Here is a 131,961-nt window from a genome sequence, read left to right as displayed (position 1 = left end):
AGAGCAAGGGGAGGTGTTGATGAAAGGCCTAGGCACACGTGGGGCTGAGAGGCCCCTGCACGGCTCGGCCTTGAGGGGCCTGGGCCACCCCAAGCAGCCAGGGATGAGGCTCTTGAGACAGTCAGCACCAACCCTTCCTGGGGATGGAGGGCTCCAGAGGAAGGAGGAAGGTTTGCTGACCCCCAAGAAGATCTTCTCTGCTGATGGCCATGGGGGTTGTAAGGGCTGCCTGGCCTCTGGGTCTGGGCTTGGGATGACCATTCCCGTGGGACAGGTTGTAGATGCAGAGAGGCCATTGGGAGACAGGGGCTGGCCATAGCCAGCGTGCCTTCCCCCAAACAGTCCCCCGGGCTCTCCGGGTCACCTGGCATCTATGCTCTGCATTCGCTTTGAAGCTGTTGTTACTGTGGGCCTGGGTGAGGGCCTGGGCAAACTTACATCCTTCAGATCTGGGGATGGAGAGTGGAAGGACACGGATGTGTAGGGGCGCATGGTATGTTCCTCGCCACTGCAAGTGGTCTGAAGGGCACGTGCATCCTGCAGGGCTAGAAGGAAAGGTTGATCGCCAGACCAGGTCCACAGGTTGAAACAATACTTGAAAACAACTGTGAAAAGCCTGGCTCAACTAATATTCCCCCTGGCAGCAGAAGGAAGGACAGAACTGAGAAGAGGAGCTCGTTCCTGAGAGCTGGCTGGGGAGGTTACTGCATCCCAAAATTCTCCTGGAGACGAGCATGGGGTCTTCAGCCACTGGGGAAGAGACAAGGAGGCCAACACAAACATGCAATAAGATTGCTGCGTTGCTCAGTCACAGTATGATGAGTGCCAGCCTGGGGTGCACAAGGTTCTGGATAGTTATTTAAGATGTTGACATTACTATGTTGAACGTGAGACTGAGCTTAATAGGCCAAGGTAAGGATGTCCAGCCTTACAGACTTGAAAATACTTCTCTAATCAGAAAAGGGATGCGTGGACCTCCTCTGTAGGCCCCGCTGCCCAGCATTCCAGTGAACATGCTGGGGGATGGCTTGGAGCATGTGTTGACAGTTTTGTGGGATGACAGCCCCATGAGACAGTCATCTCTAGACACAAACTGCAGATGTTCACCCCACCTTGCAGTCCTATGAGAAGCACAGGGAGAATAACCAAAGGCTTGACAACTTTCCCTATGAGACATACCCCATGACATGTTCTTGGCACGGTGTGGAAGTTGCTTCTGCAGGAAGATACTAAGTACAAGATCTGGCAAAATCAGGCATTATACATCCACAGCCACAATATTTCTCATGCTTCAGCTAATTTTAACTATAAAGGATCAGGATGAAACATATGAGTACAGCTTTGCTCATATTTGCCTGCTGTAGGTTCTCCTATCTCCTTCTGGTGCACCTGAGGCTGATGATGATGGCAGTTAACACATGTCAGGTGAGGTGTTAGGGAGAAAAGGTCTATAAGAATGATCAGAGAGGGGAGTAGGTTCTCTAGGAGAAGACTGGGAGAGCTAAGCTTGCCCAGGCTAGAAAAAGTGAAGGGTTTTTTTTTTTTGGGGGGGGAGATCAGATTGCTGTCTGTTCTTGCTTAGCTACCACCACAGATGGAGAGGGACTCTATAGGCTGAAGGATGCTGTTGGCACCAACATGAATGGTATGAAGTTAATAGATAGTTAAGCTAGAAACTGGAAGGTCACTTCAGTCCTGCAGAGCTGGAGGGAACTAAAGTGGCTTCCTGTCCTGACAGGGACAGAAGCCAAAGTGATGGAAAGCTGGACAGTCCAAGTCCTGGTTCCTTCAGGAGGAAAATGAATACCAGAAACCAAGAGATGCCCACCTACCCCAAACTCAGGTGAGACAGAAGCCAAAATTGGTGGCACCATCTCTTGGATGGACTGGATACAACCCAGAGGAGTCCTCCACATCATCTCCTCGGGAAGCTCATGCAAAGGTGGCTGCCTAGGGCTGCAGGAAAGGTAAGATGTGTCACATGAGGAGGCTGTGCTTGAGCTGGGGCAGAGCTGTGGGACAGTGTGCTGTGCACATCAGGAGAGCAGGGACAAAACTGGCTCCACTCTCTGCAGGTGCTCACAGGTCAAGAAAGACAATGCTCAGATGGGACTGTGGTGCACAGATACCTCTGCTAGTTGAGGCCTTGAGCTTGGGCCCAGATCAGGAGTGGAGCTAGCACTCCTCACATTTCACAGAAAGTAGGGGATGGTCCCAAGAATTCAAGGGCTTGTGCTGGGGCAGGGCATGAGTAAAGCCAGTAAACACACGTCTGGTTTGCAGAAGGGACCTCTACAGCCCTAAGAGTAGGGTGTTGAGCCCTGAGCTGGGTGGCACCTGGTGACCAGCTCTGTGCTGCTGGCCCAGCCAGAGCAAGGCTGTAACACTCCCACATGCAGCGAGCGTGTGGCCAGGCAGCCAGGACAGGGGCCCTGTCACAAGCAGTCACGCAGCCAGCGGGAGGCTGTGGGGCCGGAGGCAGAGCCAGGGGCACTTCCCAGCCTGGCTGCTTGGCTTCGTGCAGGCAGCCATGTGAGTGCTTTCAGCTCCTTCCATAAATGCATGAATCAATGGCAGTTCCTGAGCCGTCCCGCCGTCCCCAGCTCATCAGCCCACAGGTCAGTGCAGCATCAGCTCTCTAGTGAGGAGCAGCAGAGCCCCTGCACCAGCCCTGCTGATATGGGAGGACACAGTCAACTTGTAGAGCCTGAAATAGCACCGCAAGCCCTGGCACACTGAGTGCCTCAGCTGCTCTGCTGATTGGCAAGTCTTTTGCTATGGCAGGAAAAGAAGGGCTTTCTCACTACATCTCTCCATACTTTCACTTCTCAGCTTTCTCTCCAGAAAGAAGCAGATAATTCCCGTGGTCTCTCCTGGGCCAGGGCTGGCTCCACAGCTCCTCAGACTGGCACCTCAGATGGTATCTGTCGGGGCAGAGCCTTTTCTGAACCTGCATGGGATTGCGACATGCAAGATCTGTCCCAGGTCGGCAGCGGGCCTCTGGCTGGGTATCCTAGAGCTCTGGGAGTCACCACAGGCCATCCAGGGAGGTTTATGGGGTTCAGAGTCCATGTGCTGATAGGAAGTCTTAAAACTGTCCAGAATGGATGTGGGAGTAGGGATGAAGGGCCTTACTATAACACAAGTGAGTGAGGTGTGGACTTTCAGAGGCTGAGCAATACGTAATAAAAGGTGGGCAAAGTGAAAATGCTCTTGATCATACAGTTTTGATGTGCTATGACCTGCTAGAGCCTCACTCAGACCAGAAGAGAGGAACACCACAAAAACCCTCATATTTCCTGGGAGATGGTGTAGCTCTTGAGCAGGTCACCAGAGGCGGGCAAATTCCAGCCATGGAAGCTCTCAAGTCTTGTCTGTGCCATGTCTTGGATGCCCTAATGGGCTGCTTTTCATGGCTCCATTGCAAGCAGGAGGCTGTGCCAAAAGCACTGAGGTCCCCTCTCCTGGAAGCCGAATGTTTAGAAACTTCCGAGAGGTCTCACAGAGGCAGGGAGTCCCAGCAGGGACAGGGAGAGTCCCCAGGAAGGTCTAGCAGGGCTGTGTTACCAGAGAGCTGTAAGAACAGGTTGTTCCCCAAAGTGTCCTTATAGGACAGGACTTCCTGGTAGTGCAGTTGTCCTCCTTGCAGGTGGGTGGCCACTGGGGAGCCCATTACCAGCATGTGACTTCCCGGGCTGGCTCCTGGCTTGCCCAAGTCATTTCTTTGGTTGACAGGATCTCTTGGAGCAGCTGTGGCATTTAATGAAGACCCTGAGGTTTCCACTGAGCAGCTCTGCCTGACCAGAGGGTCCAGAGCAACCAGCACCTTCTCTGTCAGTTCTTTCCTCCTAAGCAAAGTCTTAACAACATCCTGTTGTTCCACCACAGCCCCTGGGGTGCTGAACAGGTCCTCTGCTCAGCTCTACCAGGCCTCAGGACAGTGGGATGGACAGACTTTGTGCTAGCCAGGCGTGAGGTGTCTCCAGCTGGCACTCCCTTGGACAGATGTGCCACCCTTGAAAACTTGGTGCCCTTTTGGGGAAGGTGCATGCTTGGACACAGCTGCAGGGACTGTGGAAACCCCAGCTGATGAGAGCTGTTTGAGGAAGGACCAGTACCTGAGCTCTGGTGCATCCCTGTGCGACCAGCACTTGTTCCAGGGGAGCTACGTTTGTGGAAGGAGCTACAGGAGCAGGGGAGATGGCCATCTCCATGATCCCCTTAGCATCATCATCTGGCAGCCACATGAAGGCTGTGCTGATGTCCCTCTGCCAGGACAGTTCTTCAGGCTCGTGGTGGTTGCTGTGGCCATTCCACTGAATCAAGCATCTTAGGCAAGTGCCAGGCCTGATCAGATCAGCATTTCCAAACTGCAGTGCTGAAGATACCACCCTGGCTGCTGCTCAAGTGTTGAAGAAGCCAAATTATTTTCTTAAGAAAGTGTGACTAGCATCTTAATTACAAGGATGAGAGATTTAAGCCGTCTTTCTCTTATCACAAAGATGAGTCTTCCGGCAGTCTTTTTATGGCCCTTGTGCCATGCTACCCTCAATGATCTCGCCACCCATTGCCTAGTGTGCCAGCCAAAGCCTGTGGGAGAGTTACTGCTCGACTCTGGACAGACCCACTGCAGACATCCTGAGGAGTCAGCAAGCAGAGACAGGCAAAGCCCTGATAATGCCACAGGTAACACAAGGCTATTTCTGCATCTGGTCAATGGACTTCTAAGGCTCTTCAGCAATCCCATGGAGAACTAGCAACCCAAACCACAGAAACCTTCCCACCAGCCCCACAGCAACAAAATCCTTACACATGACAGACTTCCAGTGTGCGTCTACTGCAGACCTTTCTCCAGGCATCTGCATCCTCAAAATTGGTGTGCACAGCAAGTGCCATTTGGAGATGACACATGTGTTTCCCACTCTGCCCTTAGCCCTCTGCTGCTGGGATGTCCCAGGCAACTGAGCCAGCTGATATCTGCAGCAGTGTGTGGGAGGCCAGGGTGGTGGGGACAGCCCCACTCAGGCCCTCACATGCTCACCAGCCCCTGGGCTTCCTCTCTTGCTGAATATCTGCAAAGCTGCCAAGATGATGGCCGTACCACAAGTGAGAGATGAGCATCTGATCAAGCGGCACTGCATCTGGGGACTGCATCTGGGGACATGTCCATCGTCTCCCTGTGCCAGCTGGCACAGGAACACTTTGCCAACTGGAGCAGGCAGAAATCTGCAGCGCTTCCAGATGGCTGTGGCTTTTTGCAGACACTCCTCTACTGGGAGCTAACCTCTCCTGCCATGTTATTCTTTTGCTCAGGGCTCCCACCTCCAAGTCTGCTGTTTGGGTTACCTCTCTACCAAAGAGCATTTCATGAGACAAGAGACACTGCTCAGCGAATCCTGTCTGCAGCCTGGCTGCCACCGCAGAGCTCTGTGATACTCCTAGAAGATGCGCTCATCCTCAGCCCAAGCATGTGCTCATGGATGTCATTAAGCAGCTTGAGAAGAGGGCATCAGACAGCATCCATGGAATGGGCTGGTCCTACAGGCCTCACTAGCAGGGAGGAGGGTCTGGGCATGGTCAACCTTGGCAGACAAATCTGCTCTGGAGGAAACACCATGGGGCTGGTCAGACGGCAGCATTTAATGTAACCGCCAGGACCCTTTGACCCACTCTCAGCGAGGGTATTCCATACTCGAGTGAACCAGCCACAGCTTCAGCCACTATTGTAGCTCTGTGGACTGGGAGCTCCCCTAGAAAAGGACAACAGCAAGTTCAGACCTGTGTTGTCCATGTCACAGGCACACGTAGTGTGCACAGATAAAATGATTTTCAGAGCTTGTCCTAGGCGCATGAGTGTTTTTGAGGTTTCCTTGCAAGCCTCACCATATCCATCAAAGCTGACCATAAACCCATGGGATGCTATCTGAACTTGCAATAAATGAAAATTGCGTAATACAGAGCTCACTTCACACATCTTCATCTTCCACCTCTCTGTGAAGAACCTTGTCAAAGCAGACACGCTATCAGCGAGTCTCATGGCGAAGAAATTGCAGTTTGTATCCAGCTGGTAATAACTTGGTCACCCGGTGCTGGCCAGAAGCAGGTTAAAACATGGCCAGTAGACCTTACTTATTGCAGAATCATTTGCTAGCTCCCTGGGAACTGCAGGATAGCTGTTCTTCCAGGATGGGTGAGCAAGGCATACTGGGGACAAGCATTTATTCCCCAAGCTGGACTGCTGATAGTGATCATATGAAAATGTTCAGGGTGAAAATCTCCAAAGGCTGTATGACAGACATCAAGGCACCACCGAGTGCTCTGCTTGCTTTTGCCAGCCAGCCTAGTGACCACATCTAAGCCAGAAGATCTTGCCCAGTATTGCTGAATAGATCTTTCAGAGTGGAGAAACCAATATTACCAGTAACGCTCTTGACATCAGGCCAGCTGCTCTGGATCGCTGATGAATGGATAAAGGAGATGCGCCTCTCCTGCCAAGATCAAACATGAAGAATTAGCATGGGCTGCTCTGTGGCAACCATACAGGCAGGGAGCAGCTGCGTGAACCTGACTGTGGAGGATGAGAGCTGCAGCCGGGCGGGCAGACCCCGTGTTCCTCCCGTGGAAGATGCCTTCAGCACCATGCACAGCTGGTCTCACCACAGAGACAGCGGTGACGGCCGTGGCAGGAGAATGAGCAACGCCCTGGAGCAGGTGGGTGAGCCCGGGCACGCGGTGGGGACACGGGGGGCTGGGACGGGGGCTGTGCAGGTGCTGCAGGGCAGACACAGGAGAGGGCTGAGGCCCCAGGCCCATGTTCCCAAGGTGCCTGGCCTCCCTTGCCAGCCCTGGCACAGGGTTTGGTGAAGGTGAGCTTGGTCAGCTTCCTCACACCCCCAGGCTTCCTTGGCTTGGAGACTGGCTGCAAACTGGCTCTGAGCCACACCTCCCCAGGACAAGCTTTCCAGGCAGTGTGACAGTGGTCCTAGGCCCCTTTGCTCCTGTTTTGAGGCAGGAGAGAGAGCGGAGCCTGCTCCAGACATCCTTTTCACGAAGGACCAAGACACCAAGTGTATCCTTCAGAGCACTGCTCTTCCCCCGCCACAAGCTACGGGATCGTGCCCCCCTCCCAGGAGCAGGGGCTGCAGGACATCCCTGTGTGACCTGCTGCTTGTAGGTGTCTCCTGCGCAGGGGGATCCCACAGCTGCCTGCTCCTGCCAGCCATGCCCAGGCCCCCACACTTGCAGGGTGAACACGGTGTGTGTAGCCAGATGTAGCTCTGCCCCAACCACTGGGCCTTGCGGCTGAGCACTGCAGCCCCAGCGCCTGCTGGGGATGTGGTGACACCTCTTCTCTCTGCAGAGCAGCCCAGCTAGGGCGCAGATGGATGGCGTCCCACCCCCAGCCACCGGAGAAGAGCGGAGCGCCGGGAGCGGGAGGAGCGCCGAGCAGCAGCTGCGGGGCCAGGCCTGGCGTGGGCCCTTGAGGTGGGTGTGAGAAGACGCATCGGGGGGAGATGTTGACTGGAATTGCCTCATTTTGCTGGTCGGAGCTGCTGCATGTGATGGCTGTTGTCTGGGATGTCTGGAGGTCAGGAATCCCCTAGACTATGTAGGAATTGCTAGCAGAGTTGGTCAGTCTGATCTGGAGCAGTAGGCAGGTCTGCATGTCTCTGGGTGCCCTGGGTCTGGCAAGTCTCTTAGTCTGTTTCTGTGTTAAAGTGAAAAAAATCTTCCCAAAATGCAACACGTGGGGCCCCATGGATGGGCTGGGGAGGGTGCCAGCGCTCCCCTGCATCTGCTGACGTGCCTCTTCCCTGTGTGATCGCTCACAGCTTCTCGTACAGCCTTCGTGTCCCGCTCTGCACCCAGGCACAAGTTCAGCCCGTGAGCAAGTGTCTGGGACTGGCAGCTTGGCCTTGACCCTGGAGAGTACCAGGGAGCTGATCAGAGATGTGGGCACTGCTGCCAGAGGGATCTTTGGGGCTGAAATTCCTGCCTGGAGCCTCCTCTGCCAGTGAGTAGGGTTTGCCCAGCACAGACTACGGGGTCAGCAAAGCCGCTTGCTGATGCTCAGTCTCTCATCTTGGATCTCCCTGCTCTCATCAGGGCAGGGAAAAGCTGGGCAGGCTCTGGAGCACTGCTGGGCACCAGCACAGTGACCAACTACAGCACAGACATAACTGTAGAGAAAGCTTGAACTTCAGCCTTAAATTTGACTTGTAGCTTCTGTTCCATAGCTTTTACCACAGGTTTTATATAACCTCTAAGACACATCATCAATTACAAGTGGTTTGCTAAAAGAAGGATCTGCACCTACCCCAAGGCATCACCTCTGTAGAAGAGAAATAGTTGACAGGTTATTGATGGGCTGCCATCATCATCTTTTCAGTGCAAGAAAATTACAGGCATCACCAATAATCTATAGATATATACTGCTTTATGGGCTCTATCTTTCCAGACCTGGGCAAAACTGAGATCAAAAACTGAGAGAGTTTTTAAGCAGAAAGATGGGAAGGGATCCCAGGAGTTATTTGAGGCAAGTTAGTCAGAAGCTGCAAGGAGAAAAGCCCATTCAAACACACTGTTATTTGATGCTGCCAAAGGTAACGGAAACAGGAGTGGATGGATCACACTAAAGAGGTGGATAGCTGTTATTAGCCTTTATAGATATCGTTATTATAAATATAGCTATTGTTATTAATATATAATATTATACTATAGTAGTATAGTTACTAACTAATATATAGTATATTTAGTCACAATATAATTGTGACTAAATAACATACCTATTATTATCATTACTAAAGGTGCACAAGCAAGCAAAGAGCTGCCAGCAAGATCTTTTGACTCACCCTGGCCAGCTAAACAGGAGGAGAATGAGGAGAATCAGGAAAGCGTAGCCCAAAACTACAGCCTGGAGCCCAGCTCTATCCTGGCATTTTTAGGGGAGATTGAAAGCCTGAGAGTGAAGCCTCAATATGATTTGAAAGCTGGAAAAGAGTCAGGTGGGAAGAGGAGTTATGTGGTCAGCTCCACCAAAGCAGGCTCTGAAATGATGCCATGAGGTTGCTCACAGCCTTTACGTGGGGAAACACCAGGGCTGGGAGCTGCTAAATCCAGTACAGCAGGACGAAGTGGAGCTGGGGAAAGGATGTAGAAGCCAGGACAGTCCCACAGAGAAATACTGAGCTAGGATGCTCCAGAGGCTTGAGGCAGAACAAGTGCCCAAGGGAGAGCAGAGCAAGCTGCCAGGTCACGACTGGGGGCTCTGGGTAGCATGCAGCAGCTTCCCTTTGCAAAATGGGCATCCACACCACCGTGGTGAGCCGTGCCAGAGAGGGGACATTGCAAATCTCTGCCTGAGGAGGCCCAGGGCCTCCTGCCTTTAAGTTCCTTAACGGAGCCGCAATGCTTTTCTCATCGTCTATATGCACAGTAAAGCATTTGCCTCAGCCGCCCCCATTCTCCCCAGAGCAGGGAGGCTCCGGGATGCCCAGTTCGCTCCAGGGAATTGCCAGGGAGCATCTGTGTGGGAACACTGGTGCTCTAACCTGCAACCCATCCCCTGTATGGGATCCCACTCACATGGGTGGTGGGATCTTCTGAGCACCAGGACCAGATACCTGACAGCACCCTTACGTTTACCTATGACCAGAGGCAAATTCAAGGCAGGCTGACAAATTGGGGTGTTTGTGTCTCTTCTGAGAGCCCCAGAGGGGCACTAAAAAGCTGCAGTGGGTTCTCTTCATTTTGCATGGCAGCAATGGCTGAGTCCATTTCCCAGTTTCACCACATTTTTGGGCAGTTCCTTGTCCCAGTTCCCAGGCACTTGTCCAGATGGGGTTGCAGACAGTGTGGGGAAGAAGAGAGTTTGCAGGGAGCTGTTACACTTAGCTGTCTGTCAAGCAGCTTCAGAGTATTTCTCTTAGTGTCCCAGCCTGAAAGAGTTTTGTTTTTATAAAATCTACACTGGGTGCTAGCGATGACCTTGTAGGAGCCTTTCAAACTGCAGCCAAAGGTTGAACAGCACCATCTAGTGCGCTCCACACTGAAACTGCCCATGTGGTGCAGGGACTCTGGCTGAGGTGCTGCTCAGTTCTTGCATCTAGCCCAAGCTGCAGCTGTTTCTCCTGGGCGGATTTGTGCAACTGCCCAGCACAGTGTGAACTGCTGCCTTAGAGTCGCTCTGCAGAACAGGCTCATTTGAAGTGGATATTGCCTGTGCTGAGGCGGAATGTACAGCTTTCAGTTCTTGTAGAAGTGAAGCTTGAAAGCTTGGGACTCCAAAGGCAGCTAGAAGGGAAATTATGTGACTACTAGAAAATACCACAGTGCAGCTCAGAGGGGTCTGTGTTAACGGCTAGCAGAGAGGCTTGTTGGATCTCACAGCACAGGCTTTGCACGTGCAGTGCCGGGATGCTCAGATGTTCTTAGCGTTTGGTGAGAGTGCAAGCCCAGGCAGCAGGCAAGCTGAGCGGTCCCTGCCCTGCACCCCTGTGGGCCTTCACAGCGGAAATCCGTGTGCGCTGGGAAATGTCTGGCCTCTCCTGCTTGCACTGGGGCCAGCTGTGGATGCGGCCTTAAACCAGATCCATTCCTGCTGTCCGACTCGCCAAAACAGTGCTGGTCTCTTGGCCAGTTTCACCTTTAAAATTCTGTAACAAAAACATCCTCTGACTAAAAACTGCAGCCTTGCTTGCATTTGCAGCCAGTATCATCCCATGGATGATCCCCCTGGGTTGATCAGCAACTCCTGGTCACTGGCCCAGGATCTGTCTGCGGCACATCCACGATGCTCTCTGTGTGGAGACCCTAATTCTGCACCTGGCCTACAGACATCTCCCCGCTCCATCCCCAGCAGAGCCTCCCTGGGCTTTGTGCTCTCTGCAGGTGGGGGAACAGCCCCTGGGGCCCTTCTTGAGCCCAGAGACCCCTCGGCCTGTCTTTGCCCTGGGTCCAACGTGCTGTATGGTGCAGGCTCTCCGATGCGTTATCTTTGCAAAACCCTTCCTCCTATGGAGCCCTAGACAAAATAGCAAACACAGCGTGCAGGTCTCTGCTTAGTTTCCCTGCCAGTCTGACGCAATCTTTTGGTTTGGAGAGATATTTGCTGAGTGGTCACAACGCATAACTTTTTAAATTGTGTAGTACTTCCCTATTCCCCTCTTTTTCTCTGTCAGTCTGCTCTGAGTCTGGCCGCTTTGACCATGCGTGGTCGTGGATATCAGCTGAACTCCCCCGCCTGCTAAAGCATGCCCATCTCTTCCACCTTCTAGCCAGGGCATCCCATGTCCTCACTCTGGCTCTGCAGCCCCCTCTTATGCTCTGGTTTACAGGCTGCTGTCAACATTTCAGGCCATCTTTCCTGCAGCTGGGAACATCTCGCTCCCCATTTCCTGGAGAGAGCAGGAAGAGATGAACGGTCTGGCCTGAGGTCTGGCCACTCCCCTGGGTGAAGCTGTCACCTGAAGGGATGACAGCTCAGCCCTTGCTTTGTTACCCTCCTGGGTCTGGCAGCGCTGTGATGTGGCCTTGGCAGCAGTTGGTGACTTTCACGTACCTGTGAAAGGCCATTTCCTTGTGGCTTTGTAATTCCACTAATCCCAAGCTGCTGCAGAGGAGGGTTTTGCTCAGCAAGTGAGTAGTGTGACACTTAAATGCCCAACAGCGGACAGCAAGTTTCACCTGCAAACCTGAACAGTTCCATGGAACTCATCCATGGAAGAGAAAATGGTGACCACTGCTACTAGCAAATGTATGCAGGGACTTATTGATCCCATTTGAAAGAGCAGTTGTAAGGAAATCTGGCAAATTTAGAAGGGCTCTTGTTTTCGCGAGTTGGGGTTGCTTTCTGGACATTGTAATCTTGCAGATGAGGTGGATGGTGTTGAAAATCTGATTAAGATGGAAGAAATGGACAGTTTGGCTTGACTCACTTATCCATTGAGACACCAAGGAATAGCAGAGAAAGCACTGAAAGATCTTGCAGTCTAATTCCTCTTTCCAGTGATTTTTGACTTGGTTCTTCACTTTTTGATATTCAAGGGTAAATTTGGAAGCAGCCAATGTTGACCTCAGGCAAAACAAAGGGCCAGAGCTTCTTTGTATGGGTTTATAAACCTGTGAAAAGGAGCAAGGTGACTCCAGAGGGAGCCCATAGCTTCCATCCTTCTCCCGAGCCCAGGTAGAGAAACAGAAAATGAAAGTGGAAGGGGCACAGGGAAAGCTTGGCATGAGCGTGAAGGGCCCTGGCCTCTTGCAGCTTGCAAAGAGGAGGCTGCCTGGCTGCATCTCACCAGCCTGCGTAGCTCCACACACAGGGCCTGATCAGGTGGTGATGGAAAGCGCCAAACCACCTGCGATGGAAGGCATCCCCTCCGAATTTCTGGCCACTCTCAGAAAAGCAACATCTTGACAAGCTGCACAGTTCCTCCTTCAGCAGGAACTCCCCAGGACAAGCCACACTCTGCACAAAGCCAGCAGAAACCATCCAGCTCTGCAGAGACGGGAGCCACCGAGGAGGACAGAGCAAGTGGAAATGATAAATTAGGGCGGTGGGGTGATATGGCCAGAGCACCATGACACTGGTGTGACCAGAGGAAGCAAGAAGCCTGGAGACGTGGCACTGCCTGGTGCAGCCTTCGCGCGGCGAGGCCAGACCCTGTCCGCCTGTCACGGCCTCCGGGCCGCGCTCCGGAGAGGCAGCCGCTAAGGCTGGAGCAAGAGCTTTGGCGCAATGGAGGAGCGCGTCGGAGCGCACGGCCCCTGCTCCACGCGATGGGGAGGAAGCCTGCGCCCGCCAACCGCATCTGCCGTTGCCTTCGCCGGAGCAGGGCAGAGCTGGCTGCATTCCAGGGGACGGGACTGAGAGCGCAGAGCGAACCTGCACCGCCGAAAGGCGCCTGCTGGCAAAAGATCGGGTAGTAAGTGTGGAAGTTCCCCTGTGGAGGCTCCCAGGGCCCACTCCAATGAAGTCCTGCTGGCGTTTCTCCTGCCACCCCCGTCTCCAGCTGGGCCGAGGAGCAGGACGCAGCGGAGGCTACGGGGAGGGATGCCAGGAGCTCCAGGGCAAAGACCAGCACCATGCCGAGCCCTGTAACCTCAGCCACGAGCACCCTGCTGTACCCAGCCCTGTCACCCACTGTGTGACGCTGCCCCCCTGCTTTGTGGGGCTCTTCCAGTGACTTGCACAGAGAAACCCGGGTTTGATTTCTCATGTGAATTCAGGAGTTCTTGCTGGGCCTTTCTTTGAGAGATGAAAAGCTCTCTAATACCTGATAGTCTGTCACCCATGAAGCTGCTTAAGCACTGTAATCGCGGCACCTCTTAGGCTGCTTTGAACTAGCTAAAGAGGCTGCATTTCTCAGGCATCTCAGTGCAAACTGTATTTTTTCTAGATATTGGGATATTCTTCCTAACTCTTCTCAGTCTGGGCTATAATATTTCAACCTCCTTTCTCAAACAGATGCTGGAAATGGGGTGACCTCTGGGTTCTCATCTCACTGGTGTCCTGGAAGCCTAAAATCCTTCCGCTCCTTGCTGCTTCCCAGCTTCTAGATGCAAGGCTGCTCTGGCCCTTCTGCATCTACCCCCCCATCCTTGTCAGGACTTTCCAAGGGAGCTCCTGCTCCTACGTTTCCCCTCTGCTTCCAAAACTTTTCTGAGTCGTTCCTTCCCAGAGTGCAGCTCTCCGTTAGCAGCAGCAGCCGACATTCTGCGCTCCTAGGAAGGATCATTTTGCGTGTGTGCGCACGCAAACACACTTTATTCGCCTGGACTCAGCTCATGGAGTTTTCTACAGCTGGCTTGACCTCGTCCGTGTCTCCTGCCCCTCTCGTCTTCCTGGCCCCTGCTTTTTTCTCAGCAGGGCTTTTTAATCTATTTCTAGACCATTGATGGAAATGCTGAATAGCATTGGGCTTCACATCAAACTCTGCGGACACCCACTGAGAGCGCTCCCATTCTGCAAGGATTCCCCATTGATGGCTGCTGGTTTGCCAGTTCCCAGTCCCTTTAACATATCTCTCTTGATGTTGCATTGTGCTAATTTTTAATCAGAATACTATATGGATTAAGTCACATGCCTGAACAGAGTCCAGGTCTATTATTCCTGTGCCATAACCTTTATCAGCCGAACTTGTAATCTCTTCAAAGGATGACATCAGAGTTTGACAAGAGCTATTTTCCAGAAACCAGGCTGATTGCATTAATTATATTCCCATCCTTTAATTCTTTACCAGCTGAATCCCACATCAGCTTTTTCATTCTTATGCCTAGATCAGCGTCACACTGGTACATGTAAATCAGCTACTAGCATCGTTCACATGGAAGAGCGCACGGACAGGACCATTCCGTGGGGCTCTCCTGTGCATGGGGAAGAGGAGCACCCCCGGCCGTGGTTCCATTTTGTGCACTTTAGAGAGCTGAGGAAAACACTGTATGTTGCAGAAAGCTTGTCTGCTTGTTTAGTTTCTAGGATGGCACCTAGACCTCTGCCTTGCTCAGTCCCAGGGTTCTGATAGTAGCATCATTTTCCAGGGAGAAAATAGATTTCCCTGAAGTAGGAGTTCCCTGAACTCGTTGAATGTGGAAATGCCTCCCAGCCTCCCTCACCTGGCAGCGTTGCAGTCTACGTGCTGGGGTATCGCATGTGGCCCAGAGCACTCTCTCATCAATCATTTCTGGGCAAGGCGGGATCCACGCCACCTTTCCTCGGGAAATCTCCATGTTGTTTCACCCATTTCAGTCTATGCAGTGCCACCTCTTGGTGAGTCCTCTGATTCCTGCGAGCCGCAGAAGTGCGGGGTTCCTCAGAGAAGCAGGAGATCCACCAGCAGTTTTGAAATCGGCTCTAGCTGTTGTTTGCCTACGGGGAAGCCACCTGCAGAGCAGTTATCTGCAGTCCTCCATCCCTTGATCCCCAGATGCAGGTCTCTTCTAGGATGACCTCAAATAAAGATTAACCATTAGATCCCACTACGTAGCAGAAGGGGCCTAGCAAGAGTGCAGAGCCAGCCCTGAGGATCACGGCCATTTCCTCTCCAAGATGAACAGAGATCTTGTGCTGGATGTAGCTGTGTGGCAGAACAGCAGTTCTCCAAAGCAGGAGTCCCTGCCGGGCTGAGTTCTGGTCACGAGGCTTAAAAAAGCTCTCCTGGGCTTTTTTTTTTTTTTTTTTTTTTAATAATAATAAGGCAGAACAAAAAGGAGATTGAATTGCAGGCTCCTTTTCCACCTCGGGAGCTGCTCATTCTCTGAGCACGGCAGCAGCTCAGGGAGGGCTCCAAGGGCTTCCCAAGGCTGCAGAGCCTGCGGGTGCCGCCGTGCGGACCCCTCTCCGCTACGGCAGTGGGAGGGAGCAGTTATGCACTGGGGTGTGTGCGGTCCCTGCGGTTCCCTGCAGACACGGGCTCTTTCTCTTTCTGCATGGGGATATCCAGAGGGCAAACTGCCACCTGGACCACATGAGCCCACCCGCCTCCATCTCAGTGCTCTGCTGCTCGCACAGGCTGCTCTCCAGCTGGGACTTTCATGTCTCTGGAGCCCATCCAGGCCCCCTGAGCGTCGTTCCCGGGAGCAGCGTGGCTGCAGGGGCTCAGGGATGCCAGGCCTTGCGGCAGGGCTCGTGTGGCTGCATCGCTTGCTGCCGGCCGGCGCGCTCGTCCCCGTGAGCAGCGCTGGGCACCAGGCTGCACACCCTGCTCCCGGGGACGGCTGCCGCGAGCGTGTGCTTGGACACCGGTGCTCCCCTGCAATGACCGTGTGCTGCCTCGGCTCCGCCGGGGTGCTGAGGCCACCGGTGTGCGCAGCGAGTGGCACGGCGGGGACGCAGGGCTCGGGGACAGCGAGGCACGGGGGCTCGGCAGGCCCACGTGCACCGTGGCCATGGCGCGGCCGGCGCGGTGCTCGGGGGCTCTGCAGCAGCGTGCGCAGCGCGGGGCTGGGGCCGTGGCCCCGCACTCTGCTCCCCGCCACGGTGGGCCCGGCTCGGCCTCCGGGGGCCTGCGCGGGGCCCGGGGCAGGCGGAGGGCCCGGGGCGCTGCGGTCCCAGCGGCGGCGGCGGAGCCCGCGCGGCACCTCCCCCCGCGGCCGCCCGGGCCGCTCCGCTCCGCCCCGCGGCCGCCCCGTCCCCGCGGCCGCTCCCGCCCCCGCGGCCGGCGGCGGAGCCCGGCGCGGGCTGGCGGCGCGGCCCGGCGCGCAGTACCGGGCGGCGGCGCGGGGGGCGCGGCTGAGCCGCTCTGTGGCGGCGCTGCGAGGCAGCGGCGCAGGCGGAGCGGAGCGGTGCGGGGCTCGCTGCTCTCCGTGTCGCCGCCAGAGCCAGCGGCCGCGGCCATGGGCGTCCCGGGCCGCCCGCTTTGTGCCGCCGCCCCGCGGCCGCCGCCGCCCCGGCCCGCCGGCCGCCGCCGCTGCTGAGCCGTATGGGCCGGGCCCCGCGCCGCCGCCGCTGCTCCGTGCGGGTGAGTGAGCGCAGGGGAGGCGGCCCCGAGCGCAGGCCCCGCGCCGAGGCCGCGCCGGGAGGCCGCCGAGCCGCCGCTAGGCCGCCGGGGCGCCACGGAGGGAACGAGGGAGGGAGGGAGGGAGCGAGCGGGGCGGCCGCGCCGCGCGGAGCAGAGCCGAGCCGGGGCGGGAGGGCGCAGGCCCCGCCGCTCGCCCCGGGCTTGCCCGGCGCGGGGCAGAGCCCTGTCAGCCCGGGGCGCCGCGGCCTCCCCGCCGCGCTGCGGAGCCGCCGAGCGGGGCAACTTCTCGCGGGGGCCGCCCCGTCCTCGTCCCCGGCGGCCCCGAGCAGCCATGTCCGGGCGGCTGTGCCCGCGGGCAGCGCGGAGCCGCCGCGGGCCCGGCTCGGCGCCCCGGGCGCCCCGCGGAGCTCGCGGCCTTCGGCCTGGGCAGGCCGGGCCGGGCTGGGCTGCCCGCGGAGCCCCGGGTGACAGCGGCCGCGGGGGCCGCGGTGCCGCTCGCCAGGCCTTGGCGCCCCCCGGTTCCGCTGGGGACACGCGCCGCGGTGGTGAGGACAACCGCGGCGTGGCAAAGGTGGTGGCTCCGGGTCAGCCGAGGAGCTGGAAAGGGGGGAAGATGGCCAAGCGTCCCAAAGACGCGCTCATCTGTGCAGGGTGAGCTCGGGGACGGCAGCCGAGCACCAACGTGTCTTCCCGGCCGTGTGTTCACATGCGATGGAGCTAACGCGGTGCAGGGAGCAGCTGGGCAGGCGGCCGGGGCTCTGCAGCGCGCGGGGCTTCGAGCCTCGCGGTGCTCTGTAAAACAAAACTTTCACTCCAGTCTTTAAATAATTAAGTGCCTTCCCTGGCCGTGGAAGTAGCCGTCCGGGGATTATCCAGGGATTGCTCTCCTCAGCTCTTCCCTCCTTCCCCACTCCTGCTATCCTCCATATTGACTCGTTACCCTTTCTTTAAAAAGTTACCTTTGATCAAGCTGCCTTTTCAGCATGATTTTTTCAGCCTCATTTGATGTCCTGAAGCTTTCCCAGGTGATCTTTGTTATCTTACACGATCCTTTGCTGCACGGCCTCCCGCTGTGAAACGCGGCGCCAGAATTGCGATCCTGCAGGAACATGCCTGTTAGAGGCAAGAATGTGGCTCAGATGCCCAAAATATTGGGGTCAGCGTTGCCTTTGGATTCCCCCAGCACTAGGCAAGACCACGCAGCAGATCTCTAAAATGCAAGAATTTGAGAGGAATTTCACATTGGTATGTCACTTGGTTGCATGGAGAGCCAGGCACCTGTGCTTGATCAAGTTGTGGACTAAGTTTCAGTCTGAATTGGGTATTTTTTTCAGGGTATGTTTCACAAGCCTTAAATTCCAGCTTGGGGATAAAAATTCACTAAATTTGTAGGGAGATAAAAACAGAACTCAGGACTCAGAGCTTTGTCATTGACTCTGCTGGAAGAGAAGATTTAATACAGTAATGTAAAGCAAAATTATTGATTTGCAACCTTGGAGTGTTTATTTGCAGTAATACTTCATTTTTTTCTGATCTGTTTCAGCAGAACAGACGTGCTCACGTTGGAGCTACAACTGCTGATGTTCTGAGATTTCAGTTCTTCTTCCACGGTTCCTGTGCAAGCAAGTGCCATAAAAATGAATGTCCAGGGGAAAGGCTTCCCTTTGGACCTCGGAGGAAGCTTCACAGAAGATGCTCCGAGGCCACCAGTTCCTGGTGAGGAAGGTGAACTTGTGTCTACAGATCCAAGGCCTGTTAGCCACGGCTTCTACTCCAGTAAAAGCGATGTCGTTAGAAGTGAGATGTCCACGGCAACACCAAGGCGCTCGGATTTGGATTTGGGGTACGAGCCGGAGGGGAGCGCTTCGCCAACTCCACCCTACCTGAAATGGGCCGAGTCGCTGCACTCCTTGCTGGATGATCAAGATGGTATCAATCTCTTCAGGACTTTCCTGAAACAGGAGGACTGTGCGGATCTGCTGGACTTCTGGTTTGCCTGCAGCGGCTTCAGGAAGCTGGAGCCCTGCGTGTCTAATGAGGAGAAAAGACTCAAACTGGCAAAAGCCATTTACAAAAAATACATTCTTGACAACAATGGAATTGTGTCCCGGCAGATCAAACCAGCCACAAAAAGCTTCATAAAAGACTGTGTGGTGAAACTGCAGATTGACCCTGACATGTTTGACCAGGCCCAAACTGAGATACAGTGCATGATAGAAGACAATACCTACCCTTTATTCCTTAAGTCGGATATTTATTTGGAATACACAAGGACAGGTGGGGAAAGTCCAAAAATCTATAGCGATCCAAGCTCAGGGTCTGGGACAGGGAAAGGGCTACCTGGTTACCTGCCTACTCTGAATGAGGACGAGGAGTGGAAATGTGACCAAGACACGGAGCCGGAGGCCAGCAGAGACTCTGCCCCCTCGAGCAGGCTCACCCAGAAGCTGCTCATGGAGACGGCGACCCAGCGGGCCACGTCGACTCGGCGCTACAGCGAAGGCAGAGAGTTCAGGTACGTGAGCGCGCCAGCAGCGCCTGCCCCGCGAGTCGCCCCCGTGCAGAGCTCGGGGGGCTGTGCTCAGCCTGGAGGTGCCAGGGAGCAGGGGATATTCGGCAGCTGCTGCTGCTGGGGAGTGGGCAGGCATCGATACTGGGGCAGCAGGACACCGCGGTGGCACTTTGTTGGGATGCAGCTTTGTTTGAATGTAGTTGGGATTTATTTTGAGCTTGTCTTTGGCTTTCTCGTTGATTCCCGTGAATAACCCTGGTAGCACCCTCGGGTTCCGCTGCTGAGCGTGGTCCTGTAGGACGCAGGCCTTGGTGCGGAGCTGGGAGCTGTGGCAGCGCTCCGGTGCGCGCCGAGCGAGCGGAGGAGCTCGCGTCCCGCTTGGCTTGGAGCCTGCAGTGGCAGGAGGTCAGTGTTCACTTGTAGGAACGCAGCTGAATGCGGCTCGTGGTAAAAGTTCACCCTGTAAATATACAAGGAAATGGTTGCGATGAGCCACAAGCAGAGGCTGCAGGAAGCGTGTGGGGAATACCCTGGCGTCCGAAATATCCGTACGGGTCAAACGGGGTTCAGAGTGCTCCGTGGAAACGCTATTGCTTTGCACTCGAGGGATTCCTGACAGTGAATTCTAGCCGTGTCAAAGCAGAAGTTGCCAAGTCCAAATAAAACCTTTAGCTTTCATTTTAAAGCTTTTCTGTTCATTAAAATAATAGATTTTTTTTTCCTTAGCTAAATGAGCTGCAGTGTTTTGTAGGCTGTTTTCTTCTGGGTCCCCCACCCACTTCCAGCCAACATGGATTTTGAAACTTGCTGAGAGCTCAGTTAAAATTCCAGACAATTAACTTAGCAGGGAGTTCTCTGGGATCAATAAGTGTGTGTGTGTGTCTAACCCTCGCTGAATCAACAGAACGCGGCCAGAACACATTCCTCCTCCTTAAAAATAAAATCTCCTTGTTTTAAGACTTGCTTAGGCTAAAATCTGACACTCTGTGAAGATTACGAAATGAAGTAGCTGAACTGTCCGCTTCAAAGGCGCCTGCCTCATGAAAAGCATTTCTGTGTTTAATCTCCCTCAGCCGTCCCTTTAGGCTGGCAGCTGGAAATGCAGCCTGCCCTGTGCAAGGTCTCAGCACACTGCAGATGGCGAAATGTTTTTGTTGTGATTCTTGTTTTCTTATAGATTTTTGAGGAGGAGATGTTGCATGTGAAACCCTGAAAAAAGGAGACCTCATGTGAGCTCCTGCTGTTTTAATCAGGAGCCTGAAAAACAAAATCCCGTGGTCCTGGGACATTCCTGTGGAGTTAATAAAAACCTTGAATGTTTCTTGAAGTGCGTTTTCACTGAGCGATTGGGTACTTACTATAAGCGAAGGATTAGGAAAGTCTACCATTTAAGTATCTTTTTATTTAAGCAATAATGGCTTTAACATTGAAAATGACTTATTAGAGATTGAGTTGTGTTCAGCTTCCTAAAGCAGGTAGCAGAAACCTTCTTGGAGTACTGTGCTGCTCAGGTCAGATTTCAGGAAAAAAATGCAGTTTTCCCATTATCTGAATATGTCACTGCCAGATACTAAACTGGCTAAGAAATGAGATATGAAATAGAAGTATTTTGGAATGCAGTTCTCAGTTTCAGGCATTTTCATATGAAATTGGAAAAAGATGAAATAAATTTTCACCTGGAGATGGAGGTCAGAAAAAGAAATGTATTGCTGTGAATTTATTGCGTCAACCAGCCTGTCACTGTGACTGCAGACCCTCTATCAACCCGTTGGGTAGGAAGGCAGGGAAGTGTTTACCATCATCACCAGAGCAGGAGTCATTTCCGAGCCTGCAGTAAGAAAAGATAAGAGATATACATATTTTTAACACTAGCATCAGCTACAATAGTGTCAGCCACATGACAATGGAAGGTGCTGCTCAGTTTTAATGATTGCTGCATTTTTTATTCTAAAAATTTGCTGAGATCCTGATTTACAGAGCGATCCCTTGTCTTTGTGCAGCAACTGGAGGTTGCACTGACGTACGTCCAGGACGTAGTATGGAAAGAGCTGTTTGGAATGGGCTGTTTTTTATTTGTAGTATCTTTTCCCTGCAAATATTTTATTTGCTTACTTTCTCGGGTGAGTAGGAGCCTTGGAAGTCAGTGGAGCTACGAGGAGCGATAGCCGCACGGAGCGTTTGAAAGGCAGGGACTTGCGTCACGCTGAAAATTTCCGCAAACTTTACTTTTTCTTTTGTATATGCATGTAAGAATTTCTCATTATTTTTTCTGGAGGGAATGTTGAAGTAAGCTGGTTTGCATTATATCTGAAGGCCTGTTTAATCTTCTCAAGATTTAGCTTCTATTCCTTGGCTTCCATGGAAACTCCAAATAAAGAGGAATCTGAGCGCATGTAACAGAAGTCTTGTGCTGTGAGCAAGCGAGCATCTTGAATCGGCTCCAAATATGTGCAGCAGAAAGTTCATAAATCTCAAAGCGTAAGCTCTGCTCTTAGGAGGGTAAATGTAAAAACATAAAAAAGCTCAAAATGCAGAAGACCATCCGTTATCACTGGGGGCTGTTTTGAAGGTGTGCAAATACGCACATACACGCGTGGATATCCCAAAGTAAAACCCCATTGCTGTTGCCTACTGTGTTTTTGTGTGCGTAGGCAGAGGCCAATAGTCATTCTAGTTAGGCTCCTGCAAATTAATTGGGCATTGGTTATGGATCAGTGAGCTTCAAAGAGGGAAGCCCCCAAAGATCTGGCGCATTAACTCGCCACTTCCGAAACTGATACTAACGTGGCAGCAAGCGCGGCCAGAGCTTTCATTAACCTCCTTTGGACACACAGGCGTTGGGTTTTGCAGATAGGAAGAGCAGAAATTAAACCTGCTCCTTGCTGCTGCTCTGCAGCCCGTGTTTTATAGCGCTCCAGTAAAACATACGTGCTTTAAAAACGTGGAAATTTGACACTGGTTTGTGAGACTGTCACAGCACGGTGGTTTCTGTGTAGGTCTCCTCGCCATCTTTTCTGCTCTAGGTTGGAGGGGGTTCTGCCTTCCCACCTGCAGAACCTCTGCTCCCAACGTGCTAAAGGGCAGAGCCCACAGACATTGCCTTTGCTTTCTTTATCTGGTGAAAATTGAGAATCATAATGTGGGTGTGGGCATGAACAGCTCTTGTGTCTTCTCTTCCAAAAAGCCAAGCCAGTAGATTTTGTTTGGTTCTGTCCGTAATTTTGCTTTTTTTTTGGGCCCCCCAAGTCTTGAAATACTTCCACAAACAGAGCCTGTTAAAAATGGAGTGTAGAGAAGGGTGATGAGAGGACACCTGGCCGTAGCTGTAGCCTCCAGTGAGTGGACAGGGAGGCCCGTTGAGGTGGTGACAAAAGACAATTTGACAGGCCTGGATGAAACAACTTTTGAATGGAGGTTGGCTCCCTTGATTGAAATGTTCTGATTTGGTTTTTAGAGGCCATTGGCTACATGATCCAAGTCTTGGTTTCCACAGTGCTGAGCTGACCAAGCTCATGGCTTTTCAGAAGAAAAGGGCAGACGCTCTGGCTCTCCACGAGTGCGTGGGGGAGCTCTACAGAATGGTCCTTACGCATTTCCCCAAATCCTGGCAGGGTCTGGGAACTCACAAGAGCGACTCTCGTCCAAACATAGGGCTTGTTTGGACTTTTTCATAGCAGCTGCTCTGCAGAGAGAAAGCAGGGAGAGGAACCACTGATGGAGTTTTGAGGAGGGTGTGGGAGACTTTGTTTCAAGCCTCTCTCAGTAAGAACTGTAACCCTGAGGAGCAATTAGGAATCAATTAGGGAACCAAAAATGTGAGAAGTTGGGCTTGTAACAACAAAAAGCTGAAATTTAGGTGGCAGACCTAATTTTGAAGCTAGCAATTCACAGTTGTACGCTGCTCACTTCTTACTGAAAACTATCCAGTGAAGGGATTGGTGCTAATTGTATCAAATGGGTGGAAAACTGGATGCAAAATCACAAAAGCTAATGCAGGTGTATTCAGAGCGTAGACAATTTTAAGGCATATGTTGCTGTCTTGTCAACACTTAACTTTAATTGAAGAAGCAGCCTGTGCTTTGAACTAGGCTATTGGGACTTCAAGAGAATATGATCACTGGAAAAAGCTGCTGCTAAATATTGGACCTGTATGCAGAGGCAGAAGGAAGAGAGTTTGGGTCTTGACGGGGAACGCTGTGGGGCTGAATGTAGCCAATGTCCCTTCTGGGCTGGTTCAGAGTGGTGGGTTGCGAGGGGCGGATCAAGGACGGTGATGGAAGTTGTACCTGATCTTGGCAGCAGCATTTAAGCCCTGCCATTAATCAGAGTTTGAAACCTGGAGGTCTGGATCCGTGGGGCGTGTTTAGAGATGCCCTGGAAGAAGCCAGGAGGGAGGGCCATCCCTGCAGTCTGTCTAGTGTGGCATCTTTCTACCTTGTCCCTTGTTCCAGCACCCTTTCTTTTGCCTCCTGTTGCAGAGCTGGCCTTCATAATCGTGGTAGGAAACGGAGCGGATAGCCCAGCGGTGTTTGCTTGCTGGGAGCTGTGTGCTGCAGGTGGCCTGTGAAATGTGTTTATGAGTGTTTGGTTTCTAACAGAGATGAAGTTTCAGGAGCTTGGGAGAAGCCGACCCGAGAAACCACCTCTGCTGCTCTCTCCTGCGGCGCCTGGGCTCTCGGGGCCCTGCTGTGGTGCTTGGCGCACGGAGCAAGCGGGAGGACCAGGGCGCTGCGCGGGGTCGAGACGCTGCAGCCGGAACAGCGCGTTTGTGCCTGCGTTCCGGTGTGCAGCTCTCACTTGGTCTTGCTTGGTCTGTGGGGATGGAGGGGCTGATGCTGGCAGCAGTATTTGCATCCATTTAAAATAGTTTCAATGTAAGGTTAACAGCTCCCGAACCTTTTTTTTTTCTTTGCAGTTTTGACCCTGCATTTTGACCAATAATTTTGCACAGCCTGAAATACTAGCTAATGACTTGGCTTAAATTAAAACTGCCGGGCCTGTAACAGCACTCGTAATTGATAGGGCTCAGTTTGCACTGCAAACTATGCTCAGTTTGCACAGCAGTGGCTGCTTCCACATTAAAATGCGTTGGGATGCAGGAGTTGGGCTTCTGCACTGTCCTTGGGAGGAAGCGCTGCCTCCAGCAGTGAGGTGGGACCTGCTGCGCTCGCCCGAGCTGCTCATCTGGTGACCCTTGGTGGCTTGAACGCTGTCAGATACGCAAGGCAAGGAGTGCTGCTGTTTGTGCACAGAAGTTAGGCCTGTCTTTCTCAAATATACTGTTAAACTGATGAACCTGCTGCACAGAAATGCTTACGTTAACAGTGTGAAGTATTTATACTGGCCTTTGCCAAGTTTTAAAATGGATTTTATTTGAAGAATACCTTTTGTGCCCGTGGCTTTGCCTCTACACAAATCAAGATGAAGCGGCGTGTTTGTTGTTTGGTTATGGATCAGTACTTTGACTTCTTTTTCAAGACAGGTAGTTAAGGTTTGATGCATGAGGAGCATTCCCTCCTCTTCCAGCCAGTGACTGCCTCACTTTGTTAAAGTTCAGGTTTACCTGGGTAACAAAACCTTTTTTTCAGTTCTTCTTCTTCTTTTAAGGAATGGACTTGCTCTGAACGTTGCAGACCAGTTGTAGTCTGGTTCAGTCATCCTAGTATCCTTCGGCTCGTTACCAGGAATCCCATTCACTCTAACACGAATAAGGCAAGCAGTGTGCTGGGTTCCCCCCAGGGTCGGGGGAGTTACAGCCCCCTTTTCTTGGAGCTGGTGGTGATCCTGCTGGGTCCCCCAAAAACCAGCAGGATGTTGAGAAGCCGAAGCAGAGCCAGCCGAGAGCTCCCGAGGTGGCGGCGGGCTGGAGCGCGTGGCCTCCCAGGAGCGGCGAGGGGAGCTGGGAGCCTCTCTGCTGTAATCTAATAGCGATCTCCAGTGCTCTAAATGGCAGTTATAAATATGATGGGGCCAAATTCTTCCTGGGACTTGGAACTGATATGAGAGGCAGCAGTGGCCACACGTGGCGGCTGGGGAGGTGTGCGGGTTGGGGGGATACAATCTTCCCCCATGTGATGTGGTGGTCATGGTCCTTCTTCTGCAAGGAGGCTTCTGGGATCCCCCTCAGGCAGCTCTTCAAGGACATCCTGGATTTCATCACTGCTGAAAAATATATTTTGGCTTTTTCTTGGATAATTTTGCAAATATTTGAATCCCAGCTTCTAGATTTTCTTTTGATCTGTATATTACAATGATGACACAGATCATGAAATGCATGCAGTATTTTGGAAATCGGGTTGCAAGTCGGGCTGTTCAGAGTTGTGCTCAGCTTGAGAAAGAGCCGAGTGCTACAAGGCTAAATGAGGATGGAGCCAAGCCCCAAGGCTGCCGTAAGTGTGCCCAGGAGGTGACCATGTCATTGCACCTTGGGCTTGATCTGCAGTTCAGCTGTAACTTTGTTCTGTGTTTTAAGTGTTTCTTTGTTGTAGCTCTAATGGGCTAATCCTTTGAATAGGTAGTTACTATTGGACATTTAAAAAATGACTGCCTCTTGAATTTGTTCTCTTCAATAGTCTCTTAGATGCAGGATTTATTAACAATTGGAGCAGGCTGCAAGCCTTGTTTTTGCCAGGTTTTTGGGAGGGGAAGGACTGAGAAAGTTGAAGGAGTGGCAAGAGAACAGCTACTACCTGCTGGCCCTGTGTTGTAGTGTAGTCGGTGACTTCCACCCCTGCCCAAAACACTTATATAGGTGGATCCATGCTAGCTTGGCCCTGCTGCTACTTACTGTGTATTTAAAAATAAAACACTGGCCTAATTTCATTAGGATTGGTAGAGGAATCTGGTTTCCAAAGTATGTGTAGAGCAGAAAATTGCTGTTTAGTGAAGCACAGAATGGAGGTGCTGATATCCTAAATCAGTTCCTGGAAATATCATTGGATTATTAGGTTCATCCTTAAATCCTTTAAGCAAATTACAGTTAATCAGTCAAATAAAAGAAGAAAGATCTGTTGCAAGGCCTTGCCTTTTGAGCCACATGTAGAGGCTGTAGTAATATTTTAATTTTCTGTCTGTCAGTGAATCTATTGAATCACTCCACTTCCTTATGTGGAGGATTTGAAATTAGAAACTGAGGTTAATTATCTGCATTAAATGGAATATGCGAATGCCACAAAAGCAAAAACCTTCACAATTTGGTATGGTCTGTTAAGCTAGACAGCCCGTTTCAGTGCGGAGAGGGGTTATTTTTCCTTGTTTTGTTCCGTTTGAAGGGTTTTAGTCACACTAATTGAAATGATTAAAAAGTCACATTGCCCGTGAATATAATTCCGAGCATGTTGCAGAAAAGCCCTGACACTTGGTGGGAGCTGCGGCTCGGCTGCGGGAGCCGTTCGCGCTGCCTTCAGCGCGTGCAGTTTCCTGCAGCCTGCCGAAAAATTTCCACGTGTTTTTTGGCTGTATCCGCATGGCCGAGGCCGCTTGTGCTGAGCCGCTGGTTATCGGCGCCTCCCGTGCCCATGGGCTGCCGCAACGGTGCTGTTTATTTGGTGGTCATGATGTGGGGAGTTAATACCGGCGGAGAGCCGCGCTTTTGAGCGTGGCAGGTATAAAATCAGTCTGACGCCGGCAATCCTAACGCCGGTAATTAGCTAATTACTGCCTGCTCAGCTTGCAAGCAGAGCCCCGTCGCTTTGGAGGCTGCAGAAAAAAGACCAACGGCCGCAAATCCCCCGCGCGGTCGAGACGCCGGGTTTGCACCGCCGCCGCAGTGCGGGTAACGTGGGCTCCAACACCGGCCACAAACGCTCCTGTTCATGCGATGAGCGGGATGGGTAACTCGTTCCCCCACAGGAAGTTTTGGAAATAAAGAAGAGTCAGAAGCTGTGCGAGGCCTTGGGCAGCGCCTTCCGTTTGGGTTTTTTTATTTTTCTTTTTTTTCCCACATGTTTTAAGTGAAGCTTGAGAGGCAGAGTCACGTGCGGATATTTGCAGGTGTTTCCAAATGTTGTAAGTTCTGGAGAAAGCGGCTTCTGCCGCGCTGATTAAAACAGTGTGCGCCGCGCTCTTACCTGCCCTCATCTCTGGCATTTGCTGCAGCTCCGAGTCCCTGTTTGTCGGCCGGGCGTTGTGGTCAAGGTTAGGCTCTTTGGTTGGCCATCAGCCTCTCCTTGCTCTCCCCCTTCTCCGTGTTGGGCAGTGAGGTGTAGCTGGATTTACTGAGCTCAGAACTTGGGTTGTAGCAGGTCTCGCTCGTGTGGAAAAGCAGAGCTGTCGAAGCACCTGGTCCTGGTCCAAGCTCTTGTCTGTTGGGACAAGCGGAGCTTTAAAACCCATGCAGAAATTGGATTTTACCTTTGAAGACTCCAATTTTGTGGTAAAATTTGGAATTATTTAGTCCTCTGAACCTGTCCTTTGAAGTACCCACTTTTAGAATGTCCTTATTTTGGTCAAAAACAAGTTGTGGGACCTAGCGGGTAGGATGCCTGCGGGTGGGAAGGAGAGAGCCTGGTGAGGCTAACAGGTTTCTGTAACTCTGTGCTGGCTCTGCCTCCTGGAGCAAAGCAGCGAAGCCGTTTGGCAGCAGCCCTGTGAGTGAGCCCTGGGCTGAAGCGAGTGTTGCCCTCGAGGAGACCAAAAGAGGAATCAACAAATAGAAATTATTCTATTAGCAGGGGCAGAGTTCACAGGTTAACCGTCATGTCAAATCAATGAAATAGGGGCTTGATCTCCTGCACAAGGGCTTTATTGTTTATAAATAAGAGGGCCAAAGCAAAGGCACCAAGTTCTGGGGCTGCAACATTTGCAGCGTGCTGAAGAAAAGGAGGTTCTGTGCAGATTCCAGCATGAGATGCCTCCATAGGACATCAGCCTCATTCCTACTTCAAATGATCGTAAATGATTATAAGACATGACCTTGAATCCTTGTTCTCCTCCTCCTGGTTCTACCCAGATCAAGTTCCTACATCATGTTTTTATATATATATGTTATATACACACACACATATATATAAAAGAAAAACGCAGGGCTCTTTTATGAGAAGTCTCGCCTGTGCACCATTAATTTATAATTCACAGCCCACGTGACTGTTACAACATGTATTTCCTTAGGAAATGAGAAGGGTTCCTGCCTGAGCCCCCAGCCGCAGCCTCGGGGCATGCGTGCGGCCCCAGCGCGTGTCCCCGCAGAGCGGCTAGTGCTCAGCTCAGACCGTCACCCCCGGGCCTTGGGCCTGCGCTCTGCCAGCAAAGCACAGAGCAGAAACTTTCCCCTTTGTTGTAGAACTATTAATATTTAATGCGTCTTTGAATATTAGCACATCCAAGGATGGTATCTTGTTTTCTGCTCTTGGAAAACTACTTTGGAAATGCTTCCTTGGCTACCTTTTCTTCAGGTTTGGCTAGCCTTTGAACAAAGGATCAGCTTGAAGCAAGATGGAAACAGGCAGCGAAGGATGCGCGTGCGTCACCGTTGTGTAGGATTTATCACGCCGTAAAATGAAGTGCTGTGTGTTTGGCCCCAAGATACGCGCAGGGAAGTGTGTGTCCTGGGGTGGTTTGGATGGGGCCGGCCCGGGGAATGGCCCAACGGGAGGCGTTGGGGAAGAGCAGCCTTCCTGCTTGCCAGGAGCGCTGCTTTGGGCCCTGGGGCAGCCTGGCGCTGCCGAGCCGCAAACTTCTGTTCTTTGGCAGAAAGCAAACTTTTTAAATGAGCATGGGAAAAACTTTCCTTTTGTAATCCTAGAGATAACAGGTCATGCAGCTTCACCCAGTGGTTCTTGCACAATAACTTGTGGTCAGGCTGAAGTGTCTGTTTTAGAAAGGCATCCAAGTGCTGGGAGGGCAGGCAGCAGTTTTGTTATCTCTTCCAGTGCTTGGTTACTCTCACTGCTAGCAGCATGTTCCTTGCTGCCTGCTTCCATTTGCTTGCAGGTTTCTGGCTGCTGGCTTTTATGATGGCCATGCTCACTCCGAATACCTTTGCATGCTTTAAAAAGAGAGAAAAAAAAGGCAAAACTGCCAAATGGGTGTGAATATTCTCCTGCCACCTCAGGAGCTTTGTTATGGAAAACCCTTTGGTTTTATTAGACTTTTCAACCCTCCAGTCGACTGTTAAACAAGCCTTAGCTTGTCATGGTTGACAAACCTTAACGCTGGTCTCAGACCTAACCTACCAGTTTAAATGCAGTATTCTTTGTGAGCAGGTTTCTGGGTGGGGACCGTTGGGCTGCGGAGGGAGAGTAGCTCGTGGCCTCTCTTCCTCCCTCCCTCCCCAAATAAACTGGGTGTTACGTTAACTGTCCTGTCACTTCCACGCACCAAAAAGCAACTCCCAGCCCGTGGCTTAGGACCAGGGCTTTCTGCTGCTCGAAGGACTTTGCTGAGCTCTGAGAGCCCAAGTAGATGCGTAATAATAATAATAAAAAAAACAGCTGTGTGATTGGTGTCTGCAGCTGAAGATAAAATGTAGAAAGTTTTTGGAGTGATTCATCCATAATTAAATAAAACCCGTTGAATTTATTCTTAAGCTTTGGAGAGGAATTTTTGCAAGCCTGGTGCTTGCAGCCTGTGATGTTTGTACACCTGAGCAAATGCCTGTCTCAGCAGTTTGCTCGTGTCGAGCGCTCCAGATGTAAATCCCTTCAAAGGGAAACCCAGCACACCTTTGTCTGGCTGGGGTTTCCTACTTCAGAGCTGCCACTGGGGAGGCTCAGCCAGTCGTGACACCGGGACAGGCAGGACGCTGCGGCACACGCCGCTGTCATAACTGTTTCGTGCCAGTTTTGCTCCCCGTGGATCCAGCTGGCACCATGGCAAAGGTTTTAGCAGCTCAGGTCAGCCCGAAGCGCAGAGGGCATCGCTGCTGGGCAGCGCCTTGTGGTTTTGTCAGATTCGGAGCGTGTTTTTTCTCTAGTGAGACACATGTCATCTCCAAGGTGTAGTTATGCTGGTTTTAGTCAAAAATCAGAAGGGAAGAGTCTTCGGGGGGAAGAGGCCCTGGTCCCATTTTGATATATTTTCCTTTCAGGAGGCAGAAAAGAAAATTCTGCATTTCCAAAGGGTCAGCTGTCCCTTTCAACCATCTTTGAGTTGGTTTTGGTGCTTTCAGCAGGGGAACGTTGCTTGCTGGAGCGCCAGTGAGTGCACTGACCTCTCACCAGTTTTGCGGTGAGGATGCTGGCCTTGCATGCCGGCCTCCTGCGCCTTCCCACCGCGCTTCCATGTGCTCAGAAGGACAGATGCATCCCGCAGCTCTTTGGAGTTTCCTCACCAGCAATAAGACACATTCAGGAATTGGCACCCATAAAGGTCAGCGCATGAGCAGTTGCTGGGGCTTGTCAAGGTGATGCAGGTTTTGGTCCCTGATGGTGATGCCCCCAGTCAGCCCTGCCAGTGTTGCCGCCTTCCTCCCCTCCTGCAGGCCCTTTCCTCGGAGCTACCAACCAGCTCGCCAGCAGTCACACTGCACAGGACCCCTTTCCTGTTAATTACTCGCTGTGGGTTGGCACCAGCAACATCAGAAACCCTCCCGGGTAGCCCATCCAGGGCTGGGGACTTGGGTGTAGTGTGTTGCCTCGGGTGCTGTGGAGTAGGATAATCCTCTCACTTCCCAGCTTTGGAAATCAGCCTGGAAGCCTGAGCTGAAGAAACAGGAATGGGCTGGAGCCAAGCCTCTTGTTCCAGATGGAACAAGTGGCAGGAACACCTATTGTCCACAGAGGTGCTGCCAAGCCACAGCAAGCAATTAGCTGGGAAGAAAGATGCGCTTCCTTTAAAATTTGAATTATATACTTTTTTAAAAAATATGCATTTTTTGATATGCCAAACAGGCAAAATCAGGAAAGGGCAAACACGATAAAATTAGGTGATGTGGACAGTTAGCAAGCTGATAACAAAACAGGTTAGTTTGTCAAATGGGATTATATTCTGTCCTGAGCAACAGTGTTATAACATCAGGGCACTCTGCCTTAGGAACAAGACAAGATTTTCCTTGTTTTAAAGAGATTACAGCCAAAGTTTAACACCTGAGATGAGGGGGGCTTGAGGAGCTCATAGCGGATGTTTTTGAGTTCTTTTAGGAAAACTTCTAGTAGGTCCATCAACAGTAGCCTGCATTAAAACATCAGCAGGCTCCTTGCATTGGCCCTTTTTCTGGTGACTTTGGTGTCTCTATCCTTTGGTCACCTCCAAGCTGGGATTTTGTCACTTGGGCAGGGAGGGCACTGTGTCTCGCCACTGTCCATCCCTTGGGAACTGCAGCCTGGTCCTTCCTCGCCTTGGCTTCGTGCGGGGTCAGGTTTGTGTTTGGCCTCTCTTTCTGGCCAGCACTGACTGCTCCAGGCCTGGCCGCACTGCTCATCCTTTCAGCATAGTGACGGCTGGCAATCAGTGACCAAAAAGCCTGCTGGAAAGCAAAGCGCTTTTTATTTACAGCGTGCATTTAAGAACACAAGAGATTCATGAGCTTGGATGGGAAGTCTGCTTTGTCGATTAGGTTCCTGTGAAGCTTGCCCTTGGTAGGTTCTCTGGAACCTGTGTGTCCGCCCTGGGCTTCCCCATGGATAAAGCTCCCGAGGAGGAGCGCGGGGACAGGCTGGTTTGGCCGAGTGCCCCGTGCCACGAGGGGCACTTGTGCGTTTGCGTCGTTTTGTGGAGCCCAGTGTGTCCACTCACTGCCAAGTGTGGGTCGGCTCTCCCTGCCTTAATCCAGGCTTTTCTTCCTGCTCTTCCCTTGGTCCCTCCTGTGCTAGATCCAGCATCTCATTGTAGTTATTTTGTAATTTTACCCCTCTCACCAGATTTTCTTGAACTGCTTAAACGCTCAACAAAAATGTCAGCCACGGCATATGGTGGCATGGAAAGGATCAGAAATACTATCTAAAAGTCCTGCTCTAAAATAATAGTCCCGGCCTAGCAATCCAAGTCATGTGAACAAGAAAAAGCGTTTTAAAAGAATACTTTGCGTTGGATGTGAGGAATGAAGCTGTTATGCCATAACAGTAACTTATGCTGAATTGCATCCTTGTTGCATCTCCCTCTTTCCATGTCATTTTAGAAGTTCCTGTCTAAAAAGCTGAGCTTTAAAAATGAAGGAGATGTATTTCTTTTCCTTCTTATCATTTCATGGTTTTTAATTTACTGTTTGATCTTGGTTCTCATGCATTGAGTGCATGGGAGATACGTTAGAAAGTAGGTGACTGTTTCTTTAAAATCTTTTAAAGCTAAAATCAAATTATTTAGCATAAAATAAGGTGTATTTTCAAATAACACAAATAGAAGAAACGGAAAATATTGTTTATTGGCTTGATATGCGAGTTAGGATCTTCTGTATCTCTCTAGATACTGGATCTAAAATTTCTTCATCTGTACAGAGCGGCAACCAGAGTTCATGATTGCAACCTCGGAAGCCAGCAAAGATAGTGCTGGGCTGAACAAGTTCACAGTTTTATATGTTTCAGGAACTCCTGCAGTTCAGCTCTTTAGAACCGAGTTTGAAGGTTTTGAGTGTAGATAGGGAAATATGTCATCTGTGTAAATTACTCTAAATTACCTGCAATTTGTTGGGAGTTGCCATTTCTAAGTGCTTATTGCAACTCTAGATATTTGAGGAAGCTTTTGATTATCCTGAGCTTGTAAAAAGTAATAGGCTATTTCTTAATTGTTGTCCTCTGTGAAACATAATTACCTGTAATGTATAGCTTTTTATTTGTCAATGCCGCAAACAGGAAATCAAGAATGTCTGAGATAAGTTTGGAGACTCCACCATAGCTTGTTGCATCAGGTGACTTAGGAGAAGCAAATGCCAGGGTTCTGTGGAGAGTGGTCTCTGGTACAGTGTTCCAGGCCTTCAGAAAATTTGGGAAGCCTTCGATATCTGCAGGTCTCACTGCACAGAGCGACTGGTTGTTTGGCCATCTCCACGCAGGCCTAGCTGGGCTGAGCCTGTGCGCAGCCCCGGGACGCGCCGAGTAAAGGGGTGCTGCAGAGGGGCGCAGCCGTGCGGGGCTTGGCACGGGACAAGCGCGTAAGGGGCAGGGAGGTGATGGGGAAGCAAAAAGCCCCCTTGTTCTCCGCTAATGCCCTGGTGGAAGCAGTGCCCAGGGGGCCGTTTTAGGAACAGCTCTACTCCCCTTCTTGCAGGTTTCCAGAACACGATTTTTCTTTGGTTTTCTTGTGCATGTATTTGTTCCTTAAGTGCAGTCTGCAGGTTTAAAAATCCTTCTCCTTGTGTCTCTCGAGCATGAGTTCAAAGCAGGAGCCGCAGGAGGGACCCGCAGCAGGATGTGGGCAGTTCTGCAGTGGGAAAGCAGCGGTGCGGGCTTCGTGAGGAGCAGCAGCACAAGAAAATCCCCGGTCCCCCCTCGCGCACTTCCCGAAGCGCTCGCTGCGCAGACGTGGGCTCGTTGAGTTTTCCTGGCGTTCGGGCGCCCTCAGCGCGCGGTGCCGAGCAGGTCTCGGGGAAAGCAGTGAGTCAGCTCGCCCAACAGTGACTCTATTGATAGCTCTGAGGAGCCGCCTTGGGCTGTCTAGTCACTGTTGGGGCTGGGCCCGAGCCGGGGGCTCCGCCGGGCAGGCCCCAGCACCTCCCGCCAGCCTCCGCACATCAAACGCCGTGAGTCAAGCCGCCCAAAAGCATGATAGGGCCCAAATTAATTAAAGCTATTGGGGAGGAGGAGAGAAAAAAGCATCAAGAAACTGTTTTTCGGTGTGAGGAGGCAAGCGTGCTGCGGCGCGCGGGGTCCCTGCCAGCCTCTGTGTTGGGGCAAGTTCATTTTTCATGCAGCTCGGGCTGCTCCGCTGGAAACTCTGCCCTGCCCTGCTGTGGGGGACCTGCCAAACCTCTCTGGTCTCGATATGCTCTCATTTCTTACCTTGTCTTTTGGGGAAACAGAACTGGAAAATAAACAGTTGGCAAGCACGCCTGCTCCTGCGTATCCTGCCTGCTGGTTATTTTTCAGTTAAAATTACATGCGATACAGAAAACATTCTAAAAGGCATTTTAAATTAATTTAATTTTTGTGTCCTATTAATCAGGTGTCTCCTCTATGAGCTAGTCAGTGGTAGAGGGAGCTGCTTTTCAATCCCTGGCATGATTTTTTGTTCACGTTAGAAGAGTGTTGGTGGCATAGCCGGTCCCCGGCTCTGATGTCTCCTGCCTGGGACTTCTTTGCCACCTCCCAGCTTTTCCTATCTCCTTTTGCCACAGCATGACTTGCCCTCCAGAGCGAGGGGGAACCACATACTCAAAACCCATGGCTTTCAATACAGCATCTTGCCTAGGACCCAAGCCTTGAAAATACTGGGAATGAAGGGCCGTGTCTGCCTAATGCAGGAACTCCTTGTGCAGCAGTGATGCCCTGGCACTAGGGATGCGTTTCTGGGAGTTGGTGCTGGCCCTCGGGCAAGAGAGGGTTACAACGAGCACCGCTGGCCTGGACCTTCCCTCTGCTCTGTTCAACGCACGAGCCACACACTTTGATACTCCGGGCCATTCCGCCCCGGGCTTTCTCCAGGTGCTTTGGAAACACGCGGCATTCGCCTCCCATCTCACCCAGCACAAGCAGCCAGCCAATTTTCGGCATAACGCACAATCTCAACTATTTTATTGCTTAATTTAGGCCATAAAGTCCCTTTGATGTGTTGTGTAATGCAATGTTCATTCTGAAAAAGTGGGTGGAGTAGCTTTATGGTATTATAAAAATAAATAAAATGCCTGGCAGGATTTTGAAACCACATGGTCATTCCTCTTCTATCCACAGATAAGTTGATTGTTGAGAGAGAAATCTTGCTTAATATCTAACTTTGGGTGATTTATTTCCCCAGAGCCCTTTTATCTCTAGTATGTATTGGGTTATCTGTGACTTCTAATCTTGATTGTTTTAAGTGTGATCAAAGAAACCCAGAGAATGCACTTTATTTTCCCACTGTATGAATAGAATGCTGTTTGTACAGTGCATTACATCACCTGTTCCTGCTGCTCCTGAATTGTGCACCAAATGTTTGTGGTATAAATAGAATACATAATAGACTTGCAGGGGGTGATGAAATTTGTTCCACTTGCTGAGTAAAACAGCGTTAGCTAAATGAATACTTTCTTCACACCCAACTCTACCTCCGCGCGCAGCAGCTCGGGCTGGGAATGTTTGAAATAACTTGCCCGTGTGCAGCATTTAGGTGGAATTAGGCAGCGCGGGGGAACTGTTCGGAGAACCTCGCAGGAGATCCCAGGCCGGCGGGGAGATTCTTGTCACTGAAATTGCTGGCATTCTTTCCAGGCGATGCAAAGAGGGATTTTGGGGCCTTCTGTGGTGATAGTAGCAGCGTTGGTGCAAATAGGCTGAGGGGAGGCGAGGCAGGTTGTGCAGAGAGAGGTGGCGGCGTGTGAAATACCCGTGTTTGAGGCCGTTCCAGCGCAGGGCACGGGCTCTGCCTCCCGCCCGGGGCACCCTGGGCTGCCGACCCCAAGGGCCGTGTGGCCGCGGGACAAGCGCCGCCTTGGAGCAGCTTTTAACTATCCCCTGTTAACTGACGAGGTGAAAGGGGGGCTGGGCAGCGTCACTGCCTTTGCTTGGGGCTGTTCGTGTGAAATCCCGCACGTGTGGAGGGAGTCTGTTCAGGAAAGGACAGAAATAACCAGTTATCAGTGGGAGAGTTTGATTTTGTCCCAAATGGCAGCTCGGTCTGCGGCCTTTCAGCTCTGGCCCCTAGCAGAGGCCTAGAAAATCCTTTTAGAGATGAGCCTGCAAGTAGCGCTTCTCTCTGCTGCTCGGGCCTAAAAATCCTGAATTTGGGCAAGTTGAGATTGTTTTTTCTGGCGTGTTAGTAACCATTCCACTATGTAAGCTCAGCATTTTGTGGAGGACAGTTGTCTTTCTCTGCCTTTCTCTCAAATTATCCCACTCATTACCATATTTCGTATGAAAGCTTGCTTTCCGGCCTTGCCAAGCTGTATGTGTTGGTCTAATAATAATAATTACAAAGGAAAAAAAGTTCTCTTTACTGACCTTGTCTTGACACACCTACAGGCCCTCATGAAAGTAATCCCACCCTGGGTAAATAGCTCACATTTTTATTCAGAGGAGAACTGCCGTGCACGGAAGGGTCAGGTGAAATCATTTGGGAGATAAGTAACTGCGTTATCTTAAGCAATTAGCCTTTAGTGTTCATTTAAATTTTCTAATTGCTTTGGAAAACCTTGTTGAGCAGCGCGTGGTCACCCTCAGGAATGCCAAAGTTGCAAGGAAATGGCTGAAAGCCACCCCGAGCACGGTGTCAACAGGGAGGCCAGGTGCCACCATGGTCACGGGGAAGCCAAAGGCTGGTTCCTGGTGTGCTGTCCCACCAGGATGAGCTCGGGGCCACTGTCTGTCCCGTCCACCTCAGGCAGTAGAAATTTGGGCATTTAAAGGTTTTCTTTTTTTTTTTTTCCATCTTGCATTAAACTGTCTTAATTCTCTGCACCTTTAGGGTCTCCAGGCTGTGGCAGCAGAAGCGAAGGAGGGAAGTGGGGGAAGAGCTGGAGCTTGGAGACGTCTCTTAGCCTGCTTTCACCGCACGCAGGCGGCCTCGTTAGGCCCTGTATTAACAGGGGTTGGTAAATCGGAGTTTTCTCTGTGGTGCTGCTCTCGTCTCTGTGCGCTACTGGGAGCTCTGTCAGAGTAGGAGGAGCCCCTCTGGGGTGTGTTTGTGGGGAATGAGAGGAAAAGGAGTTTGTCTCTCTCAAGGCAGTGCAGTGCCAGCATGAGGTGGAATAAGTCTCTAGGGGGTCCCCACGGGGCGCCAGGCAGTGGGAACAACCGCGTGGTTAGCTGGTGTTGTCCTCTTGCTGCTGGGTGAAGCTGGCATGAGGCAGCCTCTCTGGAGCCTGGCGTGCAGCATCTGCTTGCCCTGAGGACGTATTGCAAAGGTTGCCTTAGCCAAAACGTCTTCCAGATGTTGAGGAAGAAAATCTGCGTTAGTGAAGTTGTATCTTCAGATCCAGGAGTCCAGTTCGCCTCAGTGGGTTGGTTGGCAGACAGCCCAGCTCCGTCAAACTCATGTGGTGGTTTCAGTGCTGGTCCATGTGTCCAGCCCACCAAACTGAACTGGACTCTTCCTGGATTTAAATCTGTGTGGTGCTCCTTCAAAATAGAAATGCTGTGTTTCCATTTGTTCCAATACTATTTGCACCCCCTCCAAGCTGTCTTATGTGGAAGTATTTCACAGGTTGCTAAAGCAGCTAGCGGGGTGAATTACAGCTGAGGTAATTTGTGTTTGTGGGCCTGGCCCTGGGCTGCCTGGGCAGAATTTGCAGGGCTGGCAGCTAGGAAGAGCAAAGTCTGATCTGGGATAAGATAGGAATCCTTGGACAAAGAGAAAGCCAGAAATGCCACCTTATCACTTGTAACCGTATCCTGTGGCAGACCTCTGATTTCAGCCATTTACAGAACGTAGACCATTCCTTGTGTGATGTTTGAAATAGCATCAGCCCTGCTCATTTGCCCTGTTGTTTTGCAAAGCGTTAAAATCGGTCTAGATGTAAAACAGGGCCAGGGCACCTCCCGATCCTCGAGACTCTGCAAGGAGGAGGTGCAAAACGCAGTGTGCCCTTTTCTGGGCTTACTGATGTCCTGCTCTTTTACTGCCTTCTCTCCTGCTCTGGGCAAACGGAGCAGCATAAATACAGCTCCTCGCCCCTGCTGCAGTGAAGCAGAGAGGAAGGCTGAGCAGGCGGCTTCTGAAGCAGGGGGGAAGCGGCCTCCCTTGGTGGAGGCTGCCTCGCTGAGCCCCGTCCCCGGCCGGCCCGTCGTGGCAGGCTGCCCCGAGCAGCAGTTTCCACTTTTCCTCTTTGGTGTCTATTGTTTTGTTGTTTGGGGAACTGGAATCCGCGCTGGCGTTTGACGTGTGGTTAGCGTTGGGTTCTGATGCAACAACGTGTCCTCGCGGAGAGGTGGATCTGAATCCGGGCACATCTCCTGAGCGGCCGGAGGGCCCCCGCTCCCGCCAGTCTCCGGAGCAATGGAGCAGCAGGCGTGTAGCCGTGAGAGAGCATCCGATAGGGGTTAAATAGAGCTGCAGAGCGCCGGCTTGGGCTGTCAGGCAGAGTCACTCGATCACAAGGAGGTTTCCAAAGAAGGGGAGGCTGGCAGAGTGCTGGCGTTTTCGATTTAGTCCTTTAACGAGCAGCATCAGGAATATGTTACGTTCTCAATTGCTGTGATTTTAATCTGACGTGTTAATAACGTGAGGCCCTTCAGATGAAAATACATTTCCAAGTTGCTTTAAGTGTTTGCTAGCGTAGCGAGTTGAGGACACATGTGCAACGAGGAGCGGGGCGATTAGCTGCTATTGTTCTCTTAATTCAACCCACCCCGTTTGGGCCACGCTGCCTGCACGGCTTTGTGTTTGCTAATAAAATCATGCCCCGTTCCCCACAGCACATGTTCGGCCTGTCCCAGCTAGTCAGCGGCAGTAAGACCTTGCTGGGGGGGTGTATCTTCTCCGTGGTGGCTTCCTCAGAGCCCCCTGCGCTGGCCTGGCCTCGGCACGCTTGGGGACACAGCGACCGCTTTGAGGACCGTTGTCATCCTGTGTTTCCAACGTTGCGTGAGCCGAGGAGAGCTCGCGCCAGCCCGGCGGTCTCCTCAGGCAGCCCATAGACGAAGGGATGAGGAGCAGCTCGCGGCCCTGCCTGGCGGCCCCGAAGGGGCTGCTCCTGGCAGAGCTGCTCCGGGAAGCCCATCCGAGCTGGGGAGGCGGAATCAGTATGCAGGGCTGCTGCTCCCCGTCCTTGGCACATTGTGTTTTAAGGGCCGTAGGATGGAGGGGATTAGGCCAAGTTCTTCAGGGGAGGGGAAGAGCCAGCAGGGGATGGCTGGTCATTTTTGTTCCTTTTGTGGCACAAACAATCTCTCTCTTACTTCTCATAGGGGCTCATGAGCCTTTGTAATGTTTATTAGGCTGAAAGATTTGGAGACCTCTGGTCTAGATAGCTCTCCAACTGAGAAGGGAATTTAGGTACTTATGACAGTGTAGCCAAAGACATTACAATAAATATTTGGGAGATTTTTGTGTTCGGCATTTGTCAAGAATGGTTTAACAGAATGAAATCTTCAGTGGAAAAGCTGGAAGTCCAGCTGAAATGACAAAGATGTGCCTGGGTTGGCGTTGGCACATCTTCCCCACTTCAGGGATTAGAAAGAATTGTGTAATAGCAGGGTAATGATCTGCAGAATTGGCTCATTTAAACTTCAGCTGCTTTTGTTTAGGAGATGGACTTAGCATGTGAAACTGGGTCAGAATCTTCTCTTGCTTTAGAAGGAAAAGTCACACACGTTTCAAACTTCTGTTTGACCAGATTTCTGTCTTGTCCCTGTTCAGCCAGCCCTGCTTGGCTGCTTTTCAGCCAGGTGGAGGAGGTTGGACTGTTCGTAGCTGTCGTACGAGAAAGTGGTATTAATCAGGATCAAAAAAAATGTTGAAGGATCAAAAGGACGGCCAACACATTCTCCATGAGTAAATGCATTATTAAGTAGTCAAGACAGTGACAGACAAGGGATCTGTTGGATTTCCAGACTAGTGTGACCCTTCCCTCAAACCAAGTAGCTCTACTTATCACCTCCCCATTGGCTCAGTGACCCCAGTCCTCTTCAGGGCTGATGAAGATGTCTCCTGTCTAAGTCAAGCTGTTGACTAGACACCATTCAGGGCCTATGTTCACTACTCACTGGATCTTTATGGCATTTTCATTGAAGTTCAAGGCCAGAGCACAGTCATGTCATAAAGTTGCCTTGAACTACTGGGGAGACAACTGTTGCTTGGCAGGTGTCTTCCTCAGCGGTGTCATTTGTCCTGAACAATGGAACTAGAGCATCCATGAGGAGTGTCCTGAGGGACAACAGCACGAGGTTCACCTGACAGGTTTTCCATGCCTGGGACTCCATCTCCCATAGACCTGTGGTGACTGTGTGTCTCCTCTTTCACAGCAAGGAATAGCATCCTGTTATTCTCTCTATTCCTCCCTCCCACTCCCACCAATCTTACATAAGCAAAAGTGCTTTCCAAAGGCTACTCTGCTCCCAATCCCACATCTGGTATTTTTCTTTCTCATGTGTTTTCTGTTAGCTAGTCTTCACTCGGTCTTCAAGAGCTTAAGTAATAGTTCCTCCTGACCAGCAAAAGTCCACAGAACTAAGTGTGTTCCTCTTGGTTCTTGGTGTTCTTCTGCACCAATCTCATCCAAGATTGGCACAGATGAAAGAATCCACTGTTTTATAGGAGTAAAGAAGTGGGGCTTAGACACCTTATGAAGACACTGCGTCCTTTTGGCTGCCGACTGCGTTTGCAAAAGTAAAGGAAGATGTTTATCACTGGTCCTAGGGACTGCTGCTCATTGATGTGAGGCCTCCTGAACTCCTTGGATTGGTCTCAGTCAAGGAAATCTGCATCTATTGCTTTGTCCCAACCTGTTCCCTAACTTTTCCCAGCGAATAAACCCTGAGGGTTATTAGCAAGGTTAGTGTCAGGAAATGACTGCTTGGAAAAGGCCTCCTTCTTGTTACTGTAGAAACAGCCCAATTAATTACTCTGATTGCTCATCTGGACTAAGGTAGGCTTCCAGTGCTGGGACAGGGAGCAACTGCAAAGCTGAGAATCTGGAGGTCAGAACTTCTCGTGGGAGGGTCCGTCCCAGCAGGCAGGCAGCCCATGGTGGCGGTGAAGCAATCCCACATGTGGAGCCTCTCCATAGGCAGCCCTGGTGGAATTCCTGAGTTCATTTATTGTTTGCTGAAAGCTGCACAGCAAACGCTTGTCTCCAAAAAATGTATAGACATCTGCTTAAGACAATAGTCTTAAACTGAGGAGATGATGGCATTGAGCAGTTGCTGCAATAGCGCTTAGTCGCATTGTTTGCAAGGAAAACAATCTCTATATTTGCTCCTTTACTCAAGGAATTAATTTTACGTTGTTCTGTGGCTATATACGTAGCTCCGAATGATCAGTCCTAAGAACCCATTGCAATCCTGCAGAATCCTGGAGCATCCCCTGGATGTGATGAGGACCTGGCAGCACAAGGTGGGACACAGAGCCCTTCCATCGGGTCGTGTCGTGCGAGAGCTTCTCACATCTGCTTATGCAAAGGTGCAGGCTCAGGCTTTGATGTTGTGGGCTCCTGCGTGTTTTGACTAATTCAGCCACATTTTTCGCACACAGGTTTTCACACACAGGTTTTCACACACAGGTTGGGGACGGGTCCTTTCATCAACTTGGTGATCAGAGTGTGTGCCAAGGATATTATGACTCATGTTACAGACTCACTTGTAGTTTTGAAAGAGGGGAGTTAGTCTTCAAATATCACTCACTCACTTTATAGGCGGAGCTGCGCCAGTTGCTGTAGTCACGCTTGCCTAACATTTCCCATTATATAAAACTTTGTTCAAGCTGCTCATATCTTTATCAGACTATGTTGTTCAGTATTCTTCTCCACTGAGCTTCTGCCTAGGGCTGAATTCTTTTGGCAAATTCTAGCAAAAACAGAGGGGGAGGAAATTACATTGTTTTGCTCATGTCAGAGTCTCACAATTGACTTTTCATTGATAACCTTCCAACTTTCATACTTTGAAGCAGGCATGTATCATTTGGCAAGCAGGTTGCTGGGGGTGGGAGGGGTGCTGCTAATGTGAACCTACCTTTTGCTGTCCATGTGAAAATTTACCCAAGTTTGGCTAATTTTCTAAGCTTCTGAAAATTGCTCAAGCTCTCGGGTAGGTGGTTGGAAGTTGGCAGCCAGCATCTCTAAATGCTCTTTGGTCCAAAGAGGCCCTTGGCCAAGACCTCAGGGACTGAACACTGCAATTCCCCTTGTTGCTGCCCCTGGTTCTGGAGATGCTCATCTACCACTAGGTGAGCCAGAACTCTTCACTAATCCTCTGGAAAAGCCGTTCAGCAAAAACAGCTTTTTGAGCAAGGGAAAGGGAAGAGATGAGCAGAGCAAGATCTTCCTGCAGCCAGCTGCTGATCTGGGGAACCAGCAAGGGATGAGGCTGTTGAGAGTGTGGCAAGTGGAAAGGGGCATTCGGATGCTCTTGGCAGGGCTCAGATGCTGGAGCTAAAGCTACCAGTTCAGCCTAATTCAGCCCCATTATGCAGAAGAAAAATCCTGTTTACGTGGTCTGCTGTATCTGCATGTCTGTCGCTTTGTCTGCACCCTCTCCTACAAAAAGGTAACCCACTGGCTAGTTTCTGCCAGTTTGATGACAGAGTAAAAAGCTGTTTTGTGCCAATGAATGGCAAGTTAGAGGAGAGCAGTCCGGTTCCCCACTGAGGGGAGAGGCTGTCACCAACCTTAACTGCGCTGCTTGAACCCATGGGGCTCCCCAGCAGAGCACCTTGGAAATTGGTCGCCCCTTATTAAGCACGCAGGGGTCCAGATGTGATGTGTGGTGCTATTGCATAGAATACCACTTTTTTTTTTCTAGTCTTGCAACTGCTTTTTGATGTGAGTAACTCTACATTTTTTTTCTTTAGGATTCTTTGTTAGCGCAGTGCATGGGATGGCTGGTGACGGGGGAACTAGCAAAGATGAGGTAGGAAAGGTGTACAGGGCACCTGCGCTGTTTCTTGCATGGTTAAAAAACCTTGCAGTGAGAGAGGAAGGAGAACACAAGCAGAAAATTGCAGGTGCTTCCATCTCTGCCAGAGAGGAGAAAAGATAGAGGGTATTTAGCCCAGAGTATTCCAAATTTTGCATCCAAATTTGAGAAAATCTTGATTATTTCAACATTGCAGTTGGCTTCTTATATGTAAGAGAATAACAGCATTTCCTTCCTCCAGAGTAAGATCATAAATAAATGATTCACTTAAGAAAAGTACCATAAAAAAAAAGATTTCCAGCCAAGTGAATAGTGCTGTATTCAGCATAAGGTAAGGGTGATGTGGGCAAGATAAAGTGCAAAGAGGGAGAAAAGACAAATGCCAACCTGTTCGTCCTTTGCCCTGCGCAGGCAAAGTTCAGCAGCGGGGGCGCAGGCTGAGTAACAGATAGCATGGTATAGGTGTATGATATAGAGAGGGGAATAAGGCCTTTTATTTTCCCCAAAACTGTAACTTTTTTTTTTTTTCCTTTTATGCTAAGGAGAAAGTACTTAAATATATACATACATATATATATAACCCCTTTGGGCTCTGTAGTCCTGCATGTGCAGTGTGGCACACATGCATTTTGTAGCAGATGGGGTATTGGTGTTGTGCAAGTGGGCTCCAGATACAGGCTGGAATTGGATCTTTTTCTCCTGTTGAGGCGTCTATAAGATCTTTTTTCCACGTAGATTTTCTGCTGGTTCTTGACGCAGCCTTGCCGCCGCCTTCCCGTTTTCCCTAATTATCACAGTGTCTTTGGGGCCTCTTTCTCCTGTTGAATTTGGTTGAATGACAGCAATTAGCTTGTGCTCCGAAATTTTGAGGGAGTAAAAAGAGATCAACGGAGGCACACAAAGCTCCATCACCTAGCCTTGTGTCTTTAAAAAGTGAGGTAAGAAATTCAGCTGGCTTTTGTCTGAAGGTGGCTAATTTATTTAGCACAAGAAGCACACTGCTTGCATTGTCACTTATTTTTCTTAAACGGAACCATCAACTGTTTTTTGGTGCTAAAGATACATAGGAATGGAATGAGAATTCAAGCAGCTCTTTCGCAGTGCATTAAATGCACGTGGTACTTCATATATATCCTGACAATAATGTATACCAGATGAAAAGATACTGTGGAATTTGTGTAATGAAGGTAAAAGCTCATATATCTGCCTGTTCTAATGGGTAAGAACCAAAACAGAAAAATCCTATAAGGCAAAAATAAAAACAAACCCCAGCGTAGTTATTAAAATTACGTTTTCCTTGCTGTAAAGCACACCAAGAAATAACAAGCCCAAGACTTCCTCAGTCCATGAGCTCTTCAGGGAACCCAGTAATGGGACAGATTGCGTACGACCCTCCCAACAGCTTCCCTACGTGTCTCACACTCACGTGGAAGGAATTTTGTCTCCTCTCTGGCCTGTGGTTTAGCTTGACCTTCTGGTCTTGCAGTGTCCCAGGCACTACCTTGCTGGCTGCTGTGCAGCTCATGTGTGGGCAGCGCTTTTATTCCCCCTCTTTGGCTTTCTCTATACTTTTTACTTATTTTGCTTGTCATATTTTACTTTTTAATGCATTTAAATGATGTGGATGCCCCATGCACTGTGGTCTGTGCAGTGCCTGCCTCTGGAGATGCCGTCAAGCGGGATGTGCCTGCCCAGCAGCCTTCTAGCTACGTTCGGGGCCTGTGCAGCAAATAAGGATTCCTAGTGCGCGCGGGCAGGCTGGTCGCAGGTCCCGATAGGCTGCAGATCTCGATCCTTGTCGTTGTAGAATCCTTTGCTCTTGATTTGCTGGTCAGCCAATGAATTTAGATCCCTACTTGTAGGCGAGCAACTGCAAGAAATTGGAAACTGGATCCACTGGTTTCGTTGGTACATCCGACTTTGTGGCATCTCAGTGCAGGGATGCTTTGGCTTCCAGAGATGCAGGGTTAGGTGACTGTTCCACAACTAGTGCTGTGAATAAAGGTTTCACTCCGCACTATGTAAAGAAAAGTTACTCTAGTCCTTATTTAGAAGGAAATCTATCTGCAACATCTTCAGTTGATTGACCTCCCTCAATATGCCTTTTTTTCTGAGGGGCAACAGCAAGTTATTTGATGTTAATATCTGCTAAACTCTTAAAAATACATTTCTAGAAAAGGAAAGATCTTTCTAACTGAGTCTATCTCTGTTAGATGCAATTTCTTTGTTGTTCATTCCTTCTGGTTATTCTTACTATAGTTCTTCTGGGGACTCGTCGTTGCTGTCAACCTCTAATGGGCCTTGCAAAAAGGACAGTGTAACTGAACGCACCTTGATCCCCCAACCACTGCATTATATTCACTGCAGCACTTCCAGTTCATGAAAATTACGGGCTCCCAATAGAGCCCGGAAAGCTGAGTTACCATTTATGTGCTTGCTGCAATGCTGAAGTTTCTTCAGAATTGAGCAGTGAATGACAGAAGAAGTTCCAAAGTGTTCTGCAGCTTACCAGGATATTGTTTTTGATCCAACATACTGTTTTTTAACAGGATTCAACAAGTGTCCTGTATGAAGTACCCTTCGAGGACCCCATTTGGAGCTTGTGAGACTCCAGAGAATTACTGCAGAAGCTCTAGTTCATGGAGATAGACATTCAAGAGCCACTTATCTGCTATGGTTGCAGATAGCTGATGCTTACGAACTCCCTATTCATTATAAAGTACTTCTGCTTCTGCAGGGGGACCTTGTTTCTTGCTCCATTTTGCTCTTCTGTTCTCTAGATACAATTGAATTTAAATATGGCTTTGCAGGAACTTTTTAATGGGAAGAATTGAAACATCTTTGTGAAGGTCCCTTTGGTCTGTTGAGTTGTTTTTTTCATGTACTGCCAAAATCTGATCCCATTTCTTGACCTTTAATACACACTGAGAGGGAAGATTAGGATGTTTGTAATCAGCTGAATCTTCTCTCTGGGAGAGCTATTAAATTCTGACACTCAGCTTTGTCTGTGCCAGGCTTACCAGCCCTCTGTGTTCCTGGTTTTCTTATCAGCTGGGGTCAGCGTTTGGTCGCCTCAAAGGTTCGTGTTCAATTGGGGTAATTTCTTGGTTTCTCTCTGTAGAAATTAAGATACCAGTGAGTGACTGTGCTTTGAGACACCCCATTTTATAGGCTTTGGTGTGGCAGACCTTACTCAGTGAAATAAGGCCTTTTTGGGTGCTTGTTTATTGCTAGGAGTTTCTCAGCAATTCCAGCTGCCTTTTCATTAGCAGATCGTAGCCACAGCTTTTTGGGAACAAAGCTGGGTTGTTTTGAAGGACGAGTTCGGTGTCTCGTAGATGTCTAAAATATTACCTCAACCATCTACTTCCACCACCCAAATTTGTAATTTCATGAAAATAGCAGGTTTGTTGGTAATAAATTGATAATGACTCCTTGACACTTGAATAGTCTCTGCCCCTCCCTTATACTTCTGAGCTGTCCCTGCCCCTCTGTTCTTGAACACTTGCATAGCACAGATCAGGTCCTTGAACGTCTCAGCTAAAGCGGGTATGAGTGTGTAGGTAGGGGAGGAAAGGGACTGAAGTCATTGGCCAAGGCTGGATGCCTTGTTCCCATCCGAAGCTCATTCTCATCCTGCCTGCCCTGGTCTAAGTTACTAAACTGGTGGAGAAATCTGCTCATATATATATTTTTTCTCTAAGCCCTTTCTTGTCGAGCAGGATTTTGGCAAAGCCTAGTTTAGGCACTGGAGAATCCCCAATTAAGCGGCTTCCACCAGGCCTCCTCAGATCTTTCTCTGGAAGGAGCAGGGCAGAGGAAATACTTTCCATTTCAGAGAAGCACGGACAAACAATGTTACTTCAGACAGTGGAAAAAAAAGCAGCAGACAGAATTATAGTACTGAATTCTGCTCGCCAAAAGCATGCGCTCGTCTTTATTCAATAATTCCTGGAACACAGTGTTCTTATTGTGTTGCTCTTGCTTTCTGTCGGGCCCCGGGTCGGCCTTGCGCTCCCGGCTCCTTCCTCGCCTGGCCCGAGAGCCCAGGGAGGCCGTGGCCCCGCCGAAACGCTCACGATTCCCTACGTTACAGCAGCACCGAGCGCTTCGCGGACCCTCTCGCTCGCGTGACGTTAGGTGAATGTTGCCTTCTTAAAAGCCTGGATCCCGTTAGAAAGGTTCCCGCTGCCTGGAAAACAAAGTACTTGCTTGCCTGGTTTAGTCATTAAGTAAATTTGTGGTTTGGTTGAGACAAAAAATAATGAAGAAAAGCTGTGGAAATCCCAGGATTAATTTGATAGTTTGCAGGCAGCGGTGTTGTCGAGTGGAGCTGCTGCCGTCTGTAGGTTGCGAGCAGACCCGCGTACAAACCTGGGCTTCCCTTGGCCCTCGGGGCGGCCATTTGGGAGTCCCTTGTTTCACGAAGGCCCTTCTAGGCCTTGCTGAGGTGCCGGACCTGGCAGGGGGATGCTCCGGGGTGGAAGCCGTGCCGGGTGGGTGTCCTGGAGCCTGCCCAAGGCTGAAGGTCTGGGAGGTGTTTTCCACTGTCCTGTCTTGGCTCCTGTTTTGGTTCATCCACCAAAATGCCTAGTAAACATTTTTAAGCATAAATTTCACCTGGCAAAGCTACTTAGTGAAGGAGAGATGTCTCACCTATCCATCTGTCACTGAATTTTCCTCACCTCTTGGTTAAAACTAGGGAAAAGGAGCCCATGCCACATTATCAGCTTTCTGTGCTCGTGTTGGCTCGAGTCAACGTCTTCTGGCACCTTCGGTGGGGATGCTCAGCCCTATGCCCTGGGCAGCTACGATACATGCATGAGATTGCTGGAAATCCTCTTTTTAGTGACTTCTTAAATTGCTACCAATGCCCTTTTGGAGGGTTGATGGAGCCCGGCTGCCCCAAGGCAGTCAGACTCCACCAAATCATGTCACTTGATTTTCATGATGGGGCAGATTAAATTAATGCAGGTAAGCAACTGTCCTGCTAACTTTACAGAAAACTTCCTTTTCGAATGTCAGCCTTTCATAATGCACTAGGATTTGTATTAATGGTTTCACAGAGGCCCGTTCTTTAGAAAAGCTATGGGATGGTGTAAGTTTGGACTCACATGTTGAAATGAGCCTAAGCAGATACCCATTACTGCTAGAAAGATACAGAACAAAAATTTCTGCTGCTTTTGCTTATTCCAGGAAGATGATTTAAGCTGTCCTGGTAACTGATGTGCAGAACGTGTGTTGCCCAAAATTTGGCTTTCATTTCAATTCATTTCTTGTGTATTGAATTATTCAGTAAATGAGATTTCTGGTGTGATTCTAGGGAAACTGTGCATAGTTTTTAGGAAGGACGTGACTTTTTATTTTGTGGCAACAAAACTGTTTTTTTGCAGTTTGACTTAAAAATATAATTGACTTGAAAATTCTGCTGGGGTGAGCAAGGCTGCACAGCCTTGCCTCTGTCAAAAGGAAGGCGTTGGGGCGCTTATTTGTAGAAGCATGGTCAGATGAAATCCCAAGCGACTTATTCTCCATTTTCCACAGATCTCCATAGTTGCTTCCTGGCGTGTGGAAGCCTTTCTTATGAAAGCTTCATTGGTGACATGTCAATATATCCCAAGTATTTAGTCCAGTGAGACTTTATTTGCTTGGCAGGGTTGGACAGTGAGTGCCCTGATGTCAGTGATGCTATCTGGTTGTGTAGCTATGCCATAGTGTGGGGCTATCCTGTCTGAAGACTGGATTCAAGGAGCAATGATCAAGCGGAAGATTCCTCCAAGTGGAGAATTGTTGGAAGAGTCTGAGCTATTCCAGATTTTCTTTCCTGTATTGGAGCTTCCTGCATAAATGCTCACAAAATCTAGGTCATTTTCTCCTTTCTCACCTGCTGTCACCTAACTTACTGGTGTCAATGGATGCCTCGTCTGTAACCTTAGTCCCCAGAAGCAGTATGTCCTTAGGAAATGCATAGGAGTTAAAAATTGGAAAATCAGATTGGTAGAACCTGTATTTAGTTTTTATAACTGTATTTTAATGCTTAGCAATAATTACTGAAGCTCCCCATAGAATAATCTCAGCATATACCTAAAATGGAATTGAATGCCTGAGACTATGTGAGGATATGAGCCCTTATCTGTACTTTTAGTTAAGTTTTTATTTATTTCAATTCTTCCTCCAGTGTGGGAGGATGAATAAGCACGGGAAAAAAAAAAGAGATTTGCAAAGGCGAGGAGTGCTAAAGAGTGTCTTTTTTTTTTTCCTTCAGCCTTTAAAAGCCAGACTATAATCATAAATTCCCTGATAGCTGGAGCATGCAGAAGTCATCTTTAAGCCTACAAGTGACAAGCTGCTGTTGCTTTTCAAACTTTAGATTTCATTTTTTGTAAGACGCAACTTTGATCTGGTTTCTTTGTAATGCTCTGCACAGCGCTCGGGCTGCTGCGCTCCGACTGCAAGCTCCAAGTTAACTTTCTTGGAGAGAGCCATCTGGAGACCTCAAAGAACAGATTAACTTGTCCAGAATTGATGTGATCTTTGAAGAAGCTGCCCCGGCCTAGAACACATGTCATTAGCTTGACATTGACCGTGATAAAGTCGAAATGCACAGCAGTGTCTGACTGCCTGGAGTAATTGGGAAGAGTTTTAAGCGGAGCAACCCTGAGGATTTGCAATCAAATTAGGAACTAAATCCCAATTGTAACCTCCTGACGCGACTCTTTGAGTCTTCAGCGCAGGTTAGATGCAGGCCAGGAGTAAAGCTTTTAGCTTTGCTTCTTTGTAGACACTTCTTTCTTAGCTCCAAAACACAGCAGTGGTGATGACTGGAGAGAGCTGTGAACGCTCTGGATATTCCTAATTCTTGTGTACTCAGCTCAGTGCAACCTTTGCTGGATGTTGATGATGCCATGGGCCAGAAACAGAACTTTTCTGATCGCTTGATAGATTAAGGTAATCGTTTTAACTCGGACATCCCTGTAGGTATTATTCTAATCTGTTCTTTAAAGGTGACCCTGTCACTTGGACGTTGTTGTCAGCTAGTTGATGGCATGCGCTATTTCCGTATGCTTAGGGGATTTGCTGCACATCGCACATCATAAGCTAACGTGTGTGCCTTGCAGTTGGCCTGCCTGGCTGTGATAATGAAACGTGGTATTGCGTGAAGGATGTGGCAGTTACCCACTTGTTGGGAGGTGTAAATATAGCAAGTAAGAGAGCTCTGTTTGAATGTGTCTTGCCAACCAGAGGCTCAGCCAGCTATCGCTTTGAAAGTCTTGGGAGCGGGAGGCAATGTAATTTGTTCAATGGAAAATTAATTTTTTTTCACACTGAATAAATGGGAGATGTGGGAGATGCTAGAGTAATTAGAGGCAAGGCTCTCAGAATGAGATTGCAGCCTCCCACTCACAAAGGCAAAATGAACAGAGAAACCAAAATAAGTGTGGTGCTTCTGCTGGTTTTCTCCTGCAAATGGAGTTCTGGGCAGAGTAATCACTTTTAAAAATACAGAACTTAAAAAGCTTAAACTTAAGTTGTCAGAAGTTGGTGTGAAAAAACAGGATGGGAACACGCAGGATCCCCAGCTGGATCTCACTGAATTGCTGCTCTTCACTGTTGTGTCGTCTCTGGCCTCGGCTTTAGGGACCGCTCACCTGGACCTCAGCGCACCCAAACAGGAGGGTGGGAATCACATCCTGCCATGATGCAGGATCCCTCAGCGAGGGATCTCTGAGCAGCAGGACCTGCCGTGAGCTTCTCGTTTGCTGTGATGAGAATTTAGGGTGTCCTTGCCCAGGGCCCACCTCTCCTACTGCTCAGAGCTCTCCAAGGCAGCTCGTGAGACGTGGGTGTCCCTCAGCTGCCTTGTGGCCCAGGCTGCCTGGAAAATGAAATTTCCTTTCTGTTGAAAAGAATCCTCTCCCAAATAACTAAAAGTTCAGAGTATGTCACAAGAGGAAATACTCTGAAAGTAATATTAAAGGTGAATCTAAGTAGAAGGCTTTGGCTTTTTGTCGTTGTCAACTTTATGAACCATTATCTCACGGATTTATTGATCCGGTTTCTCAGAATAGCTCCGTCCTTGATCACACAGGAATTTGTTGGTGCCTGGCCATGGTGCGGGGAGGAGATTGGAGATGCACTTCCCTGCACCAGGCAGGTGAGGGATCCTGGCAGGAGGATCCCCGTGATTGCCAGCCTGCTGGTTCCCGTCACAGTCACCATGGGCAATTATCTGAGTCAACATTTTATTCCAGGAAATTGTTCTGTCGTAAAACTTCAGCTCCAAAAGCCAGAGAACAGGGCAGCCGTGGAACAAATTCATCCGATCAGCTTCCCTGTTAGAGTGGGAGCCGCTACAGCAGCGCTGGAACTGCCAGCAGGTTGGGAGGACCATATTTCACTGGCCTGTGGTCAGAACATTGTGCGGTTTGTTCTCTGCAGTGACAGTTTAAATTCTACAGAATTTAAGTGCTTAGAGTTCATTTATCTCCCTGGAAGATTCCTGATTGCTTTAAGCGTTTATTTCCATATTTGCTTAGAAATATCGTTGAAGAAGGTAGGGAGCTCCCTGAGGGTTGGCGTTGCAGGCTGGAGCGGTGGAGTCTTTTGTGCAGTGTGGATGGCGACGGTGACATCCTCTCCCATGTAGCCCTGCCTTTCTGCTCTGAGCCCAGAGTAGCCTGTCCTGCAGAAATTTGGCATTTTGCATCTTTGGTTTAAAATCAGAGTAGCCATCAGTGTGGAACTGTGTGAGGGAGATGGGCGATGCGGGACATGCTTTGGGGACAAGTGCAGTGTGATGGGAGCTGTGGGCTCCTCTTCTCTCATCTGTTGAAGCTCCAGAACCTGAGGGTCCCAACTTCGTACATGCCATTCCGGGTCTAAGGAGTGGAAAATTAATGGGCATATTGGGAAAATTAATCGTATGGGCATAGAATATAGTGAAGAATGTGCAAAAGAAGCACTGAGGAGGTAGAAGGAAGCCCTAAGGAGACATTTCCCCATTTCCCACAAGTTTTGGCCCTTGTCAGTACTATCAGCCTCCACAGTGATCAATGGAGGGCTTTATCCACCGTAAAGGCAGCCGGTCAGGCTGACTTAGGTCACTCTGATCTTTATGACGCTTGTTCCATATGTGGTTGTTTTGAGTGCGGAGCAGCTGAGAGCCGCAGAGGAGAAATGCAGCCTGCTTTTTGCGCTGTGTCCGTGTGAAATGTTCCGTGCTCGTTTCAAAACCCTTCACCGCACTAGGGGCATAAAGGAAATTCCGGAAGTCTGGAGGCGTTTGTGTGAAGTCTTGCTTTAAATGCTCACCTTTCCTTGCACTGACCTCATCCCCGCGCAGAGCTTGCGATGGGAGGTTTTCGGCTGACATTTCACATCTCCCTGAGTGTTTTTGTATCCCTTTTACAGCAGCCTCCCCTCCCAGATCAGAAGTGACCGTTTTTTTTCGCCAGACTCCATGTTCCTTTAATGTTTTCTTACTAATAGATGTTGAAAGCGTTCTTCAGAGGCACGGCACAAAACATTCAAATAGTGATATGAGCCAGCTGAACAGAGTTGTCAGGGAGAGGGAACATTAAGAGAAAGATTGAATACAGATGGATTCCTCAAAAGTAATGTAACCTGTTATGATTGCTTTGAAATCCTATACCCTTTCCATGTACTTATGCTTACCAAAAGTTTACATTTGCATTGATATATTAGAGGCAGAGCTAAAATGTAAGTAATCCCTGTTGTATACATGCTTTAAGTGTGTAATTTTAGCTAAATACAACAGTTGTGACCAAAGTCTTTCCTGTATTCTCGAGGGCAAGTTCGCAGCCATGTGCGGGTCACTAGGGGAGTTCCTGCATTTCGGATGCTCTGGAAGGGAGGGGAGCCATGCGGCACCCATCTGGGCAGCGTTACCCGCTGAATTCCTTTCACCATCTCGGATTTGTACCCAGTGAACTCTTAAAATGCTCTGCAGTGCTGGTGTGCAGAATGAACTGTTTTGTTTTTTTCTTCTGGAGCACAACCATGTGTGTCTCAGCTCTGCTTTGGGTGGTTTTCCTTGTGAAACACAGGGACATGACTCTGATCCGCCCCCGGGACTGCTGTTGTGCACGCGTGCATCTCATCTGCTGCCCCAGGGGCTTTCAAGCTGGGTGAGAAAGAAGGGAGGGAATGGGAAGCTGCAAGATCTGACAAGCAAAGGGAGCCGCCCATTACCTGGTCACTTAAGTCTTCAGCGCCCAGGGTTGGGAACAGCCGTGATGAAGTTTCGGAGCTCAGAGGGTGGCAGAATGGAGAATCACCTCCGGGAGCTCCCCCATAGCAGCTCCCTCCATAGCAGCTCCATCCTCCCTTGATGCCTCTTGCTTCGCCTCGGCAGGAGCCGTTCCGACGCTGCGGAGCCCCTGGAAGGGGAGGGGGACGCAGCCACCTCAGCAACGTGTCCGAGGAAGCACGTGCGCTTCAGGCTAGCAGTTAATGTCCTCTCGGCACCCAGGCTGAGCCTCTCGTGGCCATGTGGCTACCTGGGGGCATCTCCCTCCGCCAGGAGCTGCTGGCGGGGACTTGGGAGCATCCGTGGTGCCTGGGAAGCGCCGGAGCCTTGGGCTTTGCTTCCACAAGGCTTTTAAGGCCGTGGGGCTGCAAGGTCCGGCCGCAGGCCCAGACTCCACGGCCTGGACCGTGCATTCCCAGCACGGAACATCTGCTCTGCTGGGGTGGACGGAGAGAGGACAGGGCTGACCCACACGTGGCAGTGGCAATGACGTGTAATTTTCCACCGCGTGGGTGCTCCTCAAAAGCTCCAGAAAGCGGGAGCAGCAGAGACTGGTTCCCATGCAGTGTGCAGTGAATGCAGCCTCCAATCTTGCCATTCACAAAAAGGGAAGGTAACAGAAGATTATAATGATTAAAAATCCCACAAGCACAGTGTGTAGGAAGTGCTGCCATAGCAGCAGGCTAAGTCTGCAGAGATCGGAGGTGCTTCCTTCTCTTCTGCATGGTCAGCTGATAATAATGAGAAATCGATGAGTCTGTGCATTTCCTTCTCTATATTGTAGTCATCTGCTATGCTTTGTTAATACCCTGCTAGAATAACCCACTCTACTTCCAGAGAGGCCTGGCAAAAGGTCCACCAGACACTGGTGCTACATTTTAATTGGGTTATCCAAAAAGCATCCTGTCTTTGCCCGCAGGGAAGGCCTGACCTATCCATCATTCACACCTCAATTTAAGAGGTTATATCTGCCTCCATCGTGCAACTGTCATATCAAATTTGACAGGAGGGTTACACTGCACAGCTCTCCTTTAATATTCAGAACTGACCATTATGCAAGGGAAGAAGTGGAGAATGGGGTGGTGGCAAGATTTTGACTTATTATACCTTGCTTTTTAGGGCAAACATGTTCAAATTATTTCCAGCCTTGAATATTTGCCCTAGAAATCTGTTCTGAAAACTAACGGACTACAGAAATGAGGAGGCTCCATTACACGCTTAAAGTGACAGTCAGAAAGTTTGTGTGCCAGAAAATGTCCATGGTGAGAGTTTTTCACAGGTCAATACTGTATCACACCAGACAGTGGAGAATCTTCCCAGGACCCCCTTTGCTTATGACAGTGAAAAGCTTCAGGTGACTCAGCCTTGGGTGCTCTTTACACCATCCCTGTTATATGCTGCGCTAGTGAAGAGGAATATCTTGGTGGTTTTGCTGTTTTGGGGCGAGTGAAATATTGCTTTTCTCTGTCACAGTAAGAGAGTGGTTGTTTCTTAGTGACCCCCTAATAAACCTAAAGCAATGTGATTTTTCACGGTGACCTGTGAGCATGCTGACTTCTCTTTACCATCCATGTAGTACAAGGAAAAGAGTATGTTGTGGTTTCTACAAGCATCAGGGCATGGGGAGTAGGAGCTACACAGGCAGTTTATGAGCTGCTGGCTATAGCCTTCCTTATTTCAGTTTTAAAATACGTTGCTAAACCTCATCCTTGGGCAGCTGGTCCCATTTCATTGACAGATTCTATGAACCTCTACCTTAAATGGGCTGCCTGTTGTTTCCAGCTCATGTAGTGGCCGCTGCGAGGTGACTGGCAGGTATTGCCAGTGGACAGTTATCTTGTGTTCATACTCTGTGCTCTCTATATATGTATCTGTTAAATATATATCCATGCTGAAGCTGCTAGCTTTTCACTTTACTAGTATAATGCCTCCTCTTCATCTCCAGGCCTTCTATCTGCAAGTTTCTCTTGCATTTCTTCCCGTCCCGTCAAAGCACAACCCCCTCAGGACAGGGACTGTGTTTTAGGCAGGGCTTTGACCAGTGCAGCAGAGCTGGAGCAGGGCGAGGAGCGCGAGCCGCGTGCCGTGTCCTCCCCGGCTGCCTGCTTGCCCTGCTGGGTGCCAATTGCTGCCTTGCTAAATCCAAGATGATGCTGGTGAGCTGCGTGATCTGAGTTAAAACAGGGTTCTGGTTTTCAGAGCCGCTAACAGATCTTGGAAAACACATCAACTTGTTGACTTTACAGTGTCTTGCAAGCTTGGATGGCTGCTTTTAATTTCCTCTGCGCTGCCCTTCGTGCAGGGGGTAGTCAAGGAGCACGTGGGTTTGAATGATGCTGTTCTACTGTGCCAGCGTGGCCCTTTCAGCTTGTTCATCTCTCTGGCAAATTACAAAATGACTTGTACTAACAGTAAGATGTAGGTGGCTGAGAAGGGCCTAAGGAGGAGGCATGTTGGCAGCAGTCCCTTTTCCAAGCTGGGGGTAGTGCCAGCATATTAAGAAGCTACTTGCGCACTCGCTTCACGAGCTTCTTCACTCTTCTGTGCAAGAAGCTTCTTCCCAAGTTAACTCATGCAGGTGCCCTCTCTTCCTGTTTTCTCTAAAAGAAGGTTGGCCTGCTTGTTACTTACTCAGATAGCTTGCCTGCTTTCAGATAAGTGGTTGTGTGTGAAGTAACCTCTGTAGATCCATGGGCAGATTGTCATTGGGAAAAAATGTGCAATTAGACAGTTCTTGCTGATGGAATTTGCAAGTGTTTGATGTACCCAAGTGTGACATTTAAGGTCTGCTTTAGCTTCTTGGCTGTAAGTAACAACCATTTCTTCCTTCAACTCCTGTGCTTGGCAAACACATTGGAGTGGGGTAAAAAGGGATAAAAAAGCAAGTCTAGAATCTTCATTACTTCATGAATCCCCTTTTGCTTCCAGTTATGAGTAAAACTATTCACTTAATATGAACATAGTCATAGAACATAGTTCTTCTGCCCAGTGATGCAGAGAACCCAGTGGCAGTAGGGTCAAGGTTGTGTCCTTTTAATTTGACTCTGTTTTGTTTTTCTTGAAGGCATGGGTCATGGAGAGAGCCTGTTAACCCTTACTATGTCAACACGGGATACGCCCTGGCACCAGCCACCAGTGCCAATGACAGCGAGCAGCAGAGCATGTCCAGTGATGCAGATACCATGTCACTGACAGACAGCAGCGTGTAAGTAAATTCAGTCTGATATAACAACAAATGGGATGTAATGTGTTTGTTTTTCAGTAGTGGTGTGGGTTTTGTGTTTGTTTGGGGGAGACATTGACAGAGATGGTGTTGTGGAGAATATCCAATAGTCCAAGGTCACGGTCATGCTAGTGTTCTCAGCAGAATTGATTTGTCATTATGAAGACTGCCCTGACTTGCCATCTTGGGAACATTTGCAATGTCAAATGCTTTGAGTGGGCTAAAATAAATGATGCTTGGCAGGAGTTCCTGCAGTGGTTCTTGCCAGGTGCAAATGGATGTGAGCTCTCTTTGGGTTCCTCCCATGAGGATGAATCAGATGGCAGTCCAGTGAAGACTTGTACCGTTGCTGTTTTCTCTGTCTTTTATCTTTCCAAATTCCCACTTCCCCGCGAAGAATCAAGTGTTTGGGCGGTTGATTACCGAATAAAGGCCGCAGGAAGCCTTCCAGTAAGCGCTTTGCTGGACTGCAGCTCAGGAAACGTCTCAGACTTCTTATCCAACGCTAGGGTAGAACTCATCTGCAGTTTTACCTCTGCACTCAATTATTCTCATTTCGTATAATGAATCACAGGATTAAGTTCAGTTAGGACAGTACCTAAGACTGAGGAAACCTGGGTTCACCTCCAGGTCCCTCACAGTAGCATTGCAGCATGCCTTAGTTTTTCAGTGGCTTGGGCCTCTCCAAAATTACCTTTTCCTTCAAAGTGCTGTAACGGGGAATGTTACACAAGGAAATGCCAGATTCTTTCTCTTGATTTGTGCAATAAAAAGCTAAGTAGACGAAAAGATGCTTTGAAGACAGAAGATAATCTGGCTAAGCCTCTGTAGCTGCTCTGTAGGATGCCCACGAAGGTGTACTCAAAAAGAGAAGAACATCTGGCCGCTGGAAGCTGTTCATCCAGAGCTCGCAGAGGGTCCTGTGGCTTGGTGTCACTTCCGTGAGCGTGTGCCAGCGTGGGCCGTGCTGGGGGAGCCCTCTGCAGTGTGGATGTTCTGGAGACGGCGGGTATCATCTTGGAGGTGGCGTGGAATGTTTCAAATGGTAATTCCAGTCCAGGATGTGCTGCCTCTTGGCTTATTATCACAAATTTGGAGACTACCTGGGCCCCTCAGGGCTGGAGGGGATGGCAAAGACTAGTGCATTGTCATTTATTCCCAGTCAGTTCATCTCTTCAAATGTTTTCCTCTGAGTTCCTGCATAACTGGAACAATTATCCCTGGCCTTAAAGGATTCAGAACTGTTCAGCAGCAGGGGAATCTCCACATCATGCTTAGGCCTTTACCTGAGATCTGCTGCAGCCTCCTCCCTCTGCCACCATTACAGCAAATACCTTGTGTCATGGCCCAGTGGAAGCTGTAAAACAAGCCACTGTGACCATCTTTTGAGCCCTGAAGAAGCTAAAATACACAAGAAAGTTAGTTCCAGTCTTCCTTTCTGTGGTGCATTAAGCTCTTTCCAAACTGCTGGAGTTGCAGAGGATCCCTTCCCCTTCCATGGACGTGGATTGCTCTCACACCTGGCAGACGTTGCACGAGATGTCATCGTTCCTGACCGCTGTCACAGCGCGACAGGGGAGCTGGAGTCTCAGGCTGTTTTTACTCTGCATCTGCTGTGAAGGGCTGCTTCCCCAATAGAGTTTTACCAGTAGCAGTAAGCTTGCAAATTCCAGCCTATGGAGCCTCCCAGCAATGTGGTTCCTGGGAAATATGATGTTTCAGAATTTACCAGGTCACCCTGAAGCTGTTTCAATACCGAATGAGAGTTCAAGGCATTCTTCTCCAAGTGAGGACCTCTTATCTGGCAAAGCCATCCTTCTGTGTCATGTGTGGAAACTCCCCCTTGGGAATTTTCTGTAACCCTGAAATCTCAAATGTTAATTTAAAAAGAGCATCCAAATTCTGAGCTTTCTACAAATGTAAAACCTTGTGCTGCAGCAGAAGCTTTGAAGGTGTAGAGGTCTTTCAACTCATCCTAGGCAGTGACAGCTTCTGATGTGCCCATTCATTTGGTTTGTGGCTGTTCTTTCTTGACAGATATGTGGTGAACATGAGCAGAATTGCACTAACTTAGGGAAGCTAAGGACATGTTTTTCTGTAAGTTTCTACAACTTTCTATCTAATTATCAGACTGCTCAGTGAGGAAAAGATACAACTTCTGCAGTTGTCCACTCTGCATGGAAGTACCTTTGATTCACAGCTACTGTTGCGGCATAACAGTAACTTTCAGAGCTTGGAACAGCACAAAACTTCAGGAAATTCAGTGGTGGTTTGTCCGAGGAACTGGAGTCTCTGTGTCTACCACTGCCCACCTTGTGGGCTCACTGGAAGGTGTTCCCAGAATGAATCCAGTTGGATCTAATTTTAAGGTTAGCCTTGCTTCTGGCGGGTAGGGCCTGCCTAAAGACCCCTGGAGGTCTCTTCTAACCTACGTTATTCGCTAATTCTTTGAGACTACTATGGCCTTTCCTTGCAGAACTAGACCTTCTGGGGAGCAATAAGAGGTTGTCATTCACTACCAGGCAGATACAAAAAAACTCATAAAAATTCCAGGTCATCTCTGCCTAGGTCGTCTGTATTGTGTTACCCATTTGCAAAGCTCCAGTGGTGCAGAGACGGGGGACAATATATTTGCCATACGCTGCATGAGAAAACATTCGTTTCCATGAGGAAATTACCACGTTTTTGAAATCTATACCAGAAATACCTAAAAATCCTGATACTTTCATCTCTTGGGAGCTTGGAAGTTAGCAGAAGAGATTCATCACAGAGCTGGAATTTGCAGGGTAAAGTCATTCATCTGTGCACCACTAACAGGAATTGTCTTTGCAGGGCTCTCTGTGCCTTTCTGCTGATTCTTAGGATGACACAGAGATTTTGCCTGATGGCCTTTCTAAAGATACTATTTGACATTCCCCCCCTTCAACAATTTCCTATACGTAACAACACACACTGTGGGTTAGATACCAGCCTGCTGCTTGCATGTATGAGCGTCAATGAAATAGAGCTCCTAGGTAAGTCCAGGATATTCTTCTGCTGAAGAGGAAGCTACCTGTAATTAATAATTAACTCAGTTGAGATTCCCCATATTTCCAGTTTAACAAAGTCTTAGTCCAGAAATAATAAATAAATAAATAAATAAATGATATCTAGTCACTTTTGCTTGTAGATGAAATTGGTGAATCTCTCCCTCCAGCTATGAATGTTGCCTTCACTGAAACATGAGCCTGTCTTCCTAAGGGAGATCTGCCTGGAATAACTCACTAATTTCTATCACAGTCTGTGCCCTAGACATAGGCTGCCAGGCCAGGGGCCAAAGGTGGAAATACTTTTCTGCATCTAGAGCAGTCAAGTCGATAGGAGCTCTGCAGTCCTTCACCCAAACTTGGCCCTGTCAGGGTCCATTCTGACATACCTGGAGAACAGGAAAAGTTGGGCAGCACTGGAGTTAACTCCTTTGAGACAGGGTATCTTCTGCCTTTGCTGAGATGCTTCTGAATGTCAGGCAGAGCTTTTTGCTTCCCTGGGTTATTTTCCTCTTGCTTTTTGCTGCCAGACTGGGCTCAAGCTGCAGTTGTTTCTCAATATGATCAGTGACTGAGCAGTTCTGTTTCATGTCTGGTCACCACTGCACTTTTATACAACTGGCACCTCCAAATCTTTTTTTCTTTTTCTATTTACCACCCTCATGACAGAGCCATGAATCTTGCCCACAAGACAGCTTCCTTAAAGATGGTCTGCAGTGGAAGAAAAATGGGTTATGGGATTTTGTTATTGTTGTTGCATCTCTGTGATGAAAAAAAGATTTAGGGGAAAATATTCTGTTTGCTCTGCTTTTTAGTAGTGCAAATGCAAAGTGTTTTTCTGTAGAGCAGAAACCCTTTGATTCTTCAAGCAAAAGATGACAGGTTTACAGAATTAGGGGACCATTTTATTAAGAGCAATGCTGTAAACACAAAGTCCTCCAAGAGGCTCGTTTAGAGTCGTTGGGAATGTCAGGAGCTGTCAGACCTCATCGGAGACGCATTCCAGCCTGTGTCATGGGTGTCCTTAATGGTGCTGCCCGTCAAGTTGCAGCAATTTGCCACCTGCTCCTGGTTAAAACAACAAGCTGGTGAATCCGTGATGTGGCTGCAGATACTCAGAAGAACTGATAGAGCAACCTGTCTGGCCAGTTTCGAGCACTGCTTCTCCTCTGTGCAGCATCTGTGCTCCTGCTCTCTGGTAAGCAGACTTGAACCAGGAGTTCAGGAGCTCTTGGCCCTTGCAGGACTTGTGCAGCTCACACTTTATACTGATGGTGTAAAGGATGGTGAATCCTCTCACTTCAGACCTGTTTTATCCCAGGTCATGTGTCTTGGTCCAAAGTGGAGTGGTTAGGATATTTCTGTTGCCATCTCTTAGCAGATTCATAGATAGGTAGAGTGGGATTTTTGGTCTTAGAAGTTGTGATTAATGGCACCCCTTTACATTTTTCCGCTGCACAAGCGTTTAGTTTTGCCCTGTTCATATGCCTTGCCTTGCTAATGAAGACGATAGCCATGCTTTGGAGTCCCCTAACCATTCCAACCTTCTCAAGAGCTATAAGCATCAAATTCTGCCTTTCCTGGAATGGCCCATCCCTAACACTGAATATTACAGCATAGGAAATTCTTATGCTTTATGAGAAAACAGTTTATCGATCTTACCCTTTTGCCCTTTGGAACTGAGGGCTTTGGTTTTGGTTTTACCCCTTCCCAGCTTTGGTTTGCCGGTAGGGTTTCTTTATGAGGCTTTGGTTGGAAGCAGTCATAGATCAGATGTCAGAATGTCACACATACCTTATCCATCTCATGTTGCAAAGGGGAGGATGCAGACCCTGGTGTAAATGTCATGGGAGAAAAGGAGGGCCCCTGGGACAAAAAATGTAGAGAACTACTGATTCAAAGGCTCAGTTTGATACAAATCCAGCTGCCTTGCCGACATCCTTCTGCTATTCTTCATTTTCATCATCTGAGATAGAGCTGCAGTGTGAAGCTAGTAGGGGTCTTATAGCTTGTTATCAGAGGAGACAGATGGCAAGAACTCTTTAAAATCTTCTTAGCTTTCAGTGCTTCCTTTTCCATCGGTCCGGTGGGCTCATGGGGTGCACTGCTAGTTATACCTGTTGTATCATTTATGTTGAAGTTCTTCATCCTCCTAGTTTTTATTTCAGTAGCTGCAATTAATTCCTTTCACAGGCAGAATAATTTCTGTTTGACCATCCTGTGCATTCTTTGTTCCTTTTTCTTTTAGGCGTTTCATCCCTTCTATGCCCACATAGGCTGCTTCCAGGACTTTAATTACTGCTGATATGTGCTCTGCCTTCTGCTAATAACTAGCCCAATCTCAGTGGTTCATTTTAACTAAGTCTCAAAAATCATAAGGGTGAACCTGTGATCTTTCCTTTTGTGCATCTCAAAGTGGGTGCATGCAGATTTATCCCCAAATTATGATTCTGGACATACAGCCTTGACCTTTGGCTCACAAAAGACTCTGTCTGCATTCAACATTTGCTCTTCATTATGTTGTTTAAAACTCCAATACCAGATTTTGTTCCATTTTTTACATGGCATTGCTGAACCTATCTGCCTCCTGCCTTTCAAAGGAATTTCTGCAGAACTGCTCAAGGCAGCAAAAATGAGGAACAACCAGACGCAAGTTAAAGAAGGGACTCCTGCTGCTTGACAAGACTTGCATGTCTTAGCGCTTTGAATTTAGGCCTCCTCTAAGGAAAATGGCAATAAAAGCCTCATTTGCTGATGAGCAAGGTTCTTCTCTATGTACGCTGTTTACATATAGCAGTCAAGCTCAATAATGAAGAAATGTAGCTTCTCCTCAAAGGCAGGGCATGAATGGGGTGTGATCCTGCGGCAGAAACCTCCGTGACCCTACATCAGAGGAGAACGTTTCCGGACAATGTGGATGCAAACACGGGCTAATTGCAGAGAAGCCCAGAGTGCTTAGAGCAAGCTGCGAAAGCACGCGGGCGCACAAAGAGCGCGCCTTGATGCAGGGCATGATCTGCTGGTGTTAGCCAGCTCAAGCCAGAGGAGGAGGTAAAAACACACGAGTGCAGCACTCAGCTGCTTAGACTCTGATCCATTGTGGTTGTTAGCAGCACCCTTCCAAGCTCTGTTGTTCTCCCAATCATGGCAAAACAGGTTTTGGAAGTGCAGTTCCTTCCCCAGGCAGCTCATGCATTGCGAGCTGCCAGCAAAAACCTGCACGGGGTTTTCGTATCATTTCCTTCTGAGCAAAGGGTGTCAAGAGGACAGGGTTTGCAAAAAGTGCCCAACCACTTACAAGCACAAGAAGACTAACTTTCAACAGGATATCTTTCCAGGTGCTGGCAAATATTATTGTAATGTGCGGAATTTATATAACAAGTATGTTGTGGGTCTTGGTTGCTTGAGGAGTTGTGTTTTTGAGTAGCTTAAAAAACATGTCTCTTAAATGCTGGCCCTCCACTGATTATTTTTCAGTCTTCCTGTGTCATACAAACCCCTCTGGCCTTGTAGGCAAAACAGTCCTCTCTGCGGAAAACTGTTTTTATAATCCGAAGAGCAGCTGTGTTGTTTTAGCTGTTGGATGTGGAGGCGAGGTCTAGAGAGGACATCAGGAAACGATGGCAGCCTGCGCTGGCCCTGCTGCAACACGGCGGCCACCAAGTCCTGCAGCCAGTGGCTCGTGTTTTGCGCTGCTTAGTGAGCCCTTGGGACGTGCCTTGGGCTACTAGTGGCTTTTACCCTGTCTCTAGACTTGGAAGCTCCTTGTTTGGAGCACCTTGAGGATCTCCATCTTGTGTCCTTGTAGTGGAAGAAAAATCTCCGTATGAATAGTGTCTTTTCTAAGGAGAGGGGCAGGAGCGGAGTGGATGTCCCATCAGAGATACCGAGGGAGATGAAGGTGTGATGGGGTGTGGTGGTGTCAAGGGGCAGAGCTTAGGTGGATGCAGTGGCTCTCGGCTCCTGTGAGAGCTCACAACACTAAACAAGAAGCATCTCCTCAGCCCGGGGTCATAGGCTACCTAAATAGCCATGTTCCCTTCTCCAGGCCTTGTCCTGTGTCCAGCTCATCTTCGGCTGGGGGACAGGTAGCCCTCACTGCGGGGCTGTGCACAGTGTGGCCCCTGCCTTGTCCCTCGTCACGCGCTGCCGGCACAGGCGGTCGTTTCCCAGGCTGGCAGGGTGGCTCTTCCCGAGGCCCTTTCCCAGGCCCGGCCTCTCGTTGGGGGGGCCCTGCCCTCAGAGGCGCGCACCGAAGATGGCGGAGGGCGCCGGGCTCCGCTTCCCGCCTTTCCCGCCACCATGACCGTGACAGACGCCATCACGGCGATGCTTGGCGCGAAGGGGCTCGCTCGAACGTACAGCCCGGCCTCTGTGTGTCCGTCTGTCCCTCCCAGAGGCCACTGTCAGTCAGTGAGGGAGCAGAGGGTTCCCAAAATCGCAGGCCATGACATTAGCGCCCAAGAAATGGCAGAGTCACGGGCTCCCCCCGTTGCATTTCGGCAGAGCTGGCTGGCGCCTAAGAAAGTCCCATGGTAAAGCGAGTAAATACAGTGCTGAAAAAGTTTTATTTTAAAGTAGATGTTCTCTAAAAAATAGATTTTTTTTTCCTTTATTATTATTTCTCTATCTATTGAAAGTATCTCAAAGCAAGTTACCTGACAAAGGAAAACAAAAAGTGCAGTATTGGGTTTTTTTCCTTGCTTCCCCCTTCCCCAACCCCCCGCCATCTATTGAATAAGGTTTTGTCGGGATAAAATTAAAGTGCTTATCTTTGAATTTGCTTCCTCTGGTTGAGTTGGCACAGCGCATTGAGCGAAGGAATGCTCCAAGTTCAGAGGTGGCATTGGGGAATCTAGTTAAAATGACATCAAAGGCAGCACAGCGGGGCTGAACATGTGTTTGAAGCCGGATAGATTAGAGGCCATTATCAGCCTCTCGCTACCGCGCTCTGAACAAAAGTCGCTCTTTCCGCTGGGACGGCTGCTGCGGAGAATTAAAGAGAAATAATAATAATAAAAAATAAAAGAAAATAAAAATTGCGCCTTCCTGCAGAATGCCACTTTTCCCCACGAGTGGCTGCGCTGCTCTAACGTGCAGGTTTTCTGCTGCCTGGGTTTGTTTGCCTGAAGATTAAGCTGAAACCTGCTTTACTGATTCTTTCCAGAAATTGCTAAAAACAGCGAAAGGCTGTTCCTTAAAAATCCGTGCTTGTTTCCTTGCCGTCCTTGCCATCCGTTCTGGGTTAAAAACACTGCGGGTTGGCGTGGAAAAGCTGTTTCACCGTCGTGACTCCGAGTTACGTTTTTCAAACAGAGGTTCGTCATTAAAGAAAACGAAGCCTCCTAATGAAAGCTATCGCAATCGCCCGTTGTTATGGCAACGCTTTGGGAAATTGCTCTGCTCTTAGAGAGTGGCGGTGACTTGGTGCAGTCGGGGTGATGTTCTCCCGTTCGCTCTCCCTCCTCCCCCATTACCTGCAGCCCAGAGTTAGAGCTGTAATTAGCCCGGCTAATTTTGCTGTTTTGTCATTTGTCTTGCTGCTGAAAAGCCCTTCTCATTAATCACAGGGTTTTATTTTATTGCAGTGGTATTTGATCTTTGTCTGCCTGCGTTGCCAGATGAAATTGCATTTGGACGATGTGGTTCAGTCATGGGAGCAACCTGGTAGCAATTCGGTGCATTGGAAGGATTTGCTCAGTCCTTCCCAGGAGAGAGCAAGGCTTGGCCAAAAATGTTTGGAAGAGAGAATGGATCTCACATGGGTGGTTGTTGTCTGGAAGATTTGGGGTAAAAAAAGATAGGATAAATTTGGTTTTCATTGCCAAATAGCATGTGAGGTAGATGCTGCAGAACTGCTCATGTGAGCTGGTTTTGTTGATGTCATCTAGAAGCAACTGTGGTTTTTGTGTGTGTGTGTGTTATTTTTTGAGGTGATAAAGATGTTGGGTTTGTGCAAATGTGTCCTCACTGTGAGATGTGGTGGGACTGGATCGTTCGCACTGTTCAGAACAGTGCAAGGGTCAGCTGTTCCCTGGGTGGAATGCTGGAGGGAGGCAGTGTACGTGCATGGAAGATACTTGGTGTTTGCAATGGATAAGCCACTAATTTCCACAAGTTTCATTGCACAGTTGCTTTTACTTGCACTTGCAAAGTTGCTTATACTGAATCAGGAGAATCTATGTGATTAAAAAAAAAAAAAGGAAACAGAGGTAGGACCTCTGTTTTTGCACCGTTGTTTTTTCTCAAAAAAAAAAAAAAAAAAAGCAGTTTTACTAGGATGTGGACCTGTTTCCTATATCTCATAACTGAGTTCCACTTTGGTTCATGGGATACAAGCAGTAGAGATGCAACAGTGGAAACAAAAATGTTTTATTCCCCCTAAAGCTACTCTTGGACAACATCATTTTGCCACTAGCAGTGCTTGGCAAAGCCCAGTAGCTCCAACCCCTCCAATACCAGCTCGTCGGGAGCCAACATGCACCCAAAAGCCCATAATTTCTGGCTCAGCTAGAGGTCTTAAGAACAGTGGAGGCTGCCCCTTTGCTTTGATAAGCCATTCGAGAAGTTGTCAGGCTCACTTAAAAATATATATACACCTTGTTCCCTGGCTGAATTCCCCTGGGTGTAGATGCTCCCACTCCCCCTCCCCACCTACCCCGTGGTTTTCTGCGCACGCTGCCTTCTCTTTTGTAGAAAGCAACCAGGTATAAAAGGTACCAGGATGCAGGCCAAGCCCTTCTGCCCGCGCTGCGCCTAGGGCTGGGGTTGCCGGAGCCCTTCCTCGCGCTGCTTCCTGGGAACGCCGTGTGAGTGCTTCCCCTCGGTGAAAAGCAGAGTGCTGGGAATGCCGGGACGGCTGCGAGCGCCGTGCCCTGCTCTGCTGCATGTGCCCTGGGCAGGTCTTTCCCAAATGCAAAGCAATCTCCTGCCTGCCTCTCTGCAGCAGGAAGGCATGAAGGTAGGTGCTGGGGGCAGAGCGCGCCTCAGGACAGGCACTAAAGCCGGCTCTGTTGTTGTTTTGTTCCGGCAGGGATGGGATCCCACCGTACAGACTCCGAAAGCAGCATCGCAGAGAGATGCAGGAAAGTGCCAAAGCAAATGGACGTGTGCCACTACCTCACATTCCTGTAAGTAGCTGTGTCTCCTTTGGCAAAGGCAAATATGCAAAACCTGTAAGATCCCTAACGTACCTTCGCTGTGCTTGCTCACACATCTGTTTAACCTTCCTTAGCCCTGTGTTGTCTGGAGATGTTTTAAGACAGAAATCCGCAGCAGGAAGGGCGTGAGAGAGGGAGGCACGTTTGGTAGCCTTCTTGCAGACTTCTGGAGTTGCTCCTCAGGGATGTCCAATGCAGGCAACTTTTCTCAACCGGTCGGGCAGGACTCGGCTGCTTCTCCGAGGCCGGTTGGACGTGTGAGCTGGTTGGGGCAGCGGGCGTCCCCCGGCCAGCGGGTTTTACACCGTTGGGAGAGCTGGTGAGACCGGGGAAGATGTAGGTGCCACCAGGCATGGAGGCTGATGTTGCTTTCAGCCAAGATCAGCCAGAGAGAAATGTGGTTGTCCCAAGCCATACAGTGGGGTGGCAGAAGGGAAGTGAAACAGGTTCTGGAGGACACCACAAAGCCCGCGGGGAATACGACGCAGGGAAGCAGAGGAGGTGCAGACAGCAGCATCCCCAGGTGTCTGATACTGCCTCCTCAGTTGCTTCTGATAAGCAAACTGCTTTTGGAGGATGAGCATGGCCGTTAGGGCTCTGCAGCACCATCTGCAGCTCTGCTTATCCTCATATTTTTCTTTCTGTGGAAAGTTACAGGTGACATTTAATATCTAGCAGGGAATAAAGGTGCTTCTTTCCTTTTTGGACAGCTGGACTCCAGCACAAATCAAATAGAAAAAAAAACACTTCCATCTGCTTTTTGCAGAAGTGGCCTCAAACTTGACACAGCTGTTCTTGTCCTGCCCATTCAAAGCAGCACAATGCAAGCAGAAAAGACCCTTGTTTTAATCTGATTTTTTTTTAAAAAAAAAAGGGAGGCAGAGAGCCCCACCAACCTTTGTTTTGCCTTATAAATTAGATTATTTTCCTTAGATTTAAGAAGGTCTCCTGTGCTTTGATCATTGGCTTGACAATAAAGCCCTGGCTGTGGACGCTCGCTAGCCATCTTTGCTGAGCCACCTCTCTTTTCACCCAGCTGCTTTCCCAGTGTGGTTGCTGTCAAAAAGACTGGCTGGGCGCCTTTTTATTCCGCTTGATGCAGTTTTTACTGTAAGCATTGCTTTGTTAGAGTTGCAATTTGAAAGCCTGGCCTTTCTTTTTTTGTTGTTGTTGTTGTTGCTGTTATTTAACAGTGGGAACTTCAAAGCTTGTCAGTGGCTTTACCTTTTGGATAAAAATAATAGTGGCTTTCTGTTGATCGTGTGTGCTGGCAGTGCCTCAATGAACTGCAGGTTATAAACTCAGAGTATGGAACATGAAATATGTATAGTGAGCTCTGCTTTAACGAACTTCCATCTGCCAAACATTCCTTTTGTTGAAATGAGTAAGTGTCATTCCAGCAGCAGTTCCTTGCAGCCTAATTAGTTTTACTTAGCATTAAATTTTATCTATTTTCTTGGAAACCAGTTTCAAAAAAGGAAAAATAAAAACCACAAGGTTTAAATTGGCCACCTGCTGCTTATAAATGTTTATATTGTCCTACTTATCTACATGGTCTGTTAGAACTACATATTCCTCCTAAACTACACACAGACGCTTCACAAGGATTTTTCTGTGAAACATCCAGTGTTCCCATTAGATTTTGTGCTGTAAGTCCCAGGGAAGAAGGCATCTTGGTGCCTGTTTATATGGGAGTGGGGAACTAAGAAGTCAAGTTACTTCTAGTCTTTCTCCAGGGAATAAAACTTCAGTTCAGACACTCTGGCACCTCCTGCCAGCCAATTACTGACATAGAATTGGCATCGACTTCAGAGAGTCGCTGCTCTGCCCTCACTTATCAATCAGCCAAGAAAGGGGAAGGTAATTAGACAATATGTTTTGACAACATCAGTGTGAACTGTTATAAAGTTGGTCTTTTAAAATCACCTCTAACTGCAAGTTTATTGAATTAAACTTACCCAATTAGCCAGGAGCCATGCAAATGTTTCTTCCAGTGTTGCTTCCCAAAGTCACTTGTAGGCTGTGGGCTGCGTGGTATCCTGGCACACTATTAGCTGCTTGGACCTGATGGTTAGCGTGCTTGTAAACACGCAGCAATGATCAACCTGCAGCCTTTGAGTGGAGGTCTTCATGGACTACGTATCCAACGTATATAGGCAGAGCTGATACTTATAGTGCTCGCAGAATGCATAGAATATTTTGCTTGGGATGGTGGAGAACCTTCTACTAAAATGTCATTTCAAAAGTCCTTCAGAGACCTTACCTTTCACCAACAAAGGATTTGTAGGGCCATTATGCAAAATACTGAAAAAAATGGTGTTGTTCGTAATAGCAGCCCTTTTAGGTGTAGCAGCTATAACCTGTCATGTTTTTATGGTCACAGGAGATTGTCCGCTAGTTTCAATGGCCATGCTGCTTCTGATGGACAAAAACCTGCTTTAGTTATGTTGGATGCCCCACCATGCAGCAGTAGGTCTTGGTGCATGGCCAGCAGTGTTCTGCATATTCTACCCAGCATATACAAATGCTGCAAGTTTGGAAAAGTTGTGTTTTTCAAAGGGGCTCCTTGCCCAGGAATGCAGTGGCTTCATTTTATGCTTCACCCAGGAATCTTACTACACAGTAGGCACTTGTTTTTCATGGGATATTCCATCTTGCTCTTGGTTTTGGGCAGACTCTTGGAGCAACTAATATAAGGAAAGAGTGGAAGAATTCCCCAAAGATGAGGGTGAAAGCTCAGATGATGTCAAGGCCTTTCCCATGCTCTTGCACTGTTTTCCCCACTGCCCAGTCCTGAGTGGATGTCCTTCAGCCAGATAACAGCAGGATGTGTTAGATGTCTGCCCCTGCACCTGGCATTCATCAAACTACTTTGGGAAATCAGCACTTCAGCAGAAAGTTCCCAGGAAAATTAAGCTCTCACTCAGAATGCTTTTCAGAGCTCTTGGGCTCCCTAACTTACCACCTCCATTTCATCTTTCAAGACTAACTTTTGGTCTAACATCAGCTACTCAAGGTGAGTGGAGAGATCAAACCTGCAGGAGGAAGAGACTTTTGGGATTCACCAACACACGATTCTTTGGCCTGCTCAGATCAATCAGAAATGATTCAGCCGGATTCGTAGATCCCTAAGGCTGATCAGAGACCTCTACCCAATTATAGCATTGAAAAAGTTCTTATTTCATCTTAGAACTGAGGTTTGTTCTGTCTAAAGGGAACCCACAAGCTGCAGTGAGTCTTCCCTTTCAGCCTTTTCAGTTCCAGGTATTATATAGATCATAGTAAAAAAAATCTGTCCGTGTGACAAGACTGAAGGCATAAACTAGGTTGGGAAGAAAGGGCGAGGAAGGACAAGGTAACAACAAAGAGTACAAAACATCAAAGGTCCCAGCTTTCAACCTTGCAGACAGACGTGCAGGGCATTGCTTGAGAGCTAATTCTGTTGAACCAGCTTTGAACACCAAGCGTGCAACTTCATTGTGTTCCTCCACCTCACTGTGGAAGAGAGAAACTCACCTGATCCTTCAGGAAGGGTGGCTGGACACACCTGGTTTTCCTGAGGGAGAGCATGTTTAGGCTGCCTGTGTGTTCTCCTGGGGAAGTTGCTTCTCCGAGTGCTGTTGCTCTGGTGAGGTGATGCCCCAATAAAACCCCAGACCTTCATCTACTTCATAGAGCAAAATGCTTGCAATCCCCCCTCCAAAGAAAAAAGGAGGGAAATGTGATTGCAGATATCAACTGTAAATACTGGAGAGTTTATATATATAGCATAATTTTAGCAGACTGCTTCTTCCCGAAGGTGCCAGAGCTTCAGGCACTTACCATGTCATGGATAGTTAACCACAAGAGGCACAGAACTTTGTTTCCCCAAGTAATCCTTCCTCACAGCACTCACTAGGAAAGATTAGTCCAGCCAGACCAGCTCGAGCTATTTTCTTTCTTTTCAGACAACATGGCATCCAGCCTCCCACCCATTGTTCCCTTTAACCTTCCCAACTTGTTGTGGTTTATGTCTGGAAAGACCCCATCTGAATTATTGGCAGCTTCATTAGAACAGCTATTCTTAAAGATGAAGTGATTCCTTTCAAACTTGTTGGCCCAGAATGGCCAGAGATCTCACTCTGGTCCAGACAGGAGGGCATGAATCTTCCAGAAACAGTGGTGAGCATTGGACCCATCAGCTCTTGGAGAATACTGCACCCTTTTACTGGGGACAAAAGCATTTTGGAGCCATTCTCGGTTTAAAACAATAAACAGCTTATTTATGACTCGCTTGGCAGGACTCAGTATCCCCACAGGGAGACGGGGGCAGATTCAAAGCGCTGAAGCCCTGAAGGATCCTTCTCTGTGCAGAAGCTCAGCCTGGCTGGTTTTTGATGGAGCATATCTCTTTCCAAAGTGTCAGGCCTGCCATTTGATAAAAGTTTCACAAGCCATTTGTTCTCTGAAGTCTTTTGAACCACGTCAGTGCAGTCCGTGCTTGCTGCCCAGGGATGTCAGAGCGTATCAGCAGTCGTCTGTGCTGTTTCAGCAGGGGAATTTGCATGTATTATTCCCCAGTACTATGAGTTTCTTGGGGAGCTCTGTGTTGCTCATCCTTTGAGCTAGGAATAAAGGGAGACCCATGGAGAGTTACTCAGGGCTTCCAAAATGCGTGTTCTTCATGTCAGCGTTCTGCAAGTCACTGTTAGGATCCGCAGCAGAACAGCGCAGGCCGAGCATGATCGCTCTCCGTGTACTAGAGTGAGGTTTAGTTCAGTCCAATTGAACTTGGGTGGCCAGGGGACAGACGTGGGGACTATTTCTAGCAGAGGCTGCCCAGGAAAGAGTTGCACCCTCAGGCTTTCACCCTGGACTGTGCTGCTGTAGGACTTCAGCAGGTTGTACTGAGTGGAAAGCCCACAGGCAGGATCTGCACATACAGGGGTTTATCAAAGGGAGAGGAGGACTAGTTCATATGAAGGACTCTTTAGGCTTGATCACTTTAATTTCCGTAGTTCAGCTTCTGTTGCTTACAGTCTTTCAGAGACTGCAGGTAAATGTGCTGAGGTATTTGCTGTGGAAGAGCAAAGTCATCTTGGCTAGAGCTCCACAGAGGTAGTAGTGACCCTGAATGTCCTCGGATGCTCGTTAGGGATGAAGCTGTGCTCCGTAGGCATTGCTGGATCTGGAAGCAGCTACTTACTTTAGCAGAAATTAAACATGCAGGTTAGCAGCCTTTGATCTTTCCACCTGCTGCAGCTGCTGGCTGGATGCTTGGGATAGACTTTCATTTTGGGATGTTGCATGGCATCAAAGGCTGTGAAAATTAAGGGAAATTGTTTCCTGATTCTGCTTTTCCATGGAAGCTGCAGCAATAGGTGCCACGGAGAGATTCCACGCATTGGAATTGCAGAGTTTCTAACGGAGCAGCGCCTGCTGCTGAGCAGGTCTTGGTGCTGCTGCCGAATAAACAACCGCAGGGAAAACTGGCACGGCTGAGGCGGCAGGAGGCAGTGAGCACATCCCGACGGGCTGCTGCTTGTCCGGGAGAGATTCCTCTCTTTGGGAATCACCGGCATTACCTCACCAAACTGTGTTGGTGGGTTTGATTCTGCTTCTGAAGAAAGCAGACTCTCCTAGGCAGAAAAGGCCTTCCTTGAGGATATCTGCAGAATAAGGAAATACCCCTTGTATCTCAGGAGCCTTCCCAATATATAGCAGAGGGGATAGGAGCTGTCAGGTCCCACCATATGATTGCATGGAGCTGTAATTTTAAACTGCACAAAGTCCAGATTCTGAGATGCTAAGCATCTCACTTTGGTTCTTAATGCCACTACTTCAAGACTAAGCTCCATTTTGGGGAAGGAAAATCTTCCTCTGCAATTTTCCTTTTAAAAAAATCCATTGTTTTGCAGAAGTCCTGATGGCTGAAAATAGTCATCACCAGGTTGGAGTCACGTGGCAGCTCACGTGTGTGCATGTAGGTTATGTCCCTTTCAAAAGATGCCAGTAAGTAACTAGTATTAGGTGGAGAACGTCTTCAGCTTTTTCTTTCTGTTCTAAGTATTGACGTTTCTTTCCTTGGTGCACATCCCTCCTCCGTGCTCACAACCCCTCCCCAATTTTGTACTCCCTGGCATTACACCCAGTCACGTTATGGCAATTGTTGCTCTTAGTGCACGGTTCCTCATTACCTGGTTATTGCTAAGAGCTCTCTCAGCGACTTTATCAAATGCAAGTCTCTGTTTTCACTGGGACTTGCTTTCCATCACTCACTGACCCCAGCGACATTGTGAGCAGTCGGCAGGCCCCGCCATGGCATTTCCACGTCCTATGGCCTTTCCAGGCCCCTGCTACTGCCTTGTCTACCCAAAAGTGACAGGATCAAAATGCAAGTGTATCTGCATTTTCACTGCACCTTCAGTCTACTTGGAATTTCGGAGGCCTATTTTTAGTCCTTTAAATAAAGAACTGGGAAAGGGAGGGAGCAACCTTTTAAGGTTATCCTCGACCAGCCAGCAAGTCAAAATCTCCACACAGTTGCACTCCGTAATTTTGTATCCTGGGCAGACACTTACCTGGGAAGCACGGCCTGACCCCCCTGCCCATGGAAGGGGCAGATGCAAGGAGCAGAACGGTAGGAAAGCACAGCCTGGCCGTGCCCGGCCCTCCTGGAGGGCTGGGACTGGCTGTTACTTCTCATCACGTCCAGGCTTGTCCCCCCGTTGCTTGTTGAAGCAGGGCCTGCTTTGATCTCGAGGGAGGAAAAGCAGGCGGCAGCGGCGCGCGCTCCGCAGCTGCGCCGTGAGACACGGAGAAGGGCAGGAGAAGCGGTGCCACCTGGGGCAGGCGGCGTCACCCGCCCGAGGGGACACTGCGCCCTGCGCCGCCTGGGGACAGCGGCTGCCGCAGGGGCCCTTGGAGCTGCTGTTGGAGCCACGCTGTCATTAACCTCGCGCGGAAGAGGCTGCTTCCCCTTGCAAGGTGCTGTTGGAGCTCTGGCTCTGTGGGATGAGTGGCACAGCTGGAACTGTTGGGATGAGGACCTGAGAAGAAAACATGGCTGCAGGGCTGAGGATGCACAACAGGGTGACTTGGGAAAAGGAACTCGCCTCGAGTGGGCCGCGCTTGGCTGCTTTGGAAGATGCATCTTGCAGAGAGCAAGTTCTGGCCAGGACAATGTGACTCCAGCCATGGTCGGACAGGAGCTGAAGCAAACCGGCCTAGCCTTCTGCAGGAGCTCCTGGAGCAACGTGGTCCTGGTTTTGGCTCTGGAGAGGCCACGTGCCGCTGAGCGGCAGAGCAGGCTGCCGTGCGAGGAGATGGGCAGGTAGCAAGGAGCTGCCTTGTTAAACCTGGCAGAGCTGCACCACGTCTCATCAGCCTTTCCCAGGGCTCAGTGCACACGAGGTATTTCTGACATGCATTTGCCACCCCCCTCTCTCCATGTTGGCCCCAAGAGATTCCTGTCAGATTGTAGAATTGCTTTGAGTGTGTCTTCTAAAATTTTTCCTCCTCCATAATGTCATTCCCCTATTTTTTCTTCTCTCATCCTTATGCTCCGAAGACATGCAGCTGCCAACACTATTTTTCCTCGCTCAGCCCAAACAGGGGTTGGATTTTCTATAGTTCCCCAGGGAAATTGTCTTTGTGCCTTGCCCTCACCCTTGTTATCTGGGTTATTCTCCTTGGTCGAGATGGAGCAAGAGACACCGCTTTGGACCGGGAGGAGGAGACGGTTTGTTTTGGACTGTCGCCTTTGGCAGTGGTCCCAGTTCTGCTGGGCTCAGTGCTGGCTGGATAACTTCCTATCAAGGCAGCAGCCCTTCTGCTTTTTCACAGAAGGCTCTGGGCAGACAGTGCTGCCTGCAGAACTACATCGTGTCCAGAGAAAGTCCCCCTGGGGACGCTGGCGTCCAGCACCACGCGGCGTGCAAGAGATGATAGCAGCAAGCCTTGAAACGGAGATTTGTTGGCAGGGCTTGTTGAATTTTGTTCTCGGTGAACAAAAAAGCATTGCTTTAAGCTGAGACCTCAGCAACTAGGGTGCCATAAAAGATGTCTTCAGCTTCTCGGTGCCATAAGTTAGGATGCTTTTTCCATTATTTTTCCTCCCCCTGCCTTCCATTTGGCAGTTGGCAGAGAGAGAAGAGCAGTTGGCTCGAATGCTTTTGCAAGTTCTGAGGCAGAGCATTATTTTAGTCTCCTGTGCAAGTCTCTCAACTGATTCAGGGTTTGCACACACACACACACACACACACACACACACAAAAAGCAACTGGAAAAAATCGCATGGTCTCTAATCCTCCTTTAAAGATCCGAAGCTAGATGTCTGTTTCCGGTGCTGCATTTGTTCTTTCCTTATGACTTATCTCATGTCTTCGTATTTAATTTTATCTCTGTTCATATAAAGTGTATATTTCTCTCATGTTAGTATTGAAACATTTGAATGCAAGTTTTTATACTATTTTCTATAGTATACTATTTTCTATAGTATATTTCCTCTGAATGAAATTTTTATCTTTACTGTGTCATTTTAATTTTTCTACTAGCAGAAATAACATAATAATACAGAAAGGATAAAAATGAGAGGAAAAAAAATACAGTGGCTGTGAGCTTGAAGTTTCACTACAGAAACTTCTTGTCCCAGAGCACAGGAATTTAGGGGCAATGTATCTGAGAGTAAGGAGTTGAGAATGCCCTTGAACTCTCATAAATATTAGTTCGTTCATGCAGAGCAAACAGAAAAATTAGTATCTCCATGCTTGTAAGGTTGCTAGAGGTTGCTGTATTGATAAAGCAAGCAAGGAACCTTTGCACGCCTCTGAGGAAAGCTCGATGCAGTCCTGACATGATTGGATGCTTGCAAAGAGGAGGCTTTGTGGGAAGAGTTGCCTTTCATGACTGCGTTAAGCTGCAGCAGAAGCTGGGAGGTGGAGGAAAATCAGGTTTCCTGGAAGTGACAGGATTTCCACTGCTTTCTGCCACGGTGGGCTAGCAGTGATGGAGAGGCGTGTGCTGGCTCACCAGCCCTAAGCAGACTATATTTAAGTAAGAATTCTCCTTTCAATGAAGTGGAAACATCCCAACTGCAAGGTCGTTGTATTTGAGAGGTTTGCCCATGTGGCCTTTTCCAACCCTTTGAAACCAAGGCACTTTCTTGACCAGGTATAAATTTTGAGGAAACCAAGCACATACATTCAAAATTGGATTTTGGTGCCAGAAGACATTGCTGATTGTGGCTGTAGAAACCTTTTTCCTTGCTGAGGTGGTATATGGAGCTGGTATTGGACACAGGAGCTCTTCATGGCAGCCTGTCCAGCCTGAGCACCCTGCTTACCCGCTGGCGTTCCCAGTTACTGGAGTCCAAAATAAACGTGGCTTGCATGCACCTTTTGCTAACCCCGCTCTGTTTTTCCTCCAGCGTACATACCGAATACCAAAGGACATCCACGTTGAACCAGAGAAGTTTGCTGCGGAGCTGATCAATCGTTTGGAGGAGGTACAAAAGGAACGTGAAGCAGAAGAAAAATTAGAGGAGCGCCTGAAACGCGTCCGAGCGGTGAGTGAGCCCTCCGTCCCCGCCGGCAGCCTGGCAGTCGGATTGTGTGCGGAGCCCGCAGGGATCCCACAGCAGCTGTCTGAGCGCGCCGGTGATCGCTTTGCTTCCATGTGCATCACCTGCAGCAGGGTCTTGGAGAACCCCATCCCCCTGGGGTGCCACTGTCATCCGTGCAGGGCTCCAGAGCTCTGTCACCACCTCCCTGCAGTGAGACATCAGGTATGGCACAACGGTGCCCGCTCCTGTCACCCGCTAGGGCCCCGCGTGCGCCCAGTGTCATGTGCTCTGTGCCATGGCTGGAGCTTTGTGCATCCTCCGCTGTCCCCCATCACAGGCTTTGTATGCAGTCCCTCCCACACAAGGATGGAGTCTGTAAAACAGAGGTTCTCCTTCCCCTCCAGGCTACAATTTATGTTCAGATCACTCCATTTACGAGGGTTTTGTGTGATCGCTCTTTCCCCTGCAGATGGTGAACAGATGGCAAGTGTTGCACTTGGAGGTGTTTGTGTGTGCCAGTAGGCCATTCCTACCAAAACCCAAAGAGTTCTTGCCCATCACTGCCTAGAAAACTTGGAGCTGCTCAGGTGTAGCATCCAAAAATCCTCTAACGGGCGGGGAAATGCAGTAAATACACATGTGGTCAGAGAATCCCAGCCCATGGCACCTGGTGCTGCTGGGTCGCTTCCGAGCGTGGGTACTTGCAGGGTTGGCCGAGGGCGCGTGCGAGGCCTTCGGCGGGCTCCAGAATGGAGGGAATGATGCAGTCGGGCATCTTGGGTTCCTTGTGCCAGACGTCCCACTCAGCAGCACTCACGACATGTCTTTTCTTCTGAGATACACACACTGTGAGGCTCTATCACGTGCAGAGGAAGCGGGAGAGTTTTCTGAGGGCGTCGCAGTGTTACTGAACGCCCCAGACATCGGTGTAGGCAGAGCCCGTGGGAGATGGCTCTGGTCTGTCCATGCTGCCCAGCCACGGGGTGAAGCTCTCGTGTGTGTAATCCACAGCTCGCCCTTCCTGAAGAGGGAGGTGTTTCTGGCCCTGTTAGCTCCATGCTTTTAGAGAAGCTGAATTTCTGGGGCTTCCAGCTTCAGCCCTATTAAAATATTTTTAAATGTTCCTCTAGTAGCTGTTTAACCAGCGCGAGCGCTCTAAGTTGGAGTGCAGGATAAGCTGCAAGCTTCGCTCCAGCTCCAGGCATCATCCAACGTGCGCTTCTGCATTCAGGATATGGCCAGAGAAGATAAGCTTGGGGCTAGTTTGTGTTCCGATTCCTGTTCTTTTGGAATTGGTCTGTTTTTCACTCTGGTACATACTGCTTTCTCAAAAAGCCAGTCAGACCAGCAGCCTTCCCTGCTGATACCGCCCTGGAGCACTGCTCCTCCTCTTCTTCCTCCTCCCCTTCCTCCTCCCACGACTGCATTGCTGCCCCCACCTGTACCAGGCAACGTTATCCCACCCCTCTGCCTCCCTGCAGAAGCTGCCAGTAGCAATACCATAAAATCAGCAAATACCTGCGTGCTAGAGAATACACTTAAGTCTGTTTAAACACATTTTTGTGTGACAATCTATTTTTAAGCCCACGACTCCCGCTAAGGCTATGTATTAAACCCCTTTGCTGTCTCCAGAGTGTATTCCATTGACTGGCTGGCATGTGGCATTAGCCATTCAGGAAAATCCTGAGGAAGCAATTGTAGTTTTTTAGGTCAGCACTTAAGGTGCGGGAGCTGCCGTTATCAGCGAGAGGAGAGCTTGGATCCTGGTGCCTCGTGGGCCTTTTCCATGAGCTGAGACTGCGGGATCCCTCCCACTGCCTTCGTGTGGCCGCCTGAGCAGGGGCACGAGCGACACTGGGAGGCGTTGGGCACACGCGGCCGTTAGCAGCTTCACAGAGGACCTGGCACAAGCTAGGAAAAAGGTGGTTTTTCTCTCCGCTACGGAGCTGCCCGCAGGTTCTCTTTCAAGGCTGCGTCGTGTAGTCGAGACCAGAGGCAGTCGCTGTACAGCCCAGGTGGTTGTTACTGACAGGCCTGGCTGTCCGAGGCGGTCTGAATGTGAACTCCCTGCTGGGGAGAGGGGTGAGGATCCGCATGGCCCCTGGCTGTTCCCAGCCGCCACAGCCGCGTGCAGCGCCGCAGCCGTGCGTCGTGCAGCGTTGCAGCCGTGCGTCGTGCAGCGTTGCAGCCGTGCGTCGTGCAGCGCCGCAGCTGTGCGTCGTGCAGCGCGAGCCCAGCTCATCACCGGGGAGCACTGCTGTGCCTGGGAACTTCTCTATCCGGGTATAAAGCACAGCCAAAAGTGAGGGAGTTTGTTTACATGGTGATTGAAAATACACTTATGTTTTAAGCGAGCTATTTTGGCCCACCAAGAAGTAATAGGGAGCTAGGTGGCATCGGCAGGAGACAGAGAGGGGGTTAAGGAAAGGTGTTGCTCCCTGGTGGCAGGTTTCAGCCTCCTCGTTCGCAGGGAAGGCCAGGCTGGAGAGCAGAAACGGCTGGCGAGGCGGCAGCGCGGCCGAGGCGCGCGTCCATCGCGCCCTCGGAGGCACACGGGGACGCTTCCCGCTTTGTGGTGTCCACAAAGCACCATCTAGCGGCTGCGGCCCGGGGCTGGGATGGCGGCGGCTCCCGCGCGGGAGCTGCTCCCGGCCCGCGCGGCTCCTCTGCCGCCGCCGCCGGCAGCTCCTGCAGGGGTGGCCAGGGGAATCAGCCGAGGAGCCCTGCTCGCATCCCCGAGCCGGTAACAGCCAGCCAGGAATGAGCGTGGTGTCAAAGCTCCCAAATGCAGAGGTAGTTTTGAAAAAGCGTAGAAAGCATTAGGCAAAGCATCAGAAAACAGCTGTTTGCGGGCACACAACAAGGCACTTGGAGCGGGTGTTTAACCAGTATTCCCCCGTGTGCTCATTCAGACACCTATTTTGGCACGATGCGGCTAGAGAGTTTCAGAGGCAGGAGGCAAGCACGGAGTGTTGGTGTTTGTGTAGGTTCGCACCCGTAGCTACAAGGACATTTCCATGCAGAAAGCGTGCTTCCCAGGCCAGCTGACAGATACCTGCCCTGAACCCCTCGCCCCTGCTCACTGTGCCTGCAAGTGGAGACAGATTGGACGACTCCAGCGGGAGGGCTCAAAGGCAGGAAAGGCATCTGTCTTGGTTTGGTATCAGAGTTAAACTCCAAGCTCCTCTTCGTTTCACATGTCCTAGGCAGGTGGTGATGTCTCCATCACATCCCCTTAATGGCCTCATACGGACGCGGATCCTCCTGATGAGAGGCGCCGTGTTGCCATTGTCCTCTTCATGCCACAGCCCCTTTGCAGGGCACCTGCTTGTGTGGCCAGGCCGAGCCTTGAAACTGCCCTGTGTTACAATCCCAGCTCACGCTGACCCCCATGTGCTGCCTCATTCGTTCACTGCAGATCAAACTGAGAGGAAAGATTCAGCTTGTGGTACCTGCAGAAGGTTTGAACCCGTAGCTGTTGCGTGCTGTAGAGACAGGCCAGCTTGGGACAGGCACCTCCTTCGTGTGCCCTTTTCTTGGTGCAGTGATTTTGCTGCCGTGGGAGGCCAAGACCTAACAGCAGCCACCCCTGGAGCTCATCCGCACGGCTCCAGCCCAAGCAGTGCCTGCTCCAGGCTGGGGCCACCTCTGGCAGATCTGCAGCTCAGTGATGTGCGCGGGTTGAGCCACGGCAAGCAGGGACAGCCTCCTCTTCCCCTAGCCCACCCTGATCTCGGTCTCTGAGCAAACAAAGTCCCAGTTACTTGCAAAAGCAGTTCCTAGGAAGCCAGAGGATCTCCTAAGCCTCAAGCAGCCTTTGGGCAAGCAGAGACAGGCTTGCCATGGGCACACGAGTTCTGCCCCGTTGTGGCACTGCGGTGCTGTCACAGCTCTGCACACTGGGGGTGTTCATTAGGATCCAGATCCAGCCCTACAGATGCAACTTGATATTTCAAGTTAGCTAGATGGTTAGATAGTTCTTCAGGGTGTAGGTACCAGCCCTAAGTGCCTCCGGAGCATCGAGTGTATCACTGAGTTACCGTAAACTGCTCATAAATATTCACCCAGGATTGCAGATTTAGTCAGCTTGAGATTCACCTTTTCTTTACCTGAACTACCTGTCCAGGAATGGCATTTGATAGGCTGGTATCTTAGATACCTCTGAAGGTCTTAGCAACATATTAGGGTGGTTTGTCCTCTCTGGGGGGAGTAAAGGCCATCACACCTCAGCTCAAGTCCCATCTCTTGCCCAGTAACACAGAGGACCTCAGTGAGGCAGGAGAGGGGCAGCAGGCAGAGATGGAGGTTGCCTGAAGATGGGAAGCGCCTCGGCCAGGAGCAGAGGCTGCGGTTCCCGGGAGCCCCTGTGCCAGCAGGGCCAGGGCCAGGGGGGCAGTTGGGCCCCACAGCCCATGGCAGCCCCCACGAGCTGCCCGCCCCGCTCCAAGCCCACCCTGGGCCCTCTCAGAGCTGCTTTGCAGCCGCTTGCCCCAGGGCAGAACCGCTGGCCGCGGCTGCTCGCGCCGCCTCCGCCTGTTCCGCTTCCAAAGGCTGCCGTTATCCCGCTTGGGGCTGCACCCCCAGGTGTGCCGCGGCGTGGAAATCTGTTATTTGCTTTCTTGCTCTGCGGCTGGCAGCTGAGACTTTAAAGCTGGTTGGCAAGTGATGGGTGATGACATCTGACAGGCAAAGCTGATGGGAGCCAGTGTTCTCTAGCAGATACATTTATCTGGCAGGGCAGAGCTGTCCCATCCTGCAAACGTTTCCTTTACTGTGCCAAAGGAGCAAAAAAAAAAGAGAGCAGGATTAAAGGACTTGCTGGAATCCTACTTATGTAATTAAAAAAAATAGGAATCCTGACTTCCAATAAAGAAACTTCATAAATATCTGAGTTGATGTTGGAGAGCAAAACAGTTTGTCAGCATCAAAAGTGTGCCTGTCAGCATGGAGAAGTTTTATTCTTCCTGGCAAGGACTTAAGAGTCGTTAACAACAGCATGTCCTAGACCGTTGTGAACTACGAGAACAAGCAGTTAGCTGCAGCCCGTTGCTTTATCTGCGTGAAGTGTTCCAGCGTAGCCTTAGCATGCCCGGTAGAAATAAATGTTTGATTTTCAAAGCCGTTCAGGCTGCTGTTGACCTTCAGTTGCATATTCCTCTGGCAGGCCCCTTGTTTGCCTTGCTCTGTGCAGTAGTTGTTCATATGAGAAAAATCCCCAGGTCTCTCCTGACTGGAGAGCTGCTTTGCAGCGTAGCCTGGACCTCTGTGCTTTATCTGGGGAGCTTTGATGTGACACCTCAGTGAAGGCTTCCAAGGAGTTGTGTGGGTACTGTGGTAAGTTGTGCCTCTTTTACTGGCTTTGCAGAACCGTCTTCAAGGGGACTTGGTGACCTTTTTAGTGAGGCTCTTCCCCCTCATAAATCCCATCATGTTATTACACTTAGCAAAAGCTGCATCTGTAAATCTTGTTGGTGGTGCATGGGCTGCATGGCAGTGGCTACTTTGCTCTGGGTAATGTGCTGAAGCCCTGGCTTAGGACGACTTCGTGGGCGAGTCCAGAGATGCTGGAGCACAGCTGTCCTCAGCAGCAGGAAGGCAGTGGCCCCAAGCTGGGACTGGGCAGGTTCAGGAACCTAACATTAACCTTAGGAAAGAAGCTTTGCTCGGGAGGCAGGTGCAGCCTGGTCCGAGTCACCAGAGATGGAGGTAAGTCTCCAGCCTTGAAGGCTTTCAGGACCTGGCTGGCCAAAGCCAGAGCTGGCCTGTTCTAGAGCTGCTGATGGTCCCACGGCCAGCAGGAGATGGACTAGAGTCACGTAGAGGCCCCTTCCAGTACGTTGCTGTCATTCAATGATTCTTTCTTCTGTTTTCTTCCAGGAAGAAGAAGGTGAGGATGCAGATATCTCTTCTGGTCCCTCAGTCATTAGCCACAAGATGCCTTCTGCCCAAGCCTTCCATCACTTTGCTCCTCGATACGCTGAGATGGGCTGCACTGGGATACAGATGAGAGATGCGCACGAGGAAAACCCCGAGAGCATCCTGGACGAGCACGTGCAGCGCGTGATGAAGACGCCAGGCTGCCAGTCCCCAGGGCCTGGCCGACACTCTCCCAAGCCACGGTCCCCAGAAAGCGGCCACTTAGGGAAGCTGTCAGGGACACTAGGAACGATTCCTCCGGGGCATGGCAAGCACGCAACAAAATCAGGAATGAAACTGGATGCAGCTAACTTATACCACCATAAACACGTCTACCACCACATCCACCACCACAGCATGATGAAACCAAAAGAGCAGATTGAGGCTGAGGCCACTCAGAGAGTGCAGAACAGCTTTCCGTGGAACGTAGATTCACATAACTATGCAACAAAGTCACGAAACTACACTGAAAACTTGGGCATGGCCCCTGTCCCCATGGACTCTTTAGGCTACAGGTGAGTCAAGGCAGCACCCAGCAGGAGTCACACAATCATTGCTTCTGTAGGAGGGTCATTCATAAATGGGCTGTAGCATGCACCTGAAACAGGGTTGCTGAACCACTATATTCTTTTGGAAATCTATGCTGGGACATGGTTCGAGTGCCTCCCCCTGCCCTTCTGCTTCCAAAACGGATATTCCCCTCCCTAATCCTTGTAAACTGCTTTCAATCTCTGTGATCTGGGGCTGAAAAGGCATCCTCTAGCCAGGGTTCTTAATGGCCCTAGTTGGAAGGCAGCTTTTCTGCTCCCTAGAGCAGCAGAATGTTTAAAAATTGCAGATGCTGGTTTACTGCCCTATGCAACAGTAGTCAGTAAATACGGGGTTGCATCTCATGGTTTGTGTAACAGAAACCAATGTCCTAAGGTCATATGACAGGACAAATTAGGCCTTACTTCTACTGCAGGGCCTAATGCATTTGCCAGAACGGTTCCTTTTTTTCTCCCTACTAGTGAGGAACACTGTGGTGCTCCCGTGGCAGGCTGTCCCGAGGGAACATTCTTCCTTGCAGGGCTGTGTCCTTGGCACTCTGCCCAGGAAAGAGAGTCCCATGGACACTATTTCACTGTCTAGTGGGCTCCTTGGCCATTTGAGTGGCTCTGTCTCCTGTTCTGCGCTGCGATGGGTTTTGCTAGTTCTGTTATTGAATTACCCAAAGGTGAGAGCAGCTCTGGAGACTCGGGGCACTCTGAGTAGTGCAATGGTGGTGGTGAATGTGCAGAGCAGCTGCAGCAGAGAGTGCTCCTGGTTTTGCTCAGCTCCCGAGGGTGTTACTTTGAGACCAGGCTTTGCAGCGGGTGGGTGCTTTGTGAAAGCAGCGGGGGCCGCAATGTGCAGGGCCAACATTGTGGGCAGGGAGGAGGGAGGCTTAGGCCACCAAAACCTCTTTCCAGGCAGACAGAGGGGGAAGCACTTACATCTGCAGGGTTTGTACATCGAGATCCGTGACCGTGGCCTTCTGAGGAGGGGCAGGGAAGCTTGGATTCCCCAGCAGAGCACGAGCAGTCACATCAGATCATCCCAAAGCCCACCTAGGCCTGAGGCTTTTCTCCAGCACTGACTATACCACAAGCTTAAGGAGAATATAAGGACGTATTCCAAGCTGTCTTTCCTCTGGCACAAACTCCCAATTCCTGGCAGTCCCCAGGAGAGGAACTTCCTTAGCCAGAGTTTGCACTGGGACACCAGTGTTCCGCAGCAGTGGCCCCTCTCAGTGGCTTGTCCTGTTCCTTCTTGAGCCCAGCTAGACTGCTGGCCTCCGCAGACCCCGCAGTTAGGGAATGCTGTAGAAACAGGCACCTTCTGTTTGCACTGACCCTGCCACTGGAGAATTCTGTTTGATATCTACTGGTTCCTGCATAGTGAGAAGCTGAGAATAATTGTTTGCCCTATTTTTTTTGGTCTGTATTATCTCCCTGGTCAGGCTGCTTCCCAAATTGAATAGTTCTTAGCTCTTTAGTCCTCCCTCCACAGAAGTCATCCCACATCTCTGCCCTTGTGGTCTCTGTTCTTAGTCCCATTGTGGCTATAGGGCTGTGGTGGCCAGACCTGCACATGGTTTTGGGGATGAGGGTCGGCATGGACATGGATGTTTGCTCATTTGTTCTCGGGTAGCTTTATAGTAATTCCAGCCATTCAGTTCAGCTCAGCCTGCCACCCTGGGGTGCTTTTTTCAAAGAACCTGCCAGGAATCTACAGTTTCCTTTCTGCCCAGCAGAGCTGCTGTGGGGCTGTTAGTGCCTGTGTGTGGGGAAGGTTGTTTTTCCTGTGGGTGTCGGGCAGCACGCGGGAGCCAAGCAGAGAGGAGCCCAGTGGGTGGGCGCTGGGGACGGCTTGGCTGCCAGGGCTGCTCGTGGGCGCGCGGCTGCCGCGCTGTGCAGGTGGGTATGTGCCTTGGCAGGGAGGGATGGGCGCTCCGAGAGCCGTTGTTGCAGTGTACACAGAGCCAGAGAATGTCAGTGCCCTGTTTCCTTCCATCTCTTGTCTAAGGTGGTGGCTTTTTCCAGTGGGCCCAGCTGAGAGCCTGGAGAAGGCAGCCCCCCTCTGCCAAAGTGCCATCTCTTACCATGGCTTGGAGCACTGGTTCCAGTCATGGCACGAAGCGAACGCTGGACAGGGAGCGGACGGGACTTAGATGAGAGCAGTGGTCCTGCGTGGAAGGGCAGGTGGTGGATTGCAATGCCAGGATGGACCTTATGCTCTGAGTGTGTTGCCATGTTAGAGTAAGTGGTTGGGGGCTTAATACGGCCGCTCAAGTGGCAGGAGATGTGCTGGGCTTTTCACCACGTTGCTGTGGTTCGCGTGGCTGGTGGAGAAGCTCCCTTTCTCCACAGGTGGCTGGGCAGAGGCAGCCTGATGCTCCTAGGTCTGGGCAGCCCTGCTCGTCGCCTCAGCTGTGTTGGCACAGTTAGTTTGAGCTCTAGCCAGGGAGCTGAAGGCCAGGCAGGCCGAGGAAGGCAGCCAGGGCCACATCTGTGCTGCTGATAGCACAAGGTCCCAGCAGGGCTGGGTGCACCCGTAGCTGGAGATGTCCCTGCTCTGGCACGGGCCGTGGTGGCTTGGTGTAGGCAAAGCGCTAATATCTCAAGCTTTGTTCTTGCAGTGGGAAAGCAAGTCTGCTCTCAAAAAGAAACGTTAAGAAGACCGATTCAGGGAAAAGTGATGGTGCCAACTATGAGATGCCAGGATCTCCTGAAGACGTGGAGAGAAACCAGAAGATCCTTCAGTGGATCATAGAAGGAGAGAAGGAGATCAGCAGGCATAAGAAAACAAACCATGGGTAAGGGCTGGCAGAGTAAGGAGTCTTCATACTGTTTTATTGCGTCCCCTGCATAAGGCATGTGTTACTAGACTGTACAGCAGTCTGCCTTGTTCCTGGACATCTCTGGAAGAGAAGAATCCACCAGGCACCAGGATATAGGTCCTCTGAGTCCTGGGGATTGTGCAGGGGTTGCAAGGGTAATGATCAGGTTTTTTTCTGAGGCTGAACTGTGGCAGGGTGGGGAGGTTGAAGCCCCAGGAAGATCTCACAACTGGGGGCTGTGGTTAATAGGGGCATAACCTGGCAGACAGTAGGCAGTAATTTTGCTTTAGGCGTTTGCCATGTGTTACTGCCCTGTTACTCCTGCAAGCCATCAATAGAAATGCAGGACCTGCCACACTGGAGCCATTGGTCCAAGCAAGCAGCTTAGCATGGCTCAGACCAGGAGCACTGGGTTGCCCCAAGTTTTGGCTTTTGGAGGTCATGCTCCGGGATGGACTTTCCTGCCTAGAGTGAAGCCAGAGACATGACTGTCCCAGGAACCTCTGTGTAGTTAAGCTGATCTCCTGCGGGCATGGAATCAGTGTGGTTAGCTCTCTGCCATAAAGCACCATTGGCCAGGGGGTCGGTGATTGCAGGGCCTGGTTCCTGCTCTGGGTGATGCAGCTGCGGTGGTGGCTATGTGGGGCCTGAGTGCCAGAGCCTGGGGCAGCTCCAGCCGCCCGTGAATCACACGACACCTTTTGCTGCTGGAGCTGGGACAATGTGAGCACGTTTGTGCATCTGTTTCGCCCAGGGATGTGGAGTTGCAGCTCATTGAGGGGCTCACAGCCTGGGAACGGTGGCTTCCCGCACTGACGTGTCTTCGGAGGGATCCCGCTGGGCGAATTTTGTGAATATTTGAATCGCCTTTTTATTGGTTTTATTTCTAGACACCGTGTATTTCATGAGAGTCCTTAACCAGGCGCGTGGTCTTTGTGTCAGTTTGGGTCAGTAACCCTGGCATCTCAGCAGGACACCAGAATAGACAGTGACTTGCTGCCTTGAAGTCTTCTCCAGAGGTAGAGCTGGTTTGATAGTGTTCCACTCTCTCCCTTGACAACTAAAGCACGACTGTGCTGTAAGAAGCTTCCCAAGGATGACTGAGTAACCCCATGTCCAGCTCCAGAAGAACTAAGGCCTTTTAGTAGCAACTGTGCAGGTGTGAAGATGTTTGGTGGTTCATGTAAAATGTTTGTGTTTGTGTGTAGATCTTCAGGTGCTAAGAAGCAGCTGTCCCACGATATGGTCCGACCCCTCTCCATTGAGCGACCCGTTGCTGTGCACCCGTGGGTCAGTGCCCAGCTCCGGAACGTCGTCCAGCCTTCTCATCCCTTCATCCAAGATCCTACGATGCCGCCCAATCCAGCCCCAAATCCTCTCACCCAGCTGGAAGAAGCTCGCAGGAGGTTGGAGGAGGAGGAAAAAAGAGCTGGAAAGCTCCCCCTCAAGCAAAGGTACAGCGAGCGGGTCAGATTGCTCGTGGAGGGCTGCGGGGAGACTGCTCTGAAGGTTGGAGCTGGGGGACATGTCCACCATGCTCTGCCCTGGCTTCGAGCTTCTGGGGCCAGCTGAACACATGTGCAGAGATGTTCCTCTGTCATGGCCTCTCATGATAGTGTAAATGCCAAAACTCACCTGGTTTTGGTAGGACAGAGAGGCTGGAAATGCTCTGTGTTGTTGTGCCAAAGGGTTGAGCAGGGCTGATGAACTTCCAAAGGAGCTGGGCAAAGAGCCTGTCCAGAAGGTGCCCAAGATAGCTCAGCTCTCTCCTGCAGTAGTAGCCACCCTCCAGCAGGAGCTTTCTTGTCCTTTCACTCCATGCCTCCATCTCCTGCAGTCTGCTGGCAAAGGTTTCTTGTGGCCCCGGGATAGGGATGCTGCAGTCTAGTCCTGTCCTTGCAGGACTGAGTCGCTCCGTGTCCATGCCCAAGCCACTTTATCATTTTGTGACTCAGCTTAATGCCCATTGCAGAGCTAATTCTCCTGCTCCTGTGTTGTGTCTCAGGGAGGATGGAGAGATTATTCAGTGCTTGCAAGGCACATGCAGCACTCGGATGAAAAGCATTTCAGAAGTGTGAGATAATTAATGTTAACTTCTAAAAAGCTCTTGGTTGACACTGAGTATCTTTCACAATGGGGATTGCATGTAGCCACTTCAGTGCTTTATAGCTGTGTTCTGAAAACTTGAAATTTTGGATGTAGAATTTTCTATGTAGAAACAAGAGTGTATCTTTTAAACAGAAGCTCTTTCAGTTACTGATCTCCCAACTATTTTTGCTTGCATTGACCACCTAGCAGACTTCTGCATACTTATGTCAGGGCATTGATTGAAAGCCAAGTAATTATAGGTCTCTTCCAAGTCAGACTAAGCCACGTTTATTTTGATATACCTGTCAGTTGGTGTAATGGGATAGGAATTATTAATGAGGTTGTTTATAGTGGTATTAGATTCATGTACCTTCCCCAGAAATGTCTAGATGCAGATGCACACTTTGGAAATGCTGGTCAGAGCTATATGCATATTTAATTAATGCTACTAATAATAATTTGGCAAGTGTAAAAGTAGCTTCTCTAGAAACTCCATGGCCTTGCAGTAAGTGCCCTGCAAACCAGCAGGAGAACAGGCTGAGCGATCAGCCTGCGAGCAAGAGCAAGGAGCAGCATTAGCAGGAGGGGACTGTTCATGAAGAGCAAATGTGCCCGTGTCCAGGAGCCCCCAGGCGGGACGCAACGGTCCCCAGGGAGTCGAGGATGGCCAGGTGGGGACGTGGCTGGAGTTTTGTTTTGGCAGGAGCAGGTGCTGCAGCTGCAGCACACCTGGGCCAGCTGCTCTTTAGGTGCTCCTGTTGTGGCTAGCGCAGGAGCCTGCCTGAAAACAGAGTTCAGGCAGCTCCGTTGTGAGGGCTGCCCAGAGCCGGCAAGGGAGATGTGGAGATGGGAGCCCACCTGGAAAAAATGAGAGGGAAAAAAAAAAAAAGGTGATTTCAGTTTTTGAGAGCTCTGGGAAGCTGGAGCAGAGCCCAGGTTTGCTGGCTGCTGTGGGGAGGCAGGGAGAGCATCAGGTCTGTGCGCCCCAGTGGCCCTGAGCTTCTCGCCCTCACTGCATACTAGGAAGCACTGCAAGATTAAGTGTCGTATACAGAGTGATCTCTGGATCTGGACAGGATCCTTTGTGGAGATTCCCCTTCCAGTGGCTGTCAGTTTTTTGGTTTCTTTTTGGATGCAGAGCCAGTTTTTCAGGCAGTTCTTATAGCCTAGTGGCACAGTTCACTTCTATTCCCAGCTGGATGGAGTGTTTCTTCAAAAAGATTTTTTTCAAGCAGTAAAAGACTTTGGTAAACTCTCCAGAGGAGAGAAAAAAAAAAAAGAAAAAAAAAAGAAAAAAAAGTTAGCATGCACTTGGTTTAGAATTAATTCAGCTGTGCCAGGCTTGAAAGAGGACAAGAGCTGGACACTGGGTTGCCTCCCGAGGTAGCCCCTGCCTGTTGTATTTTAGCTTTTCTGAAGCTGTTTAGCCCCAGGGCTGATTTGGGGCTAAATGATGCCCATGCTGAGCGTCTCACCTCGGCATCACGCCGGGTCCTGTTTGTGCTCTAGCACCGTGCAGCCAGATTGAGTCTCCTGGTGACACATCAGCTGCTGTGTTACATGGACAGATAATCAGGAGTGATAGTGAAGTGCAGATGCAGTAAGTCAAATCAGTGCTGCACTCAACCTCTCTGTTTTGTTCTCAGATAACGTTTCATGTTCGTGACAAATGTAGCAAAGGGAGCTGATCCCAGTATGGGGAATATAGTGTTACTTGCCTATATTTCTGCAGGCAGCCTCAGTGAGGACCCAGGAGACTGGGGCAGGTGGAAGCTTTGAATGAATGTGCTCCGAGGGTGGTTGTGAGGCTCATCTCAGACACAGTGAAACAGCACACTTAATGGTAGCCCATGTGGGTAAGAAATGGTCTCAGGAGATGATGAAAGCAGACACAGTTGTGTTGTGTTGCTCTCCTGAAAGGAATACTTGAAAAATTAACATTTTCAGTGCTGCTGCGGTTCTGGACGTGTGTGCTGTGAGTGTGGGGTGTTCCCGCGAGACCGTGTTCCTTCTTCAAGAGGACATTAGCCCTTTAGGTTCTGCTCCCTCACCGCGGCGTCCTTGGGGAGCTGCCCCCAGCCCAGCACGTTGTTGTTGTTTGTTTTGAACAGCCTGAGCCCTCCTGCTGCCACCAGTGAGTGGAGAAAATACCTCATCCAGTGCCCTGTTCTCCAAGTGCCGCCTCCCTGCTGCGGTGTGACGCGAGACAGGGCAGGTTGGCAGCTGTGTGCGGGCTCCCCTTGTCCCTCGCGTGTGCCCAGCGGCTACCGGCCTCCTTGTGCGCTCCAACCGGCGCTCACTGCAGTGCTGGGTGCTGCCAGCTCTGCTGTGGATCTCTCCGTACCACTGCATTTTGCATCCCCTTTGGGAATTGGAATTTCCAGACCAGAGGAGACCAGCAAGGCCATGTGGCAGACCACGAGAGAATCCCAGAAGGCTTTCGGTGAGACAGGACCTCTGCAGGTCTCCAGTTCAGCCTCCTGCTCCGAGCAGAGCTGCCTGCAAAGCCAGAGCCAGTTGCTCAGGGCCTCCCCAGTCCCGTTTTGGAAATTTCTAAGGACAGAGGTGCCATGACATCTCCAGATCCTGTCCCAGGGCTGCACTGCTTGCCTGGAGACGGCTCCTTCCTTTATGTCCCACCTATTTCCTTTGCTGCTGCCTGTAGCTTCCTGCCCCGTCCTCTGGGATGAGCTGCAGGATCCAGGTGCCCCTGTGGGCAGCAGTTCAGACCCAGCCTGTGCCCAGAGCCCCTGCCCTTCGTGGGGCTCCCTCGGGTTCCTCCGTGTCTCCCCTGCGTGGGGAGGTCCCAACGCGGCCGCCTGGGGCCAGGTGAGGCCTCGTGGGCGCCGTGGCCAGCAGTGGAGCTGGACGGGGCTGCGCTCCCCGGCCTGGCCACCGCGTTCCTGCCCGGGGCGCTGGGCACGCGGCAGCCGGCGCTGCTTCAGTTTACGGCATGAGCAGCAGGATCCATTGGCAGGGGCTGGTTTAACCTTAGCCTTGCCAGCCAAGCAGACTTGCAACTTTGGGGCAACTTTGGGGAGCTGCTATCGGCACGTTCAGAAACGGCTTTAATCCCGCAGCAGCGGGAGGAAGGCTCCGAGCCCTTGGCCGTGGTCCTCCTCTTGCCTCTACCCGCAGCGATAGAGGGCGTTTGGCCTGGCCCACGGACACCCGTGGGCTCAGACAAGACCAAGGTGTCTCCGTGTCCTGCAGCGCGCGGGGACCCGCTCGCCCGGACGCCCTGCGGGGCAGCAGAGCAAACGTTTGGGGCCTGGGGCGGGCACGAAGTCGTGGCCGCGGCCCCCCGGGACTGGCTCCCCGGCACGTAAGCAGCTGTCTCCTAATTGTGGCTTGTTTCTAGCCGAATCAAGAGAAGTGTAGAGACTTTGAGGTCTTCCAACCCCCTTCAATTAGTTTCTGGCACATAGGGTTCACAAAGCTCGCCTCAGTTTATGACCCATTTTTCCTTTAAATGCTTGACTTTTTTTTCCATGGATGATTCAATTTCTTAATGTTTTTCTAGCTAAAGGGCATCCTGTGCTTTGATATGGGGATGAGAGAGGCTCTGAACGCTCTGCTGGCACCCGGAGCGGAGCCTCGCGTCTCGGGATACCGCGTCTCCTCCGGAGCACCGGGCACCGGCAACGTTGTTCGCCTGAACTTAGGCCTCTTGTGGCTCCAGAAAGCAGGGAAAGGCTTTTCCCTGGTCTTGGCTGCGGCTGTTTGTGTGGGCATGCCATTAAAAAGGTGCCCTGCCTACGAGCCAATGTTTAAAGGTTAGGGTCACAGTCATTTCCAAAACTGCGATTAGCTCATGTGCTTGGTGAGCTCTGTTTTTATAGCAACTTTCCAGTCATATAAATACAAAATCATCTTTTTCATCCAATATGCTTTTCAAAAAATAATTATTAAAGCTGCCAAATTTGCTTTATGTGATTTTGAAAGAGAAGGCTGCCTCTGGCTAAGACCACACATGCCAAACTGCAAATTTGTGTAGGCTGCTTAAATGTTTGTGCAGCATTTACAGTGCCCCAGATGAAAGGCACTACAGAGTGCAAAGTATCATTATTTTTATTATTGCTCCTTTTGTCTACCTGTGAAAATGGGATTAGGGCTGGGCTGACACCTTCAGCCCAATGATGGCACCACACAGCATGGGACCACGGTGTGTGGGCTGGAAGCAGAGGCTGGACGCAGCATCCCGAGAGTCAGCAAAACACAAGAGAGGTTTTAAATCTGTTCACAGTGGTTTTGGGAATGGCATTCGCCTTCCAAAATCCCGCACACGGAATGGCCGGGGAGGTTGTTAGCCAGAAGGAGTCTACACAGGCCCTGCCGCCCAAGGGGCTGGCGCGGGACGGGCGGCGAGGCCTGCGGGACACGTCTGCACGGAGCCGGGAGCACCTTCCGTCCCGCTCCGCGTCCCAGCTGCTGCTGCAGCAAGAGGAGCCCCTGGAGAGCAGAAACGGTGCTGCCTGCGCAGCCGTTCCGATGTAGGTCACCAGAGGGCTGTGCTGGGCTCTCCTGGCCCCGCGGCAGGCACCCGGAGCGCTCGGAGCGGTGCCTGTGCTCTGCTCTTCCCCGCTCGCTCACGGCTGTGCTCTGGGGAGCAGCTCTGCCGGCGCTGGCAAGGAGCAGCTGCCCTGTCTCACACGAAGGGCAGGTTCCTCTCCTGCCTGTGCTGCAGCGAATGCAAAGGCATCTGCTGTGGGTCCAACCCACCTCGTCCCCCTGCCAGCAGTTATTGGAGCCTGTGGTGCGACCGGAGGGGCTGTCACCTCTCAAAGCCTGCCCGAGGGACCGGTTCCTTGGGCACAGGGTGGTTAAGCACCGACCAGGTCTCTGCCGGCACTGCAAGGGACAGGCCAGCCTCCCCCTCTGTCACCTCCGGTGGCACCTGAGCTCTGCCCCTCGCCACGTGGGCCGACACGTGGAGCAGCAGCCGGCACCGGACGATGCTGGGCGCCGTGTGCGGGCGCTGAGCAGCTCCCTTGTGTTTCTACACAGCAGGTTCAAGATCCAGAAGAGACCGGGCAGCGGCGCCTCCCAGCCCTGCGAGAACATCGTGGTCGCCTACTACTTCTGCGGAGAGCCCATCCCCTACCGCACGCTCGTCAAGGGGCGCGTGGTGACGCTGGGACAGTTCAAGGAGCTGCTGACCAAGAAAGGGAACTACAGGTAAAGGCGGCTACTCACACAGCACGGGGCCAGCGGGGCCATGGGGGAACTGCAGTGGGTACCGAGCGCGAACAAGGCACCGCGTGGGTACGGGGGCTTCCTGCGCTTGAGAAAGATAAGTCCAGAAGTGTGCGGGGATCTCATTTAAAATAAGGCTAGGAGCCTTAATTGCAACAGGAATCCTGCCCATGTCGTGTTTGATTTTGAATTTTGAATACTAAGGCTTGGTCGTTGAAGGGGCTGGGTACAGGATCATGGGTGATTTTGTGCCAGAAATGTTCTCCATCAAAGTCTGGGAGTTAAATAGAAGGTGCTGAGTTTCTCTGCAGCTCCCAGTGGGTCCTGGGCTGGTGATGAGCAGTGTCTGTCAGTGCACGGGGATGTTGGGGTTGCCCAAAGAGGACTTAGCAGGGGAGCCCTCTCAGCTTCCAGAGCCATTCCAGCTCCTCCCAAACCTTCCTCCTGTGAGGACAGGGAGCAGCCTGATTCCCAGAGCAGTTACCTTCTACGTAGCAGCCGAGCACAACACGCTTCTCTCCAAGTAAGCGTTTTCAAGCTGGAGATGCTGCGGGAAGTTCTGCCTCCAAACACGCTAGGGTTTCAGCAGTGTGGTCATCTCCACCCACTGCTTTAGAGAGCTGTGAACACTCTTGCATTTAGGGCTTGTGCTGCTGAATGTGTCCAACCTTAATCATCCCCACCACTGTCTCTGGTTTTACAGGTATTACTTCAAGAAAGTGAGCGACGAGTTCGACTGCGGCGTGGTCTTCGAGGAGGTGCGGGAGGATGACACCATTCTGCCCATCTTCGAGGAGAAGATCATCGGGAAGGTGGAAAAGATTGATTAGGCCCCAAGGCTGCGAAGCCGTAAGGAAAGGACTGTGAAAGACTCTGGGAGCGGAGGCGCGGGGCTGGGGCGAGCGCTGGCGGTGCCACCTCGGGGCAGCCCTGCTCTTTGGAGGACCTGGGCGAGCTCTGTGTTGCCAGTGGAAGTCGTTTCACCCCACGAACCTGCCAGTGGGAGCCCTGGCCCGGGCTCCCTCTCCATACCGAATATAAGTGTAATGTAGCATTGTACAGTGCATTAGAAAGTGTAATATGACCTTGTTTACTAAAGCTGCATATTTTTGATATATTGTAATAAAAGGAAAATATTTCCAATGTCACAGTGCTCTTATGTAAATGTAAAACATACAGGTACTGCAGAACTCGCCCAAAGCGTGCAGCCATCGTCAGCCTCGGTGTGCCCCCGCCTGCACGTCCCCTTCCCCGTGCCCCCGCGCAGAGGGCTCCTCGCGGCGCCCTGCGCAGCGCGCCCGGCCCCTGCACTCACGGGCAAGTCACCGCTCTGCTCGCGGCGCTGCCTTTCCACCTTGCCTGGAAAGGTTATGGAGCTGTTCCAAGCAGTCGGGCTCACCCGTCGCTGGCAGGCTGGGCTCCTGGACCTGGTAAGACGTTTTTTTCTCCTGAGGTTTCTTGCAGCTGAGTAGGCGCAGGAGGGAAGGCCCCTCTCTGCCAGCCCCCCGTGCCCGGGGCTTCCCGCGCTCCCTCCTGGCTCGGGGGGCTGACTCGGCTCAGCGCTGACAGGGAGGGCACGTGGGGCTCCCCTGCCCTGGGCACTGCCCTCGCAATGGTGGCACCAGCACCTTGGCTCCCGGCAGGGCCCTGCTGCCAGTGTCAGCCCCACAGTGCCAAGATCAGGCTTTGAGCCGGGGGGTCTTTCCAGGAGAAACGTCATGGGGAAAGGAGCTGATGAGACAGGCTCAGTCTGAGGATAGGAACTCTCTTCTTGTCTGTGCTGTGGAGCTTCCCTGCCTTGGAGAGGTGGCATGAGGGCCCTGCAGCCCCCTCCTGTGCCCATGGCGAAGGGAGCTGTTGATGCCACTGTGGGGGCTCTTGCAGTCACCCAAACGGGCAGTGGTGCAGGTGGCACCTGGGACACCCCCTGTGCACCCTGTCCACCCTTCCCCACCAGCCCAGGGGCTGCCCTGTGCCCACAGGTCACCACCCGCTCCCGCACCCACCCACGGAAACCACAAAGGCCCCCTGGTCTCTGCATTTTGGGGGGGTTCTGTGCTGGTGTCCACCATGGCACCTCCACGAGGGCCAAGCGGGGCTCGGCTCAGCCTGTTGGACACGTCACCCAGTGCCTCGGAACTGCAGTTCTGTGACTCGCCTTTCACTCCGCGAAGTCCAGCAAAACCCGCAGTCGTTTTCAACCGGGGAACAGCACTAGGAACGTTGTTCTCTCTCTCTGTTTTTTCTTTCTTTTTTTTTTAAGTTCTGATCATATGGGGTCTGGTGAGGTGTTAACACAGCTGGAGGGGTCCCCTGTAAACACGCACATTTGCAAAGCGCAGCAGCCTCCCGCCGCCCCGGTGGCGTCTCCTGCGCACCCTCCTGTGCTGACCTGTACAATGATCTTTCCAAAGGTGCTCGGATAAAATGAAATAAACCCCCGCACCCCAGCGCCTGCTGGCTCCTTCCTTCCCTGCAGGGATGTCCTGGCCGTCGGTAGCTGGGTGGGTGCTCAGGGGTGGGCAGGTCAGGCCTGGCTTTGGCTGGGCACATGTCCAGGCTCGGGAAGCCGTGGGCTCCCTCGAGGGGTGACGTGGGGTGGACGGGCTGCTCTCAGCCCAGCAGGGCCTGGGAGGTGGTTGAGCTGCCCCAGCGTCACAGTGTCTGGGGACAGCAGGCCGGGGGAGAGGGGCTGGGTGCTGACCAGGCCCGGGAGCAGCATCAGGAGCCCCGTGATGCTCTCGTCCCCCTTCCTTGCCTCTGCCTACAGCCCTGGGGCTGCCGTGTGGCCCCTGGGGGCTGTGGGGGAGAAAACCCCAGCCTGTTCCCTGCAGCAGCCCCGTCACCTGCACCGTGACAGCCCTGGTGACAGCATGAGGCACCTGCCACGCGAGCGGCCCAGAACAAAGGGCCATCCCGAGGGGCCGGCTGCACACACGGAGTCACAACAAGATGGGAGGCAAAGAGACCCCGTCGGGATCCCTCCCATGCCCAGGGCTATGGGCTGGGGCTCCCCGGGGTGTCCCCAGGCTGGGGCTCTGCAGAGCCAGGGCAGGGCAGGGTGCCCGGGCACATGCTGAGCCCGAGGCCTTTGTGGGGGTCCAAGGCAGCCCGCACCTTAGGCCAGGCCTAGGGAGGCCGGCAGTGCAGAGCTGAGCGCAGCCTGGCCACGGTAGCAGCCAGGAAAGCCGCGGGGTTCAGCAGATCCCGGCGTTCTGCCCTGCACCTCCGATGGGTTTGACAAGCGGGGCACAGCTGGAAACACAGCTGGAGACACAGACCAGAGCTTGCTTCCTTCCCAGGTCATTTATAGCACCCGCCTGCGCAGGGCAGTGCTCACAACTCGTCTCTGCTTTCAGCAGTGCCTGAAGGACTGGGCTGCTCTGTGTCCGTGGTGTTCCTGGGGGTCTCGGGCACCTGCAGGAGGCAGCAGTGAGATGGAGGTGGAGGCTGTCCCCATCCTGTCACAGGAGCAGGGTTCATCCCTCCTCCTGGGGGGGGAGGGGGGACGGGGGACACTTGCTCCTGCCCATCAGAGAGCTGGGGCCTCCCTGGGGCATGTGAGGTTGCTACTAACCACAGGCGGCTCCTTGGGCAGTGTCCCCCCGTTTTCCAGGAACTTGGAGAAGGTCTCCACATCCCGGTTACTCTTGTACTCGATCATCTGGAGAGGCGGGAGGGAAAGGAGCAGCATGGTGATGCTCATGGCTGATCCATCCCCTGGGTGCCAGGAGAGCCGAGTGGCCCTGCAGGGAGCCCCAACCATGGCACCAGGCCCTACCTTCCTGCCTGGCCCAGCAGGGAAGTAGTGCAGCGTGGGGAAGCCGCGGATGGTGATGTTCTCCATCTCGTTGGCCGTGGCATCCATCTCAGCAATCACGATGTCCTCATGGTCCTTGTAGCGCTCACCCAGCTCCTCCCAGGCAGCCGCCATCTCCTTGCAGTGGCTGCACCACGGCGCATCTGCAGGACACGGGCATCGCTGCAGGGGGGACATGGAGCCGAGGGTGTCCCCCAGCGAGGGAACAGAGCAGGGTGGGCAGCAGGGAAGGAGCCCATGGCCTGCGATGGCCAGGCTGCCACAGTGGCACTTACAGAACTTGACAAAGACGTTCTTGGTCTCATCAAAGGCCACCTGCTCGAAGGTCTTCCCCACGAGGACCTTAACCGGCTTCGTGTCCCAGCCCTCGGGGGGCTCCGCGCTCCGCAGATGGGGCTGGATGGAGACAGACAGTGGTGAGCGGTGGAAGGGACCAGTCGGCCATGGCACCAGTGGCTGGAGGCTAGGGAGGGATGAGGCCTCAGCCTCTGAACTTGCAGCCCCATCACAGCCAAGCAGGACCAAGGACAGGCAACAGACACCTCCACACCCCCGCCCCCCCCCCCCCCCCCCCCGATGGCACCTGGTCCTGGTGATCACTTCCCTTCTGCATTTTTGGACCACCACTTCCCCCTGCCAATGTGTCATCGCTGTGAGTCTCCAGTTCTGGTACTTGGGAGGGGGTTGTTACTTGGCTCCTTTCCCTTAACCTCCCAGCCCTGCAATTTGGCCACACAACTGTTGGAGCAGGTGGCTGCAGTTCACGGTGCAGTGGCTATCGTCCAGCTTCAGCGTCAACAGCCCAGCGCTTGCTTTGGGAAGCATTTCTATCCACCACACCCAGGACTCGCAGACACCCGGCACAGGACGGCCAGGCCCGAGCAGCCCCATGCTCACCTTCACCTTGCCGTCCAGCACTGCCTGCACGAAGGCGCGCAGGGCCGGGGCCGAGAAGGCGTCCTCCTCCATCTGGTACTTCCTGTTGGTCTCCATCTTGACGAAGCGCAGCGTGGGCGCATCGGCCGGTGTCAGGCCGAAGAAGGGCAGCATGCTGGCGCCGTAGCCGCCCACGTCGACCAGCACGAAGAGGACCTGCGCGGGGGCAGCAGAGGGGCAGCGTGGCGGGGCGGGCAGCGGGCGCTGCGGGGGCCGCCGCTCACCTGGCCACGGAACGCGGCGGCGGCCTCCCGGAAAGCCTCGCGCAGCTCCAGCTGCGCTGCCTCCGTCGCGTTGAGGAAGAGCAGCATGTGGTGCGGGATCTTGGCGCGGAAGATCTTCTCCGAGGTCTGCAGGGAGGAGGAGGCCGGTGGGGCCAGCGCCGGGTCAGAGGCTGGGGTGGGCGCGGGGGCCGGGCCGTACCTCGTTGCTGAACTCCATGACGAGCTGCAGGCTGTGCACGCGCACAAAGCGGGACAGCGCGGCCGCCTCGAGGCCCTGCGCCGGCTCCACGGGCAGGTCGGCCCGCTCCTCGTCGAACTGCGGGGCGGAGGCGCTGGGCAAGGCCGGCCGGGCCCCCCGGCGCCGCGGCCCTGCCACCCCCCCCGGCCCTGCCCACCTTCTTGAAGAGGCAGACGGTGTCGGCCGCCAGCCCGTAGGCCTCAAAGAGCTCAGCCGCTTCCGCAGCGCCGAACGCCACGTCCACCAGGTCGCCGGCCACTTCGTAAAACACCCGGGCGCTTTCGCCCTGCAGGTCCTGCATGGCCGCCAGCCGTGAGCACCCCGGCTACCAGCCATCCCGCCACCAGCCACGCGGCACCGGCCTCACGGCGGCCATGCGCACCTGGAAGAAGCCCACGACGGCCACCTCCTGGGCGGCGATGAAGGCAGCAGCGGCAGCAGCATCCGGCAGCAGCACCGCGCTGGGGCCCATGCGCCGCTGAAGCCAGCGCACGATGCCCTGCGCGTCCAGACGGCCTGGCCGCCGAGCAGGGCGCCCGCATCACCACGTAGCCTCTCTGCTGCGGCCGCTGCATTGCCACCCACTCACCCAGGTCACTGCAGTGTCACCCCCCAAGGGCCATGTTGTCCCCCTTCCCTCACAGAGCAACCACTAGCTGTCACCCCAGTGCCACTTGCCCATGACACAGCAGTGGCACCCAGGAACCATCACAGAGTTGGCATATACCCTCACACACACACACACACACACACTCATCACTGCCACGCGGTCACCTGCTCCCCATCACTCCCCCTTGCCATCACCTTGCCAGCACCACCCTCCCACCCCCCCATCAACAACTATTGCCACCTGCTCGCCCCATGCTGTCACCTGTGCCCACCACCCACCTCCAAAGCCACCTGCTTGCCATCCCCATGATGTCACTGTCACTGCTGCCACCTGCTCACCATCCCCTCCATGTCACCCTCCCACATTCCTGCCATGCCACCCAGCCCACCGTGGCACTTGCTGCCCAGGCCACCCCATCCCAGAACCCCGCCACAGGTGCTGCAGCTGCCGTGCCCACGCGGCACCGTGGCCCTACCGGTGTAGGGGACAGGGTGGGTCCGGTTGCCATCGCGGAAGAGCTTGAGCATGGGGTAGGCCATGACGCCGAACTCGCGGCTCAGGGCTGGCTGCGCCGGGGCATCCACCTTGGCCAGCCGCAGCTCCCCAGACTCGTTCCTCAGGGTAGCGGCTGCCTGGGCGAACTCGGGGGCCAAGGCCTGGCAGTAGTGGCACCACGGCGCATCTGTGGGGCGCCGAGGCAGTTGGACACCGTGCTACCGCCCTTGGCCAGGGGTGCCCGGGCATGGCACTCTGGGCTGTGGGGCTCACCAAGGGAACGGGGTGTCCCCAAGGGCTTGGGGGCTCCTTGGCTGGTAGGCAGCCAGGGGCACTGTATGGCCAGGGCTGCCCTGGTGGGCTCCTGCCCGTGTCCTGTGCCCACCCCAGTCCCATGTGACCCTGCGCCATGCCCTGTGCCCTGGTTCTGTGTCCCAGGCCCTGTGCCCTGCTCCATACCCCATGTCATGTGCCCCATGTACCACACTCCATGTCCCGTGTCTGTCCCATGCTTTGTGCCATATGCTGTGGCCCTGGCCACGTCCAGTGCCTGTGTGCCCTGCTCTGTACCCCTGCCCCTACCCTGTGCTCCTCACCACGTGCCCCCTGCCCACGCCATGACCCAGGCCCCCTAACCCTGCCTGTGTGGGTGCCCCTGCCCTGCACCCTGCACGCGGCCAGGCCCCTGCCCCTCCATGTGCCCTCGCGCTGCGCGTGCCCTCCCCACGCACGGCACTCACAGAACTCCACGAGCAGCAGCCGGTGCTCGCGCAGCGCCCGGGCAAAGTTGTGCTCATGGAGCACCAGGACGCCGTCCTCTTCCCCCAGCTCATCCGAGAGCACCTTGTCCACCTCCTCCTGCTCCTCTGCCACCTCCCCATCCTCCGTGTCACCCCCTGGCCCCTCGCCGGCCGCCAGGCCCAGACAGGCCAGCGCCAGCACCAACAGCCAGAGCCGCCGGGCCCCAGAGCCCCGCATGGCGCCGCCGACCCGGCTGGGGCTGGGGGACTGATAAGGGCCCTGGCGCGGGTGGTGCCGGTGCCCAGGGGCTCGTGGCCCTCTGCTACTGGCTGCCGGCAGTGCCGATAAGGCGGCGGGCACAGGTGGCTGTTTACCAGCGGCGGCAGCGGGGCTGGCGCCCTCCCCCACGCCCGGGGCGCAGGACACAGCAGCGGCAGCCAAGTCTGTACGGTTTAATGGCGACGGACGAGCACAGCCTGCGGCCACGGCGGCCGGGCCGGCGCAGGGGCCAGCGGGCGGCCAGCCCCGGTGGGCACGGCAGCCGCTGCGGCAGCGGTGGTATTAAAAAATAAATAAATAAATAGGACGGCGGTTAAAAATAACTTTGGTTGCGAAGAGGCCGGCGTGTGGCGGGCGGCGGGGCGCCGGGCGGGCCTCAGCCCTCCCAGTCCCGCTCTATGCGCAGGCCCCACTCCCAGCGCAGATGCTCCGTCTTGTCGTCGTCGGTGACCAGGGAGTGGACGCGGTAGGCGCCCCGCGCCAGGCGGCCCCGCGGCACCTCCTCGCCCGGCGTCACCACCTCGTACTCCTCCGCCCGCGGCGCGTAGCTGCCCACCATGAAGGCGTCGCGGTCCACTGTGGAGAGCGCGACGGGGCAGCTGGGTGAGCAGCACGCGGGCGGCGCACGCCGGCCCCTCGGCCCGCACTCACCTGGCCGGCCCCGGCGGCACGTGAGGTGCAGGCACTTCAGGCCACAGACGATCTCCCTGTTGACCTGCAGGGCAGAAGCGGGTGCATGGCAGGCACCACGGCGCAGTGTGGCGCGTGCCCCAGACCCTGCTCCTGCCAAGCTGCCCCAGCTCCTGGAGGGTTAGTGAGCACTGGGCATCGAGCAGGGGAACAAGTGTGCTGGGGACACCCAAGGTGGCAGGCACCCTCGGGTAACAGGGCTCTCCAGTTGGCAGGGACCTCAGGGTGGCAGAGGTTCTATAGAACGGCATGGGCCTCCAAGTGGCAATGACCTCCAGATGGCAGGGACCCTTGGGGAGCAGGAGCCCAGTGTAGCTGGGCCCTCCTCAGAGGCCGGGACCATAAGGGTGGCCTGGACCTCCATGGATGGCAGGAATCCCAGGGCGGTAGAGCCGCCAGAGGGACAGGGACTATGGGGCAGCAGGGACCATGGGGGTGATGTGCTGCAGGGCATCAGGGCCCCCATGCGCAGGAGCAATGGATGAAGGGAACCCCGAGCCACCAGGGTGCTGGGTAAGCGGCGCTGTGCTCGGGTCAGCCTGCAGCGCAGCCTCACCTTGAAGGACACCTTCACCCTGTAGTCCACCCCCTCCTTCAGCACGAAGGAGCGGCTCCGCAGCGCCTCCAGGTCACCTGTGCAGGGAAAAGGGATCCCATAGCCCAGTGTCCCTCCCTCCTCCTCCTGCCCCATTGCCACAAAGCAGACAGGGGCATCCACAGGTATTGTCCCCACCACTCACCTGTCAGGTCCATGATCATGGGCCCCGGCGCCTGCTCGCAGAGCAGGGTGAGCCTCATCACCTGCACGTTGGGCACCCGGGCATCTAGGTGCAAGCAGGAGGGCACAGGCCTTACCCACCCTGCCACGCTCAGCTACAGCTGCCCTCTGCCAGCAGACACAGGGAACCGGCACAGCAGAACAGGGGCATCTCGGGCCACCCAACACTTGGCACCAAATCCTTTGTGGTAGGCCCACGTCTAAGAGGAACCAGGCATGGTGCACTTATCCGTGGGTCTGGAGGGGCTCAGGATGAGGAGAAGGCATGTGGGAGCAGGGCCAGCCCTCGAGGGGGGCACTCACACATGAGCCACATGTCAGGGGTTGGTCCGAGGCACCCGAGACACATGCTCATGTCGCCCGGCCATGTCATGTTGGCCCCACTGCACCCCACTGGGGGGGCCATTTGCACCCCACCATGCAGCTCGCACCCCGCTGACCCCATTGCACCCACCAGCTCACGTACCCACCCCCAGCTTGCCCCCGCTGCCGTCTCTGTGCGTGCACCCACCGGCCGGCTTGCGCTCCCGCCTGCGTGCTGGGCCCACGGAGCACCTGGGCCCTGCCAGGGCCACACAGACACCGAGGGCAGCCGCCTTGGTGCCCTCCCGCCCTGAGCGCAGGGCACCTCTGCCTCGGGTAGGACACCAGCCTTGCCAGCCCCCCCCCAATCCACCGCAGCCATTCGCTCCATCTCTGTCATCCCAATGAATTTCCCGGTCCTTCCGTAACCGTTCCTATGGAAACCATGCGGTGATCCCGTAACCAAGGCAACGGGGTCCCCGGGCAGCCATTACCCGTGTCGGTAGGGGGATGCCGGTGTCTCCGCACTGCTGGGGATGGGGCGGGGGGGGAATAGGCAGCACCTGCGGGTGACGCCAGCCGTGCCGCGGCCCTCCCCCCGCCCTGTGCCGGGCTGCCCCGCGGGGCGCTGCTGCTGCTGCCCGAGCGGCTGCTGGGAGAGCAGCGGCGGCCGCAGCCGCAGCCTCATGCCCGGGCGCCGGCGGCGCTGCCGGCCTTACCCACAGCCATGGGAATGGCCCCCAGCAGCGCCTGCTTGTACTTCCGCAGGCTCTCGTCGTCCGGGTCCAGCTGCTGGATCTCCTGCAGGCTCTTCTTCTCCGGCGTCCTGTACGCCAAGGCCACATCGCCATCCTCCTCCTCCAGCGACAGCGTCACCCCCTCCTTGTCCGCCATGATGTCTGCAGGGCACAGGCGGTGGCAGCCCCTGCCACCCCGGGGCAGAACCCCAGCCCCAGGGACACGCGGGCGCCAGCTGCAGCCCCAGGCAGCCATGCCTGGAGACACCCTGAGCACATGGGGCAGCAGGTGCCACCCCTCTGTCCTCCGGGACACCATGAGGCTGCCTGGCTCCAGCCCCGCTGAGCACAGCTCCATGCAGCCCACACCCCGAGGCTGGTGGCCCCATCCCTGCCCGCTTGCAGAGCAGATCAAGCTGGTGTCTGCACAGTGCGCAGCCCCCGGGCACCGTTGCAGCCAGACGGGACTGTTTTGCTCAGTCACCTGGAGAGCTCTTGTCACCTCCTGGCATCTCCCTCCAGCCCAGGGCAGCAGCCGCCAGCCCCAGCTCCCACCCCACAGCCACCAGCAGCAGCCAGAGATTTCACAGGAAAAAGCCAGGGCAGGGAGAGCAGCTTCTCCAAAACAGCAGCTCTGGGGGGGTGCCAGCATGCTGGGGTGAGAGGTAAGGTGGATGCTCTCCCCTGGGCCAGGGTCCTCCCGTGCCCCCTGCTTCCCAGCTCTGGATGCAAGGCACGGCTGTGGTCCCCGCGCGGTGCTGCCAAATTGCCACCCGCCCCATCCCCTCCAGCTGCTGCCCTGAGTGCAAACGCTGCCCATTCCCGAGGCCTCTGGCATCACCCGCCCCCGGATGCTGTGTGTGGAGCTGGCTGGCAGCCAGGCCAAAGCCCGGGCCAGGGTGCAAAGCAGAGGCCCTGCCAGGTGGCAGTGGCCACCACGGCAACCTGCAGCTCGGGGTAACAGCAGCACCCTGCTACCGCTCGCACGCGCCGGTGGCATCACCCGGGCTGCAGCGGGCGGTCGTGTGCCCCAGGCCGGGATGCTCCGGTGCCATGTGCTCCCCCAGGACCACGCTCTCCCCGTGTGCAGCCAGGGCACTGCTGCGGACGCCCCGTGGCCGGTGTGATGCTCGCCCCTGGGCAGCGCGGGCGCTGCTCAGCCTGGCGCTCAGTGCCTGGTGCCCGGTGCCCGGTGCCCGGTGCGGCGCTCGCCCCCGCGGCCCGGCGCCCGCTCACCTCGGTAGCAGAGCGCGAGCCAGAGCAGCTCCAGCAGCTGCCCGCCGGCCTCGCACACGTCCAGGCCGAGCATGGCCGCGCCGAGCGCGGCCGGGGCCCCGCCGCGCCGCCCGCCGCTGCTGCCCGCGCCGCTGTGCGCGGCCCGCGGTGCCCGCCGCTGTGCGCGGCTCCCGGCGCGGCCCCGGCGGCGGCTGCGCTGCGCGGCGGTGCCCGGCGCGGCCCGGGCGGGGCGGCGGCGGCTGCTGCCCGCAGACGCGGCGGCTCCGCTGCCCGCCCCCGCCCGCCCCCGCCCCTCGGCGCCGGGCGGCTCCAGCCCCGCCGCTCCTGGGCGGCGAGACTGCAGTGAGCTCATCCGCCGTGCGGGCCGCGCAGCCCTGCCCGCCCGCGCCGCTGCGCCGGCCCCAGCGCTGCTGCACCCGCCCCAGCCCTGCTGCACCCCCTGCACCCTGCCCCAACCCTGCTGCACCCGCCCCAGCCCTGCTGCACCCCCGCACCCTGCCCCAGCGCTGCTGCACCCGCCTGCACCCTGCTGCACCCCCGAACCCTGCCCCAGCCCTGCTGCACCCCCTGCACCCTGCCCCAGCCCTGCTGCACCCACCTGCACCCTGCTGCACCCCTGCACCCTGCCCCAGCCCTGCTGCACCCCCTGCCCCAACCCTGCTGCACGCACCTGCGCCCTGCTGCACCCACCTGTGCCCTGCTGCACCCCCTGCACCCTGCCTCAGACCGGCTGCACCCTGCCCCAACCCTGCTGCACCCCCTGCACCCTACTGTGCCCTGCCCCAACCCTGCTGCATCCACCTGCACCCTGTGCCCAACCATTTGACCAGCCACATGTCTTCTCACCCCTTGCTGCACCCTGTAGCTCTCTGTCACCTGCCAGCACCTCCTGTGTAACCTCTGGAAGCATCTGGAGAAGGAGAGAGGGGTTGGTCCTGGGAGCCCAGTGCCACCCCTGTCCCAGCAGAGCCTGGCAGAGCCCAGCGTGACGGCCTGTGTTCAAGAGCAGGACATGGTGCCAGCTGCCATGGTCACCGCATCCCTGCAAGCACAGTGGGGACAACGCCCCGGGACAGGGCCACCCTGGAGAAGCGGCTCCTGGCTCTGGCTGTCTTGCTGAGAGCTGTGAATGCCAGCCCAGCCCATGGCACCCGCATGGGGCGCATCAGCCAGGGCACAGGGAGCCTTTAACCCCATCCTTGGGTCACCCTCACCTGGCAGGGGCCTCCTCTGCTCTCACCCACCTCCCTGGCTCTGTCTTGGTGCCCGTGGCTGCAGTGCAGGGCCGTGGTGCAGGTGGGTGCACTGCAGGGGTCTGGCCCCGTGTGGGTGCAGCCATGGGGCTGCCCCTTTTCGGGTGCCCATGGGCGCAGGGCAGGCAGGAGCAGCCCCGGGCGGGTGCCAGTGGGAGCAGCGCAGGGCGCTGGTGCCAGGGGGAAGAGAGGGACAAGGGCCGTGGAGTGGGGCTGGAGGCACGGAGCGAGACTCGGGGCGCGGATCGAGGCTCGGGGCGCGGATCGAGGCTCGGGGCGCGGAGCCGCCCGGCGCGGCCCGCGGCAGCCGCGAGGGGGAGCGCGGCGGGGCGGGCCGGGCGCGGCGGGGCGGGCCGGGCCGGGCCGGGCAGCCGCGGCCCCGGGCGGAGCGGGGCGGCGCGGGGCGCGCTCCCGCCATGACCATCGGCGGCGGCCCCCGCGGGCACCCCCGCCTCCAGATGCCCTGTCTGCGCAAGGTGAGCGGCGCGCGGCAACGGGAACCGGGAGCCGCGGGGAACCGGGCACCGCCGGGCACGGGCATCGTGCGGGAACCGGGCACCCGGGGCGCCGGCACCGGGGGGCACCAGGGGCTGGAGCCGCCCCAGGCTCCGCGGAGACCCAGGGGGCACCGGGCATCACGCGGGCACCGTCATGGCTGCGAGTGGCACCGGGCAGGGAACCCCTGTCGCTTGCTTGGCTGCTGCCCCTCAGCCTAAAGTGCTGCCAAGGACGTTGGTCCCCCACATCGGGACTCCCTGTCCCAGCGGCACCTGGAGGCCCCCACACCTCGCTGTCACACCCGGGTGCTCCCCAGGACCAGGCGCAGGGTGCCCCAAGGACTGCCAGCCTGTGCCTCGAGCGGCTGCGGAGTGCCAGGCTGCCCTAGGCACTGAGCTGAGCACGGCTGGGGCTGTGCCTGGCAGATGGAGCGGGTGATCGTCAGCATGCAGGACCCGGACATGGGCATCAAGATGAGGAACCAGCGCTTGCTCATCACCGTCATCCCACATGCCATGACAGGTGGGTCCCTGCCGCCGCGGCACCCTGACCCCACTCACCACCCTGCTGTCGTGGTGGGCCATAAATGTGCCCTGTGCACGGCTTGGGCATGAGGAATCAGCACCCAGGTGCTTGTGATGGCCCTGGCCAGGCACCTGCAATACCTTCGAGTGCGAGATGCCTCAGGGAGGGCTCCTCTGCCCTGGGCAGCCTGACCCTGGTGCTCCCCGCACAGCCCTGGTGCTGGGCTGGGCACACCGGGCAGGGCCAGTGTGCCCCGCTCTGCAGCACGGGTGCACACACTGCACCCAGGACCCAGCCTGCCTGCGCCCGGCCCCGCGGCGCCCGTCTCGCCGCACTCGTGTGCACTCGCAAATGCAGCTGGCATCAATTATGCATCGGCCGAGCGGGGCGGGCTGGTGCGGGCACTCACCATGCTGGCACATAGTGCTGCCCCAGCGTGTGCCCCCTGCTAAAACCTCCTTGTGCCAGGAGCCCACCTGCGCCCAGCATGGCCAGCAGACCCCTGTCCCTCCTAGTGACGCTGTCCTTGTCCCCCAGGGAACGACATTGTGGAGTGGCTCATCCAGAAGTACGGCATCTCCGAGGAGGGTGAGCGGCAGGCGTTGACGGGACAGCGCCGGGGGGACAGCGGGAGCTCGGGGTCCCCAGCCGCTCTCCATCGCCTGCTCCTGTCGCGCAGAGGCGCTGCACCTCGGCAACCTCCTGGTGAAGCACGGCTACATCTACCCCCTCAAAGACCCCCGCAGCCTCGTGCTCCGGGCTGACGAGTCGCCCTACCGCTTCCAGGTGCGCAGCAGGGCTGGGGCTGGCGCCCAGGACGAGCGGCCCCTCGAGGGACCAGCACAGCCCATCCATGTCCCCCCCTTCCTCCCCACAGACCCCCTATTTCTGGACCAGCACCAAGTGGCCAGCGACGGAGCTGGACTATGGTACGTATGGGCCTGGCCAGGGTGCTGTGCTGTGCCAGGCCCCGGTGCCCCTGCTGCCACCCTGCTGCTCCTCTTCCAGCCATTTACCTGGCCAAGAAGAACATCCGCAAGCAGGGTGACCTGATTGAGCACGAGAAGGTGAGAGCTGGCCCAGCCATCATGTGTAACGAGCTGCGAGCGGTCTCAGCTCACCCGGGCAGCAGCTGGGTGGCCGCAGCCAGGGTGATTCAGTGCTCAGCCAGCGGGCACCGCACCGAGTTGCTGCTGCGTGTGCCGAGCCGTGCTCAGTGCAGGCAACGCCGCTGCCCCCAGGACAACTACAACCTCCTGCACAAGAGGATCAACCACACGTGGGACTTCGTGGTCATGCAGGCCCGGGAGCAGCTCCGGTGAGCACAGCCAGGGAAGGGCAGCACTGACAGCCAGGCTGCCGCAAATGGGGGACACGGAGGTGCCCAGATGGCAGCTCCTTGAGCCCTGCAGCTTTGTGTGTGCAGGGCGGCCAAGCAGCGGCGGAAGGGCGACCGCATCGTCATCGAGTGCCAGGAGCAGGCGTACTGGCTCGTGAACCGGCCCCCGGTGAGGATGGGGCTCTGTGTGGCAGCAGGGGGGTCGGGCGAGGGAGGGGGACGCATTTTCCCCAGTGCGCAGCCCCAGCAGCGGGAGGAGCAGAGAGGGAGCAACGCCAGGCGCTCTGCCCGCGCCGGCCAGAAACATCCCTGCTCCTGAAACACCCCTGCTCCCCGGGGCCGGCGCAGTGAACGGGGCTGGGGCAGGTGCCAGGGGCTGTGCTGGGGGCTGCCAGCCCTGCGGCGCTTCGCTCTCCTTGCAGCCGGGAGCTCCCAATGTGCTGGAGCAGGGCCCGGAGCGCAGGAACGGCCACACCAGCCGAGTGCAGCTGGTGAGTGAGGCCGGGAGCTGGTGCGGGGCGGCACTGCATGGCATGGCATGGCATGGCATGGCATGGCATGGCACGGCACGGCGTGGTGCGGCAGGGCAGCACACACCCAGCTCTGCCGAAGTCCACATGTCCAGCTGCTCCGCCAGCCCCAGCTGAGCCCTCCGTGGGCTCGCGTGCCCGCTGCTATTCACACTGCTAATCCCCGGGTGGCTCTCCGTGCCGTGGCACCGCTAATGCTGCCCGCAGGCTGCCCCTTCCATCTGTCCGACCGGCTCCCTGCTAACCAACATGTTTTTCTCTTCCCTTCTCTGTGCCCACATCTGTTGCCCACGTAAGTGCCACCAACTCAGGCCAGTGCTGGGCTGGGGGGTAAGGGGAGCCATAGCAGGGACATGGGGCTGGGCCAGGGTCCAGGGTCCTGCTCTGGCCAGATGCCCAGATCCTTTCCCATGGCACCTCTGCACTCACCCAGCACCATCCATCCTCTCCAGGCCAAGAACATGGATTACTACAAGCGGGAGGTGAGTAGGGCCAGGGGCAGCGGCTGCCGGGAGGCCAGGCCGCCCCCAGGGCACTGACGCCCACGGGTGCCCCAGATCGACTACTGCAGGAAAGCCATGGCCAGGACGCGGGTCAAGTCGTCCATCTGCCTCGAGGGGTGAGTTGTGCGGGCGGTGGGGCGGGACGGGCGCCCTGGTGCAGGGCTCTGATCCAAGGCCTCTTGCTGCAGGTACATCAAGTTCAACGAGCAGTACGTGCCCCACGACCCCATCATGTCCGGCTGCCTGCCCAGCAACCCCTGGATCACGGACGACACCACGTACTGGGCCATGAACACCGCCACGTAAGCGCCGTGGTGCCGCGACGGGCAGCGGCTCCGGGGCCGCTCTCTGAGCGGCGGCTCTTGCCCGCAGGGTCGCCACCCCCACCAAGCTGCGTGTGGAGCGCTGGGGCTTCGGCTTCAGCGAGCTCCTCGCCGACCCGCTGGGCCGCGCGCAGCTCCTCGACTTCCTCAAGAAGGAGTTCAGCGGTGAGGTGTCCTGGCGCGGCCCCCTCCCAGCCAGGCCGACCCTGGCGCATCCCTCTCCCCGGCCATGATGACCCTGGCCAGGTTTTGCCCACTGGCCCGGTCCCAGCCCACATCTCCCTCTACAGCCGAGAACCTGAGCTTCTGGGAGGCCTGCGAGGGGCTGCGCTACGGCGAGCAGTCCCGCATCGCCGACATCGTCAACGACATCTACCAGTGAGCGGGGCCGAGGGGGCAGCACGCGGGGCTGGGGATGCTGCGTCCCCTGGGGGGACACCCGGCCGGGGTGCCCTCGGCACCAGGTTCCAATCCCCAGGCAGTTCCTGGCTCCCGGAGCCACCCGCTGGGTGAACATTGACAGCAAGACCATGGAGCGGACGCTGGAGGGCATCAAGACGCCCCACCGCTACGTGATGGACGACGCGCAGATGCACATTTACATGCTGATGAAGAAGGTGGGCACGGGCCGGGCGCCGTGGTGGGACCAGGCCCCGCGCCGCGTCCTGACGCTCTGCTCACCCAGGACTCCTACCCGCGCTTCCTCAAGTCCGAGCTCTACAGGAACCTCCTAGCTGAGGCCGTCATCCCCCCCGAGACCAAAAAACGGTGAGTGAAGGGCCGGGGCCCGGCACGGCGGGGGAGCCGTGCGGCGCTGACCTGGCCACCCCCGCAGCGTGTTCCCCTTCATGCGCAAGCAGCGACACTCCAGCCCCAGCCCGGCCCTGCTGCCGCCCGCGAGCGACGCCGAGGCCAAGGCAGAGGAGAAGAGCAGGGGCCCTGCTGCCACCCCCGTCCCCGAGGAGCAGGGCTAGGGGCTGCGGGCCCCGCTCCCTGGCCCGGGCCGCCAGCAAGGCCCCACGGGAGCACTTGGGTGGTGGCACCATCCCTGGGCACCCAAAGGGCCCCTCTGCCCGCGCCTGGGCCAGGCGCGCGATGGGAGCAGCAGTGCCCGGTGGCCAGCGCTGTGCTCGCTCCCTCCTCGCCCGGGCCTCGGCCCTCAGCACGTCCTTCCCCGTCACCAGACCCTGCCTGCAGTAGCACTAAAGGAGAGAAGCCATTTGCCCCACAGCAGCCCCACGCCCTGGCGGGAGGCCAGCCCGGTGCCTGCAGCCAGGCGGGCCTGGCGCGGGGCTGTCCCGTCACCCCCCATCCCGGCACATGGAGACAATAAAGAGCCCGTGGGGACCGAGCGCCGCCTCGTGTGGTTTGGGGGGCACTGGGGAGGCTGCAGAGCGGGTGGCTGCAGCTGGGGGGCCTGCGGCGCCCTCCCCTCCCTGCAGCCCTGAGCGAGGGAGCAGCCACCTCCTGCCATGGGTGACATCCCCCCTGGGCCCAGGCAGGAGGGATACGGGGGACAGCAGCGCCCCGGCAGCACCGCATCCCCCTGCACGCAGCCCCAGCAGCGCTGCGCCCGGCCGGGCACACGGGCCCACAGACAGCACACACGGGGGCAGAAAGGCCCATTTTGCACCTGGCGAGCAGGGCAGCAAGAAGCCCCTGGGCCAGCAGGCACGATGGCCGGCTGGGCAGCGGGGCTGGCAGTGGGGAGCGCTGGCAGCTGAGCTGCTTTCCCTGCTCACGTCCCCTTAAGCTGCGCAGAGCGAGGTGCTCCCGGCAGGATTATTCCCCTCCGCGCAGCCGGAGCCCAGCTGCGACGGGATTAGCGCTCGCCCTTACATAAGCGGCAGGGTGGCTCTTGCCAGCCCTCACCTCTGGAGAGCAGCCCAGCCCAGGCTGCCCAAGGACCTGGCGCGGCGGGGCAGGCTCCCAGCCCACAGCACAGGGGCATCTCCCGCCGCCACCACCCCCCAGCTCTGCTTCGGCCCTGCATGGACCACGTCCAAGCTGAGAAACACTAACTGGGAGCCCTTGGCCCCTGTGCTGCAGGGAGGGAGGAGCCTGCAGACCCGTGGGGCACAGAGCAGGTAGTTGTTGCTCCCGTAAACTTAAGAGCTGCCTCGGCCCTCGCACCATCCAGGGCCTGCGCGCAAGCGGGGCAGCGCTGGGGCAGGCGAGCGCAGCGCTCGGCCCCGGGATGGAGCTGAGGGCTGGCGGCCCCCACAGGAACAGATGGCCCTGCTCGGCGGGAGACGGCGCGTGCCGTGCAGCTCCCCCCGGCTTGATCCCAATCCAAGCTCCCAAGTGAGATTTTTAAGCTGCTGGGTTGCAGCAGGAATCGTGGGTGCAAAACCAGGTCACTGCGCTGCAGGCAGGGGGAATGGAGGAGGCGGCCCGGCCGCGTTACCAACTGCGGCCTCCTCCGGGAGGCAGGCAAGGGCAGGCCACAGGGCCAGCGCGCGGGCGGCCTGAGCACTGCGGGCAGGAACGGGCACCAACGCGACCCCGCAGCACAACCACCCCTGGGTGAGCCCTGCTAGAGCCAGAACCACCGCTGCTCTGAGCTGAGTGCAAGAACTAGGAGCAGCCCCGAGGAGCCGCTCACCCCTTTTTTCTAGCAGCCCCATACCCCACTTCCAGAAGGGGAAACCAGCTGCTTCCAGCTACACTTCCCTATGGCCACCTCGTGCTCCTGCTGAATGCCCCAGCTCAACGCTGGATCGTGCAGCTGCCTCGGAGCTTCCCAGCTGAAGCCTTAGCCGTGGTGAGCACCACTCTGGCGATGCGGAACGTCGGATCTCTGTCACTTCCAGATGGAGAGGAGAGGCGAGCACTCGCTTTCCTCAGACCAGAGGCGAGCTGTGGAGCAGGGAAGAGTTACCAGGATACTTGGATACCTTCCAGCAAGGGGGTTTTCTGCCTTGGGGAAGGAGAAGGGCTGCCACAAATACCCCCAAATCCTTGCTCAGCTGTAGGTCAGCAGCAACAGCAAAAGCAGGGCACCATTTACAAACAATGCAAAAGAGGATTTATTGAAACCATTATGGTTAGACCAAGTCCTATACAGCAGGATTTGCAATAAGTTAAAGAACCAAACCAAACAGTCTTAGTGTCAAAAAACACACTAGTACATAACACAGTGATATATGCCAACATCACCCAGCCGAATTATTGAATCAAGGCACTGTCATTCATTAAATACTGGAAAAAAAATAACACAGCGAATTAGGTAGGAAAAAGGACTTGCTTTGTTACAAGAGGGTGCTGATTTGGCACTGATGTTTGTAATTGAGCTGCCACAAAAGAGATTTGGGTCTCCAAACTATGTAGACACATTAAGGAACAACTTAAAGCCAGAAAAACAACCCGCAAAGCAAAGAATGCAGCTCTCCTGAAGGGTCAAGGTACCAAGCACAAAGGGTCAGGTCTGCGCAGTGACCTGAGGAGAAGCCGAGACAGTGTCATGATGATACGGGTGCAGCCCAGGCGAGCCGTGTCCTGGGAACTGCAGTGGGACAACCTGCATCCAACAGCAAATCAGGTTAACGTGCAAGCCCGGAGCTTGCCCTGCTCCTGCCCCAGGCAGCCGGGGGACAGGCCGGGTCTCCTCCGGCTGCCCCACGGCACCCGGCTGCGCCGCTCGTCCTGCCGCGGGCTCGGGGGGCCACCAGGATTCAGCGCCTCATCACGCCGAGCAAACAGGCACCCTAAGCTGGGGACACAGCAGGGATGCCAGCCTCCATCCCCAAACTCACTCCAAGGAAAGCCTGGGGAGAGGAACAGTTAGGGAAACCTCCGCTCGGAATGTAGGGTGTTTGTATGGGGCACTCCAGGGAGCCCTTCGCAGCTTCCTCCTGCTCCTGGCACAGCCTGGACACCCCACAGCACCGCTCTGCCCGCTCACGGCTCCGCGGAGGCCGACGGCACCGGGACACCCCTCCGCCTGCACGGAGAGCTACAGGCTGCGGGAGGCAGAGGCTGCAAACACGTTATTTAGGCAACTATCGAAGCACCTGGAAGCAGGAGGTGTAGAAAGACACTGACACTGCAGCCACAGGGGCCAGCGGCTGATGCTGCAGCTCCGTTTGCTGCTGGATTTCCAGATGTGCGCACAGACCGAGGATGCAACAGCCACCGGAGCCAGCAGCTGCCCAGCAGGTCAAAACTCAGTAGATGCCACAGCAGAGGAACCGGGGCCTGCACGTGCACAGCCCTACACAAGGTTCTTATCTTACAGTATTTTTACACATGCCCTGATTTCAGATACCACAAGGGAGAAAGGCACCACTAAACTAAATCCTCTCCAGCAGCAGCAAAACCCGAGAGGATTTTTTAGGGTGCAAACTCCATCAGGTTGAGCCAACTGCTTCCCGTCTGCTCTCCGCTCGCCAGCCAACGTGACAACCTAGAAGCGCACGAGCAGGGGCTGCGATCGCCAGGGTTGTGATCAGGGCAGCGGGTGTGTGAACAGCAGCTTCCAGGACCAAACAGTCTATTCAAGCTGTTTGCCAGGCTCTGCACTCTGTTTGTGAAGCTGAAGTGCATTTCTACTTTCAAAAAGGGAAAGAAAAAGAAAAAGAAAAAAAAAAAAAGCATCCTAGAGCCCCCCACACGTTGAAATCAGCAGGGAAGTGTCTGTATCAATGGGATCAAGACAGAGTAGGCTCATGAGGGCTTTTACATCACCTATAACCACCTGGGGCAGGGGTAGGTGCTGATGCATTAATCAGGTGGGATTCCAGCTCCCTCTGAGTTGCCAAAGCTGCAAAACCTGACCATGAAGTCAGCAGCACTGAAGTCAGATGCAGGTAAGCTTGTGTGACAGTAGAGTGAGGAACGTGGGCCTGTTCTTCCGAAAAAAAAGGAAAAAAAAAAAAAAAAAGGTCATTTTCTAAGTAGAACAACACTTTAATGCCCTGCTGGCTCAGTAACACCGAGCTGGATTGTCAGTCATGGCTGGAGTCTCTCACAACACACACCCCACTACTACCAAACCCAGCAAAGGGCAACTGCAAATCAGCCTGCAGCCAGGCACCCATCCAGGAGTCAGGAAAGCTGACTAGGAAGGTAACCTACCATCGAGCATCAATGTCCCACATCTCCTCACACAAGCCCTCAAGAAGAGCAACTCAGGCATCCCCTGCAAGTGTTTCCCTCCAGATACAGGCTGGGTCAGCCTGGCTCTGTGGGCACGGAAGGACTGAGAGGAGCCTTCTTCCCTGAACTGACAACACTTCAGTGGTGGCCAAACACTGAAGTCCCATCAGCTTCCAGGACACGTGCTCTGGCAGCAGCTCCCACAGTCTGGGTGTACCCAGATGCTGGGGGCACTTTCCTACCAGCCACGCTTTGGTTTGCGGATCCAGAAAGGCAGCTCCTCATCTGAAACCATGATCCGGGCTTGCTAAGCGCTGCTGCAGGAGAGAGGCACCTGGGAGGACCCTGGGCCGGTGCAGCCTCTCCTGCTCTCCCATCACGCTCACTCCCGGCTGTGGAATCGCATCCTGTAGAGGCGCTCCCGGATGTACTGCTCGCTGTCCACAGCCACCTGGCTCAGCCAGATCACCCTGCTCTCAGAGACATCCTCTTTCAGCTTACGCTTCATGAGAGACACGAGCCCTGGTTCCTGGCTGGGTTGAGGGCCCCTCAGCAGCACGTAGCAGGCGTGACGGCTCCGCTCAAACAGCGCGGCTGCAACACAGAGCAGAGGGTTAATGCCGGATGGCACCAGCCTAAGCAAAGGTCCCTGGATTCTGGGACTGGCTACGCGGCCCAACGCTGCACCCACAGAGTTCAGGAGGTACCAGGAGATACCAGAAGGCCACTGTTGAGCAACACTTCCTTGCTGAAGGGCCAGAAGGAGAGGACTTACCATCAAAAGCAATTATTTGGTCTGTGCTATTGCGGAGCTCCAAGAGGACATTAGTGTAGGAAGGATGGAAGAGATAGAGCTTCTGGAGAGCAGCTTTGGATCCCTGCAACCAACAGGACGTTATCAGGACACAGGCCCACACGTACCTCAGACAACAGCACCAGGCTCACCTATTGCTTCCTGCCCACCAAACTGCATTCAGTGACGCTAATCCCTGCCTGCCAAACTCATCCTGTCTGATACCATCAGCACCAGCACTGGGATCCTGCTTCCTGGCTGGTACTGATCCCTCTCCTCCCTGTTTCCCGCACACGGCAGGCCTGTCTGCTATGCACAGGAGACAGATTTTGCCTTAGGGCTGGCTGAGCTGGCAAGGAAAGCACAGCAAACTCACTTGGTGCCCAGGCATCCTCACAGACACAAACTGCCACAGGCGCTGCCCTCACCCCAGCAAGCTCCACCACGCAGCTGAGCAATCAAAGCTGCCAGATCCTGCCTTGGAGCACGGAGAAGATGTTCAGGAGGCCATGGGAGGACACCCACTGAGGGACCACTGCGTGCGGTGCTGCTGCTACTGAAGGCTTTGGGCCAAACAGTAGCAATGTCAGAGGTAACAACCCAAAGCTTCCCACAGCCCTGTGCCAGGGCAGGACTCTGGGGCAACGCACTGAGCCAGTAACAACTTGTCCTCCATGGACTTGGGTTAAGGAGGAGAAAGCTGGGAATGTCCAACAGGCAAGGACATCCCGAGGATGCCGTATGGCCAGACCATGCACACAGGTCATTCTGCTCCTAAGTCAGAAGCATGTGCAGACCCCACACCTGTGCAGAGTGCCAGAGACAAGGAAAAGGGGGCAGATCCCTCCTGCTCTAGAGCAAGGTCTGTAACACAGCAGCCATTCGGCAGCACTCACCGTTTCATTTCCTGGTCGCTGGTATTCCCCCCAGAAGAGGAAGGTGGACCGGTGATCAGCAGTTGAAAGTGTGGCTGGTCCCGGGCTCCCTGCTCTCGAGTTCAGCTTCAGCTCCCACTGGATTGCTCCAGATCCAGCCTCAACAATCACAATCTAGAAAGGAAGAAAGAAAAGGAACTCATAGCAAAGGAGGAGGTCAGGACAGCTGCCTCCCTTACACGGCTACAGGAAGGAGCATCTGCAACATGGCAAGACAAAGTAAGACTTGAAGCTGAGCATCACAGAAATGTTAGGCCTGAGACGGGCCATGTCAGTAAAGTCACAAGTTCTTCAGGCTGTATCAAGGGGTTCAACGCTCTGTCTTTGAAGCAACTTGCTGAGAAGAGAATTAAAGCGTCTCCAAGAAATTGCCAAAAAAAAGATTATTTCCCAGCCAAACACTGCTCCAGCCAGCTGGAGAGACAGCAAATCCTACCAGCTGCACCCCAACTCACTGCCTGTTCGGACTGGACAGAGAAAAGGGAAGCTAAACAGAAGAGCTTGCAAACCTTCTTCCTGTTGGGTCCCATGTCACTCTCAAGGACAATACCAAGAACATCAGGTTTGTAGTAACCAAGCAGTGGCTCACTAAGAGAAAAGAGAATGGACAGATCATAACACACCCTGAGAAAGGCCCCTGTTCTTTTAGAGCAGTCTGTATCCTCCCACCACCCCCCGTAGTAAGAACCTTGACTGCTATAATGTTAGTTTAGCCTGGGATCACTCCCAAATCCTAGCCCAGCCATAAGAGACATATTGCAGGAAACAAAATGATTCCAAGTTTGGGCTCCTCCATTTTGAAGTGGCACCTGGTAATTGCTAGCAAGCAACACGAAATGCAAAAAGCACGATCCAGATATGAACACAGAACAGGCTTTTATGTTTTGGATGAAACAATACAATACCATAGTGTTACAATATATTATATTCAACACAATACTGAGACAGCACACTACAGCATTATTTCATCCAGGACAACAATGCTGCTGGGAAAATGAAGATGCCAAATTGTTCCTACAATAGCTAGCATTACCTTATAACACGAGATATGTTGAGGGTCCACAAGTTCTGAAGATTTTTTCCATTGACCAGCATAGTCATCTCTGACTTTACAATCAAGATGTTCTCTCCTGACCCACCAGGAATTTTTACCAGGTAATGAATGTCCCCAGAGCTTAAAAGAACAAAGAAATGACAGGGTTTTCTTGGCTGGAGATGCTGGCTTGTTCTACATAGTAAAATGTCAAAGATCAAGATAACAAGAGATAAGCTCTGCTCAGAGGTGAAGCATCAGGCTCTGCAGTGGTCACACACCGGACATATCGTCCAAGGTAGTTTGTATGCAAGTAAGAAACCCCAGCCTGCTTCCTGCGAGGCCCTGACAAGGGCATCAACATCAGCACTCTTGCAGAGGCTTGAATGTGCACTTAGGTCAACAGCAACAGAGCCAGGAAAGAGCAAAGTCAAAGCAAGTCATTCCATGAGGAACACCAGTACCCTCCAAACCACCAAAACCAAAGACATAATGTCATACCCGAGCAGGGGCAGGCGGTGCGTTGTGTGGTCAATACTCTTCTCCCACTGAGCTTCTTGCTGGAGGTTGGGCAGCTTCATTTCCATCCCAGTTGCTGCACTGTAGAGATTTTTCAGGGAGTATCCATAGAGAGAGTTTGCTATGCAGAGAAAGCAAGAATGTAGTAGGTAAGTTATCCTGCTTTGCACTGTACTCTACAAATTTCCCAACCACACCCGAAATGAAGCTGGCAGAGCAACTGTAATTTAAGGCTTATATCATAGAGTTGTAGTTGTATTTTGAGACTCAAGTTTCCTTTTGAATATTTTTTTTATTTAAGTGTTCCACAATAATCACTTGTGATTTAAAAGACTATTTAAAACTTAAATTTTCAACATTTTTTCATATAAAATTACTATTTAATACTAGTTCAGTGTGCAAGAAATCTGAATTTAAGTAGAACCACCCCTTCTCTTGGTCTTGAAAAGCTCTTTCACTAGTTGAAAGCACAACACAACTTTTGAGAATTGCAAAATATTCTTTCAGACTACTGCTTAGTAATGACTAATTTCACAGTTATAATTGCTCTTTTCATTACAGTTTCTGAATTTAAATGACAAACAGATTCACACCTGTATAGAAAAGGAAGTAGCAGGAGTCAGGCTTTGGAACAAATCTGATGTAACGAGCATTCCCATCCACGTTCAGGCTTTCAGGGGATCCTATCTGTTCACCATTTTTTCCTGAATGGATGAATGTCTTAATCTACACAGGAGGAAGAAGGAGAAAAACAAGACAAAACAAAAAACCACACACAAGTGTTAAAGTTGCACTGCAACTGTTCAGACTCCAGGAGGTTTCCAAAGCTTCTGAGAAGCTGGTACTGAACAGCAACTGAGCAGGAACAGCGTAAGCTGAAGATGCAAAACCTCTCCTGCTCCTGGGAAGAGCGAGCACAAGGTACAGGATCCTTCTGCTGTGAACACTTTTGCTTGGAAGTAAGTTTGAAAGCCATTTCCAGCACAGCCACTCGCGACAAGATTTCCCACCTCTGCCAGCCCCCTAGACCAGGCTGGGACAGCAAGTCCCATCACTGCTAAGGATAGTGCAGATCAACCCCAGCCCACTGAACCATGGCAGAGGTGGAGAAGACCCAAAGGCAGAACCAAAGCAGCTGACAAAGGAGGGGGAAAGGTGGCTTTTCATAGTGCTTGGCACAGCCTGCAGAAGGTACTGTGCTGCTAGACCAGTTATCACAGCTCTGCTTCCCTCCTCACAAACCTGACAAGGGTTGGGAGGACCCAAGGTCATGGCACACAGGACCTCTGCTACATATTTTTAGAGCCCTACTCTACTCCTGCTAACACCGTCAGGAGTCCATGCAGCACAGGAAGCCAATGGGTTTCTTCATATTCTTTGTGCAGGTACCAGCGCAACAGAAGCTACTGAAAACATATCAGGTGGGAGAACAAAGATGCAAGACTAGGATCAGATTTAAATGGTTGAGAAATGATGAGAGAGCAATGCACACTGGGCTAAAGAGAAACATCACACAGAGAAACTGCAGCCATCAGAGATGGTAAGTCAGGCAGGAAATGAGGCCCTTTTCTATTCTGTGTCAGAAAAAAACTGGGAAACAGAAGAATACCTGCTGTTCTTGAAGTGAACCTGGACAGTCTAGTAGGGGAAGAAGGGATTGAGCTGGGGAGAACAAAGGGCACAGCTGGAGAGGAAGCAACAGGTCCATGTCCAGCAGCTCTTCCCAGCCTCCTGCACTGGAGGAACCACCTTGCGCCAGCAGCTTCACCTTCCCTGCAAGCACCGGGTCAGCAGCTGCCCCAGGACAGCAACAGCCCATGATATTCATATAACAAATGAGAATACACCACACAGAAAAAACGCCTCACTCACTGCGCTCTTTAATAACTCTGTGAGCTGCTACAGGCAATGTGTCCTGAAAATAAAACATGTTTTTTCGGGATGCATTTATGCTGAAGCTCACAGCAGGGCATTCGGACTCTCAGAAAACCAGCCGACGACCCCCGCTGCTATCCGAGCACAGAGACCCTTCCCCACAGACTGCCCAAAGCTCTGCCCAGTCAGGAAACGGCCGTCTAATCTAATCAGAAGAATTAATGTTCAACCCGAGCCCTTGTTAGCAACATAATTAATTTACTTAAGTACTAACACTCCCTTCCAACAAGACTGCCTTTTTCCAAGCTGCAAAGCTCTGAGCAGTGCACATTTTGTCTTCTTCCTCAGTAAATAAATAAATAAAGGCGTAGTTTTAAAGTCGACAGAGCTCTCGCCAAGTCCTCTGCGAAGGAGGCAGGGAAGAGCAGGAGAGGGGAGGGCTTCACACCAAGACAGCCAGAGAGTTAAATGGGAAACAAATTGTTAAGCAGCTTTACAGAACAGAAACTGCACTCAAACATTTCTTGGCTGCCTAAGGGAAAAAAAAAAAAGTTGAGAAAACTTGAGATAACTGGGATAAAAAGCAGCAAAAAAACAATAAGGGAAGAAAACAAAGGAGAAATGTAAGAGTAAAAGAGGGCAGAATTTCTGATGACTCTGGCAACAACATTGCCTTGGGCAGCAAAACTGAATCTGCTTACAGGGAGCTCTGGAATGAGACTACAGGGCACCTATTCTGATGGACCTGCAGGGAACCAAAATTTTTGCATGCTTTATGCAGGACAGATTGCACATGCAGAAGATGCTGCACCATGCAAACACAAATGCAGAATTATTCATAAAAACACAGTTAGCTGCACAACTTTCCCCCTCTGAGAAATGAGTCCTAGTTAGGATTAACCAGCAGAGTGGCACCAGGAAAAGAAGTGTGCAAAGCAGAGCATAGACTCGGATTTTAAAGGTATCAAAAAGGCTGATACTTGTACAAAAGTGCTGGCTGACAGCACTTTATAAGTTAAAGTCCCTGCACTTTGATCTAGGAGTCAAAGCTGCCAGGTTTTGTTCACTTCCATTTCTCATCTTGCCTGGGCTCACTGCACACACAGCCTACGAGCACGGAGTGAGAAGCACGGGCTGGGAAAGAGGGTACCCCAAACTCAGAGGCTTTTGGACAGTTCCTCCGAGATGTCAAGAGTGGAATCAATGTTATGCCTTGTAGCCTAGGCACCGGCTTTATCACAGTTTTAGAGTGACATACCTCATTTTCTGTGGCAATAAAGATTATCAGGTCCTGAACACCATCACTATCCACATCTGGAATCACTGACAAGGGAGTCAGCACAGTGTAATTAGCTCCAAAGTCACTGGACTGTCTCCATTGAACTTCCCCTAGAAGACATTGTTATTGGAAAACATTCACTAACATGCACTTCATGGTGAAAGGTTTTTAAATGCCCTTTTCCTCAAAGCACTTTGCAGGAGCCAGTCATTTATAGCCCTTTAGCAACAAATCAAATTTATACCTGACATGGGGTATTTTGTTGTATTTCTGCATTTCAGCTAAGTTCCAGTATCTAGGATTTCAGCTGATACTGGAAAATAATCCCAATTGCCTGCAAAAATGCATCCCACATCCTAGGCAAAAGCCAATCATCAGGCTAAGAGAACACCCTGCTTCTCCTGGCTGCAGCTTACAAGCTTCCCAGCACGTTCACAGCACGCTCACGGTAGATCACATTTTTTGTCACCTGAAAAAAAAACCCCAATATTGTGAGATGAAACGCGTGTGCACAGCCCTTCAGGACCACAGAGAAGCTGAGCTCTGAACCGCGTATTCGGAGAAAATGTTTTCCTGGAACTTGACTCCTGCAGATCTTCCCAGCTGACATGGTTGGTCACCATGTGGTTGTAATCCCAACGTTCTCCCTTTGAAGAAGGGACAGAAGGGAGTTTGAAAAAATCTCTTCAGTCTTTTTTTTTTTTGGTAAATTCAGATAGTAGGTTTTTTTTTTTTTTAATTGGGGGAAGGAATCTCTTCAACAACTCAAAGGCTTTACTTGGATTAAATCCACCCTGGGCTGCTGGAGGTTCTCCAACCACGGGCCACATGCAGTGGAATTTGCTGGGGGCAGGACAGGGATGGTTTATCAGGGTTTTTCTTTTTTAAGGACGACTTAAGGGACTAACTAGGTACTCCTGGAGGAAATGATTACTCTCCCCTTTAAACAGTATCACACACACCGCAATCATCATTCCAGGAATGCAAAGTAACATCTGTTCTTTGTCAGGAAAGAAGCCGTACCACATGCCAAGGAATTTCTATGCTGCCTGCAATAATTTAAGACAGGTTGCATTTCCAGTGTGATTCCTCCCAAGCTTTCACTGAAACACTGAAAAAGTACTTGGATTTGTTACTATGACAACAGATGTGAAACAGAAGAGTGCCCCTAGGAAATAATAGGAAGGCAAAGAACCTCATCCCTGCAGAACAACAAGCAGACAAAGAAGGAGAGAACATAAGTTTTAAATAATTGTATCTTGGCTTCTGCACAATCCAAAGCTACAGAAGAAAAACCAAGCTGCTGAAATGCATTTTTAAATGCACATGGCTGTCTTTGTTGGTCTGACAGTGAAAATAGTTTTGGAAGAGTGTCTTACTGTTTCAAAGGAAGTCTAATAGAAACAGGTATCTGTGAGACAGATTCCAAACAAAACATTGGCCTTAATAAACTTTCATATTCCTAATAGTTTGTGCTCCATGAGGACTGTTTCTAGTCCCATCCTGCTCTGTTAACAGTAGATCCGACTACTCTGTCGGACACCTAGAGTGCTACTGTGCGTCCTCAGAGCCCCAGATCACAGCAAAATCAGGGCAGTATTAGACATGTACCCAGACAGGAAATCTGATTTGGAGTGAAGCAGGGGGTTGTTTGCTCTGGAAAGAATAATAAAAACTGGGGCTTAGATGACTGAGTCCAGCTCATCCTTCGAGCAGCTGCAGAGGATGCAGGATTGCTTGCCTCAGGCTCGTGGTGCTCCAGAAGCACACAGAAATACTTTGCTTTCCCACTGTGCAGCCACGGGCAGCCCACAGGCCACCTGAGGCAAATGCAGAACTTTAGTATCCGGTCTGTTTGACTCTTCTCCCAGGTCCCTGCACACTTGTTTAACTGGTTGTATGTAAGCTCTTGGCATCCAGAATATAGCGGATGTGAATAAGCTCTTGGCATCCAGAATATAGTGGATGTGAACATTCCCCTTTTTGCTTTCTCAGAACCTACCCCTTTACAAAAGAAACAGGCAGCTATGAAGAACTGGAACAGTAAATCATTCTCTGTTCCTCTTTTCCTATCACTCAGTTTTACATACTTCTCTCTCCCTGTCACGTTCTCCACACCAAAGAGTCCAGGTTTAGCTAGCAGCTGCTTGCAGAGCAGTTTCACACATCCATCACTGCAGTTCCCCATCTCCTCTGCTCCTTACAGGACCGGTGAGATCTGACCTGCTCACAGCATTCACAGGGCAGGCCGCTGGAGGACAAAGCATCGAGAGAAGGTGTCGCAACACACCTATTCCTGTGCTCTTCCTTGGGACTCTGCTTCTGGCGACAGCAGAGATGAAAAACTGAGCTACACGGACCTTTGCTTTGACCTGGAACAGCTCATCTTAAGCTTCTGTGTTCCGCTTTGCTTTTAGGATAAACATGCAGGAATGTTGAATACTCTACACAAACAGAAGAACACAATCCCTACAGTTGTTCTCTTGTTTTCTCAGGCCAGTTATTCTATCAATAAAGCAAGTAAGGTTTAGCGCAGCCTGAACTGATAGAAAAGCACTAATTTTATCAGTGTCTGAAGATCAAAAATACATGCCAGACACTTTCGGATGATAATCTGCTTACTTCTCCTTCAGCCTTCCCACAGGCAGAGGCTAAGCAGACTAAGATCCCTGGAATTGCACCAATTTTCCGTGACAGTGAGCCATTAACTTCTAAAGATTGTTCTGACTACTGTTTTCAGCAAAATGTGATGAAAATCAGACCATTTCACTTACATCTAACAGAATGGAGATTTTATTCTGATCTGCCCTCCTAACACTCAGCTAAAGTCAAGTGCACTAAGAAACCTCTTTTAACCTACTTTAAGCCGTAACAAAAAGGTATCAAGTAAGCCTGCTTCTGGGTTATTCCCTTTTCTGCTTGAAGCAGTTTTTAATCTTTTGCTTTTAACTTATTTACGGAGTGCTTTCTTACCACATTGCTCCTATGACTTGTGGCTTAGCCTGATTCTTTCTCCATACGGTTATGCTATTTCTTTATGGTCATCTTTAGCTACATATCTCAGGTCAAAACATAGAAACGTGGCTGCTAAGCCAAAAAGCAACTATTCCATTAAAAGTCTATAAATAGCCTGTTTGAAAGCCTACTGAGGAGGAGGAACTGTGCTAAAATATAGAAGCATTCTAGCTATATCTGTGCACATGCATGCACACTTACATGTTTGTCTGGGCTCACTCCATCTATAGGAGAAATAAAAAGCAACGGGAATGTTTTTTTTCCTCAGGTTCATTAAGGCTGTACCTCTTGCTATCTCTTCCCCAATTTTTGGAAAAGAGGGAGCGCAATATCAGGTACAAGAAGATGGGATCTTAGGCATGTTTCCAAGGAAGAACGCACATTGTTCGCCGCCTTTGCACAACTGGCCCCCAAAATGGAGATCTTTCTCAGAGAAGAAAGTTCAAGGTGCAAAAGATGAAATACATAATGAATTCAAGTACTCTTTACCCCCTCCTCCTCTAGGCAAGATGAGGAAGAATCTTCCCATCTGCAGGCCACAGACATAAAGAAAGCTTTCCAGAGAAACCATGAAGAATCCTGGATGAGTGAAAGAGACTGGCAAGTTCTTGAAGTCGGTGGTGGCAATTTAAGTACAAACTTATTCCAAGTGCTCTCCTTAATGACTTATAGATCTTAGATCCCTGGAACTCCTGCTCTTGTTGCAGGCATTCCTAGCATTCACACACAAAAGACTGACTGAGAATAATCTCAAGTTTCCTTCCAACCTGAACGCTACTGTATACACTTACACAGCTAGCGACTGCTTCTCCTACTTCAAAAGATGTTGGAAAGCTGTTCCTTCAGTACTGTAATGGGCACAAAACACCGCAAGAGTCCATCCCAAGAGGCAGGCTGGGAGAACAGGCACTTCTCAAAGGCCCAGCAATGGTTCTGGCAAGGTTTCCAAGCACTGTGCACATCACTCACGTATCAGCCTGTCATGCTGACATTCCTAGCCTCAAAAGTCTGAAGGGCAACAAGTGAGGAAAGCAACTAACGTCCCCTGGATTTCAGCAGGACCCTGCTCACCACTCACCTGTCTGCTGGTCAAGTGCAGTAAGAGCCACTGGCTTCCCCACAACTAGGCAACCTGGGGCCTGAGCCCCACCAAGCTGCTCAATGCCACACTGCACCCACTCGACGTCCTCAGCAGCAGCCCTTTCCCAGAGAACGCTGCCGTTCGTGCCAGACACGGCAGCGACGAAGGCACACGGAGAAGGCAGACCTACAGAGAACACATGTCAAAGGGAGTGCCAAAACCACCTTTAGTGCTCTGCGCCACCACACTGCTGTGATTTGGCATCTTCTTCCTCTCCCCATACAGCTAATCTCCTTTTCTCTCCCATTCCCACTGTCTTTCCCTTTATCCCCATTTTCCCTCTGGTGGAAGCACACAACGCCTCTGGCTTTGCAATACAAAGGAGAATTAAAATGCAGGGTAACAACCACACAGAAGTATCTAACTCGAGACATTTGCTACAGCAGTCCCACTTACCAAAACTGAAAGAGAAAGAAGAGCCCTTGCCACAAGGCCTTCTATTTCTGAATCAGTTACCTTCATCCAAACAGGATCTGTTGAAGTTGCTGCTGCCATTGCTAGCTTTGAAAACAAAGATGACATCTTGCACTTTGTCCTTGTTCACATCTTCTATAGCCAGAAACTGGTAGGCAACTGGAAAAGAGATCACAATCTAGACACTTGTAAGAAATGCCCGAATCAACAAAAGGTCTAACTGGAGCAAAATACAAATTCCTAGAGACCTACTCACTGCCTCCCTCAGCAACAGTGCTACATCAGGACAAAATGGCTTTCGTACAAAAAAATTGCATCTACATGAGTACTAAGGAATAGCAGTTAATGTTCAAGGCTTTCCCTCATTTGCCATTTCCCAGAGGATTTGTCTTCCCATACAGCCAAGCATCCAGAATGTGAAAAATGTCAAAGAAAGAACTCTGGTCTTGGTGTGGTGTTGCTATTCCCAAAATACAAACAACTCACGGAACATTGAGCTCCTGATAAAACATCTTTCTCACTCGCAGCCAAAACCAATCTCCTTTTGTTCAAAGTAACAGTCCTTCAGATTTAGGCATTAAAGCACAGAGCCCCCGTTGGTGAGCACTAGGTCTGCATTTGCAGCAGACATATGAAGCACAAGCACTGCACAGGAGGCTAAAGAAAGAGCCACCAAGGATCAGTACCCAGGTTACATAGTTGATTAAAGCAATCACAATTTTCTGCATTAAAAAAAAAAAAAAAAGATGAATTTCCCCTTCACCCTTCCCTTTTAGCCACAGATAGGTCAGAAAGTCATACTGATAGAGGAAGAACACCTAACTGCTCCCACACCTGACCTCAAACTTCAAGGGAATATTTTACAGACCAAACTTCAATAAAGATTTATTTTCAGATAACCTTCCTCACTTTCAAATGAGGCCAGTCTGCTACCTTGTTAGAGCTCCAAGAGAGGCATCTAACTTCTCTGTTATATCCTGTAAACACCTCCTGGAAGGCCACTTCAATTACGATGGGCCACTGCATATCCAGGTCAGGCATTCACAGTTCTTGCTCCCAGGGGCACCATCCCTGCAGGCCTGACTCCAGAACACTTTTAGGGAGAGCTCCACAATCAACATTTCTAACACAAAGGAAAAGGACTGTCAGGAAGTGTTCTCCTGTTACACCAAGCTCACCTGCGTCGTCATAGTTTCGGAACCAGGTTCGTTCAGAAACGGGCCTCTCGGGGCAAGGAATGACAAACGAGAAAGCAAACACAATTATCAGACACAGAAATAACGAGATGAAGAAGGCAGCAGTGCGCCACCGGGACAGCCGAGACAGTTGTGGTGACTGCTTGCTGCCAACTCGTCTCTCAACAGAGTTTTCATGGTTCTCTTGAGCTTTTACATCCTCATGCTTCAGAGGGTGGATCTCGGCTTCTGCCTCTTTGCTGTCCATCACAGCTCACTCATCAGTACTCGAGCAGCCTTCTCCTCCTTCACCTACAACGGAAAGAGCAGTTAAAACAGATTTTGGAATAAAGCAAAAATGACAAAATATTCTCTGACTACCTGACATGAAGCTGGAAACCTCTAAGAGTAGGTAAGCACATCAGTGCATTGTCATACAGCTGCATACAAAGTGATTCTGGCCCTGGAGGTCTCCCACATGGAACTAGGGGAAAGCCTGGAGGATGCAGAAATGCCACTAGTGCTTTGGAGCAGGAGGAAATCAGCACTGCAAAGCCTGGAGCAAGGACAAAGAAAGCTACAAACCCTCAAGATCTTTATGCCTGAGAGGCTGACGTGGCCTGTGAGGGTCTCATGAAAGAGACACCAAAAGCTCATTTTGATGAAAAGACTCCTTGCTGCCACTTCCAGCATATTTCAGCCTGATTTCTGCCTGGATAAGTGAAAGGAAATATCTGACTTTCATATTCTAACATAAAGCCATTCCCTGGCGTAATGAACACAGGAGCTTCCCCCAGGGAAGAGAAAAAGAGCGAAACACCAAAGCGTTCTGTTTAGGAACAAAACATCACCATCTCAGATAAGAAATCATTTGATATTGTTTTGTAACCCAGACCCAAAGAAGGCAAGAGCACAACCACTTACCTCCTGGGGTAAAAAGAGGACACGAGTTGAGACTAAAATTGGATAAACTTGATTTCATCAGATTGGAAGAAGAGCTAATAATTGCTATTTTAGTTTCCCCTGCTAGAAGCCATTATCTATAATTACTGAAATGGCACCTGGGGAAGACAATTCCCCCCTTTCCTTCAAATAATGAAATCATTTTTTTTCAGCTTTTCTGATTATCATCTTTCTGATAGGAAAGGCCAGGCTCCTTTCTCCAACTCCTGAGGGCTGCAGCAAAGCAAAGCGCAGAAGCTACACACAAGGATGCCCTTCTCCAAGGGCTCCCTATTGCAGAGGGCATGGGCCAAAAACCTTCAGCAGTCAACACCACCCCCCCGCCCCAAAAAAAAAAGACAGACCAAAACCTCCTTCTGGCACTCATGAGGGTGATTTTGAAGTAACAGGGAGAATACCTTGAGTTACAGCTACAATAACAGCAGGTTGTTTTGTTGTTGATTTGTTCTGAGAAGCCAAAAAACTAAGCACACAAAGACTGAGGTCTACAACTTAACATCCATAATAATTATAAAAATCAAGACCATACTTGGTTTTCAGGCCTCTAACGATGCTCCTTAAAAAAAAAAGGGGGGGGGGGGAGGGCATGTTGGGGAGGGGAGGAAAGAAATAAGGAATAACACATTCCAGTAGCCTTGGGAAAAGCTTCATGACAGTGTGTCATAAAAAGTCATATCAGAGCAAATAAACATGATGACCAAGCCTATTTTCCACGACTGTGCCCTAACAGTCACATGCCCAGATTATCTGCCCGAACAATTTGCTTCCCCTGCAGAAAGCAACTTTCAGCTCAGGCACCAATATACAATGGAGAGAGGTGGTGCTTTTGAGCCCAACAACAACGGCACTCGTGTTTTACATGTCGTGTTTTACGCAGAATCTCATTTACAGGTTCAGCAAAACAAGACACGAGAGTCACCCTTGGCAGGCCAGGTTCCTCCAGGCGGCCACACAACGTGGAGTCTCATCTCCCTGCTCTTTAGGGATTCATCAAGTGCAGTGCTGGGCACTGTGCCCAGCCCTACAACACAGAGGACCAAAAAAGAACCAAGCTGCAAAGGGCAACTCCTAGAAAGCCCCTTGCGTGAGGGTGAATCTCATGTGAGCTCCATTTTGCACTGGTCAGCCAAGTTCATGGGAGGAATGGAGAGAGCAGCAAGACTTCATACAGCCCCCAAGAAAGGACCAATTTTATGTTGAGAGCCATCCATTCCCACCGCAGGGTAGGGCTGCAGAGGTCCCTTTTAGGTACAAATGACAAAAGGACAGCAAAACTACAGCAATGCAGAAGGTTAAGTGACTTGGACACTCTCAGTCACCTAGCTAACAACATCATTTATTCGACTAGCAAAGCTGTATTTATGAAGCACTTACTCCAGACTAAGAATACTGTCATTTCTTCTACAAAAGTACATCGTGTACAAGATCTCACTCCAGCCCGTTTAATTCAAGCTGCACAACACCATGTGAGTTCAATTAAATCAATAATGTAGGAGTTGTATCTTCTTCCAGAGAGCTGCACTCCGAAGACCTCATCTGCCCTTCACATCAGTCTAGCAGCAACAAGAGGGACAATTCCATGAGTGCGGCTACTTCAAAACCAAATGCAAAGTTTGAAAGAAACTTGACAAGAAAAGTCAGTGGCAGATTCCAAACGTAAAGGACAACAGAAAAAATGATTGTGCATTCAGCCTTTCCACCCTGACCTCGCCACCGGCTGCTGTTTCATCACAGAGGGGAGCCAGTAGCGCAGCTCTGTGCAGGACAGCCATGAGGAGGAGCTCCAAGTCCTTGAGCAGGTTCAAGGTTTAAGCCCCCAGTCACAGGCTGAGCAAATAATTTACCAGGGTGAGCAATGAGAGCCTTCATCGCTGCAGTAAGAGGCCAAAAGCCGGAATGGGCTACATGAGTAGCCCAGGACTTCTCTTGTGATGAGCCAGACGCCTCCTGTTGCTCCCACATACCTGTGTGCACTGGCGGGGAGGGATGGTCCTTCCTGAACCCTGTGGTAACTCCTGGTCTGCAACACAGACCGCGACAGGCCAGGCCAGGCCAGCCCTGACCAGCCTCTCCAACGAGTCACGCTGGAGCGCAAAGCTGGAGAACGTCTAGGACAGAGCCCAGCGCTTCCAATGCCCGCAGCTCTTCCCAAAACCAGGACAAAACTTCTACTCTCCTTGGTTCAAAGCAGACCCCATCTTAACATTGTACTGAAGGCCTATTTTTATGACACATTATAAATCACACCACCATCATTTAGACTGGGACAAGAACAATAAAAAATCAGTGGTAATTATACTGTCAGCCCCAGCAATTCCCCTTCTTTCGCAGTACTGACCTTAGGAGTCACTGCTTACAAAGAGCCCTCAATGCCTTTAGAGCAATTCCCTTCTGTTTTCTTTCAGCATCTGAATAATGCCCTTTGCACTCCTGCCAGAGCATATGGGGAGCCAGAACAATGATCAGAGAGGGCAATGGCAAAGACTCAAACATTGCAGGAAATCCCATTGCCTGCAGTTGCCAAAGTACATGCTAACAGCATGTGAAACAGTCTGAGCACTGAACAACAAAGAAGTCTGGAAAGCTGCTTAATCAAGACAAACAGAAAACGACAGTGCACTTTTTTGGATGATTTTACCTTCCTCTAGCAGCAGGCATTTTGTCTCCCTTTCACAGGGGGCACAAAATAACCTACCAAGTCCAAAGCATCCAAGCGCCTTGCAGTGAAATGCGCAGCAGCAGAATCGTGTGTCACTGCATTATTAACACACACTGCCTACACCTGATATGGGAGCTAGCATCAGCTTTCTGCTCAGCCACAGCAGGCCTCACCACAAGAGGCCACACGGCAGAAACTTCGTTAAGAAAGAAAAAAATAAATAATAAAAATCAGCACACAGCGTACCAAACTGGCTCTGAACCCACAGAGTCTACAGAAAAGCCCCATGTCTCATAAAGTTTCATTTTATATTATATACTTCTGCCCACAACACAAGTCAGTCTCCAAGCTCTCTTCTCAGCATAACTCACCTTCACGGGGCACTCGCTTTCCTCTTCTCCCGAAGCTACAACGGAGATCTACGGATTTCCTCTGATCACCCAGCTGAACCAGGCAAACTTCTGCAGCAAGTGGTTGAGACCAAACTGCAGCTAAACCTAAAAGACAAACTGTCGTTATCGATCAGCTGGAGCTGCTGGAAAACCAAGAGAACAGCAAAGATTCACCTGTACAAGAACCACTGAACTGAAACCATATAAATATCACTGCGATGGAAGGATTAGCTCATTTTCCATCTGTAAGACACTGGACCACAACATTTCTAATTACAGTAACCTCACAAGATGCCAGTTCCTCTGGGAAAAATTCTAGCAATGGATCAGATTTACTGTTCACCATGTTTAGATCTTACATGGAACAACGAAGTCAGACCATGTCTGAACATTTTAGAAATTAAACACAGCAATGACTTTTGGCTGTTTTTTTGTTTGGTTTTTTTTTTTGTTTTTTTTTTTTTTGCTTTTTTAGATCCCTTACAGCTGAAAGGTTTCCTTTTTGCCAAGCAGACATTTTCGAAGCCATAATCATGGGTTGCAATCAGTCATGGCAAAACAGCCTCCAAATTGCGCTGCGATTAAGACGCAGTGTCCCCTTCATGGCTGTCTTCCCAAAGGAGACTGCTCTGTTTTGATCCAATGCACCATGCGGCACTGCAGGGAGCTCACTGGGCAGTTACCTGCTGCAGCACCAGTGGGTCAAACTCTACCCCTTCCTGCAATCTCACTTACAAAAGTGTCCAGGCAAGAGGAAACTTGCACAGAATCTCCCCAGACTCGGAAGATTTTGTACTTCTTAAAAGATAATCAACCTTCCAGTGCAGATATCATGCCACTCACAGCCAGTGAATTACAAAAGTTCTCCAGGACACAAGTAAATGTCATTTCAGAAAACATCTGTTATTTTTTGAAGAAAAAAAATCTTTTTAAAGGCAATTTTCACAACAGTCAGGGGTTCAAGCAGAGAAACTTGATCTGTTTAGTCAGGCAAAGCAAACATGCTCTACTAGGGCAAAAGACGAGCAAACCCCTCCAGGATGAAGAATAGCATTAAAGCAGCAAGTCCCGCACCAATTATAGACTAGGCCAGAAATAATTACCAAAGCAAACCACAGATCACTTAGCATCCCAGAACTTTTAAATTGCACTGGAGAAAAGTCACACAGCCTTAGTGTGAAGGGCCGGGGCACACGGGGCTTAGTGATTACTACAAATCCTTCGTGCTGACCTTACAAAGCCTGAGCTAGCAGTGTATTTGTATAGGTGACTGCCACACACATGCCCTTACCTCATCCACAGGGCTCCCCAGTTCGCCTCACACGCACAGCGACTTCTCCTCTCCTCCTGGCAGCAAACACCAGGAGATCTCCAGTCATGGAAACTCTTTAGAACAAGCTGCAGTCATTTCATATCAATTTATTAAACAGAAAAGAAAAAAAAAGGACATTTTATAAGGTGAGCACTTGTGTGGCATATTGCCACTTGCTGCACCGGTCACAGCGTCTGTGCTGCCCACGGGGCACCTCCTGCCACGAGCTCGCCAGGTTTGCGGCAGCGTGAAATAACAGCCGTGTTCCACCTGCTGTTGTCCTTACCAGCCCTTGTCCCCGAGGGATTTCTCTTTTCTGCCTCCCCTGGAAGCTCAAGAGCCCGAGTTCTTTGCTCGCCTTTCGCCCTCCTGCCCCGGCGGGGCGGGCAGGCCCTTGCAGGCGGTTCCTCGCCGGGCTGTTCCCGGCGCTCCAGGGCCGCTCCGGCTGCGCTCGCCCCACGTTTCACCCAGCCACCCCCTGCCTGAAGCCTGTGGCTCTCGGCAGTTACGCAAGAGGCTTTTACTTTCCAAAATAAGGAGGGGGGGAGTGATGGAAGGGAAACTAATCACAGCACATTAAAATATTCTCCTTCCTGCGAGGCAGCCTGCAATAAGGCTTCCAAACCAAGTCTGGGAGCTGCTGGGGAGAGGAGAAGCAGATACCGGAGACCCCCCCGCTCCAGAACGCGCGGAAAACGCCCCGCTGGGCCCGATGCGGACGAAGGGACGGGATTTTTGCCGTAATTTAAGACGCAGCCCCCAGTTCCCAGCGCCGCGCGTCTCCCGGGCACCCGCAGCTCCGCCCGCAGCCGGTGCCGGCGGAAGGGCCGGGGCACACGGGGCTCCCGCCCTCAGCCCGAGCGTCGCGACCGCCGCTGAGCGCTGGGCCCGGCGGGACGGGGCGAGCCCGGGACCCCCGACCTCCCCCCGCCGCACTCACCGCGGCGCCGCTTCCGCCTCCATCCCCGCCGCGGCTGACGC

At 52.3% G+C, this 131,961-nt stretch overlaps 5 protein-coding genes across 7 annotated transcripts; 2 read left to right on the top strand and 3 right to left on the bottom strand.

Moving 5' to 3' along the window:
- Positions 1-16,407: 16,407 nt before the first annotated feature.
- Positions 16,408-93,468, top strand: AXIN1 (axin 1). 2 transcript variants are annotated; one of them, XM_088523119.1, is made up of 10 exons: positions 16,408-16,457; positions 18,004-18,972; positions 55,874-56,014; positions 66,092-66,188; positions 75,625-75,762; positions 81,637-82,190; positions 84,836-85,012; positions 86,245-86,490; positions 92,135-92,302; positions 93,024-93,468. In XM_088523119.1, exons 2-10 carry the CDS (start codon positions 18,095-18,097, stop codon positions 93,148-93,150), a joined length of 2,526 nt encoding a protein of 841 aa, XP_088379245.1. In that variant the 5' UTR covers positions 16,408-16,457; positions 18,004-18,094; the 3' UTR covers positions 93,151-93,468. The 2 variants fall into 2 exon arrangements, with proteins under 2 accessions (XP_088379245.1, XP_088379244.1); XM_088523118.1 differs by having other exon boundaries at positions 16,431-16,457; positions 18,001-18,972.
- Positions 93,469-95,624: 2,156 nt separating this feature from the next.
- On the bottom strand, positions 95,625-99,621 carry PDIA2 (protein disulfide isomerase family A member 2). Its single transcript, XM_088523123.1, has 11 exons — positions 99,384-99,621; positions 98,624-98,830; positions 97,921-98,054; positions 97,696-97,833; positions 97,500-97,616; positions 97,301-97,426; positions 97,038-97,232; positions 96,416-96,536; positions 96,102-96,283; positions 95,898-95,984; positions 95,625-95,737 (listed from the first exon to the last, which is right to left on the bottom strand). The coding sequence occupies exons 1-11, from the start codon at positions 99,619-99,621 to the stop codon at positions 95,657-95,659; spliced, it is 1,626 nt and encodes a 541-aa protein (XP_088379249.1). The 3' UTR covers positions 95,625-95,656.
- A 350-nt stretch (positions 99,622-99,971) lies between these two features.
- On the bottom strand, positions 99,972-103,549 carry ARHGDIG (Rho GDP dissociation inhibitor gamma). Its single transcript, XM_088523122.1, has 6 exons — positions 103,408-103,549; positions 102,154-102,333; positions 101,094-101,177; positions 100,910-100,986; positions 100,315-100,378; positions 99,972-100,239 (listed from the first exon to the last, which is right to left on the bottom strand). Exons 1-6 carry the CDS (start codon positions 103,478-103,480, stop codon positions 100,040-100,042), a joined length of 678 nt encoding a protein of 225 aa, XP_088379248.1. The 5' UTR covers positions 103,481-103,549; the 3' UTR covers positions 99,972-100,039.
- Positions 103,550-105,028: 1,479 nt separating this feature from the next.
- RGS11 (regulator of G protein signaling 11) lies at positions 105,029-109,362 on the top strand. 2 transcript variants are annotated; one of them, XM_088523121.1, is made up of 17 exons: positions 105,029-105,136; positions 105,584-105,680; positions 106,221-106,271; positions 106,363-106,469; positions 106,561-106,612; positions 106,692-106,750; positions 106,925-107,001; positions 107,110-107,191; positions 107,445-107,513; positions 108,005-108,034; positions 108,110-108,171; positions 108,244-108,357; positions 108,428-108,543; positions 108,669-108,756; positions 108,857-108,995; positions 109,064-109,146; positions 109,214-109,362. In XM_088523121.1, the coding sequence occupies exons 1-17, from the start codon at positions 105,077-105,079 to the stop codon at positions 109,350-109,352; spliced, it is 1,425 nt and encodes a 474-aa protein (XP_088379247.1). In that variant the 5' UTR covers positions 105,029-105,076; the 3' UTR covers positions 109,353-109,362. The 2 variants fall into 2 exon arrangements, with proteins under 2 accessions (XP_088379247.1, XP_088379246.1); XM_088523120.1 differs by having other exon boundaries at positions 105,030-105,136; positions 108,011-108,034.
- A 3,744-nt stretch (positions 109,363-113,106) lies between these two features.
- FAM234A (family with sequence similarity 234 member A) lies at positions 113,107-129,773 on the bottom strand. The gene is made up of 12 exons (XM_088523136.1): positions 129,648-129,773; positions 125,658-125,966; positions 124,522-124,638; positions 124,003-124,191; positions 119,889-120,019; positions 117,349-117,481; positions 116,738-116,876; positions 116,237-116,377; positions 115,713-115,791; positions 115,165-115,317; positions 114,251-114,353; positions 113,107-114,069 (listed from the first exon to the last, which is right to left on the bottom strand). Exons 2-12 carry the CDS (start codon positions 125,920-125,922, stop codon positions 113,858-113,860), a joined length of 1,662 nt encoding a protein of 553 aa, XP_088379262.1. The 5' UTR covers positions 125,923-125,966; positions 129,648-129,773; the 3' UTR covers positions 113,107-113,857.
- Positions 129,774-131,961: the final 2,188 nt, after the last annotated feature.

Source organism: Tinamus guttatus, unplaced genomic scaffold (genome assembly GCF_059628265.1).
Source record: "Tinamus guttatus ecotype Peru unplaced genomic scaffold, ASM5962826v1 Tinamus_guttatus_pri_ptg000172l, whole genome shotgun sequence".
NCBI classification, from domain to species: Eukaryota; Metazoa; Chordata; class Aves; order Tinamiformes; family Tinamidae; genus Tinamus; species Tinamus guttatus.
The sequence above is the reverse complement of the archived record's forward strand: the minus strand, read 5'-3'. Positions and strand labels throughout refer to the sequence as shown.

Bases quoted from the DNA above. Each gene is read 5' to 3' on its own strand.
- AXIN1 (XM_088523119.1), top strand. From the start codon at position 18,095: ATGAATGTCCAGGGGAAAGGCTTCCCTTTGGACCTCGGAGGAAGCTTC. The intron at 75,763-81,636 runs GTGAGTGAGCCC...GTTTTCTTCCAG, and splicing joins GCCTGAAACGCGTCCGAGCG to GAAGAAGAAGGTGAGGATGC. The intron at 86,491-92,134 runs GTACAGCGAGCG...TCTACACAGCAG, and splicing joins AAGCTCCCCCTCAAGCAAAG to GTTCAAGATCCAGAAGAGAC.
- PDIA2 (XM_088523123.1), bottom strand. From the start codon at position 99,621: ATGCGGGGCTCTGGGGCCCGGCGGCTCTGGCTGTTGGTGCTGGCGCTG. The intron at 97,617-97,695 runs GTGGGCAGGGCC...TCCGCCCCGCAG, and splicing joins CCGTCTGCCTCTTCAAGAAG to TTCGACGAGGAGCGGGCCGA. The intron at 95,738-95,897 runs GTTAGTAGCAAC...TGCCTCCTGCAG, and splicing joins TGCCCAAGGAGCCGCCTGTG to GTGCCCGAGACCCCCAGGAA.
- ARHGDIG (XM_088523122.1), bottom strand. From the start codon at position 103,480: ATGCTCGGCCTGGACGTGTGCGAGGCCGGCGGGCAGCTGCTGGAGCTG. The intron at 102,334-103,407 runs GTGAGCGGGCGC...TGTGCCCTGCAG, and splicing joins GCTCGCGCTCTGCTACCGAG to ACATCATGGCGGACAAGGAG. The intron at 100,379-100,909 runs GTGAGGCTGCGC...TCTGCCCTGCAG, and splicing joins GGGTGAAGGTGTCCTTCAAG to GTCAACAGGGAGATCGTCTG.
- RGS11 (XM_088523121.1), top strand. From the start codon at position 105,077: ATGACCATCGGCGGCGGCCCCCGCGGGCACCCCCGCCTCCAGATGCCC. The intron at 105,137-105,583 runs GTGAGCGGCGCG...TGTGCCTGGCAG, and splicing joins AGATGCCCTGTCTGCGCAAG to ATGGAGCGGGTGATCGTCAG. The intron at 105,681-106,220 runs GTGGGTCCCTGC...CTTGTCCCCCAG, and splicing joins CATCCCACATGCCATGACAG to GGAACGACATTGTGGAGTGG.
- FAM234A (XM_088523136.1), bottom strand. From the start codon at position 125,922: ATGGACAGCAAAGAGGCAGAAGCCGAGATCCACCCTCTGAAGCATGAG. The intron at 116,378-116,737 runs GTATGACATTAT...TGTTCTTTTAAG, and splicing joins CACCGCCTGCCCCTGCTCGG to CTCTGGGGACATTCATTACC. The intron at 115,318-115,712 runs GTTTGCAAGCTC...CTTCCTTTCTAG, and splicing joins TGGGACCCAACAGGAAGAAG to ATTGTGATTGTTGAGGCTGG.